A 142,523-nucleotide genomic window follows, 5' to 3' on the forward strand; every position below is an offset into this window, starting at 1 on the left:
TCCATTAAAGGCCAGGGGTTATTTTCGGAGTGTGTCCTCACTTTGACAAGTGGCTGGAGCTCAGGAACACCTGCATATCCCTACTGAGACCCCACACACCTTCTATCACAGGACATGTAGCAAAACAGGCTGGCTGGAGCAGAGTGACAAGAGGATGGATGAAGAGTTTGGGGTTGTGACAACCACCTGGCAAGCCATAGATGGCCTGGGGCTGTCCTGCTCTGCCAGGCTTTCAGTCAGGGAGCACCAGGGCTGGAAATGCAGGCTGTGACTCCTTGGGGCTGCAGCGAGAGCTTGTTGTGGGGCTCTGGATTAGTGGGGTCTGTGTGCTGATGGTGCTGTGTGGAAGAAGCGGGCACCTCAGGTCCCAGCGAGTGGCTCATTACAGCTGTGTTTGTCAGCAACACCACACAGCGGGAGGAAACGTCTGAGATAATGCAAATGCCACAGATCTGTGCCATAATGAAAGCCGCTACTCAATCTTGAGGCCAGTTTCTGTGTGTTGGTAGTTAATGTTTAATGGGCAAAAGCCTGGAGCAAAGGAATAAAGTAAGAAATAATTAATTTTACAGTGTTGGTTCACACCATATGTTTTCCACTTAATAAATACTTCAGGCACTTTTGCTCAACGAGCATGGGCTCTGTCTTCTGTGGGCTTGTGTGCCTTCACTTCACCTCAGTGAGGCAGGTCCTGGGCTCCCCATCCTCTCCCAATGCCTCCTCTCCAAGCAATCAGGAGGAGATTTCTGCCCAGTGGTCCCATCTCAGCCTGCAGAGCCCTCACATAAGGTCCAGCTTTGTCTTAGCCAGGAGAAGACGTGGCAGAAAAGGGGTCTCAGCCCACCCCCGGGCCAGCGCTGCTTGATGGGGTCCAGGGGAGACCTCAAGGGATGTTGGCCAACCCAGCCCTGACTTCTCCCCAGGACCTGACCCAAAGGGGGCCGGGGCAGGGGCTCTGTGCCGTTCAGGGCTGGTGAAGCTGGGAGCCCAGCGCTGGGGGCTGAGCGAAGGGCACCACTCACCGTTCTCCTTGCTGGGGCTGGCTGGACTCCTGTCCCTTGAAGTAGCTCTGTGGGGCACCTGCAGCAGGACCAGACCCCGTGGCCCACAGCCACAGCTTGTTTTACCCAAATACAGCCCTGGGCACTGGCAGAGCCTCACATCCAGTGACAGACAGCAGAGATGGGACAGGGAGGATGGGTGTACAGCCAGGGATGAGCTCTGGGGCTTGGGTGGGCAGCCTAAGGGCTGTGCTGGGGCAGGGGGACACTGGTAGCACTGCCATGGCCTCCCGTGACAGAGGCACAGACAGCAGAAGGGGAAACCGATACACGAGGAAGATGAACTGGCTGTCACCCACACTGCAGGGCACGGGCTCCTCTGCAGAGCGGAGAGATCAGCCCCATCAGGAGCTTAGTCCAGCCCCACAGCAAAAGATGAAGGATGGGGTCAGCCTCCATCCCTGCCCTCCCACAGCTCTTGAGGCACTGGGGGAGGTGCAAGCAGGACCTGGGCTCAACCGCAGCAGCATCAAGGCTCCAGCAGTATCTGGTTGTCACTCAGAGATTTCCAGCAGTCCCTGTGGCCACCAAAGGCTCAGGAAAGGGAAGGGTGGTGCACTCTGTGTCTTGATGACCTGGACAGTGTGCCTTTGCATGACATCCCCTGAGGGCTGATGGCAGGGTACAGAATATTTGCATGTAGGGACTTTTTTGGATGGGGCTTTAGCATCCATGTGACCTGCCACCCCACCGGGCTCGTAAGTCTGGGTTGCAGTCCAGGACAAGAAATGCTGCTATTGGAAGATACCGCGTATCCCTCCGCTCCTGTGGATGCACAACCATATGTTTGTCAGGTCCCCCTGAGCAACTGTGACATGTAGCATCATCCCCAGGGACAGCAAACCTTCCCACCATCTCCTGCTGAGCTGCCCCAGGGAGCCCCCTGTGCTCTCAGGGGCTTTGCCAGCCAGGACTCAGCTGCGCTGGATTCTCATCCCCATCCTGGGTTATATTATGTAAAGGTCTTTTGTGTTGCTGCACCCATGACCCAACAACCCTGAGGTTCACAGTCTGCATCTTGTCAGAGGTTTGTAGAACACAAACTGTGATTGCCAAAGAGAGCATCCCAGGCCCTGGGATGTCACAGAACTGCACAATCTCTGACACACAGACATATCCAGTAATGTATATATATTATATTATATTACATTATATTTATATTTATATTTTTATATACACATTAACAAAGAAGTTGCAAGGAAAAAAAGGGGGGTGGGGAGGGGGCGGCGGAAACATAACAGGAAGAACAACCCTCCCCCAAACAAAAACCGAAACAAAAATGTTACATATGGAAGAGGAGAGTCTGGCGGTTCGCAGGGTAACCAGATCACCACATCCCACGTCTGGTGTCACCAGGAGCAGAGGGGACAGCAACGACACCCAGCCCTGCCCCGCGCGGGGCCGTGGGAACCGTGCTCATTCATAACCCCCGGGCTGCAAAGCCCGCGGGGGCTCGGATTGGCTGAAACTACTGTTGTGTCATAAATCACCAGGAGGTTTTAACCAATGGGATCGCTCTCTCACGGGCTGCGGCAAAGGCTGCGGAGCCCGGGGCAGCAGCGCAGGGCAGGGACGGGGCTGTTGCTCCCGGGGAGTTCGGGTCTCCAGAGCCAGGAGAGGGAAACGCGGTGACTGTGAAGGGCCCCGGTGCCCGGAACCGCCTGCTCGGGGTACGGGGCTGCCCCGCGGTCCCCCTCCATCCTCCTGCCTGGCCGGGGACATATGCGGTGGGGCAAGGGGGGTCCCACCGCTATTAGTGCAATTTAATCAGGTGCAAAAGTCACGTTAACGGCTCGTGTGCTCTGAGCTAATGGATGCGCCGAGTCCTTACCAGTTAAGCCAGTCAAAGTGGTGCTGGTGCTGGTGGAAAGCTTGGCGCCTGGATTACAAATGCTTAAATCCATCTCCAGGGCTTGGGCATTTGTTTGAGCTTGACACGTTACGAAGAGCCCGGGATGGGACCTGCACATGGGGGAAAGACTTTCATGATAGCCCCATGCAGCTTTGAAACAACATCCAACTGAAAACGGCAACTTATCCTCTTAAAATTAATTGTGTTTGTGTGCTTAGCTGTGGGGAATGGCAGACGCCACCCTCCTGCATCCCCACTCAGCACTCTGGCGTGCTGGGGCCAGAAGAAGCAAATAAAACTGCTCTGTGCACTTGGGAGGGAAGTTCTGCCTACTGTGAGCCCATGTCAAGCAGCCTCGATCAGAGGCATAATTGCCCTCAGCTTGGCAATGCAGGTGGCAGATCCTTTCCCAGCAGGTGACACCTGTCACCCTTCCCACAGCATCAGGCAGCCAGTCACCAAAAATATCCCCCAGGGAAAGCAGAGGGATGCTATGCTGGGAAACAGGCTCTTTCTATGCACACTGTCCCTGGGCAAAGCCATTGCCTGGCAGCTGCCACCACCAACTCAATGTCAAGTGCCCCCAGGCCAGGTGGCTGGCAGAGAGCACCCGCTTTCTGTTCCAGCGGAGTTCAATCATCCTCCTGCGGCCCTTGTGGGACAAGCCTTGAAGTGCTGTCACTCTGTCTGTACAGGCCACTTACCCCTCCGAGGCTGGGCTTTGAGGTAGTTCCCTATCAGCAAGGTCCAAAAAAAGAAAGGAAAAGGCTGGCAGAGCTAGGAGGTCTGAACCTGACAGACTCCACACAATGCCACTGAGGCATCTGACAGCACTACAGCCAGAGGAAATAAAGGGCTTTTCAAACACCATGGACCAAAGCTCAAGCACCAGTCTGTCTTAGGCCACCGTGCTGCCTGACCTCCTCGCTTCCCCTGGCATTCCTGCCACGCCGTGCCACCTGCCGTGGCTGCCATGGGGACATCCCCACAGCCACCTGTCCCGGGTTGTGCCACGGACCCCAGCTGCAGGTGTCTGCGCGGGATCTTCGCTCCCTGCGATACCAGTGTGCCTGGCTCAGCTGCTCCTGGCTTTTAAGCAAATGTGGAAACTGAATCTCAGCCAGGGAATTTGGTGCTTGTGGTTACTGGGAGCGCTGGTGGTAGCCAAAGAGCTCCCAGTGACCAGGGCCTGGAGCCCCGGGACAGATTCAGTCCTTTCCCACTGAGCAAACAGGATAGCTCCATGCTGACACCACCATGATGGAGAACAAACCAAGAGCCAAGACTGGGGGTCATAAATTGAGATTTTGGGTCATAAAGCACAGAGATGGTCTTCGGGCAGGACTTGACCCCCTGCTTGGCATGGGGAAATGTTCTACAGGGACACCAGACATGAAACCAAAGGGGGTGCACGCAAAGCTGCACATGGGGGCACAGCCGGCTGGACCCTGTGTTGGGAAGGAGCATCTGCCAAACCCTGTGCCGGAGAGAGACGAACCTTGGTTTGCTCCTTGGCTGGGCCCTCCCTGCCTCCTGGTGAGCTCCTGAAGGAGCAGACACAGTGGGGTGGGGGTCCATGGCCAGCTGCCCTCCACTGTGGGACTGCAATCCCAGGCAAGCATCAGGAACCCCGCCAGCAGCAGCAGGCGCGCGCTGGGAGAGGCAGTGGGATTGTCCTCAGCCCTGCCTTCGCTCTTGCAGACCATCCACCACGTAACCGCCATCCACCACAAAACCAACACCAGCACTCGCCATGTGCGAGGGGTCCATGCAATTATCTGCCACACCAGAGAAGCTGCCAAACTTCAGACAAACAGAAAGTCCTTTCCAAAAAATGACGCTCAGGTCCCACCTGGCTCTTGAGACAAGCTACCAACGGGCTCCAGAGAGCCAATCCCTCCTGCTCCAACCTGTGCCTTGTGGGCACACGAGATGTCCCCCTGACCACAGCAGCACCTCAGAAGATCACCCAAAAACCCACCCCAGCCTTTCCAGCCTCCAAGGGAAGACAAAACCATCCAGGTGACAATCTGCTTTGGGAGCAATCAGAGCACAAGCCGCGCTCGCACGCAAGCGGAGCTCGCCAACGAGAGTTTATTTTCAGCCGTGGTTAGAGGTTCTTCCTCTTTCCTCTCAAAGAAAAATGCAGCTGCGTGTGGGAAGGTGCGCGCTTGCTGGAGCGTTACGGCTGCACGGCGGCTCTGGCACAGCTGCCAGCAGGCTCCTGGCAGCCGACTCCGACCGCCGGCACCTGCCGGCACCGCTGCTGCCACCACGGGGCACGGGCAGGGCTGGGACGGCTAGTGACAGGCTTTCATCCCTGATACGTATGGGGACTCCTGGGGCCTGCAGTTACACTCCTGCTGCTCTGGGTAATCTATGAAGTCCGGGGCGGGCAGACCCGAGAGGATCATCAAGGATTTGTTCCAGATGGTGAAGGTCGGACACACTGGTAGGATGAAGGAGACTTCAAACGTGTGGAGGTGGAGGGAGTTGGCCGGGTCATAGAACGAGAGCGCATTGTTGTCATAATCCAGGAGGACACCGAGGCGCTTCATCTGCGGGTGGACCTCTACCAGCATCTCCTTGTTGTTGTGCCTCACCACGAAATTGTTGTTGCAGCGGGAGAAAACCCAAGATGAGGAATTCTTCCCAATCCACTCGTTCTTGGGTGCTGACTTGTAAGCCACGCCGATGGCATACCTGGAAGAGAGGAGACGTTCTGCTTAGCAACCTCCAGCATCAGTGCGGTATAAAGTCCAGCCTCGATGGCTGCTGCACCCCGTGCTTTAAATGTCTGCCTGACTGTGGCAGCAGCACAGGAACAGCTTCGTGTGACTGAAAAACTGCTTGCAGAGGCCTGGCTGGGGAAAAGCATCACTCCAGTCCCCATGCAACCTCCTGCTGCCAGGTGGGTGAGTGGCAGAGGTGACACAGCTGGGTGCTTTCAGCGGGAACCGTCCGTCTCGGCCCCTTTGTGCTGCACAGGCAGCTTTACCAACGCAGCAGCTCGATACCGCTGTGGTAATGCCTCCTGGCTCCGCTCCGCAGCAGAGGCTTTCTGGGGACCTGCCTGGCGGGGGCTTTCTTGTGATAAAACCCAATTGTTTCACTTCCAATCATGCTTTCCATGAAGGCATTTTTCATCCCTGGGGTGGACGGGAGGCTAAGCCTGATGGGAGGGCACTGCCAGCAGTTTCTGAGCCGAGGCTGCCGTTGTACTCACTCCTTAAGCGCCCTTCCCCAACAGAGAGCAGAGAAATGCACAGCTAGAAACCACAGCCGGCTCTCCGGGTCAGGGAGGGGGGTTTTCTCTGTTAATGACCCCCGAGCATCAACTCCGGTGTTCTGCCTCAGGCAGCAGATGCAAGCACAGGGTTCAGCGAAAAGCAAGTGACACCCCTCTCCTCCAGAGCCCCAGGACAAAAGGCCCCTGACGTGCTGCCCTTGCCCAGCAGAGCTGCCAGCCCACTGCGAGACCTTCCCTGAAGCCCCTGGGAGAAGAGCATCATTTCCCTGAAGCTTGTGGTCAGGAGCTAAGGAGCATGAAGAAAGCACATGCCACGTCTCTTTGAGTTTTGACTGCTGCCACTCTCTTTACAAAACCCCTCTGGTCATCTGGAAGAACCAGCGAGTTTGGTTAAGAGCGATCAGCTGGGGAAGAAGGACAAAACCAGGCTGGTGTGCTCTGTGTCCCTTGTGGATCATTTTAAGGGAGAGGGGCTGTGTCTTGCAGCAGCACTCCAACACCAGTTGTCCTCGGCTGGAGCTCCTGGAGACACGTGGGTTTCTAGGACCAGTCAAGTCCTCATTACATGGGAGCACACGAGCAGCGCTGGCAGCGTTAATCCATGTGAAAGTATTGCCCTGTCTGCAGCAACAACAAAGGGATGAGGCGAAGCAGGGAACAACTGTTGGTGTCAGAGCGGGGCTGAGGTGTGGGGGACAGGAGGTGACACTGAAGGCAGCTGAGAGCTGCAGGTCCCACTCCACTTCTGATCAAAGCATTCTTGCTATGAGGCTCACCAGGACACAGGGCTCCAGGCTCGCTCTGAGTCACAGCCACAGATGATTCAATTATCTGTCTTCTAGCACATGGCTGTGCTTGTTCTGCACCTGAACACACCCCTCTACACAGCCCAAGGAGCTGCTATATATTTGAAAGCTATTTCCTCCTCTGAAGGTCTTGCAGTATTCAGCCATCAGCAAAACAACTCCTGGAATAGACCCATCTCTAAGAAACAGCTCTAGATATAATCATTGCTTGAGAAACAACTCACAAATCAAGCTGCCGAAGTCAGAAACTGCTTTTTAACAAAGGGTGCGCTAGCTTGCGTTCCTGCCTCATCCCTTCTGCTGCTGCCCAGATGCTTTTTGCTTGGGCTGGAGGGCAAGTGTGGGCTGGGGGCACCTGTTGAGGTGTAGTAGGGAGGTGCTGTGGGGCCAAGGATGCTCCTTGCCCCTACTGGGAGCAAGAAGCTGTACTCAGGGCCGTGCTCCTGTGCAAGCATCTCTGACAAGGGCACTGTGGAGAGGGCAGCGGGCTGCTGGTGGGGAGCGGAGCTCAAGCAACCCCCATCCTTGTAGCCCCTGGGAATGCTGCCTTCATGTCCCACAGAGCACGGGGAGGCTTGGCTCTTGCCCTCCCACTCTTGCAGCATCCACCTGCAGAGCCTTGACCAGAGAACTCCCACAAAACCTTAGCTGAGAGCAATCGCTGAGGAGAAGGTACCGTGCCCAGGGCTGCCGCTGCTCCTCATGCTCCACCACGCCTGGTGGGGACAAAGCTCTGTGTTCCTGCCAATGGGAAGGAGACATGGACTTGCTGTCCCTCAAGCAAAGCAGCTCGTGGCAATGAAGGCAGCCCCTCCTGAGCCACACGGCAGCAGCACAGGGCAATGAAGAGCAAACACTTGGCCCCACTGGCCCCTTTGGCCACTGCAGGGCAGAGATGTATGTCCCTATGAGGAGGAGAACCCGCTGCTTGGGATGGTTTATTCTGCCAGTCTGCCATGTATGAACACAGGGTGTAATAGAATGAAGCAGATGTTGTACAGGCTCCCCTGAGCTGTCTGCCCTCACAGGGATATTTCAGTGTCTCACCAGGCCTTGGCAAATCTCCCCTGGAGACATCCCTGTCTCTTCTGCTTAATCACAGTCCCCCTCTGCTTAGCCTTCCAGGTCAGACTTCATAACCATGTCTGGCCCAGCTAAGTAGGACCCTACATGAGACAGCCCAGGGGAGGGCAGGGCACACGGGAAAACCAGCAGATTTAAAGCTCTGTGGCAGCTCTGCCCTGCTATGACGGTGACACTTGAGCCCTGGCAGGCGTTCAGGTTCAGCACATGAGGGAAATGAAGGTACAATCTTCACATTGCAGCCTGACTGGATCAGCCTGAAAGGCTTCTGGCAGAGACGAGAGACCCATAAACCTCTTGAAAGCCACAGCCACCCAGATTTAAGGTCTCAACCACCTCCCTGCCCATAATCAGCTCTGCCAAAGCCCTGGCATTTAACCCTAGTACGTCCCACAACATCTCTGAGGAAATCTGAGGGCCTCTAGGAGAGTGAGGGAAGACAACAGTGCTGCCTACCATGTTGAGGATCCCACCACCACCTCCCAGTAGTGGCAGCCGCTGTCAATGAAGACGTTCCCTGCCGCACCATAGCATCCTGTCCCACTGAACCTCTCAGGCGTGTGGCTCTTCTTCAAGGAGCTCTCATCCTTCTCCATCTGCAGCCCGTCGTTGGAGATCTTCAACTTCTTGTGAGCCATCTTGGGGTCCAGCTTAAATGGCTGACCTGTTAGAGGAAAACACGTGGATTAGGACTTATGTTTGTTATCATCATTGTGCAGGCACAACACGGAAATGTCTGCGCCAGGCTCTTTGGACATCCTCCATGAGCCAAAGGTTCCCCTGCTAGCCAAGGACACTGGGTTACAAGATGACCAGCAAGATGTTGAGACACATCCCTGTGCCTTGTGCATCCATTGCCATGGGCTGATCTCTGTAAGCCATCAGTCCCTGGGCTGCTCCTATGTCCCCAGTGTCTGCAGTGGCTTCCCCAGTGCTGCTGGAAAGAGAAAGCAAGTCAGTGCTGCCCATGCCAGCAGGCAAACGACCACCCCAGGCACCGCCAGCAAGACCGGGCAGCAGGGGCCAGGGAAGCACCTGCTCCTGGGGCTTATTCTTCAGCCTGGGAATCGCTCACCTTCCCGAACCAGAGGGAAAGGAGGTGAAACTCCAAAATGCAGAGAGAAATGAGCAGAGGTGAGGCCTCTACCCCCTGGGGAGGATCTGGACTCACAGAATCCCAGAGTGTCAGGGGTTGAAGGGACCTGGAAAGCTCATCCAGTGCAATCCCCCCATGGAGCAGGAACACCCAGCTGAGGTTCCACAGGAAGGTGTCCAGGCGGGTTTGAATGTCTGCACAGAAGGAGACTCCACAACCTCCCTGGGCAGCCTGGGCCAGGCTCTGACACCCTCACCCCGAACAAGTTTCTTCTCATATTTCAGTGGAACCTCCTGTGTTCCAGTTTGCACCCATTGCCCCTTGTCCTGTCACTGGTTGTCACCCAGAAGAGCCTGGCTCCATCCTCCTGACACTCCCCCTTTCCATATTGATCCCCAGGAATGAGTCCCCCCTCAGTCTCCTCTTCTCCAGCTCCAGAGCCCCAGCTCCCTCAGCCTTTCCTCACACGGGAGATGCTCCACTCCCTTCAGCATCTTGGTGGCTGCGCTGGACTCTCTCCAGCAGTTCCCTGTCCTTCTGGAGCTGGGCAGCACGGCATATTGGGCAGGGCTGCATCGTCCTGGCAGGGATCCTCAAGTGAGGGGCTAGGGTCTTCCTATTGCACATCACCCTCTTCAAACATCTATTTCTCCATCAGAGCAACTGCCTTTCATTCTTTCATTCCCTGTTAATGATGCAAAATGTGGCAGAAACACGAGTTTTTCCAGGGGATGGGAACAACACTGAAGATGCCATCAGGATGCACTGTGAACCAAATGCTGGCAGGGCACGTAGCCTGAGCGGAACAGATCCATACTCTATTAGCAGTAATGAGAGTTACATGAGTGCAAGGGAGAACAGACCCGTAAGTGCTGGCACATCAGTACCGAATCACAGAAGCAGCACCGCAGCATCAGGCACATCCCCGAATCCCCGCAGCAGCCGAGGCAGACTGCTCCCTGGAGCGCCGGCTGCGGTTACGTGTTACAGGAAGCACGCCCGAGGTTTTTCTGTGCTTCTCCACTGCCAAACAAGGCCTCTGCACTCAGAGAGGACACTCTGGGCTGTGTACGCAGTGGTGGAAAGCACATCAACGGCCTCAGGTCCAGCCCATGTTCAGCAGAGCTGGACGGGAGGCGTGAGACCAGGGCCAGCAGCGAGCACACACCCTGGGGCTTCCTCTGCAGTTAATGGAATCAAGATTGATGGATTTTGCAGACCTTTAACGCTGGCTTGAAACCCAACTGCAACTCCTTTGTTATGTTACCAGCACAGAGAAAGCCGAACCATTTCCTAAGTGACACACACTGGCTGTCCTGCTCACCTGGAGAAAACCTTCCTGAAGATCAACCAGGCCAAGGGAACACCTGCCCTCCCCTACATCAATACACACTGTCTCTTTTGGGCACCAGCTCCACAACACATTCAATAGTGAGTGCTTAGGATTTCTCTGAAAGGCTCCAGTTTTCGGTGCTACACAGCCTTGCTGCCAAACTACCCCTCCCTGCTGCCAGGCCCCGATCGTGTGTGTGCACGGACACAGGTGGCGATGGGCAGATCCGGGTCGTGTGTGTGCATGGACACAGGCGACGATGGGCAGGTCCGGGTCGCGTGTGTGTGCACGGACACAGGTGGCGATGGGCAGGTCCGGGTCGTGTGTGTGCATGGACACAGGTGGCGATGGGCAGGTCCGGGTCGTGTGTGTGCATGGACACAGGTGGCGATGGGCAGGTCTGGGTCGTGTGTGTGCATGGACACAGGTGGCGATGGGCAGGTCTGGGTCGTGTGTGTGCATGGACACAGGTGGCGATGGGCAGGTCCGGGTCGTGTGTGTGCACGGACACAGGTGGCGATGGGCAGGTCCGGGTCGCGTGTGTGTGCATGGACACAGGCGACGATGGGCAGGTCCGGGTCGCGTGTGTGTGCATGGACACAGGCGACGATGGGCAGGTCCAGGTCGTGTGTGTGCATGGACACAGGTGGCGATGGGCTCAGGGGAATACTTGCAAACAGACTTATTCAGTACGGAGGGTCGGGGGATTTGGGGTGGCTTCCACCGGGGTTGCTTGTGGGCAGCCCAGCCAGCAATGCTCAGACTGACACTCAGCTCCTGAGCCTCCTGTTGCCCTGCCAGCCCGGCTCTGCTGAGCCAGGTTTAGCCCATTGCCCTGCCAGCCCGGCTCTGCTGAGCCAGGTTTAGCCCATTGCCCTGCCAGCCCGGCTCTGCTGAGCCAGGTTTAGCCCATTGCCTTGCCAGCCCGGCTCTGCTGAGCCAGGTTTAGCCCATTGCCCTACCAGCCCGGCTCTGTTGAGCCAGGTTTAGCCCATTGCCCTGCCAGCCCGGCTCTGCTGAGCCAGGTTTGGCTTTTTTAGGGGGAGGGAGGTGGGTGAATTCACAATCCCTTTAATCCTTCTTTAACAGTTTAGGGTCATTTTAAGATCAGATGTGGAAAGGAGAAGCCAGAAGGTTGCATTTTGAGAAGCCTGAAATGAAGCCCTCTGCTTTGGGGCAGGGAAGGGAGAGAAGCAGTGGTTTTAGGGAGTGCCTCTGCTCCCTACTCTTCTCCCAGGCAGTCAGCAATAGGACAAGGGGGCATGGGCTTCAACTCTGCCAGGGGAAATTTAGGCTGGCTATTAGAAAGCAATTCTGTGCAGAGAGAGTGGTCAGCATTGGAATGGCTGCCCAGGGAGGTGCTGGACTCACCGGCCCTGGAGGTTTGTAAACTGAGATTGGCCATGGCACTGAGTGCCGTGATCTGGTCAATGGACTGGAGTTGGACCTAGGGTTGGGCTGGATGATCTCTGAGGTCTCTTCCAACCCAGTCCATTCTGTGATTTTGTCTTCCTGTCACTCTCTCTGCTCTCAATTCAGGACAGACTTTGGCTTCTCTATACAGCACCATTTTTTCAGTGCAGCTAAATAAGTTTGCTCAGCCCTGAGGACCTCCTGGTCCATCCCTAGATGCTCACAGGCTGCAGGTACAGACTGTGCCTCAGTTTACCCCCCTGTGCAACACAGGAGCATTTCCAGGGGTGCTGAGGGCTGGTGACCGACCCTTTCTGGCTGCTGCTGCAAGAGAAAAGCTGTGCTGGGAAAATGCTGCTCCATCCTCACCCTCCTGCAGGGAGAAGGTGTCCTGGTTTTGTTAAAAACAAGTTTCTCTTTTAGTGAATTTGCCTGTCAGCTAAAGCTTCATATGAGCTGCATTTTCCTGGAGAACCAGATCCATGTTTTGGTGAACACAGCAATGGAATGCGAGGTTATTGATAAGGATTGATGCACATCCCGTGAGAGGTGCAACAAGAAACAGGTGACCAGAAATTGACCAACTGTGTATAACATCCCATTCACGTGATACTTCATATAGAAGTGGGAGATCACGAGGATCTCGTCCCTTTTTCCCTTTTTCGTCCCTTTTCCTTATGGCCGACATGAGGAGAGGACCTTGCGAGTCGTCCCTGTGAACTGAGGCCAGTGACAGACTGAATCCAGCTCCGGTTGCTGCAGAGTCCAGTCCAGGACTTCGGGTGCTGGCTCTGCAGTTGCTGGGACTTTCCAGGTTTTGTATATTTTGTATTATTTTCTCTATTTTATCAGTAGCATTAGTAAAACATTTTTAATTTTTCCAACTCTCTTCTCTCTGTCCTTCTTTCCCTCCCGATCGCCTGTGCTGAGTGGGAAGGGGGAGAAGGAATGGCTGAAGGGGAAGAGGGGGGTAGAAGAGGTTAACAATACATCTGTCACATTTTATTGTCATCCTGCAATCAAAACCTCGACAGAAGGGCACCCAGGAGGCTGTGGCAGGGAGCCCCACCAAACCCACAGGGACGCTGTGCTGGGAAGGGGCTGAGTGTGGGACGGTGGGGTCTCATGAGAGCGGAGGGTTCTCCTATGGTGCAGCATTTCCACCTCCGGAGAGATGGTGCTGCATCAGCTTGTTCTACTAGCACCGATGACAGGGGGACGTGAAAGCGCGATGGCTGTGGCAGGACCAGCTCTCCCGAGCCACCGCAGCCAGCCAGGGACACCGGCGAGCGGATCTGCTCAGCCCCTCACCGCTGGACCAGCAGGGAGCCCAGCGGGGCAAGGGCATGCAATGTGCATTAAAGACTGCTGCATAATGCAGGAAGAGTAGGCATTAAATTAAATTGCACGTGCAACTTAATTCTGGTGCTTTTAAAATCCCGTGCTCTTGGCTTTGCAATTTTTCTTTTTCCCCAAGAGGTTTTTCCATTTGTAATTCCCTGTTTTTTTCTTAAAGGGAACAGCAAAGTGCAGTCCCGATATACTATCAAGTGCAGATGAACCCAAATCAACAGCACAGTTGAACGAGAGCAGCTGCTGAGCGGCAGCAACAGCACTCTCCTTTCCACTGGGCAGAAGAGAAGTCCTCCATGCTCTGCCCCAGCACACGTTGCTGCGGGAGACATGTGCAGAACGATGGGGCTGTGTTCAGCCTATGCTTGTTCTTGCAAACAAAACTCCAAGATGCTGTAAAGAAGCAAATGGAGTTCTGGTGGTTTTTGTCACTGTGAGTTTTCATACAGCAAAGAGCATATAGATACTTCATAGGATCTCTATAGCAACTCATCTACTTTGGCACAAAGCAAAGTCAATAGGGCAGCTGCAGCAAAACATCTTAAATAACTGCAAACAACTTAAAAAACGGGATTTGTTACGTGGCGCAGTCCCTGGGCTGGCTCGAGGAAGGTGCTGCGGTGCACGAGGAGATGTGCTCTCCTGTTTCCAGCTACGGACACCGAGGCCCGGCGAGGAGCAGCTCCTGCAGCAGTGCTGTGCAGGGAGGGGTTTCTAAGCCAGGGCCAGGAAGCGCCGCACACAGCCGGCAGCACCACCGCGGCACGGCTGCGGAGCTCTCCCGTGCAGCTCCGTAACGGAGCTCATCCGCGCTGCTCTCCGACACCCGATGGCGGCTTGTGTTGATTCTCCTCTGAGCCCAATTTGCTGGATAATTGAGTTGAGAGGCCTGAAAGTAAAGCTGCAAATTGGGAGTGATCCCTCCCCCTTCTCCTCTAGCTATTTTATTATTTCTGTAGCTATCTTTTTCTGGCAGTAATGCAAAGAGACAAGCTCTGAGAAAGTGAGGTATAAAAATACTTGGCTCCATCAGGAGGGAGACAGTCAGAGCCCTTTTCACAAAGACAACCCCTTTTTAAGGTCAGCGTGAGCAGCCACAGTCCAACCCTTGTCGTGGTTTGTGCTGACACATCCTGGCCCAAGGGCTCAAGTAATATTTGCAGACAGTGCGCTGTGATGGGCAAAGACGGGATTTAAAAAGCACACAGGCTGGCTTGCAAATTCTTGCTCGGGACAGAGGGCATTTCAGAGGGCACAGATGGGTGCCTGCTCCCATCTGACCCCCTTCCCAAAATACCACCCCGGCACTGGGAAACAACACAGATTTTGCAGACCCTCTGTGGCCCCAGCCTCAGCTGTCTCAGTCCCTGGCACGTGAGCCCAGCAGGGTCCTCTACATTTGCAGCTGCCTGCACCATGAACCCACACAATGCTGTGCTGGGCAAGGCGGGTTATGGGAAGATGCTGGAGGTTTCATGACTTGAGGGCAGCACGACGGGGAGAAGCAGAGGTGCCCTGGCACAGGGAGGGCAGCAGGGCTCAGCCCCCACCGGGGACCCCAGCCAGGCCAGGGGCTGCGCCCACCCCGGGACGCTCCCAGCACCCTGGCTGCCTCTCCTTCCTGTGGGAAGCACAGTCCCGGATGAAGGGAGAGGAGAGGATTACGTTCTTCCTAGGCAAGGGAAGACAGATAACTTCTATCTCACAAATTCAGCTTGTTGTAATACTCCCTATGGCCTTTTGCTGGTTCATCCATCCATGGTGCCTGCATGAGGCTTGAGAGCCATGGGAAACTGGCCAGCTCCAGGGCTGGACACAGCAAGCTGCACCCTCTAGGGTGTTCATCAGCTTAATTTTACTTCCCTTCCCTGCAAAGTCTTAAGCATTGCGGAGAGGAGGAAATCCTGGCTGGCCTTGGGTGTGCAGGAGCAAAGAGGGAGGAAGGGATGGCCAGCGCTGCCACCAGGAAAGCATTCAGGGTTAAGGAAGCAGGTCAGTGGTGTGCTGGGAATGGAGACGGGCAGAGGGGAGGTGCTGGCTGGTGGGACCCTGCAGGACTCCTGGTGGCCACCCAGCTCCCCAGGGCCCCAGAGGGCTCTGGCCACCCATCAATGGGAGTAGATGCACTGTCTCTGGATGCTCCTGGTCACCCCTCGTTCCCCAGAAGCGCACAAGGGAGGGCAGCACGGTGGCAGGAACACAAGCCTCACTCATCCTGGGTGCAGATAAGAATATTTAGTTTTCTGTCTGCCTCAGCAGTAATTCGTCTGCAAGACAAGGGCTGTTAATGGAGTGGTTACACTGACAGATTTTCCTTTCTTGATGCTTCATGGAAGGAATCAATTATGGTGAAGCTCAGCAGGTCCTGCTGTCAATACCAGCTTCAGCATGTCGACAAAGCCACCTGGAGGGACAGCCAAGAAGGGGCTGTGTGTTGGTTTACACAAGAGCCGCAGAAGCAACTGGACCAAGATCCCCCGGAAGCAAGAGACAACCATCGACACCCAGCTGGGTGCATGAGGAGCAGCCACCCAGCTCCACGGCGGGGTCAGCTGTGGCACCGCCGGAGCAGCGCCGCCCAAGCGTGCTGCAGAAAACGCTGCGATGGGCACGTACTCCTGCTCTTGAGAAATGGTCTCTGTCCTTGTTGCAGATGTCCACCACGGTCTGCCCAGCATAAGAGCAAACCGAGCCACAGGACCCCTCTGTCAGCCCTTCTCTTCTCCCTCTGTGCCCGCAGCAGCAATGTCCCTGCTCTGACCAGCCGCCCGAGATGCTGCCCATGCCTCATGTTCAGAAGCAGCCATGCACAAAACCTGGTGGACCCGTGACCCTGCAGCTGGACAAACAACCTGGTCCGCGAGCCCTCAGCCAGCTGCCCCGCGGTCAGAAGCAAACAAACTCAACAACACCATGGGGCACAGGACACCTTGCAGGGCACGACAGCAGTGATTATCAGCCTCCCGTCAGACATCACCTCGAGGAAGCAAAGCTGCAGGACTGTAATGTTGAGTTGTCAAGTCACAGGAAAGCAATACATCCATCCAAACCTATGATTCTTCCAACCCACCCCCTGCTGGGCTGCTTGCTCCTTAGAAAGCAACTGCACCAGCGTGATCCTGTCATTAACAGGGACCTTGGAAACCATCACTCAGGCAGCAAACTTGTGCTGCACCAAGTCCGCCTCTCCAGGTGAGATCCAACTGACGTTTCAGATGAGATGGGGATATGAACCACCCCATATTAGCCCAGGAGGTCTCACCGAGAGATGCATAAATCCGAAAGAGACAGAAATGTGAGTGACAAGAGCAGTCTGCAATGGTCAAGGCAAGGACCATGAAAACCACCTTCCCTGCACTAAATTTACTACCAGAGCTGGGACCATTCCTGTATTCTGGCACTTTCATCCACTTCTGGACACTTGCTAATAAATAAGACTTACTCAGGCCCTGACTCAGCAAAGGAAGGTTTCTCTCTGTCACTAAACCAAACCTATTCTCTCAAGCTCTTCTGTTCCAGCAGTTTGGGAACAGATTTAGTGCCCACCGACAGCACTGATGCTTTGGAAATCAATACGTGTCCTGACACCGACCTTCTGGCGATGAAGGAGTCTCTCCAAGCATCACTTCAGGAGCAGAAAGAGGGCTGTGAAATACGCTAATTGGCCCATCTCCTCGTCAAGCTGCTGAAATTTCCACCGAGGTTACAGCAGTTGAGAAGTGTGTGCTATCTTCTAATCACCCACTTGAAAAGGAGAAAACCCTGCTGCCACATAACAACAAATACAGGCAGAAGAAATGGCCAGCAAGGATGTGCTGGGGATGAAGCACAAAGCGGCAGCACCTTCAGCTGCCACCACCCTTGATGACGAGCAGTGAGCACCCCAAAGGAGCCCCTGTACATGGAAGCTGGCCACAGAAAGAAAAGATATCAATATATACTATACACATATATATATCGCTAAGTCAAACATTCAGAAATTTAGACTAAAGACTCTTTGTGGGCTGCAGACAAATGCTGAGGCAGTGGTGGAGAAGGGTGCCCATTAACACCAAGTGCTGTTCCCTCCCATCGCCTGAGCAGGAGGCGCCAGGATCAGTTCCTTGGTCATTTGGTTGTGTGAAAGGAGCTCCTGGCACACAGAAAACTACAGTCGTACGTCACCATTTGTGCAGCACTTCAGGTGAGGCTTGCTTCAGCTTTCAACAGGCAGGACGCTGCTGCAGACACTCCCCTGCAACATGGGGAGTTCAAAACCTTATTTCATCTGCTAAACTGAGTTCATCTCCAAAGCGGAGCCCTCAGCAGCACGCTGGCCCCTCTGATGACTGACAGTTACAAAACCAAAACAGTGAGCCCTGTCCCCCCCGAGCTGACACCGAGGCAAACCACCCTTGCTCCCCTCTGTGCTCCTGTGTCGCATCATCGCGCCCAGCTTGTCAAGCCACCCATTTCTTATTTCCAGAGCCTTTCAAAGCACAGGGAAGCACTTAAAAACAGCAACCGCAGAAGGGATAAATTTTTAATAAACAAGGTAGAAATGGATTGAAGTTTGCTTCTTGGCAGCTCCCCTCCAGCCCCGGTGCTACGCTGCCTTTACTTGATTTTACTTTGTTTTAAAGTCGTGCAAAGAAAATCACGAGGTGGAGGCCATAAATCATCTCGAAAGCCTCGTCAAGGCAGGAGCGATGGCAACATCGGGAAAGGAAACACACGGGAGGGCTGTGCTCGCCGGGGCTGGGCAGAGACCATCCCAGTGAGCACCGGAGCCGGGCCACGGAGCAGGCGGCTGCGGCACAGACCTGGACAGACGGCTGATTTCCTTCCTCAACACCTCAAACTGATTCTCCCAGAAACGCCCTCTTTGCTGGGACAGGTTCAGCTCTGCTGCCCTCTGATTTTTGAGCCAACCTCATTCACTCTGATTTCCCTAAACATATTTAACTCTCCTTGGCTGTCCCCGGGGTGATGTGAAGCGTGACCTCCTTTCTGCTTTGCGTGTGGCTGCAAAGCTCCATCTGCTACCACACAGACACTTCAGTCTCCTTATGGCTCCCAAAATCACAACTGTCTGTGAGCAAAGCCACACACAAGTACACAACCACCCCGAGACTCCGCACGTCAGCCTCAAAAAGCCCAGCGATGTAAGGTGACCAGAAAGATGGACCTTCCTGATCTCCTGAATCCCAGCTGTCCCAGGGAGCTGTAGCGACGAGCTGCTGGGAGCCCCAGGCAGTGTGTGTGGCAGCAGGAGACCACCCCTCGAGGCAGGGATGGAGCTGAGACACCAAGTGAGATGGGCATGTTAAATAACTGGGGGGGCTCCATCACGCTGCCAGTATCTGCAGGCTCACAGGGAGCAGCTGAGCCATACCCCTGGGACTTGGGGGCCAATGAAGCCGCCCTCCCACCACTCCCAAGACACGGCGAACACCCCGGCACCTACTGTTTGTCTTCAGCCTGGCGGGTTCACTGTTCCGGCTGCCTGCCTGGTTTATGGCCTTGACGAGGAAGATGTAGCGGGTGCCGCTCTGGAGCCCGTGGACAGTGTAGTGGTTCTGCTTGATGTTGGGGACGATCATCCAGCTGTCCATGGAGTTGTAGAGACCTGTGGTACGGGAGAGCGGGGCGAAGATTTATTCACAGAAAGGACAGCATACAAAGACCACGTGCTGCTAATGCAGAGCTCACTGACCATGCATCCCTCGGGTGGATTTATCACCTGAGAGTTAAGAGTGCTTGCAGGAAAATTTCTGTAGATGGCAAACCCCAGCAACTCAAAGAGCCTTTTTAATTATCACATGAAGGCAATGCCTGGCAAGGCAAAACCAGGGGTGGGGCGCTGGCACCTGAAGATGCAGCTGTGGGAAGTGATGAGGAAAAGGTGCAGAGAATAGAGGAATTCAAGCAGTGGCACCTTCCAGCCAGGGCAGACGGCACAGGCAGCAGGCGCTGCCCGGAGGACAGCGATACCCACCACCATCCTCTCTCGTTTCCTTCTCCTGCACAACAACCTCCCTGCTGCGACGGGGCTGCAATGTGCAATGCTGGCAGCAGGGAGGGACACGTCTACACCTTTATCCTCCTCCTGCGTGGTGCTCGATGCTCCAGGGTGGGAAGCAATAATCCATGTCCAAGGGATGCTGATGCTTTGGGTCCCTGTGTAGGCTCGTCTGCAAAGCGGTTCAACAAGAATTACAGCTCCCAGTGAAGGGAGCAGGATCCAATGCTTGGAGAACATTCAGGAGCCTCAACTCTTTCTGGAAACTGAACGGAATTAAGAGCCCAAAGACCCTGGAGGCACTAAGCCCTAATGCTGCAGCGGTTTGTGCTGCCAGAACTGTGGGGCCCAGCACATACTGAAAATGTAGTCTTGCACCTAAGTGGGACACCATAGTGCTGCAAGGAAGGAGAAAAGCACCGTGAGGTGCCACAGATGCTGCTGCTGCCACTGGCATGGCTGGGGTGAGAATGACCTGCACAAGTGCCTCGAGAGCCAGCGCCGGGGGACAAGGATGCTCTGGGTTTGGGGAGCGACCTCCAGTGCTGGCAGCAAGGGGTCAGGGGCTGCAAGTGCCCAGGACCATCTGCAGCAGCACTCAGCAGCTCTGGGCTCTCAGAACAGCGTTGTGGCAGCTACCACAACACGGGACTGTTGCTTTAAACCCAAAGAATAAGGAGGAAGCTCAGAAGCAGTAGCTGGATCCAGCAGGTCTGGAGGCGGAAGCGAGATGATACGTGAGGAGCAGGTTGTGAACTGAGGGCTACTGGAGGGGGCTTTTTAGCCTCCTATGGCCAGCATAGGTGTGCAGTGCTGGAAGGCAGGAGCCTGGAAAACGCTCCACACCTACTCCTGTAAGGCTCACATTGGGGTGTTTGTTTATCTCCGGTGGCTCGCTCAGCCGGAGGACAAGGGCAAGTTGCAGTCATTGTCAGCCTGGATTTGATTTAAAACATAGGTGGAAATGGCCTAGGGGAGCAGAGCAATGTTATCTGAAGTAGAAAATAAACCAGATGTGATACTGATTGCATCATACACACAAAGCGGCTTTCATCGGAGCACGCAGCTTCCAGCCACGCACCGGTAGGTGTTATCTCCCTGCAGACAAAGACCAGCTTCGGGTCCTTCATTGGAAAGCACAAGGTGGCTGAGAGACGACAGTCTGAGAATGATTTGGACTCCCAAGCAGGTTTCTTTCCCAAACCAACCAAGAAGGGATTGGTCTTGAAGGCTGAGGGCTCCTATCCTTGCCAAAGCTTAAAAAAAAAATCCTTTTTATTGCAACTTTCATCATCCATAAAAATGTCCAAGTCCTGCTGAGCTCTTGGCTTTAAAGAGTGTGTGCAGGGGATGGTTTCCACGTGCTCTTTGAAAAGGCATTTCCCTTCACGGGCAGCCTGCTGGTGCCCGGCCAGGTGAGCCCTGTGCGCTGTTTCCAGTCTCTTCACGCATGAGTTCAGCCAGGGCTCAACCGCCTTCATCACCCAGCCCCAACTGTGTTATTTCAAGTGACAATATATTATTCATTTTCTCCTCTGAGATGTTAACTGATGTTTTCTTTACTCCCACGAAGAGCTCCCAAAGCCGGCCAAGGAAGACGCGCCTGATGCGTGTCCCTCTGGGCTCTCCTCCAGGGCTGCCCTCGCTGCCCTGCAGTCCCCACAGCCCCCCCATCCTAACGCCTGTGCCAAACCCAGGCAGCCCCAGGGGTGGGTACGTCACTGATTCCCAAGCCCCTCAATGCGCTGGAACAGGCTGCCCAGGGAGGTTGTGGAGTCTCTCTGGAGACATCCAAACCCCACCTGGATGCGATCCTGTGCCATCTGCTCTGGTGACCCTGCGTCAGCAGCTGGGTTGGACTGGATGATCTCCAGAGGTCCCTTCCAACCCCAACCATTCTGTGATTCGGTGTCTGGAGTCCAAGCCATGTGCCCAAAGCAGCATATGGGGAGAGGCAGGAGCCAGACCCTTCCCCAAGGGCCCCGGCGCAGCCCCAGGGCAGGGGCACAAGTTGCGGCTGAGGAAATCTTGGTTAGATAAGGAAAAAATTCTTGTAGGGTGGGGAAGAACAAGAGTAAGGCCCCAAAATCTGGGGAGTGTCCATCCCTGCAGACTGTCAGTGCTTGAGAAGCGAGTCCCGAGCAACCTGACCGAGCTCTACGCCAGCCTGGCTGGCACAGAGTGCAGAGACCTTCAGGTGTCCCTCCCCATTTAAACAACCCAGTGATACCAGCGTGGTCCACGGTTCTTCCTCAGCCGCAGCTGCAGGGGAGATGGAGGCTGGGGACGTCTAAGAGCGGGGCCAAAGGGGCTGCTGAGCGCTCCCAGGCTTGCAGGGAAGGAGAAAACGCTGCCGACAACCCGCTGGGGGAGGAGAGGAGGGGAAGGGAGGGGAGGGGAGGGGAGGGGAGGGGAGGGGAGGGGAGGGGAGGGGAGGGGAGGGGAGGGGAGGGGAGGGGAGGGGAGGGGAGGGGAGGGGAGGGGAGGGGAGGGGAGGGGAGGGGAGGGGAGGGGAGGGGAGGAGAGGGGAGGAGAGGAGAGGAGAGGAGAGGAGAGGAGAGGAGAGGAGAGGAGAGGAGAGGAGAGGAGAGGAGAGGAGAGGAGAGGAGAGGAGAGGAGAGGAGAGGAGAGGAGAGGAGAGGAGAGGAGAGGAGAGGAGAGGAGAGGAGAGGAGAGGAGAGGAGAGGAGAGGAGAGGAGAGGAGAGGAGAGGAGAGGAGAGGAGAGGAGAGGAGAGGAGAGGAGAGGAGAGCAGGGGAATCCTGGCTGCCGTAGCACCAGGTACTCATAACTAACCTCTGACCACGAGGAAATAAATCACCTTGTTTTCCAAAGCGAGGCCAAAGGCTGGGGATGCAAGTTTTATCAGCTTTTGAAGTCGCAAACAGTAACTTTCTCTGGCAGTTTCCTGCATATTTTAAAGCGCACTTAACACCCTTCCTGTGCCGTGACACTGCGCTTCCAGCACCGACGTCCTGCTGATCGGTGAGATAAACTAACAGCGGCACAAAAATCCCACTCAGGCATTTTGTCAGCACTTCCTACAACGGTAAGTGCTACCAAGAAAAAACAGGAATAGAACTTTGTTGCTCAAGACGTGTTTTGGGGATGCTACGCTGTTCCAAAGCGTTACTTCAGCAGGACGGACAAGCTGGAAACTATATTTTTTGTTCTTCCATTACAACATCTGTATTTTTTTCTTGTGTGAAACAAGCAGTTTCCCTGGACTCTCTCCTACAACCCAGCCCATGAACTAACTTTCCTCCGGAATGCAAAACCCCTCCAATTTTAGGAAAAAGCCAGTTTTACAAGACTTGGTAACAGGCACATACTTCTGACACCTTGGGGACTCACTGGGCACCCAAAGGAATAAATCGGTGCTGCTGAGACTGGCAAACAGCTCTTGGCCTTATGTCCAAACTGCTCTTCTCCTCTCTCTGCACTTCTGGGGAAACCTGAAGAATCCCATTTCCTGTGAGGACAACGAAACCAGATTTTTATTTATTTAAACCTTCCTGACAGTGACAAAAGAGGAAGACTACATGGCTCCCGCAGATGTGACACATCTGTCCTCGGGGAGGGGGTCACAGTTTCCCTGCTTGGCTATTTCAATCTGCAAGTTCATCAGCTCTCCCTAAAGATAAGTCATGGTGCTAAAAAGCTCGGTTCAGGTCTCTCTTGGTCAGTTTAGGTGTATGGGAAGGACATTCCACACATGCCTTTGGTTTTAATTCCCTGAAAATATCTGGCTCATTTTACCACCCAGGCGCCAGCTGATTCAGGATGCCTGATGAACGCTGACCGGCGGATGTCAGAGCAGAACTCCAGCCCTGCTGCTGGATGCAGTGTCTGAAGGAGGAGGCACAACCAGCGGAGCCTCAGCGCGGCTGCAGAGCCTGGCCCAGGACAGCTCGGCTTTGCTGGGCCCAGTGTTGCCTCGTTTGGGTGGTAGGAGCCCCCTGGGGCACAAAGCCCTTGGCTAACGGTGATGCTGATGAGCAGCAGCCCACTGGAGCCCCCTCTCACCGCCAGGATACCCTTGTTGGACAATTCTGTGTTTTAAGGTCCTGATCTTTGGAAGAGTGGCAGGAGGTCACTGGGAGAAAAATGATGCTCTGCCAGAGGTGCTCTACCTCACCCCAGATCTCTCCCACCACCTCCCTGTCCCTTTGTTGCTTGTTGCCTTCACTGCTTCTATTTTCCGCCGCACTCAGGCAGCAGCAGCGGGGCCAGCGCGCATCTTCTCAAAGTCACCATCATCACAAGCTCGCTTTCTCCTGCTCGCCCTGGCTGAACACACAGCACAGCAGCAACCAGCCAGCCACCCACCGCACGGCTGTCTCTGGATCCTTTCACCTCCCTCCCCAAACCGCGGAGCCAGCTCCTAAATGCACTGTTAAAATATCCATAATATTAAATATGCCATAAGTACCACAGTTCTCTTCAAATAACAAATACCCAGGAGGGAGCTTTGCATCTAAGAGGTTGCTGTCTTGACCTCGTGGTAAGACTGGGTGCAGGTTCAGCCCCACAAAACCCTTTTAAAGCTCTCCTGTTGCACTAGAAGATATCACAGCATGGAAAATATGTTGAGCACCACACAGTCCATAAAGTCCAGGCTCTGCCAGAGGAGCTGGATGCTGCACTCGCAACAGGTTCCTCACTGTCTGACCACAGCACTTCTGCAGTGACCAGGTAACACCACACACCCATCAGCAAGATCACCTCAGTCCTCCAATCCCATTCCTGCCAAGCAAATTTCTATGGATGTGGAAAAATAATTAGGCATGACACCTATTTTCAGGAAAAAGTACCAGGAGACATGGCTCAATATTGTTACAAAGGGTATGTACATCACACTGAGTCCTGGCGCACCGAGCAGCCTGTACAACCCCAGGGCACGGTGTGAGATGTACAGATCTGGTGGCTGCGAGATGGATGAGACCCCCCTAATGCACCAAGCATTTCACCAAGCCAGAGGCTGCAGACACCAAGTCCAGGGGCAAAACATTTCCACTAGAGACTCCCAGCACAGGGGATCACCCATCATTTTGGTTACAGCCCTGAGCGGTGTCCTCAGAGGATCCCTCATCGTGCTTTCCTCCCCTAGTTCCCAGACTTCAAACCTGCTGATTCTCCCTACGCATCTTCTTCTTCCCAAACCGGACCGTGGCCCCCGAAAGGCGCAGGCGCACAGTGACTTACTGATGAAGTTGGCTTGGCCAGTGAAGATGGTGTACTGGAGCTCGTAGGAGCTGACGCTGAACTCATCCTCCGAGATCCAGTGGACGGTGATCGTGTCGTGGGAGGCTGTGCAAAGCTCCTCCCGGACGGACGGCGGGTTTGGCGCTGCGGGATATCACAGGTAATGTATTTCAGTAAGTTTGTGCTTTCTTTTCTTAATGTACCTAAGGCTTTTTTGCTCCCTTCAGAACAGAGCTGAGCTGGTGCAGGGAGCAGAGTCTCCTGACACAAACAACTGTCCTGTTTTATCTGTCATTTTGTTTCCCACTTAACTTCTGGTGTGACAACACAACATCCGGGGGCCCGAGTGCTTTCAGGTGTGCCAGAAGGAGGGGTTTTCACTGCTGCCTCCATCACTCCCATCCTGACACAAGCTGAGAAGCCACTTCAAAACCCAGCTATTTTTCAGCACTGATTGTGGGATAAGTATTTCATCCCATACCTATTCCAGACACATTTGTTCATTTTTCATTGCAAGCTGGTCTGCTTCATGATGAAGAAAATTTGATTTGGGTGAGGAATTATGTCCTCTCTTCTCCGGAGCTTTCATCCCCGGGTTTTCCAGCACACAGCACCGTCCAGCACCAACGGGCTGCCCCGAACACCCCGCACTGCCCCGGGCCAGAGCAGCGTTCATCCTGTGCTACACGTGTCCAGGCAGCACCAGGAGGTCATCGAGGTCTCTGCTCACAGGAGCCCACGATTTAGCACCAAGAGACCCACAAAAAGGGCAGCATAAGGGAAATGCTAAAGCATGCAGTGCATTAGAAGTACAATAATTGGTTAATTTGCTGTTCCCTCTCTGTAATCCGCCCTCTCGGATCCTTGTTGGCATCGGCCTCCCCACTGCGTCATGTAATTTTTCACCTACTTCCTGAACTTTCCACCTGGCCTCCAGGAGAGGTCGAGTACAAACTGGAGGACGGGGACATGTCACCGTCCTGGTGACAGCACGGCCTCTGCTCTGCTGCAGCTGACCAGGCACTTTTTGTCAGTGAGAGTGAGTGGCAGCCTAGTTTGCTTTAAAATACACCTGCCAGCCCTCAGCTGTGGGGAAGACATGGGGCAGCAGAGCGGGGGCAGCACGCCTGCTCACTCACCGGTTAGATAATCCAGCCCCTCCAGCAGCTTCTTCTCTCTGGAAAAATCTAAAGCAAAGTTTTCAAAGGCATCATTAAAATTGATATCTGGTATCAGAACTTGAGAGGATGCAGTTGCCATGGCGACCCTGAAAGAAAAGAAGAGACCATCGGTACACATCAGGGCGCACGCCTCTCCCGACACCCAGCAGCGGCAAGACAGGGGATTAGAAGGGTGCGAGCAGCAGTGACACTACATCCTGCTGAGAAACCAGCTCACACCCACTAACCACCGCTTCTGCCCCAGCAGGGTGACCCAGCCTGGGGACAGGTTGCCCAGATGGCTCCATCCAAGGGGGTCCCAGCCCAAACTGCCCCTGAGCTGCCTTTGGATTGTCGTGGCTACCACCAGGGAACCATGTTTGCTCCCATAGTAGATGTTTAGCATCATTAGGGTAACAACCAATGATAGGACAAGGGGCAATGGATATAAACTGGAACACAGGAGGTTCCACTTAAATTTGAGAAGAAACTTGTTCCTGGTGAGGGTGTCAGAGCCTGGCCCAGGCTGCCCAGGGAGGCTGTGGAGTCTCCTTCTGTGCAGACATTCAAACCCGCCTGGACACCTTCCTGTGGAACCTCAGCTGGGTGTTCCTGCTCCATGGGGGGATTGCACTGGATGAGCTTTCCAGGGCCCTTCCAACCCCTGACATTCTGGGATTCTGTGATTTGGACCTGATATGCACCCCCTGCGAAGGATGGGACCCAGCGACACCACTGACCCCAGCATTTATCTGAGGGCAGCAGACGGGAAGGCTGCAGGGGGACAGCTGGGGTGTCCCTGGGCAGGGAGCTGTGGCCAGGGGGCAACTCCAGTGACATGCTGTCAGTGTCCTGAGCCAAACGTGCCAGCCCACCTCTCGGCCACGTTCCTGGCTGTCTGCAGGAACCGCGCGTGGTCGTTCTCCTTCAGGATGTGCTCTGCCTGGTTGATGAGGACCGTCGAGCGCTCCAGGCACTGCCGGCAGTTAGCGACCTGCTGGGCCAGCTTCCGCAGCTTCATCACCTGCGAGAGGAGCAGAGGGAAGCCCAGGCGCTCAGAAGCCAGTGTGTAACTTGAAAAGCACTGAGGAAACCCCTCCCTAAGCCAGGGGCTGCTCAGAGGAAGCAAGGAGTGGTGAAACAGCACTGAAATGTCCCCAAAGGCTCTGAGGAGGGGGACCATCAATGTACTTTCAGTGTTAAATTTCGCTTACAGGTGGGGAAGCCCCAGGGAAAAGCCTCCATGCTGCCCTAAGGGTCCCGTGTGTGGTCAAAGCAGGACAGTGATGCATCCTCTCTCCGCTCCTCCTGTGCAGAGCAGTGCCATCCCCTCTGTGCTGGCTCGCAGATCTGTCCGGGAGAGGAGCGCTCCTGCAAAGCAGCTCAGCACAGGCAAGCAAACCTCACACTGGCTCGGCCCCAGCAGAGCTGCTGGAAAACACCACGTTTGCAGCCGCAAATCATTTTGCAATTAAAGGTGAGGTTCTGCAGTAAGAGAGTTATCCACAACACAGAGAAGTAGGAGCTGAAAAACCAGTCCAGGCAACAGCCTGCATCCAAAAACAGGGCACGTGGCTTGAACGGGCTCTGCTTCATCCACACAAATGTCCTGCGAGTCCCACACAGCCCGTGCTGTGGGCTCAGGGCTCTGCCGAGTCCAGCGCAAGCTCAGACCTGGCCCAGCCACCATTTAGAAAGGGACACCAAGTCACTCCAGGGAACAGTACCTCTGACACCTCGGTCTTTTCCCCACAAAACTCTCTGGAGGATATTTACTGATAGCTTAAGACAGCACTGAGCAAGCCGCTGCGGAATAAACCAAGAACAGGTTTCTCTCTTCTGTGAAGTACCAGTGCTCGGCAGCAGTGAGGGAGCAAAGAAACCAGAGGAAATGTTGTTTCTTAGGGAAAATCTCTGTGAGTCAGGGGAATGCTGTGCCAGGGCACCAGGGAAAGCCCGATGAAACTCTCATCTCCTCCACGCAGCCAGGGCAAAGCTAAAGGAAAAGCAGGCACGAACCCCAGGTCACCCCTGAAGCTGCTCATGGATTGCAATGGTCACGTTTCTGTAGGGTTTACTGAATTAAAACCTGCAGCTCTGACAAGAAAGTAACACAAGATGTAACCCTCTTCTTGCCTTCCTGTCTCTATGCGCAGCTTCTGGTCACCCTGGGCTCAGCCCCGATGTATCCCCTCACCTTCCAAAGGGCAGGATGGCACCGAGCGGAGGTAAAGGGCTGCAAACCCAGGAGTGATGGAGGCTTGTCAGAAACTGGAATGCTGGAAATAGGAAGACTTGGATGTGAACCAGAAGCAAAGAAGGTCAGAGAGAAAAGGAAGGTTACACGGGAGCTGACACTGATTTATGGGGTAGTTCTCCTCTTTAAGCTGGGTGCACAGGGGGGGCCCGGGAAAGCCTGGATCTGGAGGTAGCTGAGTTCAATATCATCCGTTTAAAACCCACTGCACGATTGCTCTGGCTGTCTGATGCTTTGCTGATGCCAGAGACAATATTTTGATTTGGGAGGAGCAGTCCTGGTCCTACATCTTCACCAGTGAAGACACAGAGGAAAAGAGGTGAATAAGCACAGTGGGAATTACATTGACAGCCAAGACGGGAGTAATTCTGTATCTGGAAAAGCATCCTGAGAGCAGCAATAAGGCATTTGCTAATGAAATATAAATTCCCATTGCCCCGTTTCTGCATGCATCTGCAGCAAAGGACCAGCAGACACCCAGGGGAGGGGAAAGCAAATTCCAGCAGATGGGGCTGGGCTGGGAGTATCTGAAGCAGCGGATTCTGAAATCATCAATCCCACTTCAGACCTGTGCTCTGCAGCCGCGTCCCACACAGAGGCATCACACCGATATATCTTAAAACGAAACGAGCGGTCCTCCAGGAGCACACCTGAAGCACCAACCACAGAAACACTGTTTCCTCTTGCTCATTCAGCAGACACTTGCAGCCAAGCATCGTGCTGGACTCACCCTGTAAGAACGCAATGGCAGAGATTTATCCGTGTCCTCTCTGCTCCCCATGACCGCCCAGAGCTCTCCCAGCCCTCCTCCGGAGGGAACAGCCTGTTGTTGGTTGTGCTGCTCCTCTGCGCGCCTGCAGATCATGTCCTTGTTTCCTTTTCCTGACGGGGAGCGGGGCCTGTACAAGCCTCGCAAAGCCATGGTGACAGCGGCTCCCGGACCTCCCCGCTCGCCGGCACTGCCCCGCAGTACATTGTCAGCCCTTCTTGTCTGTGGTTTGAAAACCTGTCAGGAAGAGCAGGAGCTCTCGGAGGTGACGGGAGGCTGCTCAAGCTGCTCTTCCCAGGAGTCGGTGCTGGCCGTGCATCCACAGTTAAGCACTGCGCTAATCCACCAGCTGACAGCAGGGCCCTGCCACCCTCGCATGGCACCTCTGCAGGAGCTCCAGACAGACAACACCAAGGGTGAAAAGCCCACAGAGCACCTCAAGTAATGAAAAAGCCATGACCCTGCATCCCCCCAAGCGCCTAAGGGTTTCCAATGCACCCTGCAACGTGGCTGGGTACCAGCCCCAGAGCCCTGTGCGAGCACAGGACCTTGCACTTGGTCCTGCTGAACCTCAAGAGGTTCACATGGATCCAGCCTGTCCGGGTGCCTCTGGGTGGATCCTGTCCCTCAGGAGTGTCACACCCCTGTCCCAGCACAGAGCTGGTTCTGGGGCCTCCTGGCCAGCAGACAACAGAGGGGAATTCGATTTTGTTTAAGCTGCTCTTTACCCAACAGCAGGTGTGCCGAGAGCCCCCACTCTCTGTGCACCCCACCAAGGGTTCACAGTCACCACTGCAGGACTTCTCTGTAACCAGGGCCAACAGCCTGGGGAGCCTACAGGGCAGGTGCTTGGGGTACATCTGTTCGTGAGAAAACCCCAAAGCCCACAGTCTCAGTGGTGGGACCACATATCCAACACCACCCTCGGGGCAGCGGAGCTGGTGCCTGCCTGCACGCAAAGAGCCGAGGAAGCTGGGTGGTGCTTCCCCCTCCTGATAAGCACCGGTCACCCCTAAACCCAAACTCTCCTGGCCTCTTCCCAGCAAGGCAGGGCTGAAAGTGTGGCTGCCATGGGATCCTGCCCCTCTCCAAGCAGCCCTGCTGCACTTTTCCCTCCGAGGAGAGCATCCCAGCGACACCCAGCCCATCCCAGCGCCGGTGCCTGGGGAGGCCGGCAGAAGCCGTGGGAAGAGCCGGGCAGCTGGGTGGCTGACGGGAGAAGACGTGTGAATAAAGCCATTGATACAGCATATAAATGACAGCGTGGATCACTCCATAGCCACCGCCATTTGCTTCTCATGTCCTTCTCACTTCCCAGCACACTAACAAGATATTATTAGCAAGCATGAAGATGTTGCCTTAGACAAATGACATCTGAACAAGGGGGTCGGGCAAGTGGCACAGACCCATGGCAGAAAGCGCAACAAGGAACATGTGCATCCTGAATCACGGGGTCTGGGGGGATCCTCTGGGGCTGGTCAGGAGCTTTGCAACCACCCAGTGCCCCAGCACCACGACTTGGGGATGGGGGGACTGCCACCCCCAGGAGTGCCCTGGGGACACCTGTGGGACACACATGGGGAGGGCAGGGAGCAGCAGGCCATGTCCTGCGGCATGCGGTGGGGAACAGCACGGGCTGGGCTTGGCTAGCAGCGGGCAGGCACAGCTCAAAATGGGTATTTGCACAAGGAAGCGATTCTCCTGCTGAGGCTTAATGGGCTGATGGATGGTTCATTTCATGAGCAGACTTGTCAGACAAAAATTATCAAATGCAGAATAAGGAAGAGAAATGAGATGATTTTTACTTCAAGGAGGACTCATGAGCTCTGGAGTAGCTGTCAGCCTCGGGCAGCAAGAGGCAGGAGGGCCCCTGCCCCTCCTCTGCCACCCCTGACGATCTTCTCTGCCTCCCGGGTCCTTCCCACGTATCCCCATCATTCACCATGGGGTGCTGCCCAGTCTTACAGGCTCCCTGCAGGGGTATCCAATCCCCGCCGGGCACAAACTGAGCGCTGCAAGGTACGAGCCCAGCTTGGAGCTGCACGTGGGCTCCTCAGTATCTAATCTCTGGTGGATTTCCAAAGATGCATGTGTGACACATCCAGGATAAGCTCTTTTTAGGATTACTGGAATAAAAGGTATCTAAAGGCTGGTATGTTTTCCTTACATCAAAGGCGCGTTCTCCAGCAGCAGGGCAGGCGGCACCCTCTGGGCACCGTTGTCTGGCGTTCCTTGCTCACACCCGTGACCACCGCAAACTTGAGGCTGCTGTTTCGGTCCTTACCTCTCCCTGCCTTGCAGGAGCTCCAGCTCACAGCTACCAAAGCAGCCCTGGGACGGGCAGCCCATTACCCGGGGACCACGCTCTGGCTGGACACAAACCTCTGCTCCGGGATTTTTGCCTCCATAGACTTTCCTGCTTGGGCCCAGTGCTGCCACTTTTTCCAACACCGTTGCACTCAGGCTGCTCCATGCATCCGCTGGGCCATTTGTCAGGAAAATCAGCCCAGAACAAATGGAAAACCAAATGGCAATTCAGCAGGAAAGCAGTATTTCTTGTTCTGCAGTTGGAGTGCTTCAAAGCGCCCACCACCTCTGGTGCTTCCTTTCTTCTGTGTTTGGGGCTTTTCAAACTCTCCGATGTTTGCAGCTGGGGCTTCTCAGAGAGGCTGCTTCCCGTTGGCACTTGGAAATCGCTGTTCAGAGGTGTTGAAAGCAACGCAGGAAACCTGTCCAGCCTCCCCACAGCCAGCACCGGCAGCACTGGAGGCTACGGAGGAGCATTGTCATGCTGCAAATGCACCACGTTTCCATTTCCAGCCCAATTTCAACGGCAAAGGGGCTTATTCTGGTTTCCAGGTAACTTTGGAAACCAAGCCCAGGCCCATCCCCGGTACTGCTAGTGCCACCGTCCTGCATCCGTCTCCCACTGGTGCTGGGTTTGCAGCTATGTGGGCACAAGCTTGCGGCTCCTACCCTGGCAACTCATCAGCAGCTGAGCGTTACTTCTGTGGATGGCCTTGGGCACTAATCAGGGCCTCTCTCCCCTATCCAGCCGCCATTTTATAGGAAAATAACATCTTTGAGCCTTCCAGCTCCCCGCCAAGTACAGCTGAAACTGGACAATGTGGTCAAAAGACGTTAGGGGGAGAGGGTAGGAAGTGAGAGGCAGACAGACAGATGGACCAGCAGAAGGCACCGTTACATAAAATATGTTCCCTGAAGTGGCTGGGATACAGAAAGCATTTCAAAGCTCCCGCTTCTGCCGAGGGTGTCCGAGGGTCCTGCCGCTCGGCTCTCTTGCACATGCACATGGCACAACCTGCTCTCAAACCTGCAAAAACTCTGTATCTGGGGCGGTGCTGCTCCCTGGCTCAGCTATCGATACTGTGATGGCTGCAGAGCTAGACCCTAATGATATTCAAGCTCAGTAGGAAAGGCAAAGGGCTCGCACACACATGCTGTACGCTGCCATGGGTGCCGCTCAGAGCTACAGCCCATCCATTCGGCCTCTTCCCCTCACAAACAAACCACCTGGAAAAGCCAGAACACCTGGAACCGCTGGAGGAAGGATCCAACCCCCCGCAAAGAAAAGGATGAGACACCAGCTCACCGATGGCTACATCGCAATGCAGGCTGTATAGCTGCTCCTTTATGTGCAGGGCAGGGCTTGAATGGCCCTTCAATATTAATTCTACATTATTAGATTAGCAACACAGCATCAGAAAGCCGTGAGGAAGCTGTCTGGACTGATTCAAGCAACTGCACCAATTTTTATTGCTAATCAACATGCTTTTCTTCCTCTGGCCATGTCAAGCACACGCCTTGTCCTTGGTGGAAGAGCCTTGGGGACAGCAGCAGCGAAGGACACCCAGACACACGCTGCTTGAGGAGATGAGGCTGTGCACATCGATGGCTGCCCAAAGCAGTTTCTCCATGAGCAAGACAACGGACACCACTCGCAGCCCTTCTGCCTGCAGCTGGGGCAGCCCAGCATCACAGGTTGTGCCTGGAGAGGAAGCACAGACCCTGCAGCAGCCACCCCAGGGGTGCAGGAGGGAACCCTCGAACCACGGACACACGAGCCAGCCCTCCTTACCTTCGTCTCCTTGATCTTGACAGCGATGACCTGCTTGCGCTGGCGGATGATCTCCATGAGCTCGTCACACTCCTCCATCAGCTTGGCCTCGTGCATGGCTGTGTTCACCTGGCCAGGGACAGCAAAAGCACAGGCTGTTTGGACGGACACGCTCTTCCCCGAGCCTGGCAGCCCTGCAGCTCTCCCAGCTCAGGCTGGGACAGATGCAATATATATCCCCCATGCTGGGCTGAGCCGGGCGGGAGATAACAGCCCTGCAACACAGACAGAAGCGGGTGGCTCAGCTGCATCCATTGCCACTGCAGTTGGAGGGAGGAAAAAGACTGGAGAAGGGTGTGGAGCCCTCCCTGCTGCACATCCAAGGATAGTGCTGGGTGGCTTGTGGGGCACACGCTGCCCCCCAGCTACTGCCCCCTTCCCCGGGAGGCGGGCATGGGCTGCAGGGAGGCAGCAGCCCGGGAGCAGCGAATCCCCACTGACACTGCCGCACAGCCTGGCTCAGCTCAGCCGGGTGCTGCACCCCACTGTCACAGCTCCATTGCTTTCCAACAAAGCTTGGGTACCACTGCACAGCACCAACACCCAGCGCCCACCTGCACCAGCCCCACACGGGGATGCTTAGGGGTCTCCCACCTCCGTTCTCTGGGCGGGCTGTACATTTTGGGTTGCTCTGCACAACCACGGCTGCACAGCTCAGATTGCTCTTGGCACTCACAAGTGACCCCCACCCTGCCCTCAGCTATGGGGCAGATGGAGGTTATCCTGCCCCAACCATCCTGTTTCGAGTTGAGCAGCGCAGGCTTCCTGCAGGAGCAGCGAGCTCCACTGCCCTCTCCTCCTGGGCAAAACTCACAGCTCTCCCAGAGCTCTCCCAGCTCTCTCACAGATGTGTGAGACCACACCTGGAATATTGTGTCCAGTTGTGGCCCCTCAGTTCCAGAAGGACAGGGAACTGCTGGAGAGAGTCCAGCGCAGCCACCAAGATGCTGAAGGGAGTGGAGCATCTCCCGTGTGAGGAAAGGCTGAGGGAGCTGGGGCTCTGGAGCTGGAGAAGAGGAGACTGAGGGGGGACTCATTCATGGGGATCAATATGGAAAGGGGCAGTGTCAGGAGGATGGAGCCAGGCTCTTCTCGGTGACAACCAGTGACAGGACAAGGGGCAATGGGTGCAAACTGGAACACAGGAGGTTCCACTGAAATACGAGAAGAAACTTGTTCGGGGTGAGGGTGTCAGAGCCTGGCCCAGGCTGCCCAGGGAGGTTGTGGAGTCTCCTTCTCTGCAGACATTCAAACCCGCCTGGACACCTTCCTGTGGAACCTCAGCTGGGTGTTCCTGCTCCATGGGGGGATTGCACTGGATGAGCTTTCCAGGGCCCTTCAACCCCTGACATTCTGGGATTCTGTGATGCACCTACTCCAAGGCAGTGCCTGCGTGCTGGTTAGAGCAAGAAGAGGTTTAAAAATGAATGAGAGCACCATGCTTGAAAGAGTGTGACTGTGACTTCAAAGCATCTGCAAAAGCAAGAATAAAAGCAACTGCTCAGCATGGGCAGAAGGAGGGATTGCAGGCAGAGCCCACAGGGGCTGCACGGGCACATCACGAAATGCTGTGTGGGGTCTTAATGAAAGGGCTGAACCAGCTCAAGGCAGCAACAACTAAGGACAATCTGAGCTGGTGCAGCCACCCCCCCTCTGCTCTGTCCGCTTGCTGTGCTACAGCCCCAAGCTCTGCGGCACAGCACAAGGCATCAGGGAGGAAAATTTTGCCCCTTTCAGTGCTGCAGAATCCTCTCAGCAGGGCTCCAGGGCTTGCAGCACCTCCTCGGAGGTGGCCGTCAGTCCCCAGGGCAGAGGAGCCAGGCAGCCACCAGGCAACCACACTGGTGCTGCCGAGAACCGCAGGGGGCAGCGAGAAAGGCAGCAGGACACGAGGGCAGACCTGTCCCATTAAAGAAGAGTAGAGAAGCCCAAGCAGGAGATCCATCAATGATTTCCTTCTTTATAAATCTCCCAAGGCCATCTGTCCTTCTGCACAGACATCACTGCTGTGGGTGCGGGAGCTCCTGGTGCCCAGCCAGGCTGTGCCACACAGGTGCCAGGCACGATACCGGTGACCCTGGAGAGAAGGAGCCCTTCCCACGGTGCTCAGGAGCTGAGACACAGGAGCATTTGTCCAAACTGCAGCCCCTCCAGGTAAACCCAAGCTGGTGCTGGCAGCAGGAAGGTGAAACGTGCCCTCTGGGGACACGGCGTGGTGAGGATGCAGGCGGCGGGGGTCAGCAAGCTGAGGACACCATGGGCTCCCATCCTGCGGCTCAAACGAGCAGAGCTGAGCATGGTGTCAGCCCCAGGATGCAGAAGCAAGCAGTGGCTTGTTTCTACAAAAAAAACCTGCATATGTCCTCCTTGATTTAGGCTAGTTAGTCCCTGCTGGACCCCCTTTCCAGGTTTCAATTACACAGATTTTTATTTTAATTTTAAAGATTAAAAGAAGGCATGCAAAAAACGCAGTGGAAACACAGGCAGAGGTTTTAGTTCTTCGTCTCCAGGAAAGACGAGCAACACTGGAGGAATGGACAAGAAAGGGGAGCTGCACTTTACAGAAGGGGAATTGAGCCCTATCTCTTAAATGAAACAGTGTACTAGAGGACATAAATAGGTTTTCTTCATTTTGTACTCCCAAAGCTGTGTGAAACAGTGGAGAAGTCTGAAGGCAACCCAGAGTTAAGCACATTTGATACAAGATCTTTTTTTAAAGATTATGCAACACTGAAGTGGGAGACTCCTGATGGTCTGCAGAGACAACCCCGCTGAGGAAAAAGAAAATGCAGGGAGTCTTCCAAATCTGCTGCAAGGGAGCAGAGGGGGGAAATCAGCCCCTGGGTTTGGAGCCTGCAGCGACCTGTGCTGGTGGCAGCGAGCGTGACAGCGCTGCTGTGCAGCCCAGGCTGTGGCAGGGGATGCTGGCAGCGCACTCACCGCTCGGGGCACAAGTGCAGGCAGAGGCGGCCGTCACCTGGAGCTCCCAGCACAAAACCAGGGCTGTCTGCAAGTGTGCACAGCCCCGGTGCCTGCTGTGGGCAGCAGGAGCGAGCCCTGCGTGTCAGGACTGCAAAACAGCAGCAGGGGAAGAGTAGGGGGGTCCTTTAGCAAGTACCATGCTCCCCCTCCAGCCTGGCACCAGTTCCCAGGTAACTGCTGCATTTGGGGGTGAAGACTCCGCAGGTGCCGTGACTGCAGGACAGCTGGGTGTGGGGGAGAGCTTTCACACATAAGAAGGGGAAAAAAATACTTCACCCTTCTCAATGCTTGGTGGGAGAGTATGTGCTAGATACAATACAGCCCTGCAATAAAAAGCACTTGGTATAACTCAAACCTGGAAAGAGCTCGCGTTGAAGCCTGTAGAGAGATGGGGAACATCATCTCAGCCTGAGAAGCGATTCAGGCAGAGACAAAGCTCTTCCTCTACAGCCGGGCAGCAGGAACCCAGCTCCGAGGTGGAGCAGAGGACCCTATCACACCCCCGTGGTGCCTCCAAAACCCTCTAGAGGTTTTTTACCAGGTAGCAAGGCAGCTGTGCCCCAGGGGACAGGCACCGGTTTGCACTGACGCTGTCATGGCACAGCGGGTCACCACCCCCTGGGCAGCATCTCCTACTGTCCCCCTGATGGGGACATCAGGGTAGGTACCATCTCTGCTACCCCTCCTGGGATTTTACACGCTCACCTTCTTCGTAGGGTCATTACCTGCTCTCTCTGGTCCACATTTCAATCACTGTCACAGGATTTGGTCCCTCTGCCCTCTCCCAGCAGCAGCCTCCCATGCATTGTCCTGGAGGGATTCACGCTGCAGTGCCATCAAGCAGCGCAGGGGACATTTGCAATGCCCTTCCCTGGAACACCTCCCTCTGCACCTCAGGGTGCTGCTGGCACAGTTTCCTGGATGTGATGTGGGACTTAAATGGGCCAGGACTTGATGGGCAGAGGATGTTGGGACTGCACACAATGTCCACGAGGAGCTCCAAAGCAAGATCCCCTGCATTCAGACTCACGGAGAAGTGCAGAGGGGCAGAGATATTTTCTAATTCATGCTTTAATGTGTTCTCTGAAAAGGTGCCTCTGAAGGGCAGGACTGTATATTTAGAAACTCCTAAACCAGGGGCGTCAAACTCATTTTAACTGAGGGCCACATCAGCCTCGCGGTTGCGTTCAAAGGGCTGAATATCATTTTAGGACTGCATAGATGTTGAAGTAGTTACATTATACAGTCCTAAAATGACATTCGGCCCTTTGAAGGCAACTGCAAGGCTGATGTGCCATCCCGTGAAAAGGAGTTTGACACTATGTAGAAAACAACAGCCTAGAGGTCTGATACTTCCAGAATCAGAAATAAAAACCAAATAGCTTTCAATGGATTACAGGTCAGTGCATTAAGATGCTGGAGCTGGATTCAGAGGAGGAAGAGGTTTGGAAGGACATCCCATCATCCTGACACATTCAGCTGCATCCCTGCTCCATCTCTGGTGGGGTCTTGCAGCCAAAACCTGACAGCAGTGAGTGCTGGTGACTGTCACCAGGGCTCTGCAAGGACACTGTGGCTCCTTCTCTTCCTGCAAGACATCCATTTGCTATTTTACCATAGTGACTCCAAACCCGCTGAGCTCTGGGGGAAGGAACAGCCCAGGAGAGACAACTCTGACAAGAGTAATTCCTATTGCAGAGCCGAAGATCCCTCTCCCCATCACAACACACCGGCAGAGAGAGAATCAGGAGAACGAAAGCAAAGCAGCAGCAGCAGCAGCACAGCCGCACTTGGGAAGGTCAGCAGGGCTGCACAGCCCAGGTGTGGCTTTTCTGCTCCTTATTCCCACATGGAAGCTCAGAGCACACCTCAGTGCCTTCCTCTCGCACACTGAGCTGCATCCAACAGTGACTCGTGTCTGCTGGCAGCACCGCTGGCATGCTCAGAAAGGGGTTCCGCGCTCTTCCTCACTCCAGATCACGAGGACAGCAAAAAGGACCTTATTTAGTGAGCAAAAAACAAAACACTGATGATGCCTGCAGGCAATGCAGGGGTTGTGAAGCACCTCCCTGGCCTGAGAGCTGCTCTCCGAGATGATGGTGAAGAACAAGCGGCAGCTGCCTGCACACACGCATCCTGTCCGCCTCGCCACCGGCAAACGGCTCCGGCCCATGCAGCGTCCCTGCTGGCAGCCTGGCCCGTGAGGCAGCTCGGGGAAGTCGCCTGGGAAGCCACAGGGCTGGGGTGACCCAGGGTGAAGCAAGTAGCCGTCGTGTTCGTTCAAGCTTCGTCAAACTCCTCCTGAATCCACGTCAGCAACCCCTGCAGCAGTCTGGTGGTTTTAGTCTCTGGAAAGGTGCTGGTTCAAGGCACTGCTGCTTATTTAGCAACCAAAAAATCAATAGCCTGTTAAGAAGAAACTAATTGCAACAGCCTCTCTCCATGTATCACTTTGGTAAACCAAGCTGCAAATTAATTTGCTATTAATTGGTATGTGGAGTTTGAAACAACAGTAAGGTATTAAGTGTCACCTGCCTCTCGAATGTTTTCCAGGGAGTGCATGGGTTACGAACCCCTGACTCGGGAGCTGCAGCCAAAGCTGGCGTCAGGCTGCCGGCACCGGCCCCCCCGCGCACCAACACTTCCCTTGGCGACGCAAACAAAAGATGCCTGATTGCACACCAGGAACACAAAGAGTTTTATAGATCGAGTGGTCAAAGCAGCAAAGTCAGCAAAGTCCCTTTCTTTAGCAGGATTAAAGGTGATCTCCTCTCTTCCCCCGATGCTTTCTGTAATCCCCTATACAAAGCCCTTCCCACTTGCTGCTGGTTTAAACCTGAACGTTGCTATTCTGCTACAGAATTCAGGGCTCGGGCAGAAGAGATCACAATCGCTCTCTGACAGCAGGAAGGATGTGGGGAGGCAGAGGGCACGTGTTTGGGAGGAAGGAGGGAAGGGGGAAGAAGACCGGCTATTGCAGACTGGGGAAAGGCTGGGACCAGCCTTGTGCTACAAGGGGAAGCTGCTGTCACAGCAAGGATGGAGACAATGTCCCCGTCGGCACCACGGGACTGGGGACACTGCCTACGCTGCCACAGGGTGAGGTTGGCCCTGAACTAAGAATGACTTAGAGAGTTGAGGAAAACAGTGCGAATGAGCAGGGTGAGGTTGAATGAGGACCCGCGCAGGGCTGAACTGCAGCCTGCGGAGAAGGTCTGAGGTGGGACGGCTCAAACACTTCATGGGAGACCTGGATGTAACAATTGCAGCCACCGCTCTGGGACACAGAGATGGGATTATAGCCCAGAGACAGTCAAAATAACCCTTTCCTCCCTCCTCCGATCCCTGGAAGAAGAGTAGAGCATTGCTCTGGCTGGGGAACCGCACCAGTTCAAGTACTGCGTCTCCAGGAAAAGGTGGACAAAAAGCAGTTTGGATTGTAGAGAAACTGAGGACAGTGCTTTGAAGAAATGTGGAAAAAATCCCCATTAATGAACCTATCTCAGGCCAAAAAAAGGGAAGACGCACTGTCTGCAAGCATGTAATAGGCTGCTGGAGGGATCAGCAAAACAACTTCCCATGTGTCCACAGTGACAGGACAGGGTAGAGATTTAGAGGCTTAGACTGCAGGCACCCACAGGGGACGATCCCTTCCAGTCCTGCTTGTCTGGGACTCTGCTTCCACATTCACGTCACAGAGCATCTGAGCAGCTAAAGGAAGAGCTGGATGAGAGAGGCTCTCCCAGGCTTTCTGCCCTGGCTAGCAGTAAATTACACCACAAAATGGGAACGTAGTGGCTGGAGGCAATCCCTGGAAGTCCTCCCTTTACAGCAAAGGTAGCAAAACACTCTCGTACTCACAGGAAAAGTAAGGCCAAAGCATTTAGGAGGAGAGAGGGACTCACGCGAGCCTTCATTTCACCAGAAGGCTCAGCCTCATCAGCAATGCTCTGAGTGCTTCACCATGCAAAAGACCTTGCCCCCCAAAAGGTAAATCACACCTGACATCCCCTCCTCTTGATTCCCTTGGGAAGAGGAGTCCCCATCGCCAGTCCTGTTCACCAGAGCCCTGCAGATGTTGGCACAGCAAACGCAGCACAGCCCTGGCTCGCTGTTGGTTCATGCAGCAGCCCTGGGGTGCATCAGTGCCAGGAACAACACCCCAGCAGCCCAGAGCAGGGGCTGTGCTGGAAAGCACCTGCTCCAGCCCTGCAGAGGGGAGCCCCATCTCACCCACGGTGCACCCAGATGCTCCCGGTGTTGCTGCCTGTGCCCTCTGTCCCCCTCTGACCTCCAGCTGACCAGAGCTCCTCGGATTCACTCCTGGGCTGGCCGCAGGACGGCTGGCCCTGCTCTGCAGGCAGCTCCTGCATGCTGCTCCAACGCTGCCCTGCTTTCCTGGAGTGCTCATCACTTTGGTATCCAAGTGCTTTGCAAATGTTAAGTAGTTTACTTTAGCAGCACACCCAGACAAGAAAGAGGAGGTGTGACTAGCCCAGAGTTTCATGGGGACTTTGAAGCACGGAGGCACCATGGTCAAAAGGATTTGTTGTTTCTGGGAGCGCAGCCGGAGCTGCCCCAGCCTTTGAAGGCAGGGTGCGGGATATAGTGTGCTGAGCACCCAAACCAAACTCTCACAAATGCCTTCCATCTGCGGATGAGGTTTTGCAGTGCTCAGTCCCAGAAGGCCCCACCTGTGCACCAAAGGAAACAGGAGCTGCTGGCAAATCCACACCTGAGCACAATACAGCTGCCAGAGGGGTAACTCTGCTTCCCCCCTCCCTGAAAGCTGAGCTGTGTTTGCATGCTCAGTGCCAGCCGGGCTTCACCCAGCAGCACCCTCTGTGCCCATACACAGAGCAGCCAGCCCTGCAGCCCGGGGCTCTTCCCAGTGGCTCCCGGTCACGCCACCTTTTGCTTCAGACCCCTGGGAACCATCCCCACACCCTCAATTCTTTCGGGACTAAACCCTCCAAAACAACTCAGCCTCCTGCCAGCCCCTCAGTGTCAGTGATGCTTCCCACCACACTCAGCTCTGTTCCCAGGGCCACCCCCAGGGAAATCACACAGTCCCATGCATCCCATCACTTGAGCTGGGAGCTTCCCAGTGCACCTTCCCCATCACCCCCCAGGTCTCTGATGGCTCTCACCAACCTCCACTTGCTGGCAGATCTGTATCAGCTTGGCCATCTGGTTTTCCAGTTCACTGTTGCGTTTAACCAGGTTGGTGAGATTCGTCTCCAGGGTTTGCTGTGAGTCCAGAAATGGGAGAGGAGAAAGAGAAGAAAACAAAAAGATCAGCAAAGCCGGAGGACTGTCTGCAGTCCCCCATTAGCATCTCAGACCATTTGCTGCACAACTCACTGCCTGAGGGAGCAACAACCTGAATAACTTTGGGCAAAGGCTCTCTGGTTTCTTGGCAGCTCCAGCCCACTTTGGCGGGTAGTACAAGTGCTCGGCATGAGACGGGGGAGCCACTGAGCCTGGCACTGCGGTGGCCCTGAGGAGGTCACCAGGTGGATGGGACATTGTGTGTGTCTGTCCTTTGGAAATGGTTTCACAGAATCCCAGAGTGTCAGGGGTTGAAGGGCCCTGGAAAGCTCATCCAGTGCAATCCCCCCATGGAGCAGGAACACCCAGCTGAGGTTCCACAGGAAGGTGTCCAGGCGGGTTTGAATGTCTGCAGAGAAGGAGACTCCACAGCCTCCCTGGGCAGCCTGGGCCAGGCTCTGACACCCTCACCCCGAACAAGTTTCTTCTCATATTTAAGTGGAACCTCCTGTGTTCCAGTTTGCACCCATTGCCCCTTGTCCTGTCACTGTTTGTCACCGAGAAGAGCCTGGCTCCATCCTCCTGACACTGCCCCTTTCCATATTGATCCCCATGAATGAGTCCCCCCTCAGTCTCCTCTTCTCCAGCTCCAGAGCCCCAGCTCCCTCAGCCTTTCCTCACACGGGAGATGCTCCACTCCCTTCAGCATCTCGTGGCTCTGCGCTTGAGAAGCTGGGGTGGATTGTTTTCCTGCTGCAAAGTTGAGTTTCTCTGGCATTCCCTGGAAAACTTTACAGGCAGCCAGAAAAACACCAAGAGTATCTAAGTTTCTCAAACCACTTGCTGCTGCTGAACCCTCTGACAAGGTGGCAGAGACTAAATGTCTTTCTACCAGAAAAGAAGCCAGCACGGCTATTTTCATTATCAGTTTTGTTCTGCATGTGGTAACGGAGCCAAACAAGAGCCTGCTGATCTACCAGAGCAGGACATCTCCCCTTTGCAAACCATTCCCACTGCAGCAACGCAGGCACAGGCAGGGAGAGCCCCGGGCAGCTCCCGGCTGCTGCGTTCCAGCCCTGCCCTCCGCTCCCCATGCTCCGTCCATACCGGAAACAAAAGGCACTCTCAGAAGGCTGTGGTCCCCACCACGAGCTGCCCACGGCTCCATTCCCAGCTCCCCAGCCCCTCCACCGGCGATGGCACCGATGGCACAGGGGTCCCCAGGGAGCCCCGGCCGGCCTGGCGCCCGCAGGCTGCAGTATTCATGGAGCTGAGCAGCACCCAGCGGAGCGCGGAGAAAGAGCCAGTTTGAAAAGATTCTGATATGTGTGGACACACAGTGGACTCGTATTTTTTTTGGATATCAATAATTTAAATGACACTGCATTTCCATTAAAATACGCAGTTCCACTAAGAGGAAATGTTTTATAACAAAGTGCTCACTACCTGTTGCAACGCTTGTCGGAAAAATGATATCCTATTAATATTTTAAACTTCAGGGCTGGAAGAGGATCCCTGTGGTGTTTATTCCTGCTCGGCTAGGAACTGCAGCCCAAGACTTTCATCAGGACTCCAGCAGACACATAAACATGGCCTTTCTCTGCCTGCACAGATAATTTGGGGGCTAGTTAGCCAAGAGAACTTGAATCGTAGTCATGAGGCACAGGCAAAGCATTCATTCCTGGAAAAACACGGGCTCCTAAAGATACTCCTAGCTCGTTTGCAATCCTGCAAATTGCTAGCCAATGGTGGGTGAAGCTTAATACAGAAACAGGCTTGAAAAATGAAACAAAACCCAGGGTTCCTTCATTAAATGGAAAGTGCTTTGCACAACGCTGTACCGATAATGAAAAAGCCAGCTGCTAACAGTTCCTGCCACCCTCTTTCCTTATAGCTCAATATTATTAAACATAATTTGACTAAAGCATTGAACATTTAACTTGCTAATTATCTTCCTCATCACCAACTCGGCTGCACTGAAGTCACAGCTTTGAAATTGCAGCCGATCTGCTTTAATGTTCCAGGGCTGTTGGTGGAGGGGAGATGAGCTGGAGATACACACTTTGAAGCACATAAGTCAAAAACACATTTGCAGCATCCCCAGTTTTCCAGAGGATCCTCCCTCACCCATAATCACGCACAACACCTGCCCTGCGCACTCGCCCCTTGGCTAAGCGCACACTGATCCTGCAGTGGCGCTGGAGCAGCGGCAGTGGGTTATTCTATCAATGATGGCCCAAACACCCCCTCCTGCTGCTCCCTGCTTTCGCCCGGCTTCCTCAGCACGGCACCTCTGCCTGCTGCAAACCCTTGAAGATGCACTCCCTTCTGTTTGATTTGCTGAAACAAAATATACTAGACGCTTTGATTACACCAGCTGGTAATTTTGTAGGTAAATATAAATTACAGCAATTATAGAGGTTGTTTTTTAATTGCATTATAACATGCTCATAATTTCCCCAAACATTGACCTCCTGGCCTGAAACACAGAATATTTGATTTTTCTACAATTGGGAAGTGAGAAAAAGAGATAAAAAGGAAACACTACCATGTCCTTGCACAAAAGTCATCGAAGGTCAATGAGGGTTCCAGTATAAGTTGGGGAATGACCTATTAGAGAGCAGTGTAGGGGAAAGGGACCTGGGGGTCCTGGGGACAGCAGGGTGACCATGAGCCAGCACTGGGCCCTTGTGGCCAGGAAGCCAATGGGACCTGGGGTGGGTTAGAAGGGGGTGGTCAGTAGGTCAGAGAGGTTCTCCTGCCCCTCTGCTCTGCCCTGGGGAGACCACACCTGGAATATTGTGTCCAGTTGTGGCCTCTCAGTTCCAGAAGGACAGGGAACTGCTGGAGAGAGTCCAGCGCAGCCACCAAGATGCTGAAGGGAGTGGAGCATCTCCCGTGTGAGGAAAGGCTGAGGGAGCTGGATGAGCTTTCGAGGTGGGCGAGGGGGCTCAGCCCCGCCAGAGATGGCATGGGAGGGTTCATTTGGTTCTCCCTTATCACAGGACCGGTTCTCCACATTTATCTTCATGCCAAGGCAGCCAACGTTGGAGACTGTTTATTTTCAGTGATTTATTTAGGGTTTTTTTTGCTGCCCTTGTTCATTTATAATTGCTTTCAACAAACGATGCAGGTCCCTGCCCTGCTCCCTGCATGTACCACAAATACAAACCATATGTGCATCCATAAACACACGCACACGAAAGTCAAACCAGCTGCAAAATGCTTCCTGCGTGCCCACTGGCCGGCCCAAACCTCTGGGGCTGCAAAGCAGCAGAAGGATGGGTCCCTGGATGCTGACCACTATCCACCAGCTTCACCAGAACGATGCAGGGGAAGGCAGCTGCGGCAGCTGGTGGGATTTCTGCTGAGGATGCCTGGCCAAGCCCCTGGCAGCTGAGGACGCGCTGTCAAGTCTCCCGGCACAAGGAAGAATCGCTGCTGGGTGTCCTCTGCCCAATGTGGAGCGGCACAGGGAAGCCGAATGCCACCAGTACCTCACCCAGGGTACTTGGGGTCTGCCACGATCGCTTTCGTGGGAGCTGGTCAGATTTTAAAATCAAAATCCAAGTTCTTGTTAGCATCCTGCAGCTGCAACGTTGCTGTAGCTGTGGAAAACCCACACCCACGTTCCTGCGCCCAGGCAAAACACTGATTTGCACCGAGCTTCTGCCCCGGTACCCACTGGATTCATGGGCACGAGGGGCACCAGCACAGCTCATTTCGGGAACACCACCGGGGTTAACTGCAGCCAGCTCCCAGCAGGGTCGGTCCCAACCCCTTTTGCCTCCCTCTGAGGTGTTTTTTGGGGAGGGAAGTTGATGGGGTGGCTGGGCAGCATCCTCGCAGCTCCACTAATGAAAGCTCAACTGAAAACCTGGGCATTGGTGAGCACAGCACGTATCAGGCTCTTCCCCGTGGCCATGGCAGGTCCCTCTGTTCTTGTGCTGGTGGATGCTCCTGCTCCCATCTCCCCTCCCCATGGGGCAGCGAGAGGACTGAGCATGGGGCCCACCCGCTATTTGCCACCATCACGCTCGCTAGCGACACATCCCTTTGAGATGACGTTCATAATCAATTCCCAACCCCCAGCAAGAGAATAAAAAATCAGAGGGAAAATATGATAAGCAAGTCAGCTGCCTGCCTTGGCTAAAAGAATTTCCCCAGACAATAGGACAAGTGACAGAAAGACATGGCTGAGCTGCTGAGCGACTCCCGCGCAGCTCCCGCCTTGTGACACTAATGCATTTTAAGTCGCTTTGGAGCAAAACATACTGAGTAAATGCTGAAATAAACTGCCAGCTTTCAGTGCCTGGTATCACCCTAACCAGCAGAGCTGACCTAGAAAATCAAGCAATTTGTCATGGCGAGGTTCTGATGGTGTTTCTAATAGTGCTGAAGAGAGTCTAGAGCAGTAGAGCCAGGCAGGGAGGCTCTGACAGTCACCCCAGCAGTCGGTCACCTCCACGGGGAGGGACAGGGACCGAGGGGAAGCACTTGACCAACTGATAAGGATGCACCCGAGGTGCAGTTCAGTGCACTGCAAAGACACCTCGCAATATCCCCTTCCATGTCCCCTGCCCACCCAGAGAAATCAGGATTGGCTCTGAATTTGTTTATCAGATTTAAACCCTGATGATTTATCAAGTTTAAACTTTGACTGATTTTTTGTATGCTCACTTTCATGCTGGCTTGGGAAGCAGCTCCAGAGGAAAGCTCCGCGGTGGGAAGCAGGGCTGGTGGCTGGGGGTGCAGGGGACACGGTGGCCACAGCACAGGGCTGCCCGCACAACTACCTGAGCACCACCACGAGTCCCGCTGCGGGGTCACCTGCGGTGCCACGGCACGCGGTGCTCAAGCGACGTCCCTGGTCCCCGGGCTGGAGTCCATTCCCTTCACCCTGCACGCAGTGAGCACAGGGGTATCTCAGCCCAGCTGCGGCTGGGTCCTGCTCTCGGTGGAGAAAATCCACCCTTCCAGGCAGCCATGCTCCTGATTTGCAAAGAGATAAAACAGAGGAAGGAATCCGCCCAGACCACAGGGGCAAGGCTTTGCTGGGCTGAGCAGGGACACCGGTATGGAGGGATCAGAAATGAGGGCTCCTCCACACAGCGTAGCAACACAGACTGCATTAGCACACACTGCATCTAGTGTCTCCTTGGGAATTCAAATCGAGGAGAGAAAAATGAAAGAAAAAAACCCAAGTAAACAGGGCTAACTAAAAGTAAAATTTGCAGCTGTTTGTTGTGCCACCATGTAATTAGCACATATTGGATTTGCATCTTACTGGCTCTTCTTGAGCATCTTCTTTTGGACTGAGCTAACCACCAGTGCTTGAGCTTGTCCAATTATGGGGTGCAAAACCCCCTTCTGTCTTGTCTCAAGAGAGATGACACCCAGGGTTTGTAACGCAATCCTTCCTGCACCGGCCGGCTCTGCACGCACCCCCACATCCACCCCTTGGGACACCACTACAGGCGCAGCAGGATCCCAGCAGCTCTGGTGTTTAATTACTGACGGTTCCAAAACCAGCGTCATGAGAGCAGACAAACCTGTGCAGAAGTCTGCTTAACCACCAGATCAGCAATGTGTATTGACTCCTTCCCTCAGCAGCTCTGCTGAAGGGTTCACACTCCTGATCTGTTCATCACTGCAAAGGACAAGGAAACGACACACTGACCATGGAGGCCACGAAGGCTTGAGCTTGACTTGTTTACTCACCAGGTTTCCAAAGCTCCTGGCCAGGCACTGCCGAGTGTGGCTGGACTCGGCACAGCTCTCCTCCCGCAGCCCGGCGGGCAGGGACAGCCCCGGCACTTGTGGGCAGCTCTATCGTGCATTGGTTTATTTTTATTTCTAGCAGTGTGTAACAAGCACTGATTTGGCCACTGCCTTGTAACATCCAGAGCTTTTTGCTACAGAGGATGCAAGTGCATTGCTAAAGAAGGGACAGGGAACTGCCACTCAGATACTTGCTGGAGAAAGTGTCCAGCAGGCAATCAAATGTCCTCATGTCTCCACAGAATCACACAGAATCACAGAATGTCAGGGGTTGAAGAGCCCTGGAAAGCTCATCCAGTGCAATCCCCCCATGGAGCAGGAACACCCAGCTGAGGTTCCACAGGAAGGGGTCCAGGCGGGTTTGAATGTCTGCAGAGAAGGAGACTCCACAACCTCCCTGGGCAGCCTGGGCCAGGCTCTGACACCCTCACCAGGAACAAGTTTCTTCTCATATTTCAGTGGAACCTCCTGTGTTCCAGTTTGCACCCATTGCCCCTTGTCCTGTCACTGGCTGTCATCGAGAAGAGCCTGGCTCCATCCTCGTGACACTGCCCCTTTCCATATTGATCCCCAGGAATGAGTCCCCCCTCAGTCTCCTCTTCTCCAGCTCCAGAGCCCCAGCTCCCTCAGCCTTTCCTCACACGGGAGATGCTCCACTCCCTCCAGCATCTTGGTGGCTGCGCTGGACTCTCTGCAGCAGTTCCCTGTCCTTCTGGAACTGAGGGGCCACAACTGGACACAATGCTCCAGAACAGGAGATGTCCTGGTTAGGTAGCTGTGAGCTAAACAGAACCACCTGGAGTGAGCAGTCAAAGTGGCGACCCCTCCGCCTGCTCACACGGGTGCTGCCCAGGCTGTGCCATGGGGATTGCCTGGGGATGTAGGGGCAGGAGCCTGTGCCGGCAGGAGCTCCCTGGGATGCTCCTGCCCCTACCTCAAGCCCTTGTTGCCTTAATAAAAGCTGCCAGGCTCTTGCCAGGCTCCCTCAAAATGAGAACTGCATTTCCTCCAAGGGGAGGCAGCCAGGCTTCTCCAAAAGCATCACCTATGGAGGCAGCAAGGTTTTTTCAACCTTCACATAATTGCTGTGGTTTTTACTGCTCTGGATGTCTGTGCTGTAGGTGATTTCCTCAGCAGCTCCCCCAGGGCCTGGCTACACATCAAGGTGAAAGTCTTCATTAGAGCCCAAATTCCCCTTCCCCACTGGCTGGAAGGCTAAGTGCTCCTTGCCCAACACAGGCACACCTGATGGAGCTTAAGAGCAGCAACACCAAAATGCCAGCTGGTTTGAGACCCACAGCCTGGGCACGGCACTGGGCACCACAAGCTGGTGCTCCTGGGCAGGGAGGAGCGTTTTCTGCCCACAGACGTGCTTACCCAAAAAGCAACATGTTTCTGACACATCTTTCTTCCCTAATAGAAAGGATACAGGAAAAAACCTGTCACGATGGACAAAACTCTTGCACTCAGCAGCTAGCACACGGCTGCAGTGAGCCTCGGCACACAGCAGACATGCACCCTCGGGACTCGTCTGGTCTGTAGAAGAGCTGGTGTTGCCCTGCAATGGGCGCCAGTCTGCAGAAAGCTCAGGCCGGTGACCCCAAAGCGGCGCCGCTGCAACAGCTGCTGCTGCTTCCCAGCCACATCCCTGCCTGGCAGTGGGGCAGGAGCCACGGGCAGACCCTGGCACGGTCCACACGCCTCAGGGTCCCCACCTGCACCTCCGCCCCAAGGCACCTATAGCCCTGCAGATGTCTGGTTGATATAACCATTGACTGGATGGGAAACGAAGGGTCTATCAGTGTGCGTACAGCTGCCCGAGTTACACAGTGACTGTGAAGCCCGAACAACAAACAGCTTCATTAAGGTGAGTGATCTGATGCTGAAGAATTACGGCGTTAATTATGAAGATGTGGCAGTGGCAGCCACTCCTCCTCTTGGATATGGCAAGGGTCTGGAGGAAAGCAAGAAGAGTGGCCAAGGTTTCTCCCTGTGCTCTGCCCAGGTGCTCTTGCTGCCCTGTCACTAGCCCATGGCCACTAACGCCACAGCAGTCACTACGGGCTCCTAGGCGGGGAGTGGGCAAACCTCCTGTGCAGCAGCAAAGAGACGGTAATGAGAATGGCTTGTTTATCCTTCTCAGGAAATTACTCTCCTCCCATGGCTTCAGACGAGCTCTGGTCTTTGTCAGGATGGGAGAGAGGATGGAAACCAGACCATCATTGCTCGCAAGGAGAGTCAGGGCAAGCCTGTTCGATTTACACAGACATGGTTCATAACCACCGCGGCAGCTGGAAAATCCCACAGTTGGAGTGAAGAGCACTTACAATGAAAGCACATCGTGTTTTCACTCACCCAGGTTCCTAGCACTTCAGCTTTGTGTGAGGACGCTTGTTAGCGTTCCTGAAGCAGCCCCGGGGCCACAACAGCTTCACCCCTCACGGGGAAAGCCACGTCCTGCAGCCCTGCCCTGGGAAGCCCACGAGAAACCTCATCTCTTCCAAGATTTATAGCACCACCCTCTTCTACAAGTGAATCTCATCCTCCTGGCAAACCCACACTGTGCTGGAGAGGCCAATGTTCTGAAAGGCACCTTTGGTTTTTTTGGGGGATGTTCAGGACAGCCAGGCTTGCCCTGGATGCTGGCTGGTGCTGTCGAGACATGCACGCTTAAGGTGGAAGACCTTTCAAGAATTAAAGGAGCACTTTCCTTGCCTGTTGTTACACTGAACAGCCTGGCAGGGCTATAGCACACATGTTCACCACGCAACCAAGGAGACCCAGGGCTATGGACCTGTCAGGTGGGTAACACAGCGGGTGTAACGCTGGCTCCTGGGTCTTCCCCTTGAGACCTGGCCCTGAGACACCATAACAAGGTGCAGAGGCGACGTGCCTGGGATGGGGTCCAGGCGTGCAAATACACATGCCAGCTTCCCTCCTCTGGCTCTGCTGACCTCCTCTCTCCCTTCCCCGGGTGGCACCTCACAGTGGCGAGGCACCGACCGTGTGTCCTGCCTGCCGACCTCCCTGCAGTGCGTGGGTGTCAAGGTTTGGATTGCAGGGTGACAATAAACCCTGGCAGATGTATTGTTAACCCGTTCTCTCCTCCTTTTCCCCCTTTAGTCCTCCCTCTCCCCTCTTCCCACTCAGCACAGGCAATCGGGAGGGAAAGAAGGACAGAAGGAAGAGAGTTGGAAAAATTAAAGATGTTTTACTAATGCTACTGATGAAATAGAGAAAATCATACAAAATATACAAAACCAATCTTGTAAGTCTCAGCAACTGCAGAGCTGGCACCCAAAGTCCTGGACTGGACTCTGCAGCCAACCGGAGCTGGATTCAGTCTGTCACTGGCCTCAGTTCGCAGGGACAACTCGCAAGGTCCTCTCCTTATGTCGGCCATAGGGAAAATGGACGAGATCCTCATGATCTCCCACTTTTATATGGAGTACCACGTGAACGGGATGGAATACTCAGTTGGTCAGTATCAGTCACCTTCCAGTTCACCCCTCTTGCAGGACATTCATCGTTATCAGCGACTTTGCATTCCACTGCAATGTCTACCAAAACATGTATCTAGCTTTCAGGAAAATGCAGTTACTAAGAAGACTTCAGCTGACAGGCACATTCACTAAAAGAGAAACTTGTTTTTAACAAAACCAGGACAGTGACACACGTCCATCGGCAGGATCACAGCCACCTCTCGAACTCTTGGGGCTGGATCTTAGCACTGACATGACCCAGAATACTGCATTACAAAGGGTCCAGTGCACCTCCTGGACCTTTCCCCGAAGGTGCAGCAGCTTTGCCAGGGCCTCTCTCCTCCCTCTGCCAGTGACGGTCCTTGTCCATCAGTGAGGACAGTAGCTCCCAGGAACATCCAGCTGCGTAATTGTACCGACACATCTTTCTGAAGCCCACCACACTCCCCCTAGAGCTCAGCCCTCCAAATGTGGCAAACAGCTGGATCTCTGCATGGTCTTACTGTTACCAGGTCTGGGACCGCTCCTGAGCATCGCTCTATCCCCACGTCACATCATCGAGTACCATGGGGACATGACCAAAGCACATCCTCAACTATGGTGGAGACTTCAGCCTCTACCAACACACATGTACACATGAAGAGCTCTTGTCTTCTTAAGGTTTCTCAACTAAAGAAACATGAGGAACAAAATGGCTATGGGTAAAACTCGCTGCCTGTCAACGGGAGTCACCCAGGGTCACACTCATCTCCTCCCAGAAACTCGATCCTTGGCCTCATTTTCCCAGGAACATGACACAATCTTTCTGCTCCTACAGACATGCAACCTGAGGAAGAGGGTGGGGAGAATGCACTAATTCTTTTATAAATCAAAGCTGTCTCACACAGTTCCAAGGGGAGAAAAAGATCACACAAAATAGTTTAATGCTGTCATTTCTCCAATGCTACTGATTAGTTGCAGACTCAGTCTGAAGCATCATTTTGGCAAGTTTTGCTGTCTGGTTGCTCAGCGTGCATCTCAAGGCCTTACATTTCCCATTTCCTCTTTCTATTCCTGTGCTACTTAATAGAAACAGGGGCTTTGCTTCCAAAAATATTCCTTGAGGCAAAGATCTGCTAAGAGCCTTAACACCTCCAAGTCCTTGGCAGGAGTCATGCTCCTCACCACAGAGAGAGGAGGAATGGCTCACTGGCGATGGGTAACCTCTTGCTGCTGGAGCTCGTCCACACACGTGTGCCTCCCAAGGAACGAGCTGTTCCTGGCAAGCCATGTTGATCTGTTTTCTTGGGTAAAACGAGAAAAAGGACAAGAACAAGTGAACTGATACCCCTTGCTGTTACGGGGGATCACAAGGTGTGAGGGCTCCAGCAGTAAGTCTGCATGACCGCCGTGCACGGAGGGGAAAGCCCAGCCAGGCACAGCACACTGCTGCGGCAGCCTGCGGCTCGACTTGTGAGCGCCTTGTCCTGGGAGCTGGAGGAGAAACCAGCAACTGCCCAAAGGAGACCTCACCTTCCTGCTTCCACCAAAACATTCCCAGCGGAGGCTGGCTCCATTCATCCCAGTGACACATCAGTGCAGGACACAGCAGTTTTTTGGGTGGTCTCTCTTCTGCATCCTGCAACACTGACCTTCCAACTGAGACATCCTGGGACAGATCTTGTTATGACATCTGCTTCCAGGCTACAGTGGGGCACGGACATCTGGCAGTTCCCCTCCAAGATGCCAGAGGGTACACACCAAGGCACATGGCCATCCAATGGACGTGGGAGCACAGCAGCATCTCTCCCAATTAACTGGGTGCCCAAGCCTGACTCCAGTGAGGAACAACACTGCATGCCAGCCAGAGCGACAGCTGGCCTTATAGATCAGCAAGCCTGAGAACACGTTTCAATGGTAACCCGCTTCCACAGTCAGCCCGCGACAGGCTGCTTTGATGGGCAGAGGATGCACATCAGCATTCATCTACCCAAAGGCAGCTCTCTGCATCTGTTAAGGGAGTGGAGCATCTCCCGTGTGAGGAAAGGCTGAGGGAGCTGGGGCTCTGGAGCTGGAGAAGAGGAGACTGAGGGGGGACTCATTCATGGGGATCAATATGGAAAGGGGGAGTGTCAGGAGGATGGAGCCAGGCTCTGCTGGGTGACAACCAGTGACAGGACAAGGGGCAATGGGTGCAAACTGGAACACAGGAGGTTCCACTGAAATATGAGAAGAAACTTGTTCGGGGTGAGGGTGTCAGAGCCTGGCCCAGGCTGCCCAGGGAGGCTGTGGAGTCTCCTTCTCTGCAGACATTCAAACCCGCCTGGACCCCTTCCTGTGGAACCTCAGCTGGGTGTTCCTGCTCCATGGGGGGATTGCACTGGATGAGCTTTCCAGGGCCCTTCAACCCCTCACATTCTGGGATTCTGTGTTCCAGTTGCCCAGTGCTCCCTACACTCACCAGAAGTGATGCTCAGGAGTTTGTCCCTGGGGTTTACAGCCGGAACAGAGCAGAGGAGCCACCCTGGAGCATTTGCTCCTCTCTTGGGATGCCAGGTAGTCACCAAGGGCTTTGTCCCTGTGCCCAGCAAGGTCCAAGAGGACAGGTTACATCCAAGGTTGGACCACATCCCTTGACCTTCCAGCCTACCACCATTCAGCTACAGAAAGGAGCTAATGAGACACTACAGAACTCACTTAACAAATGCTTCTGCAAAATTATGGCAGAAATGCATATGGCTTATTCAGGTCCATCAGTGTTTATGTCCTTTAATCTTTTCAAAGCAATTTTTCTACTATTGGATATTATCACGGTTTTCCCTATCATCGCTGCAGTGTTGAAAATTGTTTAAATATTTTATTAAATTCATCCTGACTGTGAACAGCCAGTTTTTATTCCTGAAGCCATCTAACCATTATCTGCTTGTTTGAGCTGTCCTATTTAAATACTCTGCGACTTTACTCCCTGGTTCAGGCTGCGTGCTTTTCACCTTAAAAAGAATGCGATTTTCAGACATCTTATTAAATTTGCTACATTTGATGTAAAAATTCCCAAGCTATGGTGAGTCCAGAGCTTATTTGTTTATCTTCCACTACTTCTATTTATTTCTCTCAAAAGACACAGTGGAAGGAAAAGATTTCCACTGCTCCAAACAATGCCTTTTTTCCAGGAATTTTCCATTAGTAACTTCTAGTTTCTTTCAAATCAGTACCAGGAGGTCTAGAGAGGTCGTTTTGTGATGCTCGGTTGTAGGCACCACCAGCAGCTGCATGTGCCAAGGGGTGGAACGGCTGCTGGAAAATAAACATGTTCCCCATCTCTGAACCCACGCACAGGGATGGGTTCTGGTGTGCTGGAGGAGCTGGAGCCAGCGGCAGCCCCGCAGTCCCTGCCCAGCACAGTCACCCACGCCAGGCCCTGAAATCCACGGGGCTCATCTCAGGAGAAACTATGGAAGCAGCTCTGCTGTCCCCAGAGGAACCGAGCAATGCCTGCATCCCCGCTTCATTGAGAAATCCCATCTGTTGGAAAAACAGCCATTAATAACTCTTCTGTTTTATTCTGCCACGGTTACAAAACCAGTGTACAGCTCTGGGCCCCTCAGCTCCAGAAGGACAGGGAACTGCTGCAGAGAGTCCAGCGCAGCCACCAAGGTGCTGAAGGGAGTGGAGCATCTCCCGTGTGAGGAAAGGCTGAGGGAGCTGGGGCTCTGGAGCTGGAGAAGAGGAGACTGAGGGGGGACTCATTCCTGGGGATCAATATGGAAAGGGGCAGTGTCAGGAGGATGGAGCCAGGCTCTTCTCGGTGACAACCAGTGACAGGACAAGGGGCAATGGGTGCAAACTGGAACACAGGAGGTTCCACTTGGATATGAGAAGAATCTTGTTCCCGGTGAGGGTGTCAGAGCCTGGCCCAGGCTGCCCAGGGAGGCTGTGGAGTCTCCTTCTCTGCAGACATTCAAACCCGCCTGGACACCTTCCTGTGGAACCTCAGCTGGGTGTTCCTGCTCCATGGGGGGATTGCACTGGATGAGCTTTCCAGGGCCCTTCCAACCCCTGACACTCTGGGATTCTGTGAAAGTGGGCTTTCAAAATTTTTAATGGTGAGATGTAGAAATTATTAATAAAAGACCCATCTCCCATTGTGTGACATCAAAAAGGAGTTTGAGCAAGCTGCGCTTCAGAAGCACCTCTCTCTCCACTGATGGGAAAGGACATCCAATGGTTTGGCTTGGACGCAAGCATCTCCAGCAGATGTGACTCCGGGCTGGGAAGAGCAAACCCATCCAAAACTATTCAAAATTAGGAAAATGTAAGGTCATTTCATAGTTCTTCCACCTTCTTAACAAGTCACAGTTAGGAAAATAGCCCTGCAAAATGCTTCACTAGCAAAAAGGTGGGAACCTTCAAACTCTCGTGATCTGCCACGTGCCTTCCCCATTCCAGCTCTTTGTGACCTCCAGGCACTGAAGCACGCGGTCATCGCTGGTGGCCATCACACCCCAGCAAGCGCCTGTCCCTTCCCTGTCCACTCACACAGGTGATAAGATGACAAACCTGACAGTTTGCTAGAAAACCAGGTTCACTTAACCAGAAAGCAACAGCCTGATGGCTTTTCCTGATCACTCACTGGAGGTTGTAAAGGGAAAATCTCCTTTCACCTCTCGGAGGTGGTGCTGCAGGTCCCTGCATTGGAGAGAGAGGGTTTGTGTGACAGCAGCAATGCAGATTCCTTCCTGAGATCCTCAGTGTTTTAAGGTCACCTGAGGTGACCAAATCCCGCCTGTTAGATCTCCGAGGCTCTGCGAGACCCTGGTGGGGTGGAAGGCTTACATGGTTCCATGTCCAGAGAGCTACACCAGCTGCATCCATGAACCCCATGCGGGAGGAACCCACCCAACGCCTGGGTCAAGGTTAGGCAGAAGTTACACACACAGCCCTTGGAAGGCAGAGACTTCAAAGGGCTTGCAACAAAACACAGCCTATAATGCTGATTAACAACCTCAGACATGGAGAAAGAATTAGAAAGCAGAACACACCAAACAACCACAGGATGCTCCTGAACGCAAAGGACTAGAGGACAAAGTTAACAGCAATGTAGCTCGACAATAGATCAGTCCATGAGAAAACAGATCCTGCACAGCCACTGTTCTACAGCTGAAGACAGACTGTCAGACATGAAATAGGAGCGTGATTGTAGCTACAGCACCCTGCTACCATCAGCTTTTAAGCCAAAAGTGAACAAAACTCCTTTCAAAGTAGATAGACTACACAGCTTCATCCCCATAAATATGTATATCCTTGTGGAAGAATCGACTGGTGGAACAGAAGATGCATCCTTTGAAGGATTTATATGAATACATGGTAGGCAAGGACAAAGAACAACATAAAAGTTGCCTTTAGAAGCTGCCCTGCAAAGGAAGAGAAAGGAAGGTGGGTGGAGACCAACTCCAGCCAACGTGCGTCTTCATGGCTTCACTAATGACGGCGCAATTATGGTAACTACTCTTGCTACAGATGATGGTGTGGCTACCAGGAGTCCTTAAGAATATTACTAGGGGTATGTGAGAATCTCATACAGATTTCAGGCAAAAAAAAGCTGGGCAAATACTGATCTGAGGCACACAGGGAGCAGCAGAATAGCAGGAGACCAAGTGTCACTGGCAATGTTTGGGATCAATTACTAAAGGCAGAAGAGGAGCGGCTAACTAAGACAATCAACAAGCATTGTGGCCATTTAAGTTTCCTAAGGAAAAAAGATGAAGCCCATAAATATCCTTGAATATGAAACACTAAAATGAATTTGGAATACAAGGAAGAACAATATGTAGGGGAGATCTAAGGAGGAACTGCAGGAAGTTTACAAAGGGACAAACACAGTTAGTGAAGTGAGAGCCCAATGGCTCCAGTGGGCTGGAGGTGTGATGGAAAACATAAGCAGAATGAATGGCATAATCATCATGGAAAACTCGGAAGTTTTAACAGAAGAAGATGTAGGAAGTCCCAATGTGAACTATGAGCAATAGGAAAAATGTGCCCTTAACAAAAAACAAACAAAACCAGAAAGAAGCGGTACGGGTTGTTAAATCACCGATATTGTGACAAATTCAGAACTTTTAAAAACACTGGGAGAACTGAAGCTCCGAATCCGGCAGAGATCCCGCTCCAGCCCCCAGGCCACCCGCCCTCGCAGGGTCCCACCTGACCTCAATGAACCCGGGTGCAAGGGAAAGGGCCAAGCGCTTTGCTGGCCATGCCCTGAGCCACCCTGACTGAACACACCCTTCACTCCCCTCCTTCTGAGCTCTCAGTGTGATTCACACCCAAGAATGCTTCACTATTTAGAAGCTTGCAGAACAGAGTTATACGGGAAGAAGTGTGGTTAGTATGCCTATTTCATTTTCACGAGTGAATGGCAAACAGCACAGCGCGATTCCTTCCTCGGTAAAAGCTGTAATAAGCAAGTATATAAAATCACAGCGGACTGTATCAGCTCTTGTCAGCATCTGAAGCCTGGCCCGACAGCTGAAGTGACTGTGCGGTGCGTCCTATGGAGCTCCGTCATCAGCCAGGGGGCCGCTGGCAACACCAGGCTCGGTGCACAGCTTGAGGCGTGAAGGGTCTGACGGCATTTCTAAATTAATATCATCCAAAGAGCTCAGACTGCCAATCTGAGGCTGCAAAATAAAAGAAATTTGGAATTTGGTGCATCTTCTATGCAAATTCATATTTGTACTTAATAAACAATAAAGCTTCTGTTGCAGAAATGAAATTCAATGAATATTCATTTAACAAAGTTTATGGAAGCGCTAGAGAGAAATTAATGGAAGGTTCATATACTTCTGAGTAACACCTGGTTTCCATTCAACAATAAAAAGACGCTTTGTGATTTTCACCAGATAGATAATAGTTTTATCAAAGATTCACTAATTACTTAATTCAATTTCTATCCTATCTCCCAAACCAAATTAGCAAAATTTATGCAAAAAGTAATGAAAAATTGCAGGGAAGGTACCTGTTATACCCACTTCTCCTCGCTGCCTGGTCTGCATATCAATATTTAGATTCAGCTGTTCCAAAACTGAATATGAAATGCATAAAATGGAGTAGAAGTAGAATTCATGTCTAGACACCAGGGACATATGTTTTGAATTACAAATACAAAATTAGCTTGAAAGTGAAGCTAAAGCGCCCGCTTTATTATTGCAGAAAACGGATTGAATTCTGCAGAGATCAGAAAGATACAGCATCAGAAGATGATGACAAATGACAGGGGAGAAATCAATTCAAAGGGAGCTTGACTTATATTATGGCCATGACCCAGAGTTCAGTTCTACTAGCCAAAACACCGCAGAACATGATTTTAATCTAAAATATTAATTGGTAATAAAACGTATAAACAATATCTGCAAATGGGTTGTTCTCCAGACTGCCTGTTAGTCCCACCTTGTGTGTTTATTTGGCCACTCATCCTTCTTGCACTGGTGGCTTTTATTGTCTTCATTACCACTTTACTTCTATCCACCATGGCACAGGCTTTCAACCCTTTTCCCTACAGTTTATTTGTGCCAGTTCCTCTGGCCAGGAGCTGAGTACAGGCAGAGCTGCAATGAACATCAGACGGGTCTGTGCTTGGAGGGAGCGAATGCTGGAGGTGGAGAGCAGGATGAGGACAGCACTGGGAAGCATTTGGTGCCCAAGACCAAGGATGGGGAGAATGGGAGGTTCACAGCAAGGGGAAGAGCTCAATGGCAAACCCAAAAGAATGACAGAATCCCAGAATGTGAGGGGCTGAAGGGCCCTGGAAAGCTCATCCAGTGCAATCCCCCCATGGAGCAGGAACACCCAGCTGAGGTTCCACAGGAAGGTGTCCAGGCGGGTTTGAATGTCTGCAGAGAAGGAGACTCCACAACCTCCCTGGGCAGCCTGGGCCAGGCTCTGACACCCTCACCCCCAACAAGTTTCTTCTCCTCTTTCAGTGGAACCTCCTGTGTTCCAGTTTGCACCCATTGCCCCTTGTCCTGTCACTGGTTGTCACCCAGAAGAGCCTGGCTCCGTCCTCCTGACACTGCCCCTTTCCATATTGATCCCATGAATGAGTCCCCCCTCAGTCTCCTCTTCTCCAGCTCCAGAGCCCCAGCTCCCTCAGCCTTTCCTCACACGGGAGATGCTCCACTCCCTTCAGCATCTTGGTGGCTGCGCTGGACTCTCTCCAGCAGTTCCCTGTCCTTCTGGAACTGAGGGGCCACAACTGGACACAATATTCCAGGTGTGGTCTCCCCAGGGCAGAGCAGAGGGGCAGGAGAACCTCTCTGACCTACTGACCACCCCCTTCTAACCCACCCCAGGCACCATTGGCCTTCCTGGCCACAATGGCCCAGTGGTGGTTCACGGTCATCCTGCTGTCCCCAGGACAAAGGACGGAAAGGTCCCTGCCTGCACTAGGGGAAGGAGAAGATCCCAGTGAAGACCCCAGATCGACCAGAAAGCAGAGGCAGCTGTGGCCCTGCTCACGCTGTCCAGCCCCTTTTTCCAGGCAGATCAAATGGGTCACTGGTGGCTTGGCTGGGGTCTCCCATCACATCCCACCCCCACCCCAAGCCAGCAGTGAAAGAGGCTGAGCACCAAGGAAAGCCCAGCAGGCTCACAGCCCTGCTGTGGCCCCTGGGGTGCAGTGCCCCACACACCAACAGCAACGCCCCATCCCAGACACTGAGGTTTGCAAAGGGCTGGCACTCAGCTCCGGTGGGGCAGGAGCTGCTGTTCCGGGGCTGGAACAACACCCCTTCTGGGGCTGTAACCCCCATTCCGCCTCAGGGACACATCCCACTGGTGGGGACTGGGCTCAGCATCTCCGAGCCCGGCAGTCAGGTGCACCAGAACAGCCTGAGCAAGGGAGCGTCCTCAACGCACCCCCTCGTGACAGGTCAGGGCCTGTCCCAGCGCAGGGCAGGAGAGACATGACCAGAGCTGTTTAAATATTCGCTCCTCCCGCCCTGAGCTGCTCCTGCCCCCCTTTCTTACCTCCCTCCACCCTCCTGCCCACTCCCTGTTCAGGGTCTCATGCTGGAGAGGGAGCACCAAGGCAGCTGCAAATGAACGATAATGAAATACAGAGCCTACTATTGGTGCCTTCCTTCTCTCAACGTGCCCTAAAAAACTCAGATCCCAGCTCTGAGGATCAAACAAGATGATCAAAGGCTCCAGCAGCTGGTTTTTAATTCCCCATTGCTCCAACTCCCGTGCACGCTCAAAAGCCTTCTCTGTTTCCCTCCCCGTCTCTGCAGCAGAAGTAGCAGGAGTTTGCAGCTGCGGGAGGAGAGCGGCTGAGGCATAAACAGCAAGCATGAGCAAGTCAGAAATCAAATGCGTCCCTTTACCTGACCCTCTGTTGAAGGATTTATCTCAGTTTAAAACCTTCTCCTGGGCAGCTGGGCAGTGTGGAAGTGCTGGGCCCAGGTGGTGGACAGAGATGCTTGTGGGACCTGGCTCCCAGGTCCTCATCATCCAGATGAGGATGTCTGCTTGCTGGGGAGAGAAAACCCAAGGTTTCCCAGCGGCCATCCTGGCATGTGGCTTCTCCAGAGGTAAAGCCACAGGAGACATGCACAGGGCAAGGAAAAAGGGTCTTGCAGTGACAAGTGTAGGGACCTCAAGCATCTGTGCCCGCTGCAGTCGGGCACGACTCCCATGGCCCATCGGCGCCGGAGGAGCCACAGGGGGAAAGGCTAGAAACTACCCTAATATTTAAGACCATCATTTTAGTCTGAAAATAGATGTTCAGGCACTTCACTTCTCATTTAGATTTGCAAAACCCTATTTTTAGCAAGAGGAGAGGTTCTTCAAAAGTGGCAAGCGGTGATAAAATCCTCTGACGGAAGGCACGCCAGCAGCAAGCAGGGATCCTCACAAGCTCAAATGCCCATGTTTGCCTTCCCTGTCCCTCCAAGGAAACAATCAGTGCTGGGAGGATGGTCCCTGCTTTATACAATTGGCCATCAGACACAACCAGCAGCTCCTGAGCCAGCTGTTTGGTAGGAGGGAAGGAAAATCCCTGCACAGCTGGCAGACAGCGCTGCAGGATAAAAGGTAGAAAAGTTCCCTTAAAGTTAGGTTCCCCATACTTCAGTTATATTTCTCCTCAAATTTGAAATATTTAAGCTCTTGGCAGGGGCAGAAAGGGAAACAAAAGACCACCAGAAAAGCTCCTACAGACCCCAGAGCAAAGATCTTAGTTTATTTTGGGGGGCAGGATTTTCCAAGGGTTCCATTCCTTCTAAGGGAGAACCAGACAGACATGGGACCCCAAAACCAGGTAAGATTTCACAGGGAATTGTCCCTAGGAAAGCTGTACCACTTGGTGGCATCATTCTCAAAAGCTCGGGCGAGTGGGGACAGTTTGCCTAATGGGTATCACAGTGATTATAAGCATCAAATTATCTTCCACAGCACACAACAAATAACACTAATGGTAGGGATAATGTCAAGCAGAATTACATTGGATTTTAAACAGCACTGATAGCACATGTTAAGCAGACATATAATTAGCACTGTGGCGCCTTGATAATATTAATAACGTAGCTAATTATACTGATATAAATAGCAAGATTAATTGTCACAAAACATCAGTGTCGGGCTTTGAAAGGCATCCCCAAACCTTGCCACTGTTTGTCAGCACTTGGGCACTGGTGCTGTAAGAGACAGCAGCAACACATTGCAAAGGGTTGGACTGAGTGCAGGGGAGTGTAGAGACCTGGGGGTCCTGGGGACAGTAGGGTGACCATGGGCCAGCACTGGGCCCTTGTGACCAGGAAGGCCAATGGTACCTGGGGTGGGTTAGAAGGGGGTGGTCAGTAGGTCAGAGAGGTTCTCCTGCCCCTCTGCTCTGCCCTGGGGAGACCACACCTGGAATATCGTGTCCAGTTGTGGCCCCTCAGTTCCAGAAGGACAGGGAACTGCTGGAGAGAGTCCAGCGCAGCCACCAAGATGCTGAAGGGAGTGGAGCATCTCCCGTGTGAGGAAAGGCTGAGGGAGCTGGGGCTCTGGAGCTGGAGAAGAGGAGACTGAGGGGGGACTCATTCATGGGGATCAATATGGAAAGGGGCAGTGTCAGGAGGATGGAGCCAGGCTCTTCTCGGTGACAACCAGTGACAGGACAAGGGGCAATGGGTGCAAACTGGAACACAGGAGGTTCCGCTTAAATATGAGAAGAAACTTGTTCCTGGTGAGGGTGTCAGAGCCTGGCCCAGGCTGCCCAGGGGGGTTGTGGAGTCTCCTTCTCTGCAGACATTCAAACCCGCCTGGACACCTTCCTGTGGAACCTCAGCTGGGTGTTCCTGCTCCATGGGGGGATTGCACTGGATGAGCTTTCCAGGGCCCTTCCAACCCCTCACATTCTGGGATTCTGTCATTCTGTGATCCCTCTCTGAGGTTCATTCCCGTTCAGGGTGGCACCATCTCCTCTGCCACCTCTCAGTACACCAGCCAAGGCAGGGGGCTGGGGCTGTCCCTCCCAGCACAGTGATGGCATTTCGGGAGCAAGGCAGGGAGCACATCCGATCCCCTAGGAGCCAGGGCTGCTCGTGGACAGGGCACCAGCTGAGCAGCCGTCCTGTCCCCTCTGTGCCTTGTGGTGCTCAGCGGGGTGGGACCCCCGGCCAGGCCCCACACCCAGCAGCACTGAGCCCTGGCCTCCCACAGGGTCTGACGGGGGGACACGGTGCAGAGCAGGCAGTGGTGGCGGGATGGCAGACCCCAGCGCTGCGTGAGCCAAAGTCCCCCCCAGTTGAGAACATGCTTGAACACCCTGAGGACGGCCGGGATGTTCTTGGAGCTTCCAGTACCTTTTCAGCCCTTGCAGTCTTGTTTGCTTTAGATTTACATCGCTCTACTGTATGGTCTGTCTAAAACAAATAAACCCGGCTACCACCCCTTCAAATAACCTGAAGACAAATGAAGAGAGGCATTGTAAGCCACTGCAGGGAAACGCTTTTGCATCAGGGCATTTGCTACATCCCTTGTCATGGGAGCAGAAAGAGAACCCGGGGCTGATTAGGAAACTGGATCCCAGTGCTTTGCAAAGGTAGGACGGTGACAAATGGGAACAATTAAGCACAATGTGCGCTTTGGGAGACTTAAAGCTCTCATCTGCTTTTGTGTCCTGCTGTTAGGCTGCTTTGTTAAGCAGAAGGGCAGGCAGGGAGCACAGCACCGCTGCCAGCAAAGGATGGGCTGGAGGGCGACCACTGCAGGGCAGGGTCTCTCCTCCTCACCTCTCCTTGTGGAAGAACAAATTTAGATGGAATAACTAGGATGAGCTGGCAGAACGGGTGCAAATGTAAAGCCCATGGAGGCTGCTGTCTAAATAACTTCCTGCCAAATCCCTGCTTCATGTGGGACTTGCCTGTGCTGAACAAACTTTTCCACCTTTCTGGCACCAGCACACGAAGCCTCCAGGGGCACGTTCAAGACAGTCACGTTTAGCCGAGCAATTCCGTGTTTCACATGGAACTTGCCATGAGTTTTCTCCCTGTCTCGCTCCAAGCCACACCGTGGGGTGAAGGTGCCACTGAGCTTTGTGGATGCTCCGGGCTCCCGCATCCCAGCACCTGGCTGGGGGGCAGGAGCCAGGGCCGTGAAAAAGCCGAGTGCTGGGCTTGCTCCCCCCGTCCCAACCGCATCAGCCAGCCCAGCAAAGCTTTTGCTGGCAGGGCACATTGTGAGCGCTGCCAAAGTTTGAAGAAGGACACAAACCCTCAGGTTTCTCTTGGAAGTGCCAACCAAAAGTCCAGGATGGGGCTTATTTTGGCTGATTCGTTGCTTATGTTGAGCCACAGTGAGACTGTTAAAAACAGAGCCGGAGATGTCGAGATAGAGGAACACCAGTACAAACTCAGCCTCAGGGTAAACGCACTGACTTCAGAAGGGTTACGCTGCAAGACGACTTTAACTCCTTGTGCAGATGTGAGCACCAGAAAGTCTCATTCCTTTTGCCTGCTTTTCCCTTCGCTGCTGTTTTGCTGCCGGAAAAGCAAACGAAATGGCTAAACCCACCAAGAAGTCACTAAGAACATTCATAAGCAATGGAGAGACAGCACTTTTGCAATTTCTTCTGCAGCCACAGTGTTAGCACTGCTTGGGTACCCCCTTTTCTCCTTCAACATGTGGGATGCTGCGGTGGACTCAGAGATCCACAGGGGACATTGCACTTACAAAGCACACCCACCAGTCCCACTGGGCCATCCGGCACCACGGCTGCTGCAGATCCCCAGCAGGCTGAGCAGCAGCACGGCGGGGAACAGCAGAGCCCCACTGCCCCCAGCACACCCAGGGCACTGCCGGCTGACTCTGAGGAGTCTGTCATGGACGTACCCCAAAATTAGTTTTAGGCGGACAACCAAGGTCCAAACCAGACTTTTATTCTGTCTGGGAAAGCCCAGCAAAACAACCAATTAGGAATGCGGTTTACACAATTAGTTAGCATTCCATTAAAATAAAATACAGGTTCAGATATGAATTGAGGAAATTATTGGGGTATAGCAAATAAGAATAATGGAGATCCACAGCGTGCATATCCACACTCACAACAAAACAACGCCAGAGCCGTCCGACTCCAGGACACTACACTCGCTCATCTGGCGAGGAAATCACTTGCTTATCCAGCAAGGAATTATTTAATACACTCGCTCATCTGGCGAGGAAATACACTTGCCTGTCGCTGGCAGGGACCTACACTCACTTATGCAGCGAGGAACATACGCAGTAGGTTACCAGTCACCCGCATGTGGAGGCGAGGCAGCCCCAGTGCCGGAGGTCACCTCCGACACCGCCCCAGTCTAAGGGGGGACCATCAGCTGCAGCAGACCCGCGGCTGCGAGACGACACACACAAAGGGGACCCTCAGTGGGAACCCTGTTTTTATAGTCTTGTCAGATCTGGCTGTGGGCATTCCAGAAGATTCTCAGCTTCTCTGCACCCCCCACCCCCACTCTGGCTATGGGCATCCCGAAACTTCCCGACTTCTCGGCACCTCTTCTCCTCTCCTGGCTAAGGGCAAACAGAAGGAGCTATTAAGTGCCCCACTGCAGCAGAGGGGGATGTGTTGGGGGAGAGGTGAACGTGCATGCACCTTACGCATCGAGGGAAAGTGGGGGGATGTGCAACTGCCACAGGGTGCAGCCCCACGCTGGCGCGGCCGGGCCTGCGCGTCCCCACACGCTGCCCGGGGCTGCCCGGCCCAGCCCGCGCACACTGACGCTTCTGTCAGCTTATCTGGCTGATCTCGGGCACCAGCCATGCGGATTTCACAAGCTCCCATCCCTTACAGCAACAGGCATGAGACAAAACACCTGAACAGGTTTTCCTTCCAGGAGAAAACAGCCCAGCCCACTGCTCCCCCGAGCCTGCGCTGCCTGAGGACCAGGGACACAGGGGACGCTGGCACCTGGAGGCTGCTGGTACCTGAAGCACCCGAAGACCGCGTGTGTGGGCAGCCTGGATAAAGCGACCGTGCGCCCAGCCCTGCCTCCAGCCACCCCGGAGCCTGGCCAGCCCTTCCAAAATGCAGACCTCACGGCAGCGCCGAGCGCCCCGGGAGCTCCCCAGCCCGGTTCTCACTGCCCCACGGGCTCTGCTAAAGCCTCTCCGAAGGCCACCTTGAGGAGAAAGGCAAAAACCAACCGACGACAGACTTCTCCGAAAGTTACAACATCTGGAAAACGCGTCGGGGAGGGACTGCTGGAGCCTTCGAGCCAAGCACAAGGGTAACTGCTCATGCGAAAACCTGTTTCAGCTGCTTTAAACTTGGCTAAAACTTCAGCCAGCGAAGTGTAAAGCTCCCATCAGACCTTGTTCCCTCCTCAACGAAAAAAAGCCTGTTTCTGATAATCAGAAAAGGATAAATTCTCTTTCCTCCTCCACACTAGCACGGAAAGCCCTAAAATTTCAGTTGTTTCCCTAGAAAGCTGAAAGGATCAGTGCTTTTGGTCAAGCTTTAAGTGTGGAGGGCACAGTTAGCTCTGTTCCAAAGAGATGAGTTTCTGCAAGGCTCTGGCGCCTCCCCGATGGATTTTTGGCAGCTGCCCCAGAGTCCTCATCTCTCAAATCCAGCAGCTCAGGCTTTGCCGCCCCAGTCCCTCTCATCTCTCTCTTTTCCTTCTCCCAAAAGCCCAGGGATGGAGCAGGACAACAGCAGGAGGCCTGTGAGACACAGGACCAAGTGAAACTGGTCTTTGCAAAGTAGAGGGTTTGCCTATAGAAGAGGCAGCCAGATTGATTTCACTTGTAGTCACAACCGCCTGTGATAACCTCCGTCTGCCTCCAGCCCTGTTCTCTGATACAACCAAACCACTTTGCAAAAACACAGGAAAAACAAAACCAAAACAAACAAAACCCCCAAACCCCAGAAATCAAAAAGCTCACACCTAATTTCAGCCTCTTACATGGGAAAATTTCACCCTGAAGAGCGGTGATATTGCAAAGTGACTGCAAACACCACCTAATGAAAGAAAGAATCGCATTAGTGACTCCCCAGCAGCGTACCCTGCTGCAGAGCAGGGCATGCTGAAAAGGCAAATGCCTTTGTACGGGCGGCAAATGCCTCCTGCATGATGTACAGCTGTAACGGAGCTACAGTGCTACAATGCAGAGGCTTCAAATAAAGCTGCTGAAGCTGCACAACACAGAGAAATATTAACTGAGTTGCAGGTGAGCATCCAGAACAAACACAAACCAAATCCTTGGGCTTGGGCCTGCAGCTGGGCTGACATAACACATTAACGCAATGAATAGATCTTGAACTGCACAACAAAACCCCTGTGGAAAGCATCTCACTGCTACGTGCAGCACCGGCTTTGGGAAGCACAAAATCTCAGCGAGTTCAGAATGGAAAAACCTGGCGAATTTCACACGCGGCCGAGTTGGCTCTGAACGAATAAACGGCTGATGTAAAGCCACCAGCAGCATTCACCCCTGTACAAAGCCATCCGCTGTGCTTCATCCGAGTGAGTGCCAGCCCTCCGCAGCCTCTGCTGTATGACGCAGCAGCACGCTGAAATGGGATTAAGCATCGCAGTCCTTTACTCGCCTCCCTCTTAACTGCCAGCCCATACTCTTGATAACCATCAGCCAAGTGTCCCTCGAACCATAAGGTTTACAGAAACCTGCCGTTCTTATCTGCTTCCTGTCTTCTGAGTCTTTAAAGGTCACAAAACTGTGTATTTAAAAAGCAAACTGAGTTCCTCCTACAGCCCTGGGATTCCCATGGCTGTAGACTTAAGAATAATATAGATGCCCAGAGATGTGGGGAGCAGAGCACGATCCAGCAGACATCCTGCTTGGGGGGAGAGACCCCCATCACCTACCAGATTATTCCTGACTGTGCTGGTTTGGGTGTCACTGCTTGGTTTCAAGGCGCCTTGCAACCCCATTTCTGAGCACTATGGGCACCGTGCTCACCGGAAAGCCGGGCTGAGCCTGGACAGCTGCTGCAGCCCTGCTCTGCCCCACGCAGAGAGCCCCTCAGTGACTGCCAGGAGCAGCAGCGTTGCAGGCACAACCTCCCCTCACAGCAGCTGGGGAGCCCTAAGGGCACGCAACAGGTCACACCCCATGTCTACCCATGTCCAGCTTCCAGCTGGGGGGAGCAGAAGCCTGCACGAGTGTTTTGTGACCAACGCAAAGCCACGGCAGCGCCCCACATGCTGCTCCCAGCCAGCTGCCACGCTCCACAGCTGCACGGAGCACAGCAAATCACCGCACAGTGCTCGTTCTGCAGGACACAGCGACTCCACAATACGCTATTTTTATTGCCCTATGAGTCGGTGGCTTCGAGAACAATGTTTTTCCAAGGCAGGCCAGCTCCTATCATTTAAATGAAAAAGGGGCCTCGATGGAAACTAATACAAAGAGAAGGAAAGCAAAAGCACCTCCCTTTGGTTTTGCTGAACTGACACATCGCTGTGCCTGGTGCATTGGAATCACAGCTCAGCAAGCGTGGAGGGCGAGTGTGCACTTATCCCCTGCAGTGTTCGCATTCGGGTGTTTATCAGCAGCTTGCCAGCGGCTGCTCGCAGCAAACAGGGGGTTTGCGAGCGATGGGGAACAACGAGCCCTCACAGCATCAGGGGTTTCTGGTGCCAGGCCCTGCCCCAGTGGCTGTCGCGGGCTGCAGCTGCCCCTGGTGATGGGGACAGTCTGCCCAGGAGCAGCCTCTGTGTGTGTTAATCGATGGGAAAGGCCTTCAGCAAAGGCCTGCATGGCCAACAGCTCTGCTATTCTTCCCACCTTTATCGCTGATTCAAGAACAGCATCACCCCTTGCTGCAAACTTTGCTGCAAGGTACGCTGCTTCCAGCACTCCTCCTGAAGGTTTCCCTGCAGCCCAGGCTCACCTTGCCAAAGTATTATTTTTTAAATGGTCCTCTGAGCGCTCCTGCAAGCCGCAGGGAGCTGCCAGCAGAAAAGCGGTTACCTGCAAAACCACAAAAAGCTGGGACGGGCATCACACTGAACTCCCTGCCAGCACAGCCCCTGCTCGGCTGCAGCGCTGAAGGCTCCACAATGCTGGGGTCAAAAAGCTCATCATTTCCCCTTGCCACATAAATCCCAAAGTCAAGCTATTTCTCAGAGGAACTTTGAAGCAGAAAGGACACAGATCTGCTCTCTGGGGCGGCTGGTAACCGGGAGCCCAGAGCCCCATGAGGGGTAGGCTGCCGAAGGGCACAGCACCAGCTCTGCCGCCGCCTCGCACCCCCAAACCTTCTCCCCATGCTCAGGGTTTTGCAGAGAGGTCCAAGAGGTGCTTCCAGCCTTGGGCGGCCAGTGCTTCACCTTGTGAGAGGCTGAAGATCAAACAACAGAGCAAGCACCGCTTGGGTCCAGCAGTGAAGCAAAAGCTTTCGGAGGGGTGCGCAGCATCCCCGCGGGCAGGTCCCTGCCCCAGCAGCAGAGTCCCGAGCTGCCAAGCCCAGGCATTCAGCTGTGGTGAGTCAGAGCGCGAGCAAGGCACGAGACCTGATGGAAAATCCCAAGAGTTTCAGAAAATATATAAACACCTCGTGGGTACCATTTATTTGCCTCCTGGTTCTTTTTGCAAACCTTTGGAGTGGATTTGAATCAACTCTTGAGCTTCTCTCTGAAGTCTCAGAATAACACTCAAACCAGGCCCGAGATGCTTTATTCGACATGAAAGCTGAGACTCTCACATCCCCTCTTCTCCCCAGGTGTGGGCTTTCCAAAACCCCCCAGACAACTGGGATAAGCACTTGCACCAGTGGCACCATTTGCCCCTTGTCCTGTCACTGGTTGTCACCCAGAAGAGCCTGGCTCCATCCTCCTGACACTGCCCCTTTCCATATTGATCCCCATGAATGAGTCCCCCCTCAGTCTCCTCTTCTCCAGCTCCAGAGCCCCAGCTCCCTCAGCCTTTCCTCACACGGGAGATGCTCCACTCCCTTCAGCATCTTGGTGGCTGCGCTGGACTCTCTCCAGCAGTTCCCTGTCCTTCTGGAGCTGAGGGGCCACAACTGGACACAATATTCCAGGTGTGGTCTCCCCAGGGCAGAGCAGAGGGGCAGGAGAACCTCTCTGACCTACTGACCACCCCCTTCTAACCCACCCCAGGTACCATTGGCCTTCCTGGCCACAAGGGCCCAGTGCTGGCTCATGGTCACCCTGCTGTCCCCAGGACTCCCAGGACCCCCAGGTCCTTTTCCCCTACACTGCTCTCTAATAGGAAGGTTGGAGCTCAACCTGGCTTTGGTGGGCAGCAGCTCGGCACTAAGGGCACAGGGAGCTGCAGCAGAGCTCCCCGGCTCCTCGGCTCTCAGGTTTGCTCCCAAACCCCAGGGGGCACAGAGGGGGTACAGGCAAGCCGAGAAGTTCCTGCAGCAGCTGCTGGAGGGAGGTGGGGGCAGAGCAATGGCTTGGGAGAGCTCTGTGCGAGGAAGGAATAAGGGAGTTCCCACATCCAGCAAAATCACAGCGTCGCCTCCACCCGCACCCTTTGCTGGGGTAACAGGCGCAGGAGCCCTTCAGCCACCAGCTCAGGCACTTTCTGTAGCAGACCCGTGCATTATTATAACGGAACGCTCCCTGTCCCCTCCCTGCCCGCTCCCCCAGCCCCCTCCCTCTCCAGCAGCTCTTCCTGCACATTCTCCCACAGGTCAAAAGACTCTTTCAAAATTTAGCAGTGTCAAGGCACAAAAATAAAACAACCACATTGATCTTTCTGGCAGAGCCTTCCACAAAGAGGGTTACTCAGAAAACCTTTATGTAGTTTTCTTTTCTTTCCTTTATTTTCTTTTCCCCAGTCCCCTCATCTTTCTTTAAAAGCTAATCTTTGCTAACGGGAACTTTTTGTTCCTTCTGACACTGCAAATATATGTGTTGGCAAGTATGTCTGCAAGCATACATCTTCTGCGAGAGGCCTTGTCATGGGCTTTGAAACCAGACCAATTAGCATTTTATTTTTATTTTTCAATCGTGATGCTTTACAACAGCTTAAAAAGCAGATATTGAGCACTAAATAACTCTCACAGATATGATTATAGGTGTAAGGGATCTTTGTGCTTGCTGAGGAAGAATTATCCAACGTTAAACAAAGCTCAGCTGTGGATAACTTGAAAGATAAAACTCCTGGTTGGGCATGACTTGGATTTAAATGATTTCAAAAGCCGTCACTGTTCTTACTCCCTATTCTCCTTACTTTTCACCGCTTCCCTTGTGCCTCAGCCCAGCAGGGGGTGAAGCTCGGGGCAGAGGCTGATGGCTCCGGCAGCACCGCCAGCAAACGCTGGAAGAGACCCCGAGGCACACAAACCCAGCTGCCGCTGTCGCATCACCCCAAAAATAACCCCTAAGATCTACAGACAGTGATTACAGTGAGTTTAGACACACAACCCCAGCGATGCTCCGGAGGAACCATCCTTCAACCGTGCTGAAACCAGGAGCTTTGTGGAGCTGAGTTCCTGCTCCTGCAGCCCATCCCGAGCCCCGCGGTCAGTGAGCTGGTGCTGGTGGCAGTGCCAACGCCACCGGCAGGTCTGCCCCGTGGGACCGGGCATGTTAAAAGTCCTGCCGGGAAAGTGGCTGTGACCCACTGCCCAGCGAGAGGGAAACCTTGGGGCTCTCCCTCCGGGTTTATCTGGGATTCGGCTCCATGCAGAGCCCAGGCAGAGCTCTTCCCCCCTGCAGTATCCAGGAGCTGCTGCTCACCCCCCAACACCTCTCCTCAGCAACACCCAGGGATACGGCAGCACCAATCTCCAGCGCATTTCCCAGCGGCTCCATAAACCCAGACGCACACACCCGCAGCTTTGCTGTGTTAACCTCCCGCCCCAGCACCGCGCCGAGCAGCCCCGGGGCACGGCCAGCACTGGCTGCTCCTTGTCGCTCCCTTAGGAGCTTTCCATGCACAGAGGCATTGCGCTTCAAAAAGAGCACCCCATTTAAAAACAAAACCCAAAACGAAACAAAAAACCCACACAACATATGCTTCAGGGTGGGGTTTTTGGCATACTAAGGATTTAATGGAAGCACACATGGGCTGGGGCTCAGTGCTTGGCTTTAGCTTTTGCCTTCCCCACTTGGTTCTTCGAGAGCAGTGAGTGGTCCCAAGGGACATTCCTGCAGGCTCCAGTGCAGCACAAACAGATTCAGGCACCAAATCATGCCTGGATCCTGGTGCAAACTGATTTTTAGTTCTCTTTGCTTCACTTTCCTCACCAGCAAACTCCTGGGGACCCTGCGAGAGCTCCTGCAGCGGCCGGGTGCTGCCAGAGCCCAGAGAAACAGGCTGTGCGCAAGCAAACCTCCTGCATGCTGCGAATTTATACGGGCACATGCTGGCCTTGGAAGACTTCGATTCATCCCTCCCCTCTTGCACTGTAGACAGGAAAAGGAGAAGTTTTCACCACAAATAATATCCCCCTCCCTCCAAGTATCACACATGGTCCACCTGTTACAGAAGCGCTGTTCTGCGAGGGGTCGCGGCACGCTGCCTGCAACCCCTCACCGTGGGCAGAAGGGAGGTAACGGAGAGGTTTCTTGCCCTTCAATAAAGCAAACTTCAAGCAGGTTGAAGCCTTGCATGCCATGGGAAAGCTCCCTCCCCCAGGAAGGGAGAGCTCGGTCTGTCACCGCAATGAAAGCTCGGACCATAGACCTGCCCCCCATTTCTAACCAAATCATGTCCCCACGCTGCTGCCGAGCATTGGGTCTGGTCCGCTTGCTTCAACACCGAAGAAACCAGGTTTTTCTGTGCAGAAAAGAAACAAAACCAAAGAGCCACAGTATCCCTGCGGGAGGAGAAACAGTGATATCCCGACACATCTTCCCTTCTCCACCTTGGCAATATGCATTAAAGTCATTACGGCTTTTATGGCCACTATAATGCTTCCTCAGCCCCAGAACACCTGCATCCTTCCCATCCTTATCGCTCCCGGCAAACACCTTCATCCCTTAGTTATACACAAAGGGAAGACCCTACATATCAAGGCAAATTTGGATAGGGAAAGCACCCCTAAGTTGATTTTAAAGGGTTCATTGCGAGTGCAAATGAACCCAGGCTAAGGACACCAGTTCATTCATAAATGCCTGTCCCTGCAGCAATTCTCCACCGGAGGTGTCCTCCACCCAGGAGAGAAGTTCAGCTGCTCTCAGCAAGAGCACGTGCTGCTCCAGCAAGCTTCTTGGCAAAGCCTGCTGGCAAACAAAAAGGAAAAAAAAGGAGAAGAATGCAGGTGGTTCTAGACCTGGATCATAACCGCACTGCTTTGGGTGCGGTATTTTGCTGTGTTTCAAAAAATTACTGCATATCCATGCGAAAACCCAGTGTTGTCCTGCTGAGCATCCCCCCACCTTCTGCTCACACCTGGGCTTGGAAGAAAGGCAGGAAAGACACCCCAGCCCGGCCCACGCCATCCAAGCTGGGGTCAGGTGAGGCTGGAAAAAGCTCACTCCTCCCTTCGAAACCCCTTTGAAACAGGACGGAGCAGAAGACAGAGGCCTTTCCCAAGGCTCTGGTTCAATATAAGAGGGGCTTTGTTCAGGCTGCTGGGTTACAATTGCACGGCTTCCTTTGTCAGGACACCACCAAGCAATGCGAGAGCAGTGGAGCTGGTTTCACTGATAATTTATGAGACTATTTATTTCACTTGAATGCAACACCTCACTGGGGGCTGCCCATTACCAGCAGGTTGAAGAAGCTCCAGGACTCATTTAAACCCTGCAGCAAAGGACAAAGTATGGAAACAAGGGCTGCAAAGCAGCAAAGACAAGAGAGGAAGGCAGCACGGGCAGGCTTCAGCACGCTGAAACGGGACATTTCAACGGCTTCTTGGAAACACTGGCCCACACTGACTTGGGGGGAACGCTGGGACTCCCATGTGAGCAGCCCACTGATTCCCAAGCATGTGTGTCCTCCAGCAAATCCCTCCTGGGATGCACAGAGATGCTCTAACTGAAATCCCCCTTAGCAAGTGCTACAAATTCGGCACATCAACCCCCCGTGCTCGGAGTTTTGACTCCCCAGCGCTGTCCGCCCTGTGCTCCGCCAGGGCAGCGTCCTCAGCCCCACGCCTGCCATCGCCACACAAGCTGTGACTCGAGCGGGAGCTGATCCAGCACCACTGTGAGTAGAAGTAACCATTTATATTTCTATCTGTCTAGGGATATCTTCTGTTTAAATACGCTTGCACCTCTCTGAAGCCCCAAAAAAAGCCAGAGGGAGAGCCTGGGCCCAAAACAACCCACACAGCAACACACGTGTCCCTCCCAGCTTTCGGCTGTGACTCAACCAGCAGTGCGCCCAGAGCAGCTCCGGGGCGGTGAGGGGGGCAGAGCCAGGCGCCTGCGACCACCAAAGGAAAACCCACCCTGCAGCCTCCTCCCAGGCCGTGCAAATGGCAACCTGGCTGGCAGCAAGAGCCGCCCTGCTGATGCCTTTGCCTTTTCATCCGTTCTTCCATGCGGAAAACAAAGCCACCGCCAGGCTGTTTTGGGAATGTTCAAAGCACCCCATGCTGCTGAAGACAGCCTGTCCAGCGGCACCCAGCTCACAACAGCAGCACAGTGAGTCTTCATTAACATCCAGGGCAGCGCAGACAGCAGCTTCAGGAAACGCCACCCCACACCCCACTCCAGGAACAAGGAGGTGAGACCAAGAAAAGCCTCATTCCCTCCCAGCTCCCCCATGCCTGGGAGCCACGCAAAAGAGCAAAGCACTCACTTAATATTAAAAGGAGCAAAAAAACACTTGGTGCTTTCGCTCCTGCGGCCCTGGAAACAGGGATGAGGACCTTTGGCATGGGATGCACACCCTGAAAAGCACTTGGGCTTCAGCACGAAACGGGGCTGCTCGTCCTTCCCTGCCCTCCGCAAGGCTTTCCAGGGACCGCAACAGCCGCCATGCACCAGGTCGAGCTCTCACAGCCTCCAAAAACAGTTGGCCAGTTACTTTCTGGCACAGCATCATTTTTCTGCTTGTGGCCCCGCTGCACCCTTTCTGTAAGCAGCAGCTCTGAAGAGATGCTGAACTGCAGCACGTCAGGTCAGTGGGACAACGGGAGGCTTCCACTCGTCCTGGTGTGGGGAGAGGTGATGCCACATGCCTTCAGATCACCTGGGCTGTCGCAGGTTGTCATCATCCCACCTGGGCCAGCCCATGAGAGAGCAGGTACCTCTATAACAGCCTAGCATGGCTCACAGGGATGTACCACCCCTGCAGCTCTTGGGGCAAAGGCATCAAGGCTGGGCAGTTTCCTGACAATTCAGGACAGATACACTTTAAGGGAAGTTGGCGGCAGCTGAAGGATACAGCGCATCACTGGAGATGCTCGTGTCGGGCAGTGCAGGGGCACCCGCTGCAGAGCCTGTCCCAGCAGGATCCTCAGCACCCTGAACCTGGGTCCCTCCGGAGCTGACCCTGGCAGCACATCGTGCCCCTCCAGTCAGGGATGGTGCCCAGCAGCTCTGCAATCTGGGGGCAAACACTGCAAGAGCCTCATTCGTCTGCTTCCCAAACCCGGGTGTGATCAGCTCCGCACAGAATCACAGAATGTCAGGGGTTGAAGGGCCCTGGAAAGCTCATCCAGTGCAATCCCCCCATGGAGCAGGAACACCCAGCTGAGGTTCCACAGGAAGGTGTCCAGGCGGGTTTGAATGTCTGCACAGAAGGAGACTCCACAGCCTCCCTGGGCAGCCTGGGCCAGGCTCTGACACCCTCACCCCAAACAAGTTTCTTCTCATATTTCAGTGGAACCTCCTGTGTTCCAGTTTGCACCCATTGCCCCTTGTCCTGTCACTGGTTGTCACCGAGAAGAGCCTGGCTCCATCCTCCTGACACTGCCCCTTTCCATATTGATCCCCAGGAATGAGTCCCCCCTCAGTCTCCTCTTCTCCAGCTCCAGAGCCCCAGCTCCCTCAGCCTTTCCTCACACGGGAGATGCTCCACTCCCTTCAGCATCTTGGTGGCTCCTCCTGTCCCCCTCCCTCCGCTCTGACGCTCCCGTTACAGCACACTCCCGCAGCCACGGCAGCACCAACGTGCTTTGCATTGAGTTAATTTAGCACTCAGCATCTGTGTGATGCACAAGCCCTGGCTAGCATGGCCTCAGACCAGAATTCAGAAACAAAATGAAAGAAAATTTAAAAAAAAAAAGGGAGAAAATTGATTAAATTCCAGAGTTCAATGAGTGATGTGCTTAATTGCTAATGCTGGTTTGGGATTATTCTTTTTTAAGAGATTTTTACCAGCCCAGCTGGTGTCATCCTTTAATACCCAGAAAGCAGCAAACAGCTTGCAGGGGACTACTCATTCTCTTACTGTGCTGCGAAAAATAAATAAATAAGATAGATCAAAGCAGTAAAAAAACCTTCTGGTAATTTTTTTCCCTCTGTTTCCTAACTGGTCTCAAACATATTTCCTGCTGGGACCGACATGGAACACTGTCAAATTAAAATTCACAGCTTTAAGGATCAAGTGGCATTAGATTCAGCAGAAAGGCTACTTTTCAAGCAAGGCGTGATACGGAAGGGTTGGAGCAATTCCTGCACTGGCCAGATACAGTGGAGGTTCAGATACCGCAGCAGCGCGGGGGCAGAGGGGATGGATCCTCCACCCGCATCGGGGACCTGCCCCAGAACCACCCTCCCGCACCTTCTTTGCAATCATAAACCTTAATATCATTTTTTTAAGTGGCCATGCAACACCTGTGCAGCCCCTGCAGCTGTTTCTGGCTGGGGGTGTCAATGGGACAGTGTCTTGCCTGAGCTCAGAGGCAACGTGAAACCAAAAGCCCGATTTCCTCTCCTTTCAGTGCACGAGCAACTACAGCCCTACAGGCAAGCAGTGAGGAAAACCCGACGCACTTGCCTCATCTCCTGTTTCATCGGGCAGAACACACAAGCAAACGAGCTCATGGAAATATTTTCTTTTTCCCTGGGAGGTAACAGCTACGCCACAGCTGAATTAGGTCTCGGAGAGCTGAGATGGCAAAAGAAGAACCACGATGCCCAAACTGCAGGTCCTGGGAGCACTCGTCACCTGCAAGGAGCCAGCGTGGCCCGGCAGAGCTGTGCCAGCACCAGCTGCCCGTGGGGCCAGGCTCCCCCCAGGGGAGCAGACCCCCCATGCACAGCATGGGAGACGTGCCTAAGAAAAGCCAAATCAAGAGGTAAAGATAAAGAAATAAATAACTAACAGAAATACGAATATCAGGCCCATGGAGAGACAACAGGATTGCTCTCCCAGCGCTGCCCTGGTCCCGAGTACCCGATGCTTGTTTGCATCAGCACAGCTCCCGTGCGGGTTCCCAGCGCTGCCTGTGTGCGTGTCCCGATGGGAGAAGCTCTGACCCCTTTGGTGGACAAGCTGGCACATTGCAGCTCACACCTGGGGCTGGGCTTGAGATCATTTTAGCGCACTCGGTCCCTTCAGCCTTGCACACATCCGCTGTAGTCAGGCTCTGCTGCCAAAACCCTAAAATTCAGACTTTCTTCTTGTGACTTTGAACATTCAAGGAAAAAAACCCACCACTCTTCCAGAGCTCCAGCACTGAGGGAATAGCATCAGCCCCCTCGAATCTAGTGGTGTTGCAGAGATAACCATAACGGATGTGAGTCGTCTTTACTTCTGATCCGCTGTGAAGAGCTGACATTTAGATGGCACAGGAAGCCTGCAAGCATCTGAGAAGTAATTTGTCCCTGGGAGCGCATCAAAGCGTGGACTTGCCAAGAGTCTGCGGATAAACAGACGCTCTGGCAGGAGCAGCGGGCAGAGCCCCTGCGAGCGGACATGGACCTCCCAGGTTGGAGGAAGGCAATGTTCTGCTCGTGGGTCATGGAGAGGCGGCCAAGTCCCCAGGTTTCCTGGCTCACCTGCATCCCGTGGCATCCGGAGCCCGCAAACATGGAGGGTGTGGTTGGGGACAGTAGGTGTTGTGACATCTTGGCTTTCATCGGTAGATTGATGCTTCCCGAGCCACAGCAAAACGCAGCGGCTGTGGAAAGAGCCGGGCGGTGCAGGAGGGTAAATCCCAGCAGAAGCACAGTTCAAGTCGATGCTAGCAGCATCCTCACCCACACAGCAGAGATGAGGCCCCCTCCTCGCCTCCTCCCGGCAGGAGCGTCAGCTCCTCTGGAGACAGCAAAGCGAAAGTCATCGCTTCCTCAGGCATGACGAATCCACAGAAGGACCAAAGAGGCACTGGGCTGCCTGCCAGGCAAGTGCTGTGTTTCTGTGAGCTCGTCCCTGCTTGCTCTCCAGGAGCGATGCTGAGCGCTGGCAGGACCAGCTCAGCAGCAAACAGCAAAGAGTCTCCCAGACCGGGCTGCCGGGACACAGCCAGGTTTGGTGCAGCTGTGTCTGACCCAAACTGTCCACTCCTGTTTCCAGACAGGTCTGATTCGGCCTCCATTTATAGGCTGGAGTTGAAACACAGGAGATGGAGTACAAGATGCTTCATGAGAAGGAGAAGGCAAGACAAGACTCTTCTCTGTTTAATGCATGATGAGTTAACTGAACTTCTCTCAACCCAAGAAGAGCAGACGGAGCATCACCAAGGGTGGGGACACATCTATACATGTGATTGGGTGCACCTGGAGTACCTCCAGTACCACTGGTGCTCTCTGGGACAAGGAGACAGAAAGGGTCTCCATGCCCAACAAGCAAACTAAGCCCCTCTTTGTCTTCCTGCATAATATTGCTCTTTTTTTAGGAGCTGACAACAAATGACCTAAAGAGGTGGAAAGTATCTTGCCCCTCTGGGTGACTCTATACACACCTCACCTCTAGAAAGGTGAACAGCAAGACTTTAAAACAAAAGTTGAGACAGGAAATCATTAACAGCACATAACGTTTAGTCAGAAAACTGACAACTCCATTTGAAAACAAGGCAAAGAAAAATCAATAGCCCTTCCCTTCACCAGCTGAGCTCCGAGCTCAGGGGACAGCATTGCCCTTCAGTAGGAGCTTCTCTCAGCCATCATCTGTCTTTCAAATGCCAATCTCATACGGCACTGTTTAAAAGATGGGAAACTGAGGCAGAGCAATTAAGGTAAGCAAAGAGTTGGAGGCTGAATTACCATAAGCTGTTTTGGGGGGTTTTGGGGGGGTTTGCTGGCTGTTTTGCAGCCCATCCAGCCAGCGTGAGAAGGACCATGTGGCCACAAGAGTGCGGTCGCAGCTGGGGATGGGACCAGGACAGCATCTGGACCTAGGAACTTCAGAAATTAATTTAATCAATCTTGGCAATGATTAAGTTCTTCCTTCAACTCCAAAGGCTCTTCAAGGCAACAGAAGGATTCAGGGGAATAGAGAAGTCCAGGCTGCAGCCCCAGAAGATGGTGATCTCCAGTCCCCCAGCCCTTGCTTGGGCAGGACGCCCAGACCCCAACCCTGCTCGCAGCGGATGCTCTGCTCACTAAGGGAAAAATCAAAGTCCCAGAGCAGGCGCAGGTCTCAGCCCATGGTGAAAAAATGGGACAACACCCACCACGGTTTCCCTGCCAGTGCTGGGGAGCATCTGGGACGAGAACACAACGAAAGCCATCATGCATTTCCTACCCCCATCTCCACCCCTTAGATGCATAAACAACCTTCTGAGCTTGTCTTCTCCTTGTACGTTCAAAACAAAGTCTGTACGTTCGTGTTGAAATACCCTGCTACAGACCTGGTTACCCTTTTACCACGCTCCTGGAAACATCTCCTTCTTCATAGCACTGGGAGAGCTCCGGGCAGGACACAATTCCTTCCTTGGGAGGCCAAAGAAAGGGTGCTTTTTTTGTTTAATGTTTTACATTATAGGTTGGATTCTTATGGTCACTCTGGCACAAGCGTCAGATGATTGCCAGGCTGCAGAGCTACAGCGAGCACATCCATGCCTCCTGACCTTTATTTTCCAATCACCGGCATAATAAAAATAAATAAATCAAGCCAAACAGCACATGCTGAAAGACAATCCATGCCTGTTTTCTCTTGGATGCCGGATGTTCGGTTCCTAAAAGCCCTTTAGAGAAACAAGGAAGGAATCTGGATTTACTGCTTTGGCACATTTCGCACGACACATGCCTTTTTACACATCATTTTCTGAGCTTATCCCACAGATCCGAGGTGCCTGTAAGAGCAGAAAGGGGTTCAGCAGGCTTACAAGCATTCGGCTGCCTATCGGGCTGGTTTTGAAAACTAAAATGCCCAAACCAAGGCGCTCACAGCCCGATCTGCCCGGACAGCCGTAGCACCGGGTGCTGAGCCGGGGACACCGCGAAGCCTCCGCTCCTGTCCCATGGCTGCGTCAGAGGCAGCGCGCTCCCTCCAGGCTCCGATCGTCCCGCAGGGAGGGCGGCTGGCACGGCAGGACGAGCAGGATCGCGGCACCGGGGAGGCTGCGGAGCCTCCCCACAGAGCTCAGCCTGGCAAAGCCGCTGCTCCCGCTCAGCCAGCGGCTCCAAACGGGCTGCACTTGGAGGAGACAGCGGGATGCAGCTGGTGATCCAACAGCTTCTCCAGGTGGAAAAGGCACCCTGTGCTCGGAGCACCCGGCCTGCTCCCTGGGCAGGAGCTCACCCTGCCTGGGGTCCCCCCATGGGAGCTGGGCTCTGTCCCCAGGCACCACTGATGAAACACTAATGACGCACTAACGAAGCACTAATGAAGCACTGCTTGCAGGGTGCTGGCGGGATCAGGGATCACACCCCACCGATCAGAGCTGCACAGACCAGCACATCTCTGACGGTGCTAGATATCGCTCCCAAGGACATTCTTGCTCAGGTTCCTATCAAAGCACAATACACTCCCAAAACAACCAAATAAAATGGAAGCAACAGGCAGGAGCAGAAGAGACACCTAATCTGTACCTTAGAGAGAGAGAATATCCAAAACAACTCTGCTCTTCATGTCTGAGACTCCTTTTGCTCCAAGCTGCAGAGACAAGAACGTCAATCTACACCCCAAAACCAGCACGTTGGCTCCCCAGTGCCCAAAGCCACACAGCTCACAGGGACACAGCAGTCCTCATACTGCTGCGCACAGCCCGAGCAGCATCACGAGAGAAAGGCAAGTAAAGAGGACTGGCCGCCTCATTAGTTTAATTAGTAAGCAAGAATTCATTCCGAGTGTTAGCCCAGCACTGTCACCCAGACTGGCTGCACAGCCCATGGCAGTGCTTCCATCTTCCGACACAGACACTGTATGTTACACATCGGTAGCACAGAAGCTACGTGCTTACATTGCACATCACGGAATCGCAGAAACCCAGAGTGTCAGGGGTTGAAGGGCCCTGGAAAGCTCATCCAGGGCAATCCCCCCATGGAGCAGGAACACCCAGCTGAGGTTCCACAGGAAGGGGTCCAGGCGGGTTTGAATGTCTGCAGAGGAGACTCCACAACCCCCCTGGGCAGCCTGGGCCAGGCTCTGACACCCTCACCCCGAACAAGTTTCTTCTCATCTTTCAGTGGAACCTCCTGTGTTCCAGTTTGCACCCATTGCCCCTTGTCCTGTCACTGGTTGTCACCCAGAAGAGCCTGGCTCCATCCTCCTGACACTGCCCCTTTCCATATTGATCCCCATGAATGAGTCCCCCCTCAGTCTCCTCTTCTCCAACTCCAGAGCCCCAGCTCCCTCAGCCTTTCATATAGCTTTATACAGTCAGGACATCCTGGAAGGACAGGGCTCTCCAATTGTGTCATCCTATGGATCACCGAGTGAAGAGCTCTGAAAAAATATTAGAGGTGCAAGAACTTGTTCACCTGGAAGCCAGCTCAGGAGATTTTGGGGACACACCTCTGCCTTCCTTATCACAGACATGCCTGTTTCTAGGCAAAAATCAAAATGAGGTGCGCTGATGTACCAACCGTTCTCAAAGTCAAGCAAATGGTCAGTGCCTGCCAGCTCTGGGGGACATGGACCCTGTCCTGAGAGCCACCCCACCACAGAAAACCTGCTCCGTCCTGGAGCCAGCGCGCTGAGAAAGCCCAGAGCAGGAGCCGGGACAGCCCAGGGCAGGACAGAGCAGGTACACCCACACATCCGTCAGCTCAAGGTCCCCAAACCCATTTCCACCCCCAGCGCAGGAGGACTTCTGTCAGCCGATGCACTGCTATTGTACATTAGCTTCTATAAAAGGGCATATAGAACACACACTGATAGGATATTCAAATAAGGTTTTTTAAAAAAACATGTCAGCCGTCATGGTAAAATCACTTAATAACACCTGTAAGCCTATTTAAGTGTCTAATGTGATAATAATAGCAATATTCAGCATCTCAGAGCATGACTTTGAACCTGCTAAGAAATTCAGATGATGTTCGCCCTAGCGCACGCAACCGATTCTCCAAATTACTTAAAGATACTGAACGTTGCTGGGACACATTTTCCAAGCGAGAGTACACGCCACGAATAGCTGAGCACAGCCCTAACGAGAGCCAGTGCCTTCCCGCGAGCACACAGAGAATAATTAACTGAGCTATGCTAATTCACACTCGTGAATATTCATCACGCCCATAATGCAATATATCCTGAATATTAAGCAGCAGCTACTCAGGGCAGGAATATTAATCTTTTGGCCACGCTGCTGATTGTTCCGGTGAGCGGAGGCTCCGGGTGCCGGGTGGGAGGGCGAGGGTCAGCGTTTTGGGAACATGCTGGCCGCAGGCAGGGCAGCACAAGCGCAGCGCCATGCAGGCAGGGTCACCGCTGGCGACGCTTGCGGGGCAGCCGGGCCGTGCAGATAAAAGCAGGGCTGTGCTCTCCAAATGTGCTGGCTAAGCGCTTTTTTTTTGTTGTTTTTTAAAGAGGAAATTGGCTTTCCCTCAAATGAGCCAGTTCACAGGGCACTGCCAGCCTGGGAGCGCTCTCCCCTTTCCTGCAAGGGCTGCCCACCCCGGCTTCATTTCTGGCAGGGTTTGTCACTGGCATGGCTGAAGTCACTGTGTGGTGTTGGGAACGGGAAGAAGGAAAAATCCTAATAACAGAGAAAAGAGCAGAGTCTTGTATCTGGGCAGGAACAGCCCCAGGTTCCATTATAAGTTGGGGAATGACCTATTAGAGAGCAGTGTAGGGGAAAGGGACCTGGGGGTCCTGGGGACAGCAGGGTGACCATGAGCCAGCACTGGGCCCTTGTGGCCAGGAAGGCCAATGGTACCTGGGGTGGGTTAGAAGGGGGTGGTCAGTAGGTCAGAGAGGTTCTCCTGCCCCTCTGCTCTGCCCTGGGGAGACCACACCTGGAATATTGTGTCCAGTTGTGGCCCCTCAGTTCCAGAAGGACAGGGAACTGCTGGAGAGAGTCCAGCGCAGCCACCAAGATGCTGAAGGGAGTGGAGCATCTCCCGTGTGAGGAAAGGCTGAGGGAGCTGGGGCTCTGGAGCTGGAGAAGAGGAGACTGAGGGGGGACTCATTCATGGGGATCAATATGGAAAGGGGGAGTGTCAGGAGGATGGAGCCAGGCTCTTCTCAGTGACAACCAGTGACAGGACAAGGGGCAATGGGTACAAACTGGAACACAGGAGGTTCCACTTAAATATGAGAAGAAACTTCTTCATGGTGAGGGTGTCAGAGCCTGGCCCAGGCTGCCCAGGGAGGTTGTGGAGTCTCCTTCTCTGCAGACATTCAAACCCGCCTGGACCCCTTCCTGTGGAACCTCAGCTGGGTGTTCCTGCTCCATGGGGGGATTGCACTGGATGAGCTTTACAGGGCCCTTCAACCCCTCACATTCTGGGATTCTATGAAAATGCAGTAACCGTCATCCAGAGGAGTCTCGGGACTCACTCCCTTCTCAGCCCACGAATGCAGAGGGTCACCAGCAGGGGATGGTATTTCTGAACGGGGCTGGACCAGAGCACTGAACTGCTTAATGACCTGCAGCTGAGGGAGGAAAAAGCAAGACAGATAATCAGACCCTGCCAAGGAAATGTAAGGACACAGTGCAGAAAACATTTCAGGAGTGAGTGTCACAGAGGAAACACACCTACAAGTCCAAAAAGAAGAATTTGGGAGGGCTGGTGGTGTGGGAATTGGGGACAGGAAACGCTGCCAGGGGCTGGGGAGACGCCTTGGGAACACAGTGGACAGCAGGACATCCCCAGTGCAAGCTCCAAGGGACGGGGCTACCACAGCCACAGAGCAAAGAGGAGTATTCAGAGTAAAAGCTCAGAAAAATAAGAAACAAAAGCACCTGTTCTGAGAAGGAAACTGTGCACGAGGGGGTAAGTTTTCCCTGAAAGAGTTTGTATTGCAGAGAAACAGCGGGAGTACATGAAGAAAAAAATCAGGATTAAATGGAAATTTAGAAACTGCAAAACATAACACAGATTTGAGGCATCCGGAGAGATGCTATATAGAAAACTATAACATAAAAGTATTTGTGTTGTTAACAAATCTGTTGACAGAGGGGAAACAAAATCTCTGGTAAATCACATGACAGCAGATGGCTGGAACAAAGATCACGTTTGATGGGAACATAAATTGGCTTGAAAAATGACAGGGCCAGAGCTCAAGGACTGGCATGGATTTGTTTGTGCTGGAAAGCAGTATTAAGTATTGGATCTCAGAGACTATTCTCCTCCAGAAATAGCACTGAAAACTCCACTGCTAAATGTGTCACCTCACACATAAGCCTGGTTGATGGACACCAGGCCAGCTGCAGAGGAGCCCGGTGAAAGCCACTGTTGGGCCTTGCAGACGTTTAGGGTCTCGTTTTTGCAGTGTTTGAACATGTTATTTCAGGTGCAGAGCAACCACCGCCTGATGGGGTTGTGTAAAACAGCACTAGCAGTGAACCCCACTGACACAACCAACAGGGCAGCACCTCCCAAACCCAAGGCTGAGCTGGGGTTGCCTGAGTGTTGTCTGACAGGAGCCCTGGCCCAGGCCCCTCCACAGCCCGCCTGGTCATGAGGCAGGTCCAGACGACCAGGGCACTGCCAATGAACAAGAACCACAGACTTTTTTCTGCTCATCATACCTTTTCCTGGTGGTCTTCGAGCCCCAAGGTCTACAACATGAGCAAGAAAACATCTACACAGGTTCTGCCAGGTTCTTGCTGCAGAAAGTTCCTTCCCTTGCAAGGCACCCCAGCTCCTCCACAAGAGCTTCCGAGCAGGGAATTCTGCACCTCCAGTGTCTGCATTTCCCTCTGCATGGTGCCCAGCGCTGGCAGCACGGGCAGGAGGCAGGGGCAGCACCTCCACACAAATTATTCCCACCCACCTAATCACCGTGTAAGGGTCAATTACCGTAAGGTATAGAGTTAAGCAAGAATTTAATACCTAACGATCTGGAGCTGCTGCAGTTGTACAATTTGATGCACTCATACATTTTTAATTTTTCTCATTTATTGGTGCGACAACTTCTGCCAAAAAAATCCCCTGTCCCCCTTCGGTAAGTTGGATGTATTTTTGTTTCTGGTTAGCCCTGGATGAAAGCACCACAGGGCAACTTGGAGCGGAAAAGCTGTGTTTCTAGACCTGTTTGTTTACAGAGAAATGAAAAAAAAGAAAAGAAAGCCCAGCCCTCAGCGGTGCAGATCACGGCGTGGCGCTGGGACAGCAGCAGCAGGGCGCAGCAGCCCCCGGGCGGCAGCACGGCCCCAGCGCCGCACGTCGGTGCTTTCCAAACTGTGTGTGGCCGCTGCTCACCGGCATCCTGCCCGCAGCACAGAGGGCAGCAGCGCATGGAAATCACAGCACACCACTACTGCAAATACGGCTCGTGTGGAGAGCAAGGGATGGCGCTGGGACGTTAGCATTGCCCTCGCAAGTGACAGTGCGGTCTGAGCATCCCCTGGCCTCATCCTTAGGCACGAGTAGCAATGTGGCCCACACGGGCTCATTGTGAGCACACTGCCAATGCTGATGGCAGAAGGTTCAGGGACTTTTATTTCACTCCTCTTCCTTCGCTTTTGAAAGCATACCTGATGCTTTGCCGCTGCAACACCAAAGGCACAGAGGACCCCTCAGGCCGGAGAAGCTGGGAGGCTGCAGGAGAGGCTGCGGCAGACACGGCATCAGCTGCATGCGGCATTGCAAAGACATGGGTTCGAATCAGCTCCATCCTTTGAAAACCATCCCAAAAGCCAGAACATGGAAACAACTGTTCAGTGCTTTCAGCAGCCCTGTCAAGAGCCGGTGCCATCCCAAGCCAGACATCTCCCAAAACAAGGAGCTGAAGGGCCAGGGCTGCTGCCTGGATATCTGGACATCCCGCATGTGCCCTTTCCTTGCTCCTCTGACCTTGCTGTCCTCGGCATGGCCGCTCACCTTCTTCCGTGTTCCTTAACAGATGAATTTGTACCAGCAGAAACAGGCAATGGGTTAACAGTCATTCCCTGTTAGCTTCATCTTCCCAAAACAGAGCAACTCATCAGGCACTGCAGGCCCCATGAGCGCAGCATCCTGCAGCCTCACACGCTCCTCGGCTTCCACACCCCACTATCTCCACGCTCATACAGCTGACAAGAACCATGAATTTTGGTTTATCAATCCCAATAATAGTGAAATTCATTCATATCCTTAATCATCACCTTCATCACTCCCTACTGCCCGAGGCTTATGCGACAGGTGAACAGATCAACCAACAGATTATGGCATTTTCCAGGGGGGGCTTTAGTAAAAGATGGTGACAACTGTTACTTCAAAATACCTTCATTTGCTTACCATCTTGCTTCTCCCACCAACCTCAGTTCCAACCTGCTGTCCTGCAGGACTCGCGGGCTGGAGATTAATCCTTTAGCCTCATCCAAACACAGCATTATTGGGTGACTTCTGCACAGCCCTGCACCTTCATTTTCTAGCTCAAGCTGCTCTTGAGATTGTAACATTGAAATCAGCTTGGATGTGAATGTAGTTTCAGAAAAAAAGCAAAAGATTAATCGAATCAACGCAGTCTCTTAGGTCTGCTATCTCGAGACTCATAATAGCTTAGCTTAAAAATATAATATTCAAACTCTCCGCAAAAAGCAGATTTCTGGAGGAAAAAAAAGGCAAGGATCCGAGCACTCAGTGCTGACTTCTGGTCCCCATGACCTACAAACAATCAGTAATTAAAGTTACCACCACTTAAGTTGTCCATGCCACTGGAAAACTTGAACTGGGAGCTACATGAGACACCGGAGCACTTTTTGATCCCTCTCCTGCCATGGGGTAAAGCAGCCAGGAAAATGCAGCATTCCATATGACTCACGCTCTGTGGGTAAACGCTCTGACTGCGGCAGCGCTGTGCTCGCCCGGCGCACGCACCAGGTGGGTGTTTGCGGTGAAATCTGAGCAAAACAGCAAGGGCAGCCCAGGCTGCGGTGGGAGAAGCCGCCAGCCCAGACCTGCTCCGGACCCTCCTCCTGCCCCTGTGACCGAGGGCAGGGGCTCCACAGCAACAGACCAACCTGCAGACGGGCAGGCGTCCCTACCACCCTGCATTGCTGATGCTTCTCACTGGCATGGCAAAAAAAACCAGTAAGGCCACAGGTCCAGGCTTTACCTTCAGCCTTATTTATTGCCAGCCTTATTTCCGCAGCTACAGGTTCCAGTGCATGGAGCTCCCCTGCAGCGGCGGGACAGACCAGGTCCCCGGACTGTCACCTCCGCAGGGCCGAGCGTGGGTGCTGGCTCCCTTGGCTCCTGCAGATGTGAAGCACCCCCAAGGGCCTTCCCCAGTTTCTCATTAAGGGATCCGTAGCTGGCTGCAATTCTGGCATCCAAGCTGTAGCGATGAGCGACTCCTGCTGCGTGGCGTCCCAGGGGCACGCTGAACGGCCAGAGGAAGGCCAGGGCAATCGCCCAATAAAGGAACCTGGCAGCAGCTGAAGCCTTTATCTGCATTAGGGACAAAGAGAGATGCTCTTTTGTGTGCGTGCAACATCAGGTAAGTGCTCACTGCTCTGCAAGGCATTCGGTTGCCACTGCAAACAAAGCAATGGGAGTGAGAACCCTGTGCTGGTGAGTGTGTTTTGGACCACAGATCTCCCCCTGCTCAGAAAGTTCTCTATAACCAGTCACTAGATTACAAGCCAAGCAGAAATGAACCCCACCGTGTGCTTTTATTGTTTTCTGCCCACCTTTGACCTGCCTTAGGAGAAAGAAACCAACGCTAAAAAGCCTCAGTAGCTTGCTGGGGGGAGGAGACGCTTGGATTTGTGCACAGAAAGCAAAAGAAACTGAGGAGCAGGCTGCTGGGTGAAGGCAGGGGCTCTGCTTGCCATAAAACACGTCGATAACCCCAGCAGCTCCATCCCCAGCTCGCGGTCCCAAAGCCGCGGCAGCTCATGGTGCGGGTGCCTGGATCTCCCGCACGGCCGCAGGCAGGAGGAAGGGATGGACCTGCCTGCACCGGTGCGAGCACATACGCAGGCACATCGCAAGAAGAGCCAGAGGCCACGAATGCATCGCAAAGAGCAAGTTTTATTCTAGTTACTTCTCTACTGGGGGGTCTCCAAAGCCACACCTGAGCTCCCATGCAGAGGTGACACCGGCGGGGACGCAGGCGCTGGTCAGTTCAGCCCTGGTAGGAGATCACTGGCCCTGCTGAGCTCGCCTGTGTTTCACGGCTTCAGGCAGGCGCAGCCCCCCGCTCTTTCTCACAACAAAGCAGGAGTCTCAGCCATAGTGATAAGGGTCTAGAGCTCCTCACAGGCCTGTGTTATCTAACACGGGTTCTACTCATCAAGCCCACAAGGTCAGTGAGACACTTAGTGTGATGTATGTGCTTTTTCTATAGACAGCTGCAAGTCACTTGAGCGTATTTACATTCAACCAACCTCCTCGCCAACCTTCTGGTACATTCCCATACAACCAGTACCGCAACTGCTGTAAGTGACCTTGAATGGTGGCTTGGCCAAGAGGGTGTCAAACCCCCTCTGCCAGCACAGCAGCACCCATGGGTGGCCACCCATCGCCCTACCGGGGTCGCAACTCCCACCACCGCAAACCTGTGCCGGAACAAGCCTGGCCTGGGTTTGCAGCTCCTTCTCCAAGCGGGTCTCCAGCAGCAAAAGTGTACGTGCTGCTGTCAGGAGTAAAGGAGCCGACAGCTACAACACAGCCGGAGCTTTCTGTATTTTTGCTGGTAACAGCCCCCGTGGTTCTGTGTAGGAGTCGGAGCAGTCACAATCATAACCCTTGCTCTCAGCTAACTCTTCTTTGTGTGGAGGAAATATATATATATATAAAAATATAAAATTCAGTTTAGCCCCATGGCAGTGCAGTAAATTATATATTAACTAGCAATCTCAGTGACTCACACCGCACAAGTGAGAACACGTTCACAAGTCCCAAGGCGAAGCAGTCCTATATTGCAGCGTGGAGGAAGTTGGGTTTTTCTTCCTCATTTTTCTACCTCATTTTTCTACGCCACCACTCTCTTAAGAGCCTTGGAATAACTATCAACTTTCTGCATACAATTTGTCTAGCATGGGGACTTAGTTTTGTTAATCTTGAGTCCCACTCACACAAACCCACTGGGGGCAGTGCACCTCTCTGAACTGACAGATTACAGATTTTCCACCTGTCTTCTTGCTCTTCCTTTAGCAAAGAGCAGATATTAAAGTGTTACAAAACACTTCTTTCTTTTAAATTTTTTTATTTCCAGCCTGTCAATCAACCTCACCAACAGCAAAGGAAAAGCCTCCTCTGAGCTGGCCCTTATCCGTTTCCTGCAAAGGGAACAGAGCAGATGGAGAAGCAAAGGACAGCAGCAAATAATCAAGGCAAAATCCTTTCTCTGAAAGCTCCTTCCACTACGAATCACGATGGGAGGAGCTGGCCAGAGCTCCTCAGTCAGAGCCTTTCTCCCTGTCACCTCTCCTTGGCAGGGAGCTGCTCTGCAGCTCTGCCCCGGCGCGGCGGCGCGGACAGGACGCGGGGCGGGCTCTGCAGAAACCTTCAGCATTACGGGTTCCAAGCAATCTGCATCTATAATTGGCCAAGATCGTACTCGGCAGATAATGTGCTGCTGTCCCAGGCACTCGCTTTATGTAGGTCAGGCCATTTGTTTTGCTCTTAATCTACATACATTTTTAATTTGATCTTTAATGTCGATTTTCAGCCAGTGAGTCGAGCTGATGGATTTCTTTGCCACTAATTGCGTTCAGCATCTCAGCCCTTCCTGAACACACACAGAGCGAAAACAAGCAGCAAAATCCTGATGCCTGCTCACAGCCACGCTCACGCATCGGGGGCGCCCACGTCGCCCATCGGCCTGGGGCAGTGGAGGCCAATGTCACCAACAGGTGAGCCCAGACCCGACCTCCGGCGGATGCTTCACCACCACAAGAAGGGCTGCACAGCACGGCAGGACTGGCAGTCTGAGGCTAAGGACACACCAAGCCACGCATGCCCTAAAAGACACACCCAGGTGGGACCCCAGGACCCCCAAGAGCTCATGCTGGGGGAATGTGGGCAGCCAGCGACCTGCGAGGTGAGCCGCAAGAGGACAAGAAATATGACAAGGCCTTCAAACACACAACCTTAACTTAGGTCCACTTTCTGAAGGCACCGTCCAGTTCTCCTCCCAGCTGGATGGGGATCACCTCAAAGCCAAGTGGGTGCTGGAGCCACCTGATCTGCACAGACATAACTATGTCACCGAGTGAGTCCTCAACCAGCAACGTCCCACGTCTCTGCCTGAAAAGCCCAGCACGTGCCCCGTCCCACGGCTCTGGTTGAGCAGGCCAGCCTGAAGCAGCGGGACGTGCCTCCACTCTTCCTGCCGCAAATATTAATGGGAACGCCTCCTTGCCTGGTGAGGGAGAAGGAAGGAACGCTTGTTTCTCTTCCCATCACAGCTGTAAATGAATAAAAGGCAGCAGCACAAGGCAAGCACATCTTCTGGTTGAAGAGAAGTGTCTGTCATGGGATTACCCAGGAATATTTCAGCATGGGTCTCGGCACCGCGGGTCACACCGTGGCAGGGCCCATTCAAGTAGGTCGCTACCAGCAAATGCCGAAACCTCAAAGCAGGCAGAAAACAGAGGCAGAAATCCGGTCCCTTGGAATCATCGCGGCTCTCACCTGCCGTCCCTCTGGGTTCCTCTCACATCAGCCGCCTGTCCTCACCTGCAGCACCGCCTGGCACGATGCTGCCGTTAAGTGTTTCACCTCCCATACCTGCAGCTCTCCCAGCGCTTAAGTGCAATGCTGGGAAACAGCCAGTCCATTGCGAAGCACCTTCCTACCCAAAGAGCTGTTCTTCCCTTCTCCCTGCAGTGGGCACCCCTTGAAATGGAGCCTCCCCAGGGAAACAGGCCGCCGCTGCCCCAGACACGCTCCCATGCCAGGGGGTACCCCAGTGCTTTGAGCCCCACCCTGTCCTGCCTGCCATCCCACATGGTCCCCCCTTAAATTCAGATGCTCCAATCTCACAAGGTCCGGGCTCTAAGTCCCAGCAAAGGAGAGGACGTCTGGGGAAACCCTCTCTGTCCATCTTAAAAACAGGTGGATTCTTTTGCTGCAGAAAACGTAGCTGCATCGGATGGCCAGGACTGAAAACAACTGCGGTTTCTCCTGCGTTGTCAGCATCCCTGGTGTTTGCAACATCTCTGCCAGGGGCTGTTGGAGCTGGCAGATGATGGCCGATGTCCGAGCTGAAGCACACAGCAAATGGAGCTGCTTTGATGGACGAGCCAGCTTGTGGGCTTGAAAGAACTGGGTGCAGAATAACACGCTGGCAAACAGCAGCATAATCAGTGCAAGAACTCCTTTATCCCAAAGCAATGGACATTATGCGAGCAACCACAGGGCAGGTCCAAAACCTCAGCCCGGCGATGTTCATGACTCACATTTACCACAGCTCAGGAAAACTACTCACACTTACCAACTTCTTCAGAATATAAACAAGTGGAGTTGAAGATGCACAAAATAAAAAGCTGTAATATGTGTTAAAGGGATTAAAGATGGTTCCTAAAACACCTCGGGGTGTATAATATGGTATGGGCAGATTGTTGCAGAGCCTCCACGGGAAAGCCGTGCGCTAGAGATTTCTGATGTAAAACCAGCTCGGAGGGGAAGGGGAGCACTGGGAGGCAGTTCGGGATTTAGACACAACAGTTCGCTTTTCAGGCACACAGCACTTCTAAAGAGAGAAAAAAAATCCACCACCACCAAAGATTTCTGTGGAAAGCACAGCCCTTCTGACAAAATGAAGTTACGCGGATCAAAAAAACCCAACTTGAAAGGTGTTACCAGCTCACTCGAGCTACAGGATCAAAGCCGGAGATTAAGAGCAACTGCTCGCTGCTCGACGCCCAAGCGCACTGCTGATGTTCAAGAGCGCGCTGGCTGCAACAGAACTCACTGATTAATGCCTTGGCGAGAGAAGGGAGGGGGCAGAGCCCTGCCGTGGCGGGGGGGGCCTTGGGTAGGTGGGGGACCAGGTGACCACAGGAGGAAGTGGCAGCTCTGCCAGCCAAGGGCTCCCAGGCAGCAGCGTCCCCCCAGTGCCCCCATCCCAGTGCCCCCATCCCAGTGCGTTTGCAATGATTTCAGGTGCTGCAGATACTCGCAAGGATTTCAAGCGTTGCCAGGGAGAGCATTGTGGTTGAAACTATAGACTGAGGCCGTACGAGGCAGACGACACAAAATACTAATGCAAATATTGACTCTGCCGGTCAAGCTTGGCATCGATCTCGTGCAATCCCTGCAGTGGAGGTAAAGCGTTAGGAGAAACACCATCCAAAAAACGCCCAACTGATGCACGGCCGGACTACAGACGCCAATCCGAGGTCCCCCCGTGGCAGAGCCGTGCCTGGCAGGGACGTCACCCTGCCAGAGCGGGCAGAGGCGCCGCGGCCGCCCTGTCCCCGCTCCCCATCCAGCCACAGCTCCTGCGGCTGAACAGCATGAACAGCACACAAAGAATGTTTCTAGCAGAGGAGAACTTCCCTCCTTGTCCAAAATCACTTAAAACTGTTATTTAAAATTTTTTTAAAATGATGTTCTGGCAACCTGCAATGTTTGGCTGGTTGAAGAAGCAATTTAGGTTGTCAAGGGTTTTTGTCTTTAGAAGAATTTCCCTGGCTAGCCGACATGGGCCAGATTAGGGGGGGGAAATATTAAAAGCGTTTTAATTTCTATCCCCAGGTTTTATTGCGTGCAAACATACGCGGTCATTTCTTTCTAAGGTTTCCAATTTGCTAATTGAGACATTTCCTCATGGAAAAAGAATGTCCTGGAGTACGGACTGGGCTGCTGGCGCTGCTCCGCGCACCGGGGAAGCTTAGGTGAGCTGTGATGCAGAGATGAGACGGCACATCGAGCTCTGAAGGCAAACTCCAGCCACTCCACGGGCACACGCAGACACCGAGCAACAGCCTGACCTCCTGGCTGGAACACGGGGCAGACAGACCTAAAGTACAGGACGTCCTACGGCATCTTCTGCCGCTGCACAGCGTCCAGCCACATCACCGGGCAGGTCACACCGGGCCTGCGAGGTTTTGGAGAGGGGCAGGTGGGAAACCAGCCCAGCAAATGGGACATGCGGAAAGATTTCTTTCTGGGCATCTGTTTGTTTAAAAGAAAATAACCTGGAATCTGGCCTGCATATAAAAAAGAAAGAAAAAAAAAAAGAAGTCTTCTGTATTTTTGCTAGAGTGATAAAAGTATTTCTTCTGCACTCAGAAACACCAGAGCGGACAGATCAATTTTGTTCAAAACATTAACAAGACAAAGAGCCAAGAAAAGCACTCTTGGGTCAGAACAAGCCCAGAACACTAAGGGAGAAGGGATCAAGGAAGAAGCAGCTGGAAACACATGAGAAGGGTTATAATGGGGATACGACTGCTGTCACAGCCTCACTGGCGTGACCTCGAATGGAAACAGCTATTTTTTTTTTTATATTAAAAAATGGGGAATTAAAACCATTTTGCAGACTCATGCAGAATGCACAGGGGACAGAGAGGGATTTCTAACTTTATATAGGTCAAACATCCTCCATACGGGTTCACATAATACTCAGTACAACCACAGCCACTGCATAAAAATTAAGCTTCAAAGTACTCTTTGCTCTCTGCTGCCTGAAGAGCAGCAGAACAGTAATTCAGTTTGGATCAATACGTGCTACGAGTGAAGGGGGATGGAGAACAATTGCCCATTTCTGCTGCTTCGGCTCGGGGGAAATGAGGATGGAAAGCGCAGGCTGCTGTAGAGCAGAGGCTCCCCCCAAGCACTGAGACAGAGGAGGAGTTTGGGGTGCTCGGGAGGCAGAGGGGAGCTCATCACTGCCTAGCGGAATCACAGGACAGTTTGGGTTGGGAGGGACCTTTGAAGCCCATCTAGTCCAACCTCCCTGCCATGGGCAGGGACACCTTTCACTAGATGAAGTTGCTCTAAGTCCCGTCCAGCCTGGCCTTGAACACTTCCAGGAATACACAGCTTCTCTGGGCAGGCTGTTCCAGTGTCTCACCACCCTCATCACACAACATTTCTTCCTTATGTCCAACATAAACCTACCCTTGCTCAGTGTAAAACTCTTGTCCTGTCACTACAGGCCTTGGAAAAACTCCCTCTCTGTCTTTCTTAGAAACCACCTTTATAAGGTGAAATGCCATGATAAGGTCTCCCCGGAGCTTCTCTTCTCCAGGCTGAACACCCCAACTCTCTCAGCCTTTCCTCCCAGCAGAGCGGTTCCAGCCCTGGAACCATTTCCGTGGCTCCTCTGGAGCTGCTCCAACAGGTCCATGTCCTCCTTGTGCTGGGGACCCCAGAGCTCCAGGGGGCCTGACCAGGGGGACAGAGGGGCAGAATCCCTCCCTTCACCTGCTGGTCACGCTGCTGGTGATGCACCCAGGACACAGGTTGGCTTCTGGGCTGCAAGCGTACACGGACACCTTATGTCCAGTTTTTCATGCATCAGCATCCCCAAGTCCTTCTCCAGGGGGCTGCTCTCAACCCATTTACCATCCATCACTTCCCAGAGGCTGGCCCTCTCCTCTCTCACAGTGGAGAAGCTTTGAGCAAGCCAGCTCAAGGACATGAAAGGACTCCCCAGACCGCTTCTCAGGGCACAACAGTCCTCAGGTGTGGGTAAAATCTGTGGGGAGGTTTTACGGATAGCAGGAGGGTTCCCATATGCTGCCGGCTGGAAGCCTGTAGAGTGGCTTTCCAACAGGAAATGCCCACAGCCCAATCCGTCCTGCTCCCACCCCCAGAACGGCCCAGGCGTGACAGCCTGGGAAGATGTTCACAGGCCCACCAGGCCGCTCTTTGCCACCCGGGCTCTCTCAAGGGACAGGACAAACCCCGGGGCAAAGCCACATTCCTGGGGCAACCAGGTACCTCAGCGTCTGATGATGTTTCACTATCCAGCCGTTTTGGGAGAAGGTCCAGTGCCCAGGCTTTACACACACACACACACACCAGCAGTAGAAAAATAAAATAGCAAAGACTTCACTCTAATTGTGCAAGAATTAGCTCAGCCTTCTGGTAGCAGGGTCCTGGAGGAGCCCACAAGCTCCACCCTGAAGCCCACATCTTTCAGGAGGTGTTTGGCTTAAAGAAGAGGTGCCACCTGGGGCACCGGGAACCAGCTCCTGCTCTGCCAGCCGTCCCGCAGCCAACTCCAGCCCCTACAGAGGGCTCACTACAGCCGTGCCCAGCGCTTACCTTCAGCTTCTCAAAGCGATCGCTGAGCGATGCCACTTGGTGGTCCCGGTGGCGTCCCACCAGTTTACATAAGGCACAGATGAGCTGGTCATCAGCAACACAGTACATGTTCACCTTCTCGTTCTCGTGCTCCAAGCACGTGAGTCCTCGGAAGTGCGCGTCGGGCACGGGCTCCACCAGGCGGTGGCTGGTGAAGGGCTTCTTGTTGGGGTGGGTGGCCCGCAGGCAGCGGTCGCAGTAGGACACCTCGCAGGTGATGCACGTCTTCACTGCATCCCGCGGGGGATCCTGCTCGCAGAACTGGCAGGCGATCCTCTCGCCGGCCACGGACATGGTAGAGCTGTTGCGATAGGTTCTCTCACGGCGGCTCTCGCTGGGGGAGTTGGGGCCGCTCAGGGACGCCTTCTGGAAGCGGTCGATGATGTTTTGCAGTGTCACATTCCTCTTGAGGCCCTCCAGGCCTCGGTGGTTGAGGGAGATGACATAGCGGCACGTGGGGCACTGGAAGGCGGTGATGGGCTCGATGGACTCGCTGGAGGAGCAGCTGGACACCAGGACGCGGTGGGCGCAGCTGAAGCAGAGGCTGTGGGCACACGGCAGCAAAAGAGGGTCTTCAAATAACTCCAGACAGATTGGGCAGGTCAATTCTGACTCCAGTGTTTCCATCTTTAGTTAAAAAGATCCTGATTCAGCATCAAAAACCAGGGAAGGTGGTCTGGTACCTGGGAGAGAGGAGAGCAGAGACATGAGGCAGTGGCTCTCCTGGGTAGCTCCTCCCCACCAGAAACAGGCGTCTGGGGGGGTCAGACACATCACCTCTTTACATCCCAATACTGTTACTACAGCCCGGCCAGGTTCACACGAGCACAACGGTCTGGCTGAACCATCTCAGCTCACCGCCCACCTGAGCCGAGCCACCGGCTGGGATCAGCACCAGCGATGCTGCAGGACAGGAGGGAAGGCAGAAGGGGCAGCAGCAAGCTACTGACCATCACCTTCCTGCCCAGCCAGCCAAGAGGACTTGGGCACCAAGGCTGAAGACAAAACCAGCAGAAATCACATGATTTCTTGCTTCTTTTAGTGAGCGCTGCCCAAGGAATGGGGGCTGTGCTAGTTTCCCATGCGTAAAGGCTGTGCTGCGCAGCAAGGACAGACCTCTAAATGTCCCCTCCAACAGCTACACAGCCCTGTGTCCTTTTGGTGAAAGGGAAAAGGTGAATTGTTCTGGAAACTCTGAGCAAAGTGGGTCAGGAGCTCTAAGGTACCATCCTCCTGCTCTGTGTTTCTCCCAGCCCTCATCTTTTAGAAGTGGGACGGGGAAGGAAGAGCAGCAAAATTATAACCTGCGCACTTCCCTCTCAGCTGTCCTCTGCTGCACTCCAGTAACAACCGGGGATGCCCAAATCAACTCCAGCTGGAGGCAAACAAGTTCATATTTTTAGATCACCTCCCCTGCACAAGGCTGGAAACAGGCTCTCCGCAAGCCACCAAAGCCACCATCACACTGTTTCCAGCTCCGGTTTTGCAGAGCACCAAGCCACAGCATGAGCCTGGCTGCCTCCGCTGACATCCCAGCACACCTGCCCTGCTTTTGTTAAAAACACGACCAGTTTCTCTTTTAGTGAATTTTCCTATCAGCTAAAGTCTTCTTACTAACTGCACTTCCCTGAAAGCTAGATACATGTTTTGGTAGACATAGCAATGGAATGCGAGGTCATTGATAATGATGCATCCCTCGAGATGTGCAAGCAGGAGGTGAACTGAAACTGACCAACTAAGTATTCCATCCCATTCACACGATACTCCATATAGAAGTGGGAGATCACGAGGATCTCGTCCCTTTTCCTTATGGCCGACATTAGGAGAGGACCTTGCGAGTCGTCCCTGCGAATTAAGGCCAGTGACAGACTGAATCCAGCTCCGGTTGGCTGCAGAGTCCAGCCCAGGACTTCGGGTCCCAGCTCTGCAGTTGCTGGGACTTTCAAGATTGGTTTTGTATATTTTGTGTTATTTTCTCTATTTTATCAGTAGCATCAGTAAAACATTTTCAATTTTTCCAACTCTCTTCTCTCTGTCCTTCTTTCCCTCCCGATCGCCTGTGCTGAGTGGGAAGCAGGGAGAGGGAGGGGTAAAGGGGGAAAAGAGGGAGAGAGAGGGTTAACAATACATCTGCCAGGGTTTTATTGTCACCCCGCAATCAAACCATTAACAGATATCATCAACCATCAGCTCATCATCAATCATCAGCAGTCCTACAACAACACCTCCAAACGCTGGTCCCCCCGTGTGCCCAGCAGCCTCTGAGCTCCCTCTCCAGCGAGGCTGCAGCACAATTCTCCACCTGGGCTAAAGAACCCATGAGCAGTGGGCATGGGGCAGCACACCGACAGCCCGTCTAAAGAAAGCCCCACCAGACCCCCAGCAGGCACAGGCTGCAAACCCACCATCACACCTCGTGCTGGCTTCTGGCAGCTCTGCGGAACCAAAGGGGAAGAGGAAAGCAGCCTGGCAGGCACTGAGAAGAGAAACCGCATGTTTCCCACCCTCCCGACCCAGCTCTGCCACAGCCATGTGCGGTGATGGGGACTAACTAGCGAGGAGGGGGACAGGGCGGGCTTTGCAGCAGCCCCACTGCCTCTGGCTCTGCTCCGCATTAGAGGGAAATCAACTCATCAGCCCCACTGCTTCCCCACGGTGACCCAGGGGAAGGAAGCGCTTGAGGAGCTGCTCACTGCTCCGAACCAGTGTGTCATTGCTCTGGGTTGATGCTGGTTGGAAATATCCCCTGCGAGGGAAAGGCAGCGTTTAATCACCTGGGAAGGGGGTGCTAGCAGGAGCTGAGCCATCCGGGGGATGCTGCGTGCTGGGGGACAGCGTGAGCTGGGCAGGAGGAGCTCCCCGCCCAGGAAGCACAGAACGGGCAGGCTGGGGTGACACCTACAAAGAAAAGGCTCTGGTGCTGGTACCCCAGAGGCAGGAGAGGCACAGCTGGGTGCTACCACCCGCTAGTCACCATCCTGGAGCAAGGACGCCTGGTCCCAAGCCATCACCTTCTCTTTTTCAAGTCCCAAGACCCAAAGTACATTCACCTCTCCAGGCCACATCCCAGCAGCCTTCACCAGAAATGAGGCTTTGCTTTCTAATTAAACTGAAGTCAGGAGGAGACCAACAGCAGCAGCAATCACCCACGGGAAACGGCGCAGTGTCATCGCCTCAGATCCAGCTGCCCCGGCTTCTTCCCTTGCTCCATTCCCGCTGCACGTCACCACTGAGCAGCACCCACCACCGACAACAGCTCCTCATCCAAATCTAAGCTACAGACCCAGGAACCCCTCGTCAACATAGAACATTTCTCATCTTGTTCGCTTGCAAGAAGTGCTGCACTGGACGTTATTGCATCTCATCCCATTAACCAATGTGTTCAGGCTTTGTGTGATGGACGTTGGACTTGAGAGCTACGTATTTATTGCTCTGCTGTCTGCAGATGCCAAAAAGCCACCCAAAGTCAAGGTCTGGGTAGCAGGGCCTCTAACCATAACTGTGTCTTTTTGATGTACCCCATTAAGAGGGAGACCACACCTGGAATATTGTGTCCAGTTGTGGCCCCTCAGTTCCAGAAGGACAGGGAACTGCTGGAGAGAGTCCAGCGCAGCCACCAAGATGCTGAAGGGAGTGGAGAATCTCCCGTGTGAGGAAAGGCTGAGGGAGCTGGGGCTCTGGAGCTGGAGAAGAGGAGACTGAGGGGGGACTCATTCATGGGGATCAATATGGAAAGGGGCAGTGTCAGGAGGATGGAGCCAGGCTCTTCTCGGTGACAACCAATGAAAGGCCAAGGGGCAATGGGTGCAAACTGGAACACAGGAGGTTCTGTTTAAATTTGAGAAGAAACTTGTTCCCGGTGAGGGTGTCAGAGCCTGGCCCAGGCTGCCCAGGGAGGCTGTGGAGTCTCCTTCTCTGCAGACATTCAAACCCGCCTGGACACCTTCCTGTGGAACCTCAGCTGGGTGTTCCTGCTCCATGGGGGGATTGCACTGGATGAGCTTTCCAGGTGCCTTCCAACCCCTCACATTCTGGGATTCTGTGAAGAGCACGAGGAGATAGATTCAGCCTCTCCTTTCTCACCTGTGCTCGGGGTTGTTCCCAACTTGCAGTGCATCTGGGATATCCTCAGGCCCAGTAATGGAGCTGCGAGTGATGCCCACCCTGACACTGCAGAATGCCCCAAGCAGCCCCCTGGGCTGTCAGGGAGGTGGCAGAGGGGGCAGGAGCAGTCCCACCTTTTGCAGGTATGTTCTGATTCAAGTCCTCCCAAAAAGTGGCTTCAGAGTCTCAAGTGATCGAGCGCTCGCCGTGTGCTGGGGTGGGCTCCGGCCTCACCAGGCTCTGCCTGCCCACCCCGGCTGCTTCCAGCGCCTGCAAATGGTAAATCACACAGGAGCCCTGCCGGGACCTGCCTGCACCAGTCCCTGCCTACCTCCCTGCCTATCGCACCATCTCTTCCTAATTGCCTGAAATAGGATTTGCAAGTGCCTGGAGGAGATCTTGAGCTCTTCACTGCACCAGCTCAAGGGGTTTATAAAATTAAGCAATTGGATATTTAGATATGTTAATGCTGCAGCAACCTTATCAAGGCCTGCCCAAATGCAGCATTACAAACACACACACACGCATATGTATATTTTTTCCCCTCCCACAAGAGAGACAGTGGAAAAGCAACTGCATCCAAAAGAGCTGAGGAGCGCAAAGGCTCCCAACGGCTTCCTCTCTGTGGCCCCTGGTGCATTTCTCAAGCCTCAGAACCCATCTCAGCCATGGGAAAGCGATGAGGAGGAAACGCTCCTGGCCGCCTGCCCAGGAGCTCTTGCACACCCTGCAGCAGCCGTCCCGTCCTGAGCCAGATCTGCCGGGCTCCCCACGGCTCTCCTAACCTGGGGGGACAGGGGAGCTCCGGCTGCACAGCCACAACACCCCCACCACCATTGCTGCAGCCACGGGCACTTCCTTTGGGGCATTCACGCTCTAGAACCTTACAGACGGCTTTTGAATCAGAGTTGGTCCCTTGCTTTGCTATGATGCTCCAGGTAGAGCAGCTGCTTTGCCGCGAGAGCCTGACACTCCTGGCTGCCCGTGCGACTCCAGCACGGGGAGCAGAGCACCTCTCACCTCCCCAGCTTACACACAATTTCTGGCCAGCAAGACACAAAGGAAAAGAAAAAACAAAAGAAGGACAAGAACAGGATTGGATTCAGAGTCTGTCCAACATCAAGAAAACAATTTAAAAATAAGAATTGTTGGGAGAAGCTCCCCAACAGCCTCTGCAGAGCTGTGCAAGAGCCGCCCATTGCTGGCCGAGCTCCCACCTGCCTTTGAAGCGCTATCTGAGGCAAAAAGATGCAAAAAGTTTAAACAGCCTTTTGCTTTGTTCCTGAGGGTCATTCTTATGTTAATCTTGTTTTCCTTGCTGGGACAACATCCTTCAGATCTGAGATAACTGAGAGGAGCCTCAAAAGCCAGGCTGGAGCAGAGGCAGGGCCGCTCAGAGACGCACCTGGGTGAAGCAGTTGGTGCTGCTTTGGAAGCCTTTCATGCCTCTCCCTTTGATGTGCGCTTTGATGTCCAGGATTGACATGGCATGAGGAACAGCTGATTAGATTAAAATCTGCTTTGTTTAGACTCATTAACTCCCTAAATATAAAAGTTATAGAACACTAACAGGGTTTACAAACAGCCCCCTGTCACTCGAGCCAGAGGGCCAGCCGGTCCGGCCGCACTCGCCTTGGCCCCTGGAGAAACTGCAGCAGCCAGCGGCTGGGCAAGGCTGCAACTGCAAAAAGCAGCTGTTCAACAAAGCGTAACATAAAACCAAACATTTTTGCCATGGAAACGCCTGGGTGGGGCTTCTCCCATTGCGTAACACACGGAGGCACGCGGCGTCCTTCCAGCCTGCCCGCGGGTGCCTCTGCTCGGCACCACGGCAGTGACGAGCGGCCTCGGGTGGGTGCCGGTGGGCAGCCGTGCTGCTGCAGGTCCGGCTGCGCACAGGTGAGACGTGAGACAAGCACCCACCTGCACCCGTGTGACCTGTCCCCCCGTGCTGCGGGTGTCACACATCCCCACGCGCTGCTCCGCGCCTCCCAGCTGATGGGCAGGGTCAGAAACACGACCCGCGGAGAGGACAGACACAACAGATGTGCCCAGACATGGTCCCCGCGTCCTCGCCGGGGTCACCACGCAGGGTGGTGGGACCACGGGGTGCCACTCGGAGCCCCCATGCCAGCCCAGCAGCAGGGAACGGCACTTGCACCCCAGGCCTCTTCTCCCCGAAGGAACAAACCTCAGCAAACACCCCCAGACTCCACGACCCTTCGGCCACACCGGCGGACGCTGCTGTGCCCGGCACACACGCGGAGCAGCGCGCCAGCCGAGACCCAGCGCCTCCCGCCTGCGGGACACAAACCATTCCGATGACAAGTTGTTGATGCTGAGGAGCGGAAATGGCTGTGATAATTTGAGCTCTGTTCAAAGCCCAAGTGAAAAAAAAAATAGAAAATAAGACAAAAATCGACGACTGCCAAAGAAAAAGGGGCAGAGCCAGAAGGGAAGGAGGAAAGCAGCAAGCACCGGGGTGAGCAAAGCGAGTGCTGTGGAGCCGGTGGCAAAGCCAGCCACAAAATCCACTGGGACACAGAGCAACTGGCGCTTTTACACCGAGTTCGGCTTTTGGAGGGGCTCTGAAACCCGCACGCTGACACAGAGCAGCTCGAGCGCGGTGAGCCCCAGGGTGCCCGTGATAGCCTGAGCACATTATACCAAGGGTCGTTTGATACCAAGGTTCCCCTACTGCCTCTTGCAAATTATTATTTTTACGAGATTAAAGACAAACATGCTTCATTGCAACCTCGAGCTCAAAGGTTCATCACGAGCGATGCCCAGGTTTGACACCAAGGAAAGAAGAGAGCAGAGAGAGAAACGGTAGGAGACGCAGCTCACATCACCCCATCTATACCTGGGAGGGGACATCTCAGTGTACATCAATCAAAGCCATGGCCAACCAGCCCCAAATTGCCCTTGATCCCTCTATCTTCAGCCAGACCAGAATTCCCCATGCTCCTTCTGCTTGTGGTTTCTCCTTGGCCCCGGGTGCGACAAAGCTCTTGCTCATACATCCACACCACGCAAGCCCCGTGCCATGGAGTTCGGATGCCAAAAATCAGCATGACTTATCACGTGTGTTTAAGAGCTGCAATTGCTTTTTATTTCTTGGGCTTGGCCACAACTACATCTTGAATCAGTCCCCCTACCCTTGCCCACAGCCAGACACACAGCTCTTCCCAAGTTATGGGTTTGATTGATTTAGGATGCAATTCTCAGTGCTCGCCAGGCATCAGTGTATAATTGTTGTATAACTGTGGGTGATTTATCAGGCTAAAAAAATAACAAGTCACATCCAGCTTTTGGCTTTGCTACAATGTGGTGGTCACAGGTCAATGTGTCTTGTGCACAGCAAGCATCAGCACCTGATTGCCTGAATGGTTATAGAGCATTTTAAACCCAACAACGTACATCTCTGCAGGTCACATTCTCCCCTCCTGATCCCCGCCAGCCTTCACTGTAACCAATGTTTGCCAAGTCCACCTGAAGTTCCTCCGGGTCTCCCCAGCACCAAAGCTGGACACGGCTTTGCCAGCCTGTCCGCACCCCACATCGCAAACCACCTCTCCTCTCCGGACCTGCTGTTTTTCCTTCCACCACCCCCCAAATTGCTCAGCCCTTTCCGAGAACGAGGCGCTCAGAACAGCTACGCTGCTCCACCCGTACTGCAAAAAAATAATAAAATATGGCAACCCTTTCCTTAATTGGCTCTATGACAGCAGGATATAAAATCTGGGCAGCAGTTGTCTGTGTGCTTTTTGTTGTCCTAGGGAAAATTATCACAAAATTGGATCCCTGTACAGGGAAAACCGCAAAAGCTCCATCCCGCAGCTGCGTTCCGTCCCCGCAGAGCCCAGGCCCCCGCTCCCCGGCCTGCTGACCACGCCGTGCTCCTGCAAACATCAGCCTTGCCAACAGACCTCCTCCGACTCCCCTTGGGAGAGGCTGGTCCCAGGAGAAATGGAGATCCTACGAGGACAAATAGCCTCCGACCGTGTAATTAACAACAGCTTCCTACCCAACGAAGATACCCAAAGGAGAGAGAGGGGAGGCGATCAGGCTCACCCAGCCAATTTAGACCTAGCGTTACCTAATTTTTCTGTGCCTGACTCGGAACCTTGATAAGCTGGTGCATGTGGAGCTGCTGTGCATATTTAACACTAAAATTCAAGCTTAAAGCCCCAGAGGGTGCAGAGCACCCTCCGGCCATCCCCGCAGCACATGTCTCTTTGCCCGCCCTTTCCTCCCAGTAAACCTGAAACCAATGAACAGAATTTGGTCTTTCCTCCCACAGCTCCGGCCTCAACGGTTTCCTTAATAACTTCGTGGATTTGTCCAAGGCTTTCTGAAAATCCAAATAATTCATCTCCCAACTGCTCTCCTCAATCACCTTACCGCAATACTGACAAAAATAATCAAAAACCCCGATTAAACTGGATTTCCTGAATAAAAGCCGTGTGCTGTCCTTTATCACACCGAAGCGCAGATCCCACACGAGCTTTTATTATTTTCTCCGCTAATTTGCTTGGTGCTAAAATGAAGCTGGCTGCTCTGTCATTCCCACAGTTCTTCCCATACCTCTTTAAATTAAGGACAGAGCAGGCGAAGCTGTGCTCCATGCAGCAGTCATTTCTAATGAGAGATACTTTTTGCTGGCAGTTCAGCCACTTCATTGTTAAATTCCTCCAGCAGAGCTGGTTGGAGCCCACTGGGTGCCGGTGATTTCTTGCTCCGTAATTCCTCCGTTTGCACAGTACCTCATTCCCCTGAGGAATTTTATCTTCACCGCTGCCTACGTTGTCTTGACAGATGGGATGAAACGGTTTTGCTTCATCACATCCTCTTCCTCCAGCCCTTGTCCCGCCAGGCTGGGCTGACCAGCAGAGCTCCCGCTGCCTGCTCTGTGCCCTCACGGCTCTAGGTCCCCTTAGACACCCCAGCCTCCCTGCCATCCTAAAAAGGGGACTATGTCTAACATGTGAACACTGCACAAGCCTTAGGAACCACCGTGCAGGCGCCGCCCCAAGCCAGGGCGCTCCAGCCTCCCCCGGATCACCAGCACAGTACATCCCACCGACCGCTGCTCCCATCCCCATGCAGCAGCTGCCCCTCCAGCTGCTTTTCTGTGGGGTGCTGCGTTTCCCACCCCACTTCTCTCTCTTTTTCTTCCTCTCCATTTGTCAAGCACGAGCCTCCACCACCCCTCACCCCCCGGGATTTATGTAGTTTCCATACACACAAGATGCCTTTGCCCTGGCAGCCTCATCCCAATACTCCTCCAAACATGCTGCCCCCAGCTCCGCACACCCAGCCATCCATCCCTTTCTGCCAGCGATGCAGCGGAAGGTTTCCCATTGCTTTAAATGACTAATAATACTTTTACAGCTGTGCAGAAATCAATTGATTACGCTATTTGTTCTGGCGATGCCATGAAACCTCCCCACCCTCAGCCACCTCTGATTCGCCCGGTGTAAAACGGAGAGCCGCACTCCTGCAGGCTGGAAAATATGATGTGGGAAGGGCTCACGACAACAGGGGCTTTTCTGGCCTAAAAATCATCAGCTGCTAATGTTGTCTTTGTCTAGCCTGATAGGATTGCAGTGTAGGACGAAGCACAAAGGTTGTGGTGTTGTTTTAAGTAGGTGGTGACTGCACAAGAACACAAGCCATCACCAAGCTGTGCTCCCCATCCATCAGTTACCAGGTACCCGCCTTGCAGCACACAGTCTGGACTTTGTGGAGATCTTGAAAGCACCTCAAAGCCACCAGCTCCACGACAGCCCTCCACAGATGGAGCTGAGTGCTTTACCTGCAGAGGCAAAGCCTTCATTGTGAGCCCAGCACCACTCACAATTTGGATGAGCTCACTGGGGAGCACAAGCAGCTCCGAGGAGCTTATCTCAGGGTACCCGCACGGGGCAAGGATGCTCTGGCCAAAGCCCATGATGATTCCATCAGGGAGAGACCTCATTCACCTCCAAGGTGTCAGGGAGGCAAGCACCAAACAAAGCTCGCCTGTTTTTTCTCCAGTTACATCCTGGTGAAAGGGAAGATTTCACATCTTTCTACAAGAGGCAGCTCAGCAGCGTGCGCGAGGCACTGCGCTCTGCCCGGCTCCGCAAGCTGACGGCTCCCGAGCGCTCCCGCGAGACCTCAGCACAGCACGTGCCCACCAAAGCCTCCCGAGGAACCCAGCGTTCGGACTCGACGATGTGCAAGGCAGATCGGGGAGATATTTCCTGCCGTTTGCTCACCAGCTCTTGCAGCTGTGCACATGAGAATTGTGCCGCACAGACTTCTCAGGAGCTGGAGCAGAAATCCCACGCAGCAATGGTGTGTATCACCCTCCGCTAGACTTAAGGGGCAATTCCCACAGACATGGCATGGAAACCTTCCCCTGCCACGTTCTTCAGTCGCCTGGGGGTTGACAGGACACAAAAAGGCACAGGGCATCTCTCCAGCCCCATCCGATTCACAGGTCCCTGGGGCGCACCACAGCTGCGTATGATTCCAGCTGAATGCCACAGCTCCCCAGGGCCCTCTGCACTCCAGCAACCGGTAAATGCAGGGCCCACAGCAGCCAGGCTCACCCTCCAGCAGACAGCAGCCCATCGCAGACCTCCTCTCCATGCACCGAGCAATGTCCATCCATCTGTCCCAGCCTGCCCAGCCGTGCGTTTCTGCTGGCACTGCCAAAGCCCAGCAGCCCCTGTCCCTCTGCCAGCAGCAGCCGCCGCAACTCTGGGGCTGAAGCCCCACAGCTGGGGGGCACAGTGATGCTGGGAGGTCCAGCCCCGTGGTGCCAGAGCCAGGGACATCTGCAGGGGCAGGCGGTGCAGCCCCATCTTCCCAAGGTGTGCTCAGATACAAGAGAGCCACTTCAGCCCGGTCATTGAGGAAAGCAGCTGGGGACTGGCACGTCCACCAAACTGGCACGTCCACCGCTCCCTGCCACCCCCCTGCAAATCCTCCTTCCCTTGCCCACCAAACCCCACCTCTGCCCCAGGTCTCACCACCACCCTCACTGCTTCACCTGTTCTGCAGTTATTTGCTCTCCTGCCACCCTGGTCTAACAGCTTCTCCTCCATTGCCCAGCACGGTCAGCCGCTGCTGCAAAGCAGGCGAGCGAAACACAGCGCTGGCATCAGCACTGGCAGCTCCCGAAAAAAGACCTGTGCTCGGCTGGCTCCTGCCAGACCACACATTGCAGCAGCTCTTCAATCCAAGTCTTTCTCCAAGTGCACCCCGCAGCTCTGCGTCCTTCTCCTCTTCCTCAGCCACCACCTGCAATGCAGCTCCAGCCCAGCAACGTCTCTGGAAACAGCCAGAGGCCCCTGGCCCTGCAAGGACGAGGGGAGGGCACGGCTGCAAATGCAGTGCAGCAGCAGCTGGTGCTTTATAATAACCTTTTGGGCTCAAGAGCGAGTGATGGTTTCTATTGCCCAGACAGATGCTGCACATAGAGGCATCCAGCTCTGCAAAGGGTTGCAGCAAAACGCGACCGATGCAGCACCATGTCAGGCCCGGCTGGGGCCCACAGCCATTAGTGACAGAACGAGCAGAGCCCCCCACACCACCACCCAGCACCCACTTTCCACCTGCACCAACCGTTACAGCTCAGCTCCTTCACTAAACCAGAAGCCAGGCAAGGCAGCGCAGGCAGCTGCGTGTGAATCCTCTGCTGACGCTGGAGCAGCTGGGTGGCCGAGGAGAAGCGTATTTCAAGGGTGAAACCCTCACTCTCTGGAGGCTGGAGAAGCAGCAGCTCACTCCAGCATTCATAGAACCACAGAATGTCCTGAGCTGGAAGGGACCCACAGGATCATCAGTTCCAACTGCTGTCCCTGCACAGGACACCCCACAGGTCACCCCGTGTGTCTGAGGACGTTGTCCAGTCTCTTCTTGAACACTGTCAGGTTGGGCCGTGACACCTCCCTGGGAGCCTGTTCAGTGTCCAGCACCTCTGGGTGAAGAACCTTTTCCTCATGTCCCACTGACCCTCCCTGGCACATCTTCTGCCGTTCCCTGGGCTCTGTCACTGTCACAGAGAAGAGCTCAGCCCTGCCCCTCCTGCTCCTGCTGAGGAACCTGCAGCCCATGGGCTCTGCCCTCAGTCTGCTCTGCTCCAGGCTGAAATCCCCTGGCACCACGCCTGGGGACGGGCATCCTTCAGGGACTGCGCCCCATGAGCCGTGCCAGGATTATTCCCTCTCCAGTGTTTCCTACTGGGCCACTGTGTTTCAACACAGAACACAAGCGCTGCTCACACATGGGGGTGCAAGGTTTAAAGAGGTGCTGAGAAATAAAGTGAGGCAGCGAAGGGGAGGTTGGGCTCATGGCAAAGTCCACTGCAGGAGAAGAGACAGATTCAAACCTGGGGCAGTGCTGGTGCTGCTGCAACGTGCGCATGGCACAGCGAGGAGCCAGCCCATCGCTGGTGCTCTCCAGGGACCCTCGTGCTGTGCAAACCTTGAGACTGCTACTGAACGGACGTTTATTGAGGGCAGAATGAAGACAGACTCTCAATCAAAAAAGGGGTTCCTCCCGCATAGTACAGATCCATTCCAGCAAAGGTGTGGAGCATCTCCCATGTGAGGAAAGGCTGAGGGAGCTGGGGCTCTGGAGCTGGAGAAGAGGAGACTGAGGGGGGACTCATTCATGGGGATCAATATGGAAAGGGGCAGTGTCAGGAGGATGGAGCCAGGCTCTTCTGGGTGACAACCAGTGACAGGACAAGGGGCAATGGGTGCAAACTGGAACACAGGAGGTTCCACTTAAATATGAGAAGAAACTTGTTCGGGGTGAGGGTGTCAGAGCCTGGCCCAGGCTGCCCAGGGAGGCTGTGGAGTCTCCTTCTCTGCAGACATTCAAACCCGCCTGGACACCTTCCTGTGGAACCTCAGCTGGGTGTTCCTGCTCCATGGGGGGATTGCACTGGGTGAGCTTTCCAGGTCCCTTCAACCCCTGACATTTTGGGATTCTGTGCAGAGCCGAGCATGCCAGCCCGGTGCTTGGCATCCCCCTGCCACAGAGCAGCACCAGCCAGCCCATCAGGGGAAGGGAGAAAACTTGAATGGGGCCATGCCAGCTAGGCACGGCTCCAAAAGGGTCAGGAGCTGCTCGCTGGACCAAGGTTTCCACCAACGTCTTGGCTTGTTAAGGGCCCTGTGTCTCCATACAGCAGTTCAGACACCACTCCAAAGAGCACACGTGCCACAGCACTGTGTCAGCCCATGAAAAAGCGAGCTGCACTGACGCTTCAGTCCCACCGCACTGCGCAGTGCTGCCAGCCCGAAGGAGCCTCTTCCAACTCCCCACGGAGATCCCAGCCTCACACTGCAAACTGGAGGTTGTGCACGTCAGCCCAGGGCCAGCTGGTGACACAGAGCCTGGCCGGGCTGCCCCAGCCTCCCAACCCCAAAACCACTAACCATGGCGGATGCCACGGGTTGAGAAATTCAAAGGCTATTGTGCTTCTTTGTGCAAGTTTAAATATATCTGCACGGGCTCCTTGGGGTTGCATTCCTGGTAAAGCGGGTAAGATAAACAAGGCTTCCTACAGGAACTTAAGACAATGGGGGAATAATTAGCATTAATCCTCAATGCAGAAACAATGCAGGTAGCAGATATTTTGGACTTTCACACCCTACCCCCACCACATTCAGGAAGAGGCACCCAGGCTGGTGTAACTTGGCCCACAGGCCTCAGCTAAAAGACACAAACTGTTTAAAAGGAGGGAAGCAGCACACCATGGGAGTCGAGGGACCAGCCCAGGGCTTCGCTGTTTCAGGCTTCCCTTGCACAAGGAGGCTGGCACACGGGACATGTCTTTTGGAGACAGGTTTTTCCCAGTACAAGTGGCTCCAGACACCACTCGGGCTCCTGCCGTGGGCACCCACAACAAGGGTTCCAGGGCAGAAGATCTGGGGCCAGTTTGCGCCCGTGCTCCAGCCCTGTTCCGATTCCAGCACAGCACACCCAGCCATGCCGCACCGGGCCAGCCACAAGCAAACTGGGAGCAAAGATCCCGCGTTGGTGGGGGCTCCAGCACGGAGCGGGGGACACAGTGTCAGAGCCCACTCCTCACAGCCAGGCCAGAGGACGCTGGAGATCCTCTGCTGCTACAGTTACCACATCTTCATTTCAGAGAGGGACAAATCAAGGCTTGTTTTCCAATCTCAGGAATGTTTCAAACCGTGTTCCTACACCAGCCTCTTGGGAGTGCTCTGTACGTCAGCCAGATTTCCCAGCTCTCCTCCGGCGCTGCAGAATGACAGAGGGACCCAGCGCTCCCCAGACGTTTTGCCAGCGCATTAAACAGGTCATACACAGCCTTTCAAGACGAAACGCTGCTGCCCTCCGAGGTGACTCACGACCATTAGCATCCCTTTGGAGAGGGCCTTCCAGTCCTCAATCACATCTGCACATAAGCATTTTACCCTTCATCTCAAAAAAAAAAAAAAAGAGAGGAAAGGAAAAAACCACCAATTCAGCTGGCTCAGCTTTTCCCCAGCTGTATTTCACCTAACACTGAGATTACCAATTGTATTTGCTTCGCTGCCATGCTGGGTGCCCTGGCTCCCAGCGAGGCACTGGGACAGCCCTGCCGCCCCTGCCCCGAGCACCCCACCATGGATCACGGCTCCTGCATCTCCCAAACTGCTGACCCCCAGCAGATGAATGATGCTGGCTTTGTAGGAGCTGGCTGTTTTCAGCTTGTTGCTGCTATCGCCGCTGCGTCACGTCTGCCCACCTGCAAGCACTAAGCTCTGCTTTCTGCAGCTCCAGCTCAGCTGGGTTTTATCACCCAGCCTACGGCATCGGCTTGGAAAGAATGGCACTGTGCGTCCAGGCAGGATCCAGCCCAGGCAGCAGGGACGGCTCAGCATTACAGGACAGGGGGTGCACGGACACGGCGTGACCAGCTCGGGCAGCACCAATGTGCTTCCAGCCATCCACATGAAACCCTCGGTGCTGCCCGAACAGCCTGGGCATTATCAGTGTTGCATGCTACAGGCTATATCCCCGTGCTCTACAGAGAGCAAGGAGGCTCCAGTATGCAGAGACTGCTACGGCAGGGTCACTGCCTGCCCCCATGTCCCATCCTCTGCTCAGGATGCCACCAAATGCCCGCAGCAGTGGTCTCTCATGCTTTGTGCAGCACGTCACAGGATGCTCCACCAGCAATGCAACACTCAACGTCCTCCCAGAGCAGCCCCGGGCTCGCTCCCCTGCCACTGAAGAGCAGCTTTCTGATCACAGCCAGGCCATCAGCACAGCAGCAATAAGGCCACACTGCTGCGGGACACCACCCGCCACGTCCCACAGCTCGTGCCAGGATGGAGATTAAACACCAAGCAAGCCAGGCAGGTCTCAGTGCACACAGCTGCCTTAGAAACAAGCAGCTCACCAAGTCATCTAACAGATCAAATCGTGGCGAAAGACCGGGGCATAACACTTGAACCCGCTGCTCCAAAGCTCAGTGCGGGCTGAATCCCAGAACACAATTATGCAATGCCCCCCGTTTCCCAGACGATCACAACTGCACCGGCTGCCTCCATCAGCCCCGTTCCCCGGCCAGCACGGCTCTGCCACGCTGCATCACCCGGAGCATTCCTCCCTGCTCCAAGGAGCAACCAGGATAATTTTGCCAGCATGCAGGGTCTACAGATCTCTCTGTCATCCCTTTGAGCTCTCCTTAGATGTAATTCATGAGATGAAGCAAGTAACTACAAAGGTAATTTCCTTCTGCCATCCCTGCTCCCTCCCTGCCTGCAGTCTGCTGGAGGGAGGCAGAGGATGGCTTTTAGTGACAAGAGGCAGAGCACAGATAATACCTCCTATATAACACTGAAGTGATCTTTTAATGATCTGAAAGAAAAAGAAAACACTCCGTATTTTACATTTGTAATAATCACAGTTGCTGCAAGAGGCTCACTGGAGACAGGGTTTTACACCCACAGGAACCTTTGCCTCCGAGAGCATCCAACCATCTTGACTCTCTGTGGGAAGCCCACTGTGTCTCCACAGACCGACATCAAAGCTCGTGGCTGGTGAAGAACAGTAAATGCCCACAAATCTCGAGGATGCTAAAGAGAACACAGCATTTTGTAGGTCACATGGTGACCGCACCAGCGGCTGGAGGCTTCAAAAAGTACTGGCAAGAGTGAGAGAGTTTTAAAAAATTATATATCTATCTATACATGGACCAGTTCAGGCTGGCACGTCCAGACCATGGTGTTCCACAGCCAAGGGCTGGAGCGTTGAGCAACTTATCAGGCAGTGGGGGGGGTCCAAGCGCCCTGTCCTGCCCGCGGTCCGCCCCACACGCAGTGAGGACACGGGGGCCAGCGTGGGCGCTGGACCCTCTCCCACGGCAGAGGCATCGCTACCCTGTGCCCTGAGGAGACAGCAGCCCTGTGGCATCGATCGCTGTGATGCACATCACCCCGCCACCAATGACCCCGCAGGCCAGACTAAATCACCTCTCGAAAAGCAGGGTGGTCACACTGCTTGATGCTTATTCATGAGATGAAGTCCTGTTAAAGGACTTCAGAAATCAGATAAAAGGGATGAAAAAAGGTTCTGGGGGAGCAACGTGATAAATGGAGAAGCCCTTGGCAACACAAGCACTGCCTAAACGAGCCCACCATCTTCACAGACAGGGCTCACAGGACAGCCGACGTGCACAAGGGACGTGCACGAGGAACTCCAGCAGCGCCGCAGTGCCAGCTTTAAGAACACATTAGATGCTTTAAGATAAACAAAATGCCTTTACTCAGACTGAGCCAATATATTTCTGCGACAATTCAGAGTTTCTGGATTTCTTCTGCACCTGGAGCATCGCACCATCCAACACAGACAGGAGGAACTGGGAAAAGGCAGCAGAGCTCTTCTGCCCAGCTCCGGGTGATCCCTGGCAGGGCATGGAGACTGCGATGGGCTTTGCACAACCTGTAGCTCCACAGCCAGAGGTGCAGCCAGCCCGCAGGAAGGGACCACAGCTGGAATATTGTGTCCAGTTGTGGCCCCTCAGTTCCAGAAGGACAGGGAACTGCTGGAGAGAGTCCAGCGCAGCCACCAAGATGCTGAAGGGAGTGGAGCATCTCCCGTGTGAGGAAAGGCTGAGGGAGCTGGGGCTCTGGAGCTGGAGAAGAGGAGACTGAGGGGGGACTCATTCATGGGGATCAATATGGAAAGGGGCAGTGTCAGGAGGATGGAGCCAGGCTCTTCTGGGTGACAACCAGTGACAGGACAAGGGGCAATGGGTGCAAACTGGAACACAGGAGGTTCCACTTAAGTATGAGAAGAAACTTGTTCCTGGTGAGGGTGTCAGAGCCTGGCCCAGGCTGCCCAGGGAGGTTGTGGAGTCTCCTTCTCTGCAGACATTCAAACCCGCCTGGACACCTTCCTGTGGAACCTCAGCTGGGTGTTCCTGCTCCATGGGGGGATTGCACTGGATGAGCTTTCCAGGGCCCTTCAACCCCTGACATTTTGGGATTCTGTGACAGGTCCTGTGCCCCACGGACACCCCCACGTCGTCCCTGCAGCCACAGTGGTGCTGAGCTGGGGCCTTCCCAGGAGTCTGAGGGGGGGCACCACATCACCGCAGCCACCAGAAGGCTTATTCCCAGGTGGCAGAAATGCTTGGCGACCCCAAGACCAGCAGTTTCAAGGCCAAAAGGCGTCTTGAACAGCCTGATCACAAGCGTAATCGAGGCTACCGCATTTTGCCCCCAGCTCAGGTTTGCCTTGGCACTTCTTTCATTGCCCGGACACCTTTGAACCCGGATGAAGCACATTTCTGGAGCATCACAACCTTTTTTTTCCAGCAATTTGTCATGGACACCATTGAAAATCTACACCTTACTTCTCATCTGAATTCCCCAGCTATTCTGAAGGAGCTGAGCAGGCAGCAGAGCTGGACAACCATGGAAAATGACTTCTCTAGACACCAACCGCTGTCTTTATGGGCAATGGGCTAAAGGACTAAAATTATTCCTAAACAAAGGATGCTTTCCTTGCTCAGCTTGCCCATAACCACTTAGAACAGTTTTTCTCTCCTCTGGTCTAGGAATTAGTCTGCAAAGCAGGAACGTCTGATGTCACCCTGTGCTGGTTTGACTGAAAATGAGTTAATTATCTTCATGCAGTTAGAAATCTTTTGTTTTTTTCCATAGCTAGCACAGTCATTATTTGGACTCAGTTTGAGAACAAGAGATAACAGCCCAGCACAGAGTTAATGTTTTTAATCGCTCTGGTCTGAGAGCCAAGAACATTCAGAGCGCTCTGCCCACAGGTGATAGGCATCGAGGAAAGGGGCAGAGATGGGGCAGAGCTTGACTGACATCCAGACTGACCAATAAGAGTATTCCAGCCCATTAGCGTCACGCTTCATATTTAAGGAGAGTTGGGATCTTCCTGTCTCTCTCCCGCTTCTTCGCATTCTTTGTTGTTTTTGTCAGAGATGGTGGAGTTCTGGTTGAGACGTTTAGTTTGGCCATTCTGCAGAGGCCGCTGAGCCTTTCTACCTTTTTCCTCTTTCTTTGTGACGAGCTGTTCGGGACCAGGTGCTGCTTCCTGGGACCGGCTGCTCAGTGTGGACAGAGTCCATGAGGAACCGCATTGTGTATCTTTTATTTTATATTCTATTTCTATGTTACGTATATATATATATATATACACATATTTACTAGTAGTGTATTAGTATTTTGTTATTTTATAAAAACGTGTTTATCTCAACCCAAGTTTCTCCCTTCCCTTCCGATTAACTCCCCTATTTGGGAGGAGAGGGGAGGAGGTGACTGAGCAGCTGTCATGGTTGTGTTGCTGGCTCGGGTTAAACCACGACACACCCATAGGACCACCCTACATCCCCCCTCTCTCAACAACATCCCAGCCCTGCAGTGGTTTATCATTTCCTTCAATCTCTTCCCTCCCCAGCCATAAACCCAGCTGTTTGGGTGACCTTTGGACCTGGGGCATCATCTCCTCTTTCCTCCCTGTATTTTAACAACCATTGTTCCAACAACATCGCTGACAAACAGCCCCAAACTCGCATGTGCTGGGCTCACAGGATGGTTTGTCGCCTCCTTCCTCACCCCTGAGGAGGCAGATCCCAGCAATGCTGTCCCTAAAACAGCAGTCAACTGTCCCTCCTTCACCAGGATCACGCCCGCCGGCACCTTGCTTCCCCCTGGATGCACGTCCCCTCCAGATCATGGTCCCCAGTATTAAATTCCCTTTTAACAGCTTGGCAATAGGCCCTTCCCTCCATGTCTGGGCTCCGCTTGGTCCAAGTAAACCACTCCATGGAGAGACATCACCTCTAAGTAAGAACCACCCGGAGCGACAGGCTGATGCTACAAGATGACAGTCACAGCCATCTGCTCTCCCATACTCCCGCGTTGCCAGGCGAGCACGGAACCCACCACGGGCACTCGCTATCCCACCCTGCCCACCGCATTCCCAGGGACTCTCAGCTGAGAAATCAGAAAAGTCACAGGGACCTCTGGGGATGGAGACCAAGCCCTGCTCATGTGTCACCTGGAGCAGGCTGCCCAGGACCACGGCCCATTGGGATCTGACTGACTGCAAGGATGGAGACTCCATAGCCTCTCTGGGCAGCCTGTGCATATGACCAACCCCACAGTAAAAAAAGAAAAAGAAAAAGGAAAAAAAAAGGCATTTTCTTGCACAAGATCTCAGCTGAATGCAAGAAGTAAGAAGAGGTGCAAACACCTCATCCAAAGCCACGGTACCAGGCCAGTGATCACCCAGTGGATACTGGCTGGAGGGCAGGTGTGACCAGGTTAAATCCCCTTGTGCAGGACTTCTGAAGCCTGGATCAACATCTCCTTCCTTGCTTCAGCAGCAGGTCCAGCTCTAGGACTTTGGAGCACTCACTAGTGGGAAATGAAGCTCTCGTGCCTGTCCTTTCCCCACTTCATGGGGAATGCAGACTCCTGCCACCCTCGCTTGCCTGATTCCCTCTCTCCCAAAGCATCTACTTACAGGTAGCACTGGAGAGAAGCTGCTGAGCAAGACAGGCAGAGAGCAGGTCCCGCATGCACGCTGGAGCCCTGAAACACTTTGCTGGGCAAAGCAAAGCCCCGAGAGATGCGGAGGCACAGCACCTCAGGCAGCACGACTGCAAGCACAGCAGCCACCGGTGCCACCATCACACAGTGGGGCTTCAGGGGTTCCTCAGCATCAGCACCCAACCGCGGACTCCACAGGTGGCAACCTGAGCCAGCACAACCTCCAGCAGAAAGCCCAGCTTCCTCCTTAACTGAGCCCTAAGCGAGGTCACCCTGCAGCTCAAAGCAGCCCCTCCAAATTCCTCCTCCCCCAGGACCCCCAGCCAGGGCAGTGCAGGGGCTGCTGGCAGCCTCACACCAGCAAGGTCCAACTGCAGCACCGGGCTCTGCGCCCGCCCCAGCCCACCCTTGCTTCGCTATCTGAGTATCATTAGATGGCCTTACCCTGCCTAATTTTAATCAACCCAGTTACACAACCAGATTTAGTGGGTCCTTCTGATGATTGTCCACTTAACTCGCTCTGTGCCTCTCTGAAAAAGCAGAAGTTAATTTATTCCACATCGTCTCTGACTCGCTGCTGGAGGATGCTGCACAGCTGCATTTCGGAGGGGTGTGCGTGTACGCATCTATTTACTCCCATACAGATCTTCAGCCAGATTACATTTATTACACTGTGCTTGAATCCTACTTCAGGAAGACCTCTGCCTGCTGTCTGAAGTTAATTTTTTCCCCTTTGGTCAACCAACTCAAAATTGGGTTTGCATATTAAAATGAAATTTAATTTCTAGGCCATTACGCCACTGTGGTCTAGCTCCTGTGTCTGCAAAACGAGGAACAAACAAACAGACCTCACAATTCATTTCCCTCTTAGCCATGAATTCCAGTTATAAACAATAATAATAATAATAATATTCTGCAGAGGCACAGAGCCCCTTTCATTTTGGGATCTCAACCCACGTCACAGAAAGCAGGCAAAGCCTTAGGACTCCTGCCGCACTCCAAGTCACTCACGTGCAGGGCTGGCATGCAGAGCTGCTAAATGTCTTCTTGCACAGCTTGCAAAAAGCATCTCTTGAATCTGCCCTCAGTTTCTCACTGATGTAGCAGGTTTCCCATTATTTCACATGCTGGCTTTTCACAAGCTACCGGGTTTTCCTTTTCCCTCTCAAGTAGAGAGTCCAGATAGAGAGATATATAAATACACAGCTTTGAGACCTGAGAGATTGCAGCACCCAACTCTGCAACAGCTGGGGGGAAACCAAACACTTTCCATCCGCACAGGCCAGAGTAAGCATCATACATAGGACCCTCTGGCTGAAGATTGCATTCGAATCAGATACCACCCGCACTGTCTTCCTTCCAAAGTGCGGAAGACCAGTGGGAAATGCCCAAAAGAAAACAAAACCAGCTGCCAACAACCAGCCAGGGAGGAGCAGGCACCCACGTGTCAGGCCAGGTTGCTTGCAGCAGGCTACCGAGCGCACACTTGGACTCATCCCAGCCAGCACACTTTGAAATAACAAACACAGCTTTTATCGGGAAACACCCTCTGCATCCAGCAAGCCATTTCCACTTCAATTTAAAAGGCTCCCCTGGTTCAGCACAGCCAAAAACGTGCCTGGCCTGTCCCAGGGCGGCCCTGGCCCAGGCAGGGAGCGGCCCTGGAGCTGTGGAGCATGTCAGACTTGTCCCATGCACCTGGGCAACGGAGCGAAGCGATGGAACCTGCAATGGCACAGCGTCCCCTCCCTGCTCCTGGGCTCTTCCAGCAGACATTGGTGTGACACCAGGGGACATCTGGGACAGCCTGCATCCCCTACAAACACCCCGGTGCAGGAGAAGGGGACATGATGAAGGAAGGGGAAGGGAAACATGGCCATGGGTGGGGATGTGAGAGGGACAACAGCTTGAGCCTGGTTGCAAAGGGGACTCCAAAGGCCAGAGATGACCAAGGGAAAAGGACAGCAGAGAGATGTCCCCTGTCCTTCCGGCACCCGGAGGCACGTCAGGTTTCTTTGCTGAGGGAGGAAGCCAAGCCCAGTCGGTGACATGGGGACAAGCGGTCTGCGTGAGGGCAGACCGGCAGCACAGAGCTGAACACAGGCACGCCATGAAGGCAAAGAGGCCCAGGCTCGCACACAGGTGTGCCTGACACCCTGAGACCCAGCGCCAGGCCCCGTGGCACCCCAGGCCCAGGACACCCCAGCAGCACGGGGCAGGCTGTGACCCAGGCAGAGGGGCAGCACAGCCAGGCTGTGCAGGCACGGAGCTTCAGCCCAGCCCGGCCGTGTCCCCACACCCGGCTGGCTGTGAGGGGCAGCACCCCGCTCCTCTCCGCGCGGTGCTGACAGGCCTTCCCCCGGCGGGGGTCGGGAGCCCTGGGTAAGCAAGGGCAAGGACGTCCCTGTCCCAGCCTCTGTCCCCAGCCGCAGGACCACTTGGACCAGGGCCTGGCACTGCCCGCCGCGGGCCGCGCTGAGGGCAGCTCACACACAGGGGCAGAGCGGAGGCGGCGACGGAGGCAATGACGGCGCTTGACGCTGCCAGCAAATACAATAAGCTATTTCCTGAGAAAGGCCAGCGTGTCCAGAGGCACAAAAGGAGCTATTCTGCTGCCGGCTGCGCTCCCCAGCCTGCTCGGGGCTGGCATGAGGAGCGGGGGGGAGGGCGGCTGCCGAACTCGCCCAGCGCTGCACATCTCGCCCACGCTGGCAGGGCCCGCAAAGCCGGGGCTGCAGCGCACCCTGCACTGCCCCACGTCACCTCCGCCACAGCGCAGGCCACGGGCTTGGGCTCAGACAGGACACCGGCAACAAGAGGTAACATGATGTTTCCCAGCGGCCACATGTAAGAAAACAGGAAGACAGACAGGATCCAAGGGGCGAGACGCTCCCGCCCCAGCGCCGCTCGGGCTGACAGCCCCGCTGGCAAACGCGGCCCCGCCGCCCTCGCACGGCACAAGGCGGCTTTCAGCAGCGCACAGATGCCCCATTCTCCCCACCGGTGACCTCCCTGCCCCGGCATTTTCGGGACCCCAAGCTCTGCACTGGCAAGCGATCGCGCTGGATGAGGCAGCCAAGGGAGGCCAGTCATCAGCTTCCCCACCGCGTCCTCTCCTTCATCAGAGAGCCTGACGGAGTCGCTCATTTGCAAAAGACGACGGTAAAGCCAGGCACTCATTAAACTGCAACACAAACTCGCTTTCCATAGGAAGAACATTACAAACAAGCAAAAGCAGCAGCACAGGTTCAAGCCCTGGCAAGGAGACCAGACCCAGACCCCAAACCTCCCCGAGCGTTCTCAGAGCAGCACCATCTGCAGCCACAAAACCTCCTGAAATACTCGGGTAGCTTGCCCCAAAGAGGGAAGCACCATCCTAAGACAGATTTAAAGCGAGTGAAGGTGGTTACATTATCAGAAGCAGTAACTGCCTCCAGAGGTACAAAATAATCACACTGATTAGCCTTTTTTGAAGAAACGGCTCTACAGCCTGAAGAGAAAGTCCTGGTATCGGCGTCTCTGACGGGACAGCTGAGCGCCACGGTCCGTGCAGTGACCAGGCTTCGGGAGCTGGTGACTCCCAGCAGTCCGGAGCTGACCTGAGAGCCAACAGGCTCAACCCCCCCGCCCTGCTGAGGCACCGACTGCACGGAAACCCGCTCAGAGCCAAAATCCAGGGGATTCTGGATGAAAAACCCAAGCGCGGGTTTTGAAACATGCCTCCCCACCTCCAAGACGAGAAGACCAAGAGACAAGATAATCCTGATCTTAAAAATCAGTCATTCATCAACCTCATGGTCTCAAGGATGATCCCACCCTGCTTACAAACATACATATATCTATCCATATATATATATGCAATGACATACAAACTGTTAGCGCTTCACCCCCCCCAAGCTGTGCCTGTGCCAACGAGGCCACCGGAGCGCAGCCTGCCTGCAAGTACACACTTCAAGGGAGTGGATTTATCACCCACCGCAACTTAATTTATTTTTCTAAAGCAGCGTTTACAAAACAGGCAGCGCAACTCTGGGGACCCTGGCTGTACGCACCCACCACTTTCACCCGATGCCGCAAAAGGCTCCGCAGGGCACAGACCTGTTTCTAATCGCTTGTGAAGCAGCCGGCACGCCCAGGACTCTGTAGCAATAACAACACCTGCCTGAATCGATGCAACCGCTTCTGCCGCTGACATTCATTCTTCCTCCTCATATTTCTATCCCACTTGCTGTCTTTTGCCAGGAGCATTCTCGAGGAATACCCGCTCGGATGGGAGAGAATTCCACCAGTGCTGCCCAGGGCAGAGAGACCGCCACAACCAGGCTCCCTTCCTCCTGTTCCAGGGCTAGCTTTATTACCCCTTCATTAATGGCAAGAGCCAAGTGAGGAGTTTCCAGTGTGCTCCCAGCAGGCGAAACGCAGCAGCGACAACCACATCCCAGAGCTCACAACACCTGCAGAAGCTGGCGGGCTCTGCCTGCAGCCCTGCACGAGCAGCTCCACCAGGCCCCCTCCAGCACCAGCCAAGCGCCGCTGTGCACCATGGCCCCGCTGGAGCAGGGCGGTAAGGGAGGGAGGGCACTGCTGATCTTATTATAAGGGTCAAGGAGCAGGTCAAGCCCCCACTCGACACTGTGCACACAGGGTGATGGGCTGATGGCACTTCCCGGCTTCGCTGGATGCTGCCCAGCGGTGACCCGGCTGCTGAGCTGATGCTGCCCAGGAGCAGGCGATGCCCCCGCACTCTGGCAGGCACCAGCTTCAGCCTGGTCGCAGCAGCTCCTCCAACAGGGCTGGACTCCTTGAAGCCGCCTTCCAAAAGCAAAGGCTCAGTTGAGATTTCAGGGCTCACTGAAGAGCACAAGGAGGCCTGGGTGGAAGCCAGGCAGGGCAGGCAGAGCTGGAGCCATGAACACCCTGGCATGTTAAGACTTGAGGAAATTATGGAGCAACAAGAGCTATTTGCCTTCTACAGAAACTCCGCAACCCGTTCAGCAGAACAGCCCTTTGCCGCCTGAGCTCTGTTACAACCATCTTTAGCTGTGCACATTAGAGCAATAAAATATGCGGTTGATATGTTTTTGGAGGCAAGGCACATAAATAAAGCGTGAGGACGAGGAAATTCAGCTCTCACGTGTCACTCAGTTGCATTTTCTAACAGCTCAACAGATTCTCGGCACAATCAAAACATGCTCCGCTTCAAGACTGTAAAAACACACGCAATAAAACACCAGAGCAATATCCCAAGAAACCCTGCCCATCCTCCCGGTGCAACGGAGGGGTTCGCGTTAGCAGATGCATTACACATGCCCATTTCTTCCCTCTCGCTTTGCAAGAAGCCTGCGTGATTCCTGAAGAGGCCGGTCTCGGGAGAGCCCGTTAGCTTTTAACTGCCATTTAACTAAACTTTATCACGGCTAAACCCGTGCCACGCTGCTGGGCAGGAACACAGGAGCAGCCGGAAGGCAGCAGCTCCGCGCCGAGCTCCCTGCCGACGGCAGCGGCAGCCTGGAACCGAGAAACGCAGGCATTTCAGACGTAGGCACCGGGCGAAAAGGATGCGACGCGCTCCTTGCTGCAAACCCTGGGGGCAGCCCGCGAAGGGCCGCGCCGGGGCTCCGCGCTCCGCCGCCGGGTGCCAAACGGGGCCCTGCCCGGCTTCCCCCGCCCGGTGCCCGAGAGCCGAGCGGGACGCCGGCCGCTGCCCCCTCCCGGGGCCGGTACTCACCAGCGGGCTGCGGCAGCCTCCCCGCCGCTGTCCGGTCATCTTGGAGGCGCGGCGGCGGCGGCGGCGGCGCGGGGGAGCCGGAGACGGCGGCGGCGGAGCGTGGGGCGGGAGAGGCGGCGCCGCGGCGGCTCCCGCCCGCCCTCCCCGCGCCTTCCCACCGCCCCCCCCGCCGCCCCACCGGGGGCAGGACCGGCCCGGCCCCACGCACCCCCCGGGGCCGCCGGCACCCACCGGGCGGCTCGTTATTCGCACGCGTTCGGATGGTATGGAGGAGACGCTTTACGTTTAGACTCAGTTCCTTGGCAGCCGCTCTTCAATACGTTGCTTCTCCCTTGGCTGGAAAATCGGTTCGATTAAGGATTTTTGCTTTCTAGTTCACCAAAGCGGAGGGATGCCCTGGTGTTCTCCTTACAGTAAAAAGGCTGTTGGGTGAGGTTACATTGTTATGTATAAACTGCACATATACATGTGTAGGTATCCACGGTAATAACATCAAAGGGAAGCAAGGGAGGGGGGACACAGAAGTGTAATTTATTCCTTGGTAACATGGATACGTGCTGTACAGGTTATTTATATTTGAAGACTGCCCAGAATGTTAAATGAGCTGTCTCTCTAAAATAAACATGAAGGAAAAATACATCCAGGCTCTTGGTGCTCCTTAAGGTGAGATAAGGAGAGATTTTTGCAGATGCTGGAGGAGGGTTTTGGTGTGCAGGGACCTGCAGCCGTTTCCTTTTCTGCCCTTAACATGCTGTGATACCATCTTCCCTGCACACACACAGAGTATTTTTACAGTCAGACACTGAGCACATGGTAGCTGTCGTGCTGCGACTTTCCAGCAGAAAAAGACAGCTGAACTCTACCGAGCAGTGGAGGTCAACATCACAGCCACGGCCGGCCTTGTTCTCACCTAGTTCACCACGTGGAGGAATTACAAATCCTGTTCCCTAGGAGGATCTGACAGCGGGATAGTTAATATGTGCCACTTATTCTGCATTAAATCCTATCTCTGCTTTTCTGGCAGCAAAACCACAGCCTGCACAGCTGTGGCCAAGTCACGTAATTTGTAGCTGTCCTGGGACCGGTCCTTGTCATTTGCATCTGTGCAGACCGAGTGGAGAAGAAAACAGGCAGCTCAGAGCCCGATACAGCCCAATCGCCCTTTGGTTAGACAGGCAGGAAACTACAGCCACTGTTGTGAATTCGGTGCTGCCAGCAGGCCGCAGCAGCCTGGGCCAGGTTTAAGCTGCTCGGCACACCCTGCGCTGGTGGCTGCGGTGGAGCAGCGAGGGTGAGAGCACGGATGTGTAGCCCTGAGACAATGCACATCAGGCTGCAGGAGAAACGAGGCCACTAACAAGTAGCAGATGGCTGGAGATCACAGCAAAGCACCATTGCCAAGGACTCCACGGGTGACAGCCTGGCTGCATGGGGCTCTGCACAGTGCCCGGGACTGCGGGGAGCAGCTCCTGCAGCAGCTGGGCTCGGACCAAGCTCAGAGACCCTCAGGTTTCCTCCCACGGCACGCCAGGGAGAAATGAAGCCCAGACAGCAAGCGTTGTGCAGTGGTGGGCAGCTGCGTAGCATTAACAATGTCATACCAGCTCCCAGCTCTGGTGACAACCTCACCAGGACTGGGGAGCGCGGGGGCTGGAGTAGCTGCCGGGGGGATGCAGAGGAGCTCAGCCCCAGTTCCTCCCTCTGCCCTCCAGGACTCGGCTGCTGCTGCTGCTGCTGCTGCTCCACTCACCAGCCAAGGAGCAGAGAGGGCTGTGCGCAGCTGTGGCTCCATCTTTTACAGATTCAATACTGGGGCCAAAATGGGCTGGGACTCACTAGACCACAGCTCGGTGATGGAAGTGTTTGTGTTTTGTTTTTTTAAGTCCCCCAAACAGTTTTCCAAAGAGATCCCCAGCAGATAGCTCTGGTCACAGCTTGATGAGCACTGAGATGGGTTGGGCCTCTGCATTAAAAGCTGGAGGTGTCAGAGGTGACCTTGGGCAAATATTTACAATTACAGTGGTGTTGTGTATGTGCATGCATTCAAAACACAGAAGGGATCAGGTTCAAATGGCACTTTAATTGAGCAAGCAGGGCAGCAGGAGGGTAGAGCTCTTTATGCTAATGCACTAACCACTCCGGAGTGAGTCACATTCATGAGGGGTGGGGAGATCGTCTCCATCTGCCCACGAAGTCATTCTGGAGCAGCAAGTGCTCAACAGCCTTTCCAGGAGGACCTGTGCATTGTGAATAGGGACTGCCTCGATTTCTGTAACATGCAGCTGCGAGAATGTTGCTGAGACTCAGGGAATCATGATGATCCTGCCCAAGGCTGGTATGTGTTAGCATCCGCATTTCACAAATGGGGAATGGAGACACTCAAGTTTTACCGCGTGCCTGGGATGCCTGTTGAATAAATAACACAAGTATATAGAGCAGGATACCCCTCATAAAATTTGTTCTTACAGGAGAAAGCATGGGGACCCAAAAAAAAAAATTCTCTTTTTAACTTCTGAATCCCTGTTCCTGCTTCTTCTGAAGAGCAGGCAGGCAGCTGGAGGGGTGAGCAGGGACGGATGAATTCCCAGAGAAGAATCTCTTCTCGTTTTCTTTTTATATTTTGATGACTTCATTCTTGGAGCTTTCATTAGCACCTCCTTTATCTCCAGTTCTTCCCCAGAGGCATTCAGTTCTTCCTCCTTGCTGCTTGCACAGGGAGCAGCAGCACTCGGTCCATGGATGGGAAGTGGATGCTTTGCACCACCTCATGTTGAGGCCTGGAATTTCAGAGCCTGACTGAGCTCCAGCTCTCTGAGGAAACCAGAGGCCTCATCTGACCCAAAACAAGCTCTTCTGGCTTAGCATCCACTTGCCCAATGCCTTTTCACCTCACCAGGAACCAGTCGCAGTGTCACGCACCTCGTTCAGGCTTCGCTGTCAAACGTCCTCCTGCAGAAGCACCAGCAGCTGGGCCGAGCCGCCCACAGGGCTTGGGCTCTGGTTTCCAAAGAGGAAAAACTGTTCTCTCGAGTGCATGGTGCACCTCTTCTCTGCACACAAACCAGCCTCAAGTGCATTCTTAATCCAGCCCGGCTCTTTAAAGAGTGTCAAACGGTGGGATTTTGTGAACAACCCCATCCTTCTGCCTCCTCTGGGACCCCCTGAGGGGAAATTCTCACCTGGATAAGGAGGCAGGGTTTGATAGGCAAGGACCATAGAGCCAGGTCTCAAGCCATCTGTATTTCAGCTGCTTGTTTTTATTCCCCATACACCAGAGTTCAGCCGTCCCCATTAGCTGCAGGTAAAGCGATTTTGCTCAAGGTGAACACAAGCCTTAGCAAATCCAACCCTTGCCAATGAGAATCCCTCTCTAGAGAGACCCTCTCTGTCTCTCCACCTGAGGAAGAAGAGGCCTTCAGGAGGAACGAGAGGGACTGCAGGGGAGAGCCCAGATCATTTGCACAGCAAGAGAGCAGGAGCGGTCCCCAGTTTTGCTCCGGTAGTGCTGGGGAGCAGCAGTGGGGTGGGACAGCCATTGCCTGCGAGCTCCCACAGGAGAGGCAAGACATGGAACTAGGAGCTGGAAGGCAGCAGAAAACTCCCCACAACAACACCCGCAAGAGCTGCTCCTTGTTTTGAAGCTCCTGAGCAGGGGGGTGTCTCCAAAGCCTCCCCTTGCCATGACAAGCTCTAGTCCTCCCCCATTCCCAGACTGGGCTGGGTGGGTGCGTTGCACAACACACCCCAGCCAGGTCTCCCCTGCCTTGCCAGGGTCACAACGCAGAGCAAAAATGCTGCCCGCTCTGTTCTTGCAGAGACCTGAAGCAACACATCCCTGGGGAAAAGACTCAACTGGATTTTAAAGACACGGGGCTGGAGTCCCAGATGCCCCTGGTGGGTCACTGCCGCAGCTGGGACCCCCGCCACCAAAAGAAAGCACAAGTTCTCTGGTCTGTATTTCTTGTTTATCAAGCCTTCACCAATCTGAAGAGTCCTGTGGTACAATAACTGCTTCCTCCGCAGTGACTCCGAGGTGAAACTGCTCCTCGGTTAGCTAAATTGGTTCGGCTTCACAGGCTTCCCACTAAAGCTGGCTTTGCAGGGGAGTGAAGAACAGAGACAGCAGCGCCAGTATCTGCCATTTTCCTTTCCAGCTTACAGATCAGTGCCCAGGAGCTCCCCGCCTGACCATCAAACTAAATAGCTCCCCCAGCCCTCCTGGGGGTGGGCAAAGAGAGGGTAGCAGCCACCCCAGGCACATCCAGGGCAGGAAGAGCCTCTGCTGCTGCCGCCAGAGACACCGGTTCAGTGCATCTGTGGGATGAATGTGCTGATTATCCACATGGAGCACAGAATGCCTTCACACGAGAATTTGATTTTCCCTGTTCAGACTGATTTTTAAGCCCAGACAATGGCACGGAAAGAATGCACAGGAGCGCTCAGATTGTGAAGTTGGGCACCCGAAAGGGCGTTCTCTGCTCAGCCTCATCTGCCAGTGTACCCCAATCACCTTTCATTATACTCTGCAGGGCTCCCTCACCCTTTGCTGCAGAGAATGGGAGGTGGGGTGCTTTAGAGTCTCTGCAGAGACCTCTTTTGCTTTTTGGTGAAATGGAAAAATGCCTGGTGGCTAAAGGTGGAGAAGAACAATGTGATAGGGTATAAACAGTTCAGTGCCAGCACCCTGGCGAGCCATGGATTGATCTCCGTGACAGCTGCAGAGCTCCTATTTGGAAGTGGCCCCTCTTGTATTGCTCATTCTCTGAGTTCCCATGTCAATGTAGAACCTGGTGAGCACAGTGTGACCAGGGCCATCAGCAGATCTACACACAAAGTTTTGCCAGACACTTTGGGGGTAGAAAAAAGATCCCGAGTACCTCAAGCATGCAGAAAGGAACACATGCTGTCTGTGCTTTTCCCTGGTATCTTTGGGCCATAGGTCGCAGCTTCCAGATATTCATGTTGTAAAAACATCCATTATGCTTGCAGAGCACACGGGTAAGTTATAAGCTCCAGGGGAAGCACACATGAAGGCATCTGCAATTTGGCATTCAGCACAGCATTTCACTGGAGCTCAAGAAAAACCTGGCTAGAGCCTTATTTTGGAGAGCAAACATAGAGTTGTTACACAAAAACCCTGACCAAAGGATACTGGGTCCCATGGAAAAAACTGCTAAGAACCACGTCGTTAAAGAGTACCTCACCATGCATATGCATGAGGGGAATTTGTGTGAAGTGGAAAGCTTCCCTTCCTAGTATGTACAAGCTGATCCTTGCAGCCCTGAGAGCGTGTTTTAGAGACAAAGCTGAAACAACCGCCAGCCTGACACTGGCACCAGGTAGAGCAGTGAGCTGGGGGTGAGTACAGCGCTCTCGCTGGGACACAAACCTGAAGGACCTGCCATCTAAAAGTGTTGACAGTCACAACAGCAACTACCAGTTGCAGTGACAGTCGAGGGCTAGGACCTAATTACAACAGGAGATGAGCAGTTTTCAGGGCACAACCCCCCTATACCTGCCCAGCAAACAGATGGATCTCCTCACTCAGCCTCAACTGAGGTTCTCCAGTGAGGTGGAACAGGGCAAGAGCCACCCAAGTCACAGCTGGTTTAACTTATTAACCTTAGCCGCCGCCACACCAGTCCTCAGTAAACCTCTTCCAGCACATGAAGAGGGTGAGAGTCTCCCAGCCACTTTGAACCTTGCTGATCCATCCCACGTGCAATGCTGGCATCGGTAGCCCATGCTGAATCTGTTCCAGCCAACCCTATAGGAAGGGTGCCCCAACCCATACAGTTTTGCACCCAAGGAGGCTGTTTTAATTCCCAGAGCAGTCAATTCATTAGGAAATAAGAGGAAATGATGAGAGTTTCTCCCGAGGTCAAACCCTGCAGAACATGACACTGCATTTGTTGGAGGGATGTACTGTAAGAAGCAGGTCAGTACTGCTGAAACACTGCCCTGCGATCTTGGGTTTGGGCTCGTGGAGCTGCTGTACAGCTGTCTCCCAAGGCACTGGGATTTGGAAGGATTTTTGCTGCGGTTGCACACATGCAAAGCTGCATACGGGACCCCCGCCCAGACACACGCAAGGCCCAGCGCGGGCACAAAGGGAAAGCAAGGTCACACTGCACCTGCGCTCCCAGCTCGGTGTGAGCATGCTCAGCCTGCTGGCCCCGGCTCCTGGGGCACATGGTGCTGTCTTCTGGGATGCTTCAGGGTAACCTCTGTGCCTTGCAGAAGAGAAACTGGCTCTCAGCAGCCAAAACAGCCTCCCCTCTCCAGTCTGCCCTCGGCATCACGAGACCTACTCCGCCATCCTGCAGGGAACGCTCCCGTGTTTCCCGGTTCACTGATCACACACACTAAGATCAGCACTCCAAAATTCGCTTGCATCTCTCACATTCCTTTAGCCTCGCATATCAACAGGTAACACGTACTCCACTGCTAGCTTTTTCACCCTAGCTTTAGGCTAACCTGGGAATCGAACAAAGCAAGTGTGCATTTACTAAGGCCTAGGTAAGGTACATGACCAGAAAAAAAGCAGCAGACACATTCCAGAACCCTCAAAACTTTTCTCAACATACATCTGCATTCCAAGGACCTTGAGGACCTCCCAGCCTTCCAAAAAGTCCTCCCTCAGCTTACATTCCATCCCTACCCTGCAACACTGATTTAAATCTTCCTGAAGGGTCCACTGGTCTGTCTAGGGCACCCAATAAGTGATCGCTCCTCCATGTTCACACCTAATCAGCTGGATGGCGAGTAGAGGAAATTAATGCTAAGCTTAGCGAAGAAACCAGATCGTAGCAGATCTTCTCTTGGAGTTTGAAGCAATACCTTCGGGCAGGAGCGAGCGAGTGCTAGGTAGGGAACTGGGGCTGAGGTTTGCCAGAGCAGGGAAAAATCCCCATTTCAGCTGAGCAGCTGCCCGTAGGTGTGCGTGGTGCATGCAGGGCTGGCCGGAGCCTGCTGACCGCCAGCAGAAAGTAAGCTGTATTCCTGAAGAGCACCACCTTTGGTAATGAGGTAGAGGACAGAGCAAAAGGCACACTGAGGTCATTTACTAAATTAGGCTGTGAAATTAGAGGCTGTTGCAAAAGGCAGCATGGACTCAGGGGTTGCTGTGGGGATTGCCGTGGGCTGGCTTCCCAGGGTTTCTTCCCAAGGGGTTGTAGGAGGCAGGCAGGGCCCCCGCCGAGGTGCAGGCGTGGGGATGAGCCAAGTCTGGGCCGGGTGAAGCTCAGATGTTTATCTGGGAGAGTGGGAAGGTGCTGTGAACAGACAAGCCTCCCTGGGAGGCAGCGAGACTTAGGAGAAGACACGGTGTGTGTCTCATGTGGCTGAAACCCAGAGGGAAGCTGGACGCAGAGCTGAAGTGGGAGGCTGGTGTTTCTCCAGCAGGGAGACCGGCCAAGGGCTCACAAAGGGCCCAGAGAGAGCGAAACTGGCTCTCTGATCCCACGGCTGGTCAGAGGAGATTCGGGCAGGCGCATGGCAGAAAATAACAAAATGCAAATCAGAGCGAGAAAAAGCTCATCTCAAAAATAACGCGATATGCTGCTATTCAGCAAGAGAAAAATAGGAAAGGCAGTGATGCTGAAAGAAATAGAAGCACAATAGCGGAGTCTGCAGTGTAAGGTGACGAGGAGAGTGATGGATGCAGCTGGGACCGTGTTCACCCAACAGTACGTGAGAGCATGGGGGCAGTGACGGTCCCTCTGCCGACGGCTGTGGGGTGACTGTGCCTGCACAAAACTGTAACAGGGAAGATAATGAGGCTGGAAAGACAAGCAAAGCAGGAGCACAGAAGAAGCAGGTGTTGCTCTGGAGGGAATGCTTTAACCAGAGACTTAATCTACGCAGTGTCACTAAATGGTGCTGGAGGTCTTGTCTGTAAACCCTTGCAGTACTGAAGGGATTTGGAGTAGTGCAGCCATCCTGCGATGAACTCCTCACCCCTTGCTCTGCATCTGTGCTCCCCTTGCACTTGGGGATGCACCGGATCAGGTGACAGATGGGGAAGTGAAAACCTGATCAGAGCTAACAGAGCCTGGAAGGAGGAGACTCTCCCAGTGACTGTTGGTGCCACTTTATTACAGGGTGTCGGCCCCGTGTCCCCATCCAGGGTGTGAGTGAAGCCTTCTCGGGCTCCAGCCTCCTCCTGCCCCTCTCCCCAGCGAACTGCGTGACCCCCCCTGCTAGGACAGGAACGCCCTGTCTGACACCCTCACCCAGCAGGTCCGACTGGGAGCACCGCCTGCCACTCCTCCCTTCGCACTGCGTGGTGCTCGGTGAACGGAGTAATGCTCAATCCTAATGAGAAATGAAAGTCTGGAGGAGTAGGACGGCTATATACATATATACATATCTGTTGACTCTCTAGTCCCTCTCCTTCAATGGATGTTGCAGCAAGCACCAACGCCAGTGTGACTGTGGCAGTCGTCCGCTGTGCTGCCCTGCGTGGAGTGAGGGTTTCTAAAAACTCATTTTTAAACAGTGAGTTTGAGTTAATTGACTGTAAGGATTTTGAAGGAGCTGAGGAACTCACTAGTCACTGGTGACTGCTTTTCCAGACATCTTGCAATACCAGAGACTTTTCAGCTGATGGGACAAGGCTCTTTATAGAAGTTGTATTTAAAGGTAAATCAGGTGATAGAAGTTGATAAAGAGAAGTGAAATAATTAAATCACAGCCACCATGCTTATAAAATGGATTGTGTCCACCTTTCTTTTTAAGCACTACTTTAAGCCTGGTCAGTAATATTCCCAGGTGCACAGTCAGCATGGTGCTGGGGGGGGAATTAAAACCAGCTCCAGCTGAGTCCAGGGTCCCTTCCAGCTTCCCCGGGGTCTGTCTTCAAGGAGGGAGCAACCTCTTGAGTAATGCTGAGCATCAGGATGGTGACGAGGAAACCCGTATCTCTAGGTTCAATGCCAGAACAGAGAGGGACCCACTCAGCAAACCCCACGTGGCTCTGCGTCGGAGTCTCCTCCTCTCACTGAAGATGGACCCCTTGCATTTCTGTCTCCCTTCCCTTGTTTTTGTTCCATACCTCTTCTCATAGAGTTTATCCTGTAGCTAGATAGCTTCGATAATTCACGTCTTATTACTGAGTTCTGACTTTTCAACCAATTGCCGGATGCAGTGCAGCTCCCATACTCACGGTTTCCCCGTTGGGTTTTGTGGTCGAGCTGTGAGGACCAGAGGTGGGTGTTACGGAGGAGGAGTATCCCAGGAGGAGCAGAGAGCGTGAAGGACGCCTGCGCTGCTGAAATCCTTCTGGGTTGTTATGACACTGTAAGACTGTGTGCATCCTCCTGTGGTCATGCACCATAAGAAAGGCTCATTCCACAAGCGTTTTGGGAAGTTGCTTTAGCATACACTCTTGCAGACACTTCAGAGGACACTTTAATACCACAGGTAAGGTTGGTATTGACAGGATGGACCTGAGCTCTTGCATCATGCCAAGCTGAAAGGGCTCCTGCCACCCTGGGCGCCATGGGCAGAGGAACCGGGAGGCTGCGGCAGGACCCTATTCTGGTGCTGGTGTTCTGGGGTGGGTATTGCTGCTGCTGCACAGCCTCAAAAGGCTGGTAAGGCAACTAAACACCCAGGACAACAGCTGAAACTACACAGAAGGGCTCAAAAGCAGCCATGAGACTCAAAACCTCAGTCACTCACTGAAGCAGAGGTTACCAGTGACTTCAGTCCAGCCCATGAAAACCTGTGTGGGGAGCTGACACTGGGTGGGAGAAGGTTCTTTCATCTAATACAGGTCTAACAGGAGACCAGAGCTGCAAGTTTCACCCAGAAACTCATTGCTCATTATACAGGCAATTAGCTATTCAAGCAATTTACTGAGGGAAGTGGTGGATTCTCCATCATCAAAGATTTGAAAGCCAGTCAGATCGCTTTCCTTTCCCAGTTAAATGGGACCCAAAGCAGAGCTCCATCTGTGCGATGAACACCCAGGTCATCCCAGCTGCCCTCAGACCCTGGGAAGGGCTAATGATCCATTCAGCTGACATGGCGAAACAAAAACATTTTTAACTTGGATGGGGATAAAAGGTAAAAACTTCACATCTAAGAGCTCTGAAGTATTACTGCCGAGGTGGTTTATCTCCCTGTTTCATTGAGAGACTCCTGCTAGACTAAACCACTGTTTGGCTATCCAAGGATCCAGCCAGCACCAAATTCCTGCACAGCAGTGGCTGTCTCCCACATATATATATCTTTTAAAAGCTCCAGTTTCTGGAGCCATGGGAGTATTTTCATACCTCACTTCCACTTAAAAAGTCAGGCCAGTTTCTGACATTCCCAACAGCTCACAAATGAGCGCAAAGAGAACACGGGTGTAAGTTTTAAAGAGAAAACCGACCCAAGAGCAGGTGGCCGCTGGCAGCACGGTGAGTGCATTGCAGGCAGGAGCGATCCTGGATGCAGGACCAAGGTAGCACTGGCAGCTGATTTGGCGAAGGTGACGTTTCCATAGGTGTGCATTCATGCCGGTGGTGTCCTGGGGTGTGCGGAGGCGCTTTGCGGCTCACAAGACCTGCTGTTTGAAAAGCTGGTCTCACTCTCGTGCAGCTTATTATTGTAATTGCACCTCACAGGGAGAAGGGAAATATGCTTCTTAACAGGCACATCCATTTTAATGGATTCTGCTTTGCTGCTGGGAATAAACAATCACAAATCACAGTCTACGAGGACCTTTAGAGAACCCTTCTGATGTTTTTTTCTTTACTTTGTCAATGAAAGAGCGCTTCTAAATAACTATCAGCTGGCCAAGATTTACCATTTGGGGAGCACAAGGCCTAACAAAGGGAGAATAAAAAAATCTTTATTTTTGCTTTATTTTCTTATTGGGAAGAATGTTTTTTGACTGCACTGCATAACAGCTTCCCACAGCAGGCTGCTACCATGGAAGTACATGGATCCAGTCCGTGCAGATGATGCAGTAGTTTGAGTGGATCGTTTGAACTTTACATCCACCCGCAAAGGTTTACAGGCTTGTAAATATATAATCACAAACTCAGGTGGAAGGGAGAGCTTGTTCACAGCATGGGATGGACTCTGCTGTTGGGAGGGGGTCAGTGTTGCGTGGGCCTGGCAGAGCTCAGCACCTTCCCTGGGCATTTTGCAGGAGGGCAGGGGCTGGACCTGCCTGGGTCCCTGGGGGCTGCAGTGGGCACGGGAGCACTGGGGCTGTCTGCAGCTTTGGCAGAGCATGTGCCAGTCCCAGGTCTTGCCTGTCCTGGTGGGAGCAGCAGCAGAGTCCAAATAGGTCATGAAATAGTTTGGTTTGGAAGGGACCTTCAAAACTCATCCAGTCCACCCCTGCCATGAGCAGGGACATCTTCACCAGCTCAGGTTGCTCAGAGCCCCGTCCAGCCTGGCCTGGGATGTCTCCAGGGATGGTTCATCCACCACCTCTCTGGGCAACCTGGGCCAGGCTCTCACCACTCTCAGTGTACAAAATTTCTTCCTCATGTCCAGCCTGAATCTCCCCTCTTTTAGTTTAAAACCATCACCCCTTGTCCTATCGCAACAGGCCATGCTCAAAAGTCTGTCCTAATGTCTCTCACAGGCACCTTTTAAGCACTGAAAGGCCTCGATAAGGTCTCCCCTCTTCTCCTCTCCAGCTGAACACCCCAGCTCTCTCAGCCTGTCCTCCCAGCAGAGCTGTTCCAGCCTCGGATCATTCCTGTGGCTCCTCTGGCCCCTCTCCAGCAGGTCCATGTGTGTCCTGTGCTGAGGACCCAGAGCTGACCAGCACTGCAGGGGGGTCTCACCAGAGCGGAGCAGAGGGGCAGGATCCCCCCAAAACCTGCTGCCCTCGGGGTTGGGGATGCAGCCCAAGATACAATTGGCTTCTGGGCTGCAAGCACACATTGCCAGCTCATATCCCACCTTTCATCCCCCAGTATCCCCAAGTCCTTCTCCACAGGGCTTCTCTACATCCTTTCATCCCCCAGTCTGTATTGATACTGGGTGTTGCCCCACCCCAGGTACAGGACCTTGCACTTGGCCTTGGTGCTGAGGGACTGGGCACGTGCTGAGCCCATGCACAGACCACAGGCTCGGAGACAGGAGGACAGAGTGCCACTGAGATGAAAGGAGCTGAGCCTGAGCTGAGGAGCACATGTACTCCATCCTCAGCTTTTCGTCCCCCACCATGTGTGCAAAGGTACGGGACCATGGTGCGGGCAGAGCCCAGGGGCCACCTCTGGAGGAGCTGTGTCCAAACAGGAACCCCAGCCCCATGGTGCAGGCAGTAGGGATGGGGTAGAGGAACCACTCAAGCCTCTTTCTGTACAAGAGGCTTTTGCAAGATGTGTACATGTTGCAGTATGTAGAGAAGGACTGGCTGAAGTTGGCATCTGCCACCTCCCTCCAAGTTGCTGGTGGGACTTGCATCCCCATAAACCCCTCCGAAGGCCGCGGTGCTGCTGTGGGGCCGTGCGGTGCTTGGGCATGCACGGGGAACCCTCCAGAGCCCCGGTTACTCCCTGCCCCGGCATCAGCTCCTGTTTAGCTCCTGCCCTGTGCTCTGCTATCACGGGGTGCGATCAGGCGATGCCAAGCCCTTTCTTGGGAGGGAGGCAGGTTCCTGGCCCTGCCCCGTGGCTGGAGGGCAGATGTGTGGGGCAGCAGCTCCTGCCAGCCCCTCACCGCAGAACCAGGCAGCTGCGCACCCCAAGCTCCAGCGGGATCACATTGCTGCTGCCTGAATCACCCGCATGCGAGACCATTCAAGACCAGCCTAAAGACCGGCTTCATCTTCACAGGCTCTTGCCTTCCCTGCATTTTCAGCAGAGGCTTTCTCCCCTGTGTGCGTTAAAGGTGGAAGTCTCGCCGACAGCACTCAGCCACAGCAGGTTAGCACGGGTGTTCCCAGATGCCGGGCGATCACCAACACGAGCAGCACTGCTGCACGTCATTGTAACACCATTCCCCCTTGACAAGCCAGCCCCGAAGACTTATCTGTCCAAAGCCTGAAAATGCCCAATTAGTCTGAGAATCAGAAGAGGAGCAGAAACATAGCCTGGATTACTTTCTTTCTTCTCTCTCCACAATGGGAAGCAAAGTTTCCTCCAGACACACCAGATCTGTCAGCGCCCGGGACACAGTGGCAGGCACTGCTCTTCAGGAACAAGGAACCGAAACTTTCTGGAGATATAATGGGGTGCAAAATAAAATCCACAGTGTGAAAGTCGGCAATAACTTCACCCTGCTGTCATGTGGTGATGAAAGGGCCTGATCTCGTCTTTCCCACTGACTCATTTCCCTGGCTGTCGACAGCTTTTGAGTCCTTCCAAATTTAGATAGATCCGTGGCGGGTTTTTTAAATCATTCATCAAATAGTTCTGCAGATAATTATGAGTTTGTTGCTCATTTATGAGCACTAGGCTTTAATTATTCGGTGTCCAGATGATTTGCTACGTGGATCATGTGGTGTTGAGTAGGATAGATGAGTACGAGGCTCGCAATCAGGATTTTAAAGCATGTTTCCCAGGAAAGACTGCAATGCATCCTTAAACTCTGCTGTGTTGTCAAGAGCGTGTTACTGGGAAAGCACAGGCAGAGAAGGTGAATTTGGACATAAATGTGGATAAACCTTTGTAGCTATAGCAATGCAGGTGCAAGGACTTTGTTCTGTGTTCTCCAGGTGTGTGACGTGATGGAGTCCCTGTGCATCAATGTGACACTTCTGTTTTCAACTGGTGTCTATTCCAGGGCATTTTGCTTTTTAGTGGCCACATCCAGCATGTAAATGGCAGCGCCGAAGCACTCAGCAGATGCTTTTCTCTTGTGAAGCTGCAGCTGACCCTTCAGCAGTGCTTCTGTCTGCTGTCCCTGCAACCAGCCCTGTGGCTGGGAGCCTGCAGCGCCTCGGACAGACAGGCACAGGCAGTGGCTGTGCCATCAAGGCTTGTAGGCAATGCCCCCCATTCTTAGGTGTAGAAGGATGGCACTACGCTGGTACTGTCTGGGACACAGGGAGCAGACCCTTTTGGCAACCGTTGCAAGCAGAACTGTTTCCCTTTCTGGCTCTGTTTTGAGGCCACCATTGCCACAAGGAGCGTATTTTGCTGCAGTGACACGCCACGCAGCAGAGGCACAGCAGGGTCTCCAACTCACGTGGAGAAACCTGGGGCTCAAAGAACTCTCAGGGCTTTTAGGAGATCACACGCCTATGGCAATTAAACCTCAGTATCCCCTTCCCGGGCTGGTCCTCGCGGCAGGAGCCTCGCTGTCACTTTTTGTCCCGCGTGCCTTGGTTTGCTGACGGTACCAATGGAGGCAGAAAGCCCAGGCAGCCCTGGGCAGGACACTGTGTGTCACAGCTGTATGGGACTCTGCTCCTTATCGTGGGGGTGGGCACAGCAGGAACATTTCCCCCTGCCAGGGAGGAAGCTGGAGGCTTCCTGGAAGTCCATCCGCATGGCTTTGACTGTGCCAGCTGGGCTTCACTGCACCGTCTTTCCCAGTACCAAAGCAGAAGAGGGACTTTCTCACACCCTGTCTCTGCAGAATCACAGGGGATTGTGGTCTGGCTTTGAAGTTCTGGCATATCTTTCTTTTCAGCACACGGGGCGGGCTGGACATCCCACATATCCCAGACCAAAGGTTGTTTGAGGGGGAGCTGATGGGAGGTGGATAGCCTAGTTCTCTGTAGGGTGAGTTAGGCTGAGCTCCAGCACCTCCAGACCCAGAAACCGGCCTCACCCTGCAGCCCACATGGAGTTTCACTCCCTGGAAACCCTCCCTGTGCATGGCCACAGCCACCCCAGGCACCTCCAATCCCCAGCACGGTCTGGGCCCTGGGTGAGCCCTGTGCATCGCCTTCCCTCTCAGCACCTTGCTCTGCTTGTGTGGGGGGAGATGTGGGGGTCAGAGAGCCCCCAGGCAGCCCCACACTGTGAGCAACCGTGGCTCTGCTTTGCCTCCAGCTGAGTGGGGTGTTGAATGTGGCCTCCTGAAGGGCTTATTAACCTCTGAATGCTGCAAGGAAATTGAGAGCGAGCCATGTGTTCCAGAGTAGGAGCTGACTTCAGCGTCTGTGTGTCCACCAGTGCCCATCAGTCTGCTCTGCACAGCAGTACCCTCCTCCTCCCCTGCAGGCAGAGGATGGTCCACAGCCACTCTTCCAGAAGGCAGCACAAGTGACCACATCCATTGCTCTGGTATGTCACAGTTTCCTCTTGCTTGTGTAGGTGCCCAGCAAGGACATGTGGCCCGGTTTGGATGTCTTCCCTGAAGCAGTTAAAATCCTGTGGCCAAAATCCTGAACACCCCAAAATCCTGGAGGGCAGCTGTGAAATACCCTGAGAAGATCTGGCACATGCAGGAATTGGGAGCAATGCTGCAAGACCAGCTGCAGGCAGCATGAACCAGTATTCTCAACAGCTGAGATCAGTTGCCTTAGCCTCTCAGAAATGGAGACCAGAAGAGAAGATCACTTCCCACAGCTCCTGGGTGAAGTCTCTGAAGGCAGATCCTCTGCCTGTTGGATAACCAGGAACGTTGCCACCTCTTGCTCTTGCAGTCACATCGTACCCATGTGTCACTAATGCAGTGGCTCTGTGCAGAGTGGGAGGTGACCACACCTGGAATATTGTGTCCAGTTGTGGCCCCTCAGTTCCAGAAGGACAGGGAACTGCTGGAGAGAGTCCAGCGCAGCCACCAAGATGCTGAAGGGAGTGGAGCATCTCCCGTGTGAGGAAAGGCTGAGGGAGCTGGGGCTCTGGAGCTGGAGAAGAGGAGACTGAGGGGGGACTCGTTCATGGGGATCAATATGGAAAGGGGCAGTGTCAGGAGGATGGAGCCAGGCTCTTCTCGGTGACAACCAGTGACAGGACAAGGGGCAATGGGTGCAAACTGGAACACAGGAGGTTCCACTGAAATATGAGAAGAAACTTGTTCCCGGTGAGGGTGTCAGAGCCTGGCCCAGGCTGCCCAGGGAGGTTGTGGAGTCTCCTTCTGTGCAGACATTCAAACCCGCCTGGACACCTTCCTGTGGAACCTCAGCTGGGTGTTCCTGCTCCATGGGGGGATTGCACTGGATGAGCTTTCCAGGGCTGTTCCAGTCCCTGACATTCTGGGATTCTGTGTCACTTTTGTTGAGTCCTTTTCAAAAACATAGTGAAGAAGAACTGATGCTAAAAGCTCATTTCAACTACCTATGCCCAGAAGCATGTGGGAGGGTGGTGTCCTTCGCCCATGGTGCCTGAGTGGGTAGACACCTGGGGAACACTTGTCCTGGTCCTCATCTGCTGGGAGACAAGGCTGCTGGCTCTCCAGCCAGGTCCTCCTGCCTCCCAACAGATACAAAAGCCCCGTGCATCTCCCCGTGCAGGAGAGGAGCCTGTGCATCCAGGTCTGTCCTGGTACCATCTGTGGGCGTTTCGTTACCAACTTAAAAACAAGCAAAGCTAGACCAACACCAAAGGTGCTTGAACACCCCACCCGTAAGAGGCTTTGGGCTCCTCTAGGGTGAAATATGAGCCACAGTCATTAAAAATCATCTGCTCTTTCCATGCCAATTATGTGCAGCCCTTGGGCTCCTGGCAGACTGCAGGCATCTCGCACAGCCAAGCCCAGCCCAGCTCCCTCTCAGCAGCCACAGGCAGCAGGGCACTCGTAGCCCAGTGTGCCCGTGCCTGCTGGAAGCAATGCCCACAGTGGCGGGTGACCTGGGGCACTCCTCTGTGGCAGAGCATGGAAGAGCTTGCAGGGAGAATCTCTCCCTTAGGAGAGTCTTAGCCTTAGCCTTAGCCTTGGCCTTAGGGCAGCTCTCAAACGGGGGCCACCTCTGTGCCTTCCCTTTGTGCAGGGAAGGACCATCGGCCATCCTGCGTGGAGTCCCTGGCTTCACAAGGGCACAGGGCAGACTCAGCGTAGCAAAGAAACTTCAACCAGCCTTTTGTTTGGTTGTTGTTTGTTGTTTTGTTTTGTTTGGTGTTTTGGTGGTGGTTTGGCTTGGTTTGGTTTCTATACATCTTCCATTTTTTATCGAGCATTCCCATTTCCAAATGGCTGCTGCCTTGGATGGGGGAAAGTTTCTTCTGTACATGTTTCATGGCGTTGGGGCATTTTGCTTTCAGCCTTTCATCCAGATTTCTGGTTTTAGACATGAACTCACCGTCTGCAGAGGACAGCACCAACATGCACGCACACATGCATCTTCCCCAGCTGCTTGCACCTGGTTGGTAGTGCCCAAAATGAGCAACCACAAATATTTACTCCTTACGCCCAACACTTAAACAAACCATCCTGGAGCAGAGTGCTGGAGCCGTACAACCAGGCACTAGAGGGCAACGCCATCGTGCAGGCTATTGAGAAACAGACCACAAGTGCTAATGAACTTGCTTGTGTGCACAGAGTGCTCTCGGACCTGCACACCTGTTTTCAGTGCACCGAGCACTGTTCTGCTGGGACTCACGGATGCGATGTGACATTATCGGGTCTGTCCCTGTACTGACGTTCCAAGATGCAAAAGGCTCTACACTGATTTTCTGCAAGTTTTGCAGAAAGGTTTTCAGTTGTCTTTTGATCAAATTACATTTTTAGGCCAACGCAGTCCTTCAAGGGAATGTGAAAGTGGTATAAAATAAGCCCGGTCGGAATTTGAAGAGCTGGTGGTGCTCATTGTGCATGCCCTGTGCTGACTGTGCCTGAAAATCCATCGGAGGGGAAAGACATGAGCTGATGTCTTCACGCCAACTCGAGTGTGCTAGGGTGGCAAAGACCCCATCAGCTTAAGCATCGCACACAGAGGAGAAGATCACGGCTGCCTTTGGCCTGTTTTACCTGGAGCAATATGGCAGGCAAATCGCATTCTAGTTGAATCCATCACTAAACACAATTATGTAAGTCAGAATTAACACCATTAAAAAGAGAAAATGTTTACCCATCTCAGGAGCAGCTGGAGAGAAGAGCGGGTGGAAGAGCTGGGCTGCCTCAGTGAGTCAAGTGCTGAAATACAGAGAAGGCTGGGCTAACAACTCCATCAAAGAAACATCAAGAAATGAACCAGGCGGATTGCCAGCTTGATTGGTCACCTCAGGGAATCTTCCATTAGCGGCTTTAAAAGACACATGTCATTTATTCTTTCCCTATCTCTCTATTTTTGTCTCTTCTCCTTCGGAAAAAATGGAAACCTTCCTGTATTGAAATTCCTGCAAAGATCCCCTCCCCACTCCTTGACGTTAAAGCTTTTCTGTCTGTACAAATTCCTCTCTGCATTACGCATAGAGTCTAACCTAATTTTTTTAGAATTGTGTTTATGGTTTCCTAATTAGGGGAAGAGTCATTGCAGAGAAGAAAGAACAGATCCAGAACAGGGAAAGTTGGTGTCCTGGGGGTGTGCGCATTGGGTGAATTCATTAGGCACAAATGCCCGGAGTGAAACACCCTCAGAAATCCTTTGAAGCGTAGGCTCAGGGAAGTCCGCCCCTCCGAACCAGGTATGCATCCTCAAAGAAATTACCATTACCATTTTTGCTCTGCAAATTAGAGGATTTTCAGTTTGAAAAGTTAATTCGAGGAGCTTTTTATCTGCAGGTCTGGCACGCACTCTGTGCCCCCAGAGCAGCCCAGCTGACACTAATCCTGGGCAACCAGGCGCCTGCGCGCGGTGAAGTGCCAAGCGCTTTTCATGCTTTCTGCCCAGACTGGGATTTAAGAAAAGAAGATGAAATGTCTGGAATAAAACCTTGCTAAACCCTTGTGATGCACAGAGGGCTGACAACGCTCACAGCCACCTCCGCTCCCCCAGGCCCGGCGGGCGTGCGAAGGCACCGCTGTCCCTGTGACACCTGCCGACCTGCCCGCGCGTGGCTCAGGGCCCAGGGGGTCCCTTTGGCCTCATTTCTCCAGGGAACACGTGGGAACGGCAGGACGGGCAGCCTTGGGCAGGTTATATAGAAGTTATAGGTTATATAGAAGTTATACAGAAGTATGTTTTTTATGAGTGTAAGGAGTGATAGCTCAGGCCAGTGAGAATGACATCTTGGGCCAGAAAACTGCCCCCTTATGTATGATGTGTGAATGAGTGGGTCAGAACGCCGCCCACAAGATATGCATGGGAACGTGGCTGAAAACAGTCGTGAGTGTGGCGTGTTTGGAATAACATCTTTTGAATAAAATGTCCTTTCTAACCTCTTGGTCCAGGCCTTTATCTGTAAACCTGTAAATTGAGAACTGTTAGTAAAAGCCTGGCTCAGCTCTGCTCTCGCTGCTAACAAGAACTGTGTGTCTGTGCATCTCTGTCTGCATCTGTATGTGTTGCTCCTCATTGCCGTGGAACAGTTCGCCCTTATTCTCTCAGGCCAGTGCTCTCAGGCTGCTTTTGGGCCTGGGGTCTGTTGGATTGGTGGTCCATGGCTTAGGATCAGCTGTGGAGCAACAACTCAAAGGCAGGAGGATTTGTTTCTACTGTAAGTTTGCAAAATGTGGGGCAGAGGCTCATTTCCCAGCTCTGGAGGGATGACTGAGGCTCTGCTCGGGCACAGCAGGCGGGACTGAGGCCCTGGGGAGGTGGGATGGACACCGGCTGCATCCTGGCAGAGATGCGGGAGGTACAGGCCCCCAGGAGCACAGACTGTGCACACTGATTTTGGCTTCTAAAATAACCAATTTGAGGCTTCTGACTTCCACCCACGTTGTCCCAGGCCAGTGTGCAGTAGCCTCCCGGGTGACCCCAAATGGGGGACACGGAGTTGCCACTGTCAGCTGCTTTCCAGTTCCCTTTTTTCAGGACCAAAGCACTGCCTGATCTCTAGTAAGGAAAAACAAAAACAAAAACAAACCACCAAACACGAACAAACAAAAAAACTGGAGCTTGGAAGCTGATTTAACCCCTTCACTTCACATTGCGTGTGAGTCTTAGGTTAACTGGACTTTCTGTAATTAAGTGAGTATTTAGTTTTATTTCTTGCCCCTATGCAAACTCTTTCAGGTTTTCTCTATGGGGGAAATTGAATAGTACCTCTTGGTTTTCTTGGCACCGGGCATCACTCTGTAAAGCTGTGGTAAGCCTTCCCTCCCTGGGCTCGGCTGCAGCTCTCAGGAATGCCGGTGTGCTGCTGGGCCCTGTTCCTTAGGGGCTGCGTGGTCTCAGGAGGAGCACACATGGTGGCAAGTACCAGGGGTCAGATCCTGCACAGCAAGCGGCTGTAACTCAAACATGGTGCTGAGCACAGATTTGGAGCAGAGTGTGCAGCGCTGGGAGGGAGGGAGGGAGGGAGCAGCCTCCAGTGCTCTGGATACTCACAGTTTCAGTGCTGTTATTTGGAAAAGCAGAGCAACATGGAAGGTGTTACCAGGGGATATCCCCTGCTCCTTGACCTTTCTGCTGAAGAAATGTCCCTTCTGTTTAACCTTTGTCCCTGCAGAAAAGGTTCAAATAATGAATCTATCTTCTTCTTAAAGAAAAGTGTCCTCTCAGAGGGTTATCGGGGACAACTACATGGCTTTCCTCCAGTTCACTCTGCAGTGAGTCCCATGCTCCAGGCTTTTCTTCCCAGAGCAGAGCAGAGCAGAGCAGAGCATGTCCCTGGAGTAGACAGGTCTGTTGGCATCAGACAAACTGATGTGCTCTTTACCCTTAAAATCACAGCAGACACTCAGGATTAGATGAGTGCATGAAGAAACCATTACCAGACATTCCCATCCTGAGCGTTTCAGTCCCTCTGGCTGCAGATGCAAGAAAGCAGAATATATTCCCTATAGTTGTCATCGTATGCAAGATCCTATGCAAAGTGAGCTGAGCGACTCAGTCTGGTACCATCTCATGGCTTTTCTGACCTGCTGCTCTTCCCCATAAAGGAAGTGGCTGCATTCCCCCAGCCCCATGTTGCAGCAGAAAATGGGGGAGCATGAGGAGCCTGGAGCAGAAGTGGCAGGCATGCTGTTATACATGTGCCTTAGCCACAAGACTGGCCCTCACCATTTAATGAAGCACATTGGAGCTGGACATGCTGATCCTGAAGGTGCACGGGGCACCGTGCCGTGGGAAGGGGCTGATCACAGCAGGGTGTGCTCAGCGAGCAGCTTGTTTGTCTGGTGCAGGAGGTCTGGATGCTACTTGGTGATTTTAGTAAATCATCTCTCTTCCAAACACTTCAATTCCCCTGCTGTAAAACAACGATAATAATGTTTACATACCTTGTAAAACTCCTCATCCATGGGGATGAAAGTGTGAGGCAGCAGCATTTCTCCAGCCTCTTGTTAATGTCTGGAGACATTTCTCCTTTACGACTCATGTTAACTTGTCATCTTTTTGCTTGTATTCCCAAATGATTTAACTCGAGCCCTTGCCTACTTCTCTTTTAGACATGCAGGTCCCAGAAGATTTCCAGTGGGGACAAATTTTACCCCCAAATATCTTTCCGTTAGATATGAAAGATTCTGAGCGTTGCACCTCTGGCATGGGTCTCTCAAGCTGCAGCTCCCTTACACGGGGCTGTTGCGTTCCCAGCTCAGATCTTGCAGAAATTTGCAAGAAATTTGTAGTGTCTGATGCAAACAAACACACAGCACATCTGTGAGGTGCTGAGCATTCAAGGTAACTGTGATCTATCACAGCATTGCTCAGCATTGCTACGTAAGCTTACCACGCTGCTCACAGGCAGGCTCACACGCACCTTCAGGAGGCTCTGCACAGAGCTATTTATACTGTACAGGTATTAATATTTCATAATGCTTACAGTCATAAAAGGTATGGGAGTGAACAGGGCTTTCAGGATTTGGAGCAACTGGAGCTGCCATTTGCAAAAAGTACCTTGGCATTAGGATTAGCTGAATCAGGCATACCTTTGCATGAGTTCTCATTTGGTGTGTTTGGTCAAGTGGTGTGTTTGTTCCCTGCAGCCGGTTCAGGAACGTGTGCTTGCCCAGGGTGCTCTGCTTGGAGTGCTGGATGAGGCTCCAGGAGGTGACAGTCCCATCACCCTGGCCGTGCTGGCACAGCAGCGATGGGCACGTGGGGCTGAGTACCCCCTGGATGTGCAGAGCAGGCTGCTGACCTCGCCATCACGGACAGGCACTTACTCCATGCAGAACATGTGCTTTCTTCTCTCGAGAACGGGCAACCCTGTTCAGGATTCCTGGCACCAAACTGCCTGCGCTGTTTGCAGATCTCTTCCTCCAGAGCAGGGGAGAAAACATGAGTGACTGTCATGTCACTGCCTGCAAAGCCTTTGCTGTAGGGTGGGTGGGTGGATGGGTGGATGGATGGATGGATGG

General features: G+C 53.7%; 1 protein-coding gene across 2 annotated transcripts; it reads right to left on the minus strand.

The window, feature by feature from the left end:
- Nucleotides 1-2,177: 2,177 nt before the first annotated feature.
- On the minus strand, nt 2,178-120,371 carry MID2 (midline 2). Of its 2 annotated transcripts, XM_065846697.2 has the most exons (10): nt 120,270-120,371; nt 94,350-95,071; nt 40,913-41,008; nt 32,738-32,845; nt 26,488-26,636; nt 25,592-25,719; nt 24,453-24,596; nt 18,694-18,855; nt 8,509-8,716; nt 2,178-5,616 (listed from the first exon to the last, which is right to left on the minus strand). In XM_065846697.2, the coding sequence occupies exons 2-10, from the start codon at nt 95,013-95,015 to the stop codon at nt 5,214-5,216; spliced, it is 2,064 nt and encodes a 687-aa protein (XP_065702769.1). In that variant the 5' UTR covers nt 95,016-95,071; nt 120,270-120,371; the 3' UTR covers nt 2,178-5,213. The 2 variants fall into 2 exon arrangements, with proteins under 2 accessions (XP_065702769.1, XP_065702770.1); XM_065846698.2 differs by lacking the exon at nt 40,913-41,008.
- Between the last annotated feature and the right edge of the window lie 22,152 nt (nt 120,372-142,523).

The sequence above is a fragment of the Patagioenas fasciata genome, chromosome 11 (assembly GCF_037038585.1).
Source record: "Patagioenas fasciata isolate bPatFas1 chromosome 11, bPatFas1.hap1, whole genome shotgun sequence".
In the NCBI taxonomy this organism is placed as follows: Eukaryota; Metazoa; Chordata; class Aves; order Columbiformes; family Columbidae; genus Patagioenas; species Patagioenas fasciata.

Coding starts and splice junctions, on each gene's coding strand:
- MID2 (XM_065846697.2), bottom strand. CDS start 95,015: ATGGAAACACTGGAGTCAGAATTGACCTGCCCAATCTGTCTGGAGTTA. Junction 32,846..40,912: donor AGATCTGCCAGCAAGTGGAG/GTTGGTGAGAGC, acceptor GTCCCTGGCCAG/GTGAACACAGCCATGCACGA. Junction 24,597..25,591: donor GGGGCTGGATTATCTAACCG/GTGAGTGAGCAG, acceptor GATATCCCGCAG/CGCCAAACCCGCCGTCCGTC.